Source organism: Dipteris shenzhenensis, chromosome 2 (genome assembly GCF_047967505.1).
Source record: "Dipteris shenzhenensis isolate YYH24624 ecotype China chromosome 2, Dip_SZ_1.0, whole genome shotgun sequence".
Taxonomy (NCBI): Eukaryota; Viridiplantae; Streptophyta; class Polypodiopsida; order Gleicheniales; family Dipteridaceae; genus Dipteris; species Dipteris shenzhenensis.
The window spans coordinates 63317571-63461749 of NC_141597.1; the positions used below are offsets into that span (position 1 = coordinate 63317571).

General features: G+C 42.5%; 3 protein-coding genes across 6 annotated transcripts; 1 reads left to right on the forward strand and 2 right to left on the reverse strand.

Annotated features, from left to right (window-relative positions):
* Positions 1-18221: 18221 nt before the first annotated feature.
* Positions 18222-115105, forward strand: LOC147905149 (uncharacterized). Of its 4 annotated transcripts, none has more exons than XM_087390510.1 (8): positions 18222-19958; positions 34214-34831; positions 54634-54753; positions 94866-94946; positions 95039-95107; positions 95333-95441; positions 95639-95770; positions 114570-115105. In XM_087390510.1, the coding sequence occupies exons 1-5, from the start codon at positions 18404-18406 to the stop codon at positions 95071-95073; spliced, it is 2409 nt and encodes an 802-aa protein (XP_087246636.1). In that variant the 5' UTR covers positions 18222-18403; the 3' UTR covers positions 95074-95107; positions 95333-95441; positions 95639-95770; positions 114570-115105. The 4 variants fall into 4 exon arrangements, with proteins under 4 accessions (XP_087246636.1, XP_087246643.1, XP_087246628.1 ...); XM_087390517.1 differs by having other exon boundaries at positions 95333-95431; XM_087390502.1 differs by having other exon boundaries at positions 95333-95419; positions 114566-115105.
* LOC147905150 (uncharacterized) lies at positions 86639-87317 on the reverse strand. The gene has a single exon (XM_087390543.1). The coding sequence runs from the start codon at positions 87217-87219 to the stop codon at positions 86647-86649; it is 573 nt and encodes a 190-aa protein (XP_087246669.1). The 5' UTR covers positions 87220-87317; the 3' UTR covers positions 86639-86646.
* On the reverse strand, positions 88944-89710 carry LOC147905151 (uncharacterized). The gene has a single exon (XM_087390530.1). It carries the CDS (start codon positions 89686-89688, stop codon positions 89050-89052), a length of 639 nt encoding a protein of 212 aa, XP_087246656.1. The 5' UTR covers positions 89689-89710; the 3' UTR covers positions 88944-89049.
* Positions 115106-144179: the final 29074 nt, after the last annotated feature.

Consider the following 144179-nt stretch of genomic DNA (forward strand, 5'->3'; position numbering starts at 1 on the left):
ATACTTATGATGCACATCCATCACTTTCATGCATGGATCCGACTCTAGGATCCGATTCCATCTACTGTCACATTAGATGCAAATACTCATCAGGAGTTCACCAGTGATCATGCAATTTTTCAGCAGATAAGTCCTCAGTACAAGGTGCTCACATGTCTTGCTGCATGTAGAGATACGTGCCCCAGGGCATTCATCTCCTCAAGTGATTTCATTTTAGCATCCATCATTGATGCTTTCGCCTCTAACATGAAGCATACTTTGGACACAGTCTCCATTAGCAGTAATAGTACAGATCACTACATTAGCTTATAGGGCATTCTAGCATCGGCTCAATCATGTTGCATTGCACTAGCCTTGGATCCAGTGATCACCACCTCCTCTTTCGATCAATAGATCATTCCTCGGCATGGGGATACTTATGCATCAGTGAAGTACCACCCCAATGTAGTGGACATTATCAGTATCAACCATAGCACAACCTGGGGAGACTCAGTGTTTCATCAAGCACTTATGGTTGTCGTATACAGTCCATACTTGATGCAGATTAGTAGTTGAATCCAGGATTGCAGATCAGTCCCTCCATCAGCATCTGGAACCTCCTATGCCTCAAGGACATCTTATGCATTCACAGTCATATTTCAGGCTTCTAGGCCTTTATACTGTCACCTCCTTCTTGATGAGCCTACAACAAATGCTACATCCCATGCCGATGGATGTTTAGCCATGCACACATCAGATGACCTTCAGAGCTCATGACAGTTGAGCATACAGGTTCGACAAGTTGCCATACCTTGTCATTTGTACGGGCCTCTTCATCAACAAAGTAGTGTATCACACATGCACCTTCGGCCCTAGCTTCTATGCATCCCTTGGATCACTCTATCCATATTGACTATGCAGTCTTCTTTGACCCACATCATTTGATAGAGATAATTTTATTACACCATACCTCTGCCCCATTACTACCAATTCTTTTGGATTGTGGAGACTCAAGGATAGGAGGCAGGGATTTTCCTATTGAGGAGGAGTGGAGTGGACCGAGTTCTCTGAATTTTTTTATTGGGGGGAGGTTGAGAGAGATTCCAAAACTATTATCTTCAGGTCCTCAATGGTGGAACTCATACCTGCAGTTGGCTACTACTAATCCACTCGTCTCTTTAAATTTGCTTACTCCTTTTGGTCCACTTGTTGCTTCACCTGATACACTTGCTATGTTTTTTTATAACAATTGCATTGTGGGACTTCCAACCATGGCGTCTTTGGCCATTTCATTGCTCCGAACTCCAATCTATGCCAGATCATACAGAGGTGTGGTCCAAGCTTGTAGTGGGCCTAGTTCTTCAAGCAAATGCCTTGAAGGTGGCTGCCAAAATTCTTTGTGAAGATCTCAAACCAATCAATTTTGATCTTGTGGTCATAGGCTGACACATATTTTGTTGCATAGGTTCATGGAGTATATCTCAAGCTCTTCTTTAAGTTGATGCACTTTGTTAAGAAGTAAAATAACACTACTTCTTGGCATCATTTACCTTGCTAATCAAGTAGCCCTAGGGCTGGTGGAATGTGTTTGAGGCAAACTAATTATTGCAATGAGCTTCGTTCACCTTAGTGATGCACTTCAAAGATCCCAACAGCATTGGTGTGAGAACACCTCTGTGTAGAGCCATTTGTCCAAATGGACTCTCCCCTATCATGAATGTTGATGCTATCAGTATTGCTTTCATATGACTGCAACAAGTCTTCAACCACTTTTGTGATCTAGATATCAAACCATGGCTTGTTCACCATATCAAACAGAGCATCTCTTTAGCATCTTAACTATGGTAGGAGGTTGCTCAATTGGATGTGGTCCTTGAAGCTGTAATGATGGCTTTGTCACTTGGTTGGTCTTTCCTCTCTCTTGGAAAGAGCCAAAGACATGGGAGGTGTGGTGATGGGAGCAACAACAAGGAGGATGCAATGGTTCTCAGGAATGCAATAGTAAGAGAAAAGCAATAGGGAGCTTCAGCAATTGGACTTTACTCTAAAAAATAATGAAGCCTCATACTCCCTACTTTTGCATGTAACAACAGCCCATTGGAACAAGATGCACCATCAAATTTAGTGTCCTATGCAACACGTCATATGGAACAAACTTGCTCTAGTAGTCTCATGATTAGCTTTACTTATTGTGAGTTTAAGGCACTCACTTCCACGTTGCATCCATTTAGGAACCTTTGAACTAGTCACTATCACCAAACTCATTGTAGCAATTCTACATGGTTAAACTTGGCTTCTATTGATCAACCCAAGAATCACTTGTCCCTCCAAGTTAGACAACTATACTGTGCCATTTTCATGAACTTCAATCAACTCATATGGCCCATTCCACTCAAAGTTAAGATTGGTCCTCAACTATCTTCCTTTGCATTATATAGTAATCCATTTCTTTAAATTTTTTGCACAATATGTCGATCGGGACAAGCCTTCCTCCATCTTTGGATTACTTGCTATGTTGTAGCTTGTGTGTAGGGCTCATCTAGCTTATTTAGCTATTGCAAGCATTGCTTGATCACTTTTGGTTCTCCAAGGTGATGATCAGCTATCCTACAATATGTAAACTTGGGACCAAAAACTCCACTAGAACCATAACTTCTAAGCCAAAGGTAAGTTAAAATGGGGTGAGATTTGTTGTAACTTTGTATGCTATCCTATACACCCATAATGTGCTAGGAAGATTTGCATCCCAATACCGTTGATTTGTACAGACAGTTGTAGTAAGCACCAATTTTAGAGTTTTATTAGTAGAGTCAACTTGTCCACCATTACACCATAAGTAATATGTTGTAGCCACTCAATGTACCACCATAAACTCCTTAGTGATTAACTCTAACACTTATTTCATTAAATGAATTTACTTACATATAACATTTTCAATGGCTATAGTCCAAGCCAAGTTGTCTTTGACAGCTTTAGCTTTAGCCAATTTTGTGGAATAATTTGTAGCTGCAATGACATATTTGTTTTGATTAGCTATGTTCTTAAAAGGACCCATCAAATTGAGGTCAAATCATTGAAAAGCTTCCCATGGCTCACTCAGTTGTAGAGGCATATGATCAGGGAGAAGCATTCGACCTATGTACTGACAAGCATCACATTAAACACAATCGGCATGTGCATCTCTAAACAGAGAATTCCACCATAATTCAACCTATAACACTTTTTAGGTAGTGAGATCTCCAATAGAATGTCCTCCAACAAGCACTTATGGGCTTCATCAAGTATTATAGCTCACTCTGTGGCAAAACGCATCTTTGTAGGATACCATCTGCACACTCACGATGCAATTGCCCACCTATTAAACTCTACTTCTAGGCGTTCATGACTAACTACCTGTGCTTATCCTTTAGCATATGCTTATTAAAATTTCTCTGGACTATTGTGTCATCCTCTATTTTAGTAAAATAAACTACAAACAAAATGGCATTTGGTAACTCAGTGGTTACACCTTTATCACATTTGACATTAATAATCTTGATAAATTCTCAACTCCTACATGTGCTTTCCCAATTGTATGTATAATTATTGAAGCAATAGCATCCACCTTACCAATCTTCCTTGGATCACTGCTTTACTAATAAGGTACAACAAGGCTTGATGATCAACATAGAAGATGAGCTGATTCTCAAGTAAATAGTGCCTAATTTTTTGCACGCTATAAACCATACCAAGTGCTTCTTACTCAATTGGGCTATAGTTACACTTCGGTTGAGTCATCAAACTACTTGCATAATAGACTGGGTGATCCAACTTCCCCTCTAGTTGAGCTAGTATAATTCCCATAGCATAAACAGAGGCATTTGAACAAACATGGAAGATAACATCCCAACTTGGATATCTAATAATGGGTGGTTAAAAAGCATGTTTTTTCAATGTATGGAAGGCATCATAGATTCAAGAGTCCATTGAAACTTCATATGCTTCTTGATAAGTTCATACAATGGAGCTATTGTCTTAGGAAAATCCTAAATATATATTTATAAAAACTAATAAAAACCAACAAAAGACCTCAACTAAGTTAAAGTCTCTAGCTATTGTCTTAGGAAAACCCTAAATAAATATTTATAAAAACTAATAAAAACCAACAAAAGACCTCAACTAAATCTGGCTCAAGCATCCTTTGTATTTGACTGGTATATATAGAAGTGGGGGACACTTTGGTACACAATTTACTTATAGGAGGAGATTATCAAGGAGCTGTGAAGGTAAGAGGGTCTCAATCTCAATATCCTATTTAAGAGTTGGTCAACTCAATCAACTATGTCACATGTAGTTGGTCAGAACATGGCCTATAATATATGAGCTAACTTACTCTTTCCCAATGGCTTTAACAAGTCATCTAGTAATCAATTGGGTTACATGCAATAGCTATGGCCACTCAATGCTTCTTTCACTTTTTCTATGATGACTTTGAAAAAGCCAAAAACATTCTTTGAGATAAGGGATCGTGTGTGTGTGTGTGTGTGTGTGTGTGTGCACATGCATACCCGAAAACGTTTTTGGGTACTATGGACTATTTGGACACAGAGATGGCATTTTAGGATGAGACAACAGTTTCCTCAGGCATATGCTTTCTTCAGAATGTCCCTCAAGCAATCTTTATATGATAGTTATGCTGTGAGCAATTTGGATGCTACTAGCCTTGAAGTGTTTTCTCACTATTTTTGAGTGCTTCCATTAGGCTCTCTTTTGGAGTCTAATGTCATGTACATTGATTTTATGTTAATTTTATAGTCACTGGTTTTACAAAAAAAAAAGTGTGTGCATGTGCGTGCTTGTGCACGCACATGCATATGTGCATGCACATGTGTGTGTGTGTGGGGGGGGGGGGTGGAAGACAAGACAACAACCCCTTTTGCGTAGTGAAAAGACAAAAGAGTCAAGGTAAAGAAAAGAAAGAGAACATTATAGAATTAAGTAAGAGTTTGAGTATGTAGGTAAAGCACCTATGAAATTGCACAAAAAGTATAGAAGAGCTTTGATAAGAAATGACAATAATGTTTTTGCAAAAAAAATTGGAGCTTGGTGAAGTCTTAATAAGCATCTCTTTTGTTGAAGAGGAGAGTCTGCATAATTGCCACCATCCAACAAGAAAACATGGTAACAACCAGCTTAACTTTAATTGGGAAGACATGTGTCATAAACACCCCTCCCTTGTTATTAGGGTCACAATAAAATAGTGGCTTAGCTTAATGTGGACTTTAAAGGTGTGAAAAAAGGGACCTAGAGAGAATTTTAAAAAAAGGAAAAAGGATTTTAAAAGTTAGTTTTAGAAAAATAATAAAAATAATTGGGGGGAATCAAGTGAAATTAGGAAAAATTACGAGGAAGGAAGAGGAAAAAATAGGGAAGAAAATAGGAGAAAGTTGGTTAAAGATGCGGGGAGGGGGAGGCGTGAGAGAAAATTTTAGAGCTTTAAGAAAGAAATTGAAAAAAATTAGGAGGAATCAGGAAAAATTAGGGATTGTTTGTGAGATAGAAGGAAAAAGAATTAGAAAAAATAGGAAAAGGGAAAATTAAGAAATTAAGTGGATGCAAAAGAAAAAGGAGAATTGTGTGTGTGTGTGTGTGTGTGTGTGCGTGCATGCACATGCATGCATGCATGGCATGTGTGTGTATATGTGCACACGTGCATGCACATGTGTGTGTCCATGTGTGCTGGGTCGAATTATGATCATGTGTAACCAATGATGGAACTACTTTGGGGGCACACCACGACATGTGCTCGTGGGATTTTTTTAGATATTGGATAGTGGAGAGCAATAGAGTATTGGGAATAGTGTGACTTTTGTATTTCTTTATTTGATGGACCAATTGACCTCCCACTTGCTACCTCAACTCTCCCATCACATTTTTGTACTGTAACCAAACTAAAAAACCTAGTTTCTCAACCAAACGTGCTCCATTTGTCTTGAAACCAAATCCTCCCATTGAACTATCACACTCCTCTCATTCTCTCTCATTTCTCTTCCTTCTCTTACATTTTTGAGTGCCATCTCAAGTTTTTCTTGCTCCAACCCTAGTTTCAAATTTCGTCCTTTCTTTTGAGTGAGAAGCTTCTTTCTCTATTCTTCCTATCATGGGATAGACTCTTACCTGCATTTCCCTTCCATTTCACATTCACTTGTTCAAAACTTTCAAGATTTTTAAACGAGATTCACCATGACTTCTTCTTACTCTATTTTGGGTGTTTTTCTTTCAAATCTCATCTCTTCTTCTCTCATCTAAGATTCTCTAATAATTTTCAGTTAGAAACTAGAGGCAATCAATGTTTTGGATGAACCATGAATGATGCAAGGTGAGCTACCGGATGAGATTCTTAAAGAAAGAAAGAAAGAAGATTGACTTTCAAAAATTACATTAGGTTATGCATGAAAATCAATCTTTCTTTTGCCCATCTCTCAACATTGGTCACTTTCTTTACTGCAATCTCTAGGGAGGCATGATTTCAAACCATTTGTGAAGGTTTGGAGTCTATCCAAGTAGCTTTCATAGAGGTTGAGTTGAGTCAACCTTTGGGACAATGCAAGATAGTAACAATGATGAGATTTGAAATTTAAAGGTGTAACTTTAAAGAAATAGTGAGTTCATTGTTCATTTTGTGTAGTTGTGTTGTTTTCTTCCAATATATGATTTGAAAACGTTAAAATATTTGCTCATTTTGTAAAAAAAATTATGAAAAATGAGCTTATAGATCTTTTCTTACAAGAGGGAGTAGTACAATAGGAAAAAAGCAAACACTTTGGATATCTTTTCAATCAAGTAAATAGTTTCAAACATGTACACTCTTACTATCTGTAGTTTTCTACGAAAGTTTGATTCAAATAGATTTCAAGATGTTTGGGACCATATAATTTGTTTGGAGCAAGATCCATCAACTTCAACATCCTAGAATACAAAAGGGGCCATTGAGGAGGATGTGTTTGATCACATTTTTCCTTCAAGTATCCCTGCTCTAAGAATCTAAGAATCTATTATTGTTCATTCACAAGTTTTTTGTCTTTTTTACATTTGATAGTTTAACAATGTTTGTTATTTCCAAGTGTGATTTATGTTGTTTTATTGCAATTTACTAAGTCAAGTGTGCCTCTAAATTTGCCAAATGCAAGTGAGTTTATTTATTGTTTATGTGGTATCTTTGTATGTGATATTAGTTTTGTTTTGACATGTCCTCTCCCACCTTACGTTCCTCCTAGTTTTGTACCTTCAATTACATATTACCTGCCCTAATTATTTTCCCTCTCCCACACACTCACCCTCGCCTACACCTATCATCACCTCACCTTCACCACTATAGTACCAGATGAACATGCCAAAACTGCTATGCCATCACAACCTACTCGTGATGTGAGAGTAGCATGTGCAATGTTACAATGAAGCCATATTCTCATAGCATAAGCATATACACTCTTTAGTCACTTTTCCCATATCCATCACCTCGCATGCACCAAAATTTGATGTAAACATCGTACTCAACTATCACTTAACATATTCATATGCATGGTAACATGGGATATCTACAAAGTCAAGATGGGTACGAGCATATGCACTCTTTAGTTAACATATTCTCATATCCATCCCCTCGCATGCATCAAAATTGAGTGAGCATATTCTCACATCCTTCAAAATCCATCCCTTTGCATGCACTACATCAAATTCTAAATTACAATTAGCACAGCTATGATATCGTCAGTATCTTCCACCTTACTATTAACACTAAGTAGCTCGAGCTCATCCTTTTCTTCATTGAAGGTGTCCTCAGCAACTACTTCTGTAGTTGATTGTTGATCACCAATTCTCGAAGCATTGGATCCACTCCCTGCCCTAGCTGCAATATTGAACCCTTTCAATGGCCACAAGTTTCTAAAATAATAAACCAGGTTATCAACTCTTGATGGTTTTAATCGGTTGCATCTCTTCGAATGAATAAAATCGTATGCACTCCAATTTTTCTCACATGCACCAGATGATGCAGCAATAGAGAGCACACATGTGGCAACATGCTACAACTCTAACGTCTCTCCACCATATTCCTGCCACCAAATAGGTGCAATAGCTATCTTAATAGCATCAAGATGCCAAGGATCTCCGAATGAACCTTACGGTTCATGTATTTTACTCTTTGCTGGTAAGCTAATTTACTTTGTTCTCTCGAGGGCAACTTTCTACAAACCTCTTGAAAGTTTTGTATGACTTTTAGATTTGAGATTGGGCATGCATCTGATATTGTGGATGCAATGCAAATGCAACTCTATGCAAAGGGGTGTGCATCTGAACCCATCTCTTATCAGCCAACTATACAACCAATTGCTTCTCCTTGGCTGAAAAGTGCATGTATTCTTTAACTAATCAAAATGCTTCGAGCATTTCTAGTACACTTTACCCATAACAAATGCATCTGCATAGACCATCCTTAGCATGAGCACAAATGGCTCTATGCCTTCTTTTATTCTTTCAACATTTCTTTAAAATGAACCTTGCTATACAAGGTGCGCACATTTGTTGCTAGGTAGTGTGTATTGTGTCTTTTCCTCTAGCCAATTCGCTCATTGTCAACCTACAACAATATCAAGTAAAGCCTGACACACTTCCAACAATTTTGCAAGTACAAGAAAAGTTGTGGCAAATCTAGTCTGACAAAATTGTTGTAATTGCTTCACTAAGTGCTCTCTAAACACTATGTGTAAGTATTTAGGACTCTTTATGAAATTAACTAGCATGTTAGTAGCTTGTAGCACTAGTTGTACAAATGACAATTGCCAAATATCTTTTAATAAACAAGTTGAGAGTATGAGCACCACATGGCACCCATGTCCACATGGGATATTTGCTGTGATCATCTCACCTCCTGCAATCATAAAATCAGATGCTTTATCTGTTACTAATGAAGTAAAATTATTGCTACCACCAATATGAGAAATTTATCTTTCATATACTTTATAAATGTAAGGTTAATTTTTTTCTTTTAGAGAAGCATTGATACTTTCTAAAAACACTGCTCCCTTTTTAGAGGAATGCACATTATATTTATTGTGGGCACGATACTTTGCATGGGTCAGAAATAATGCTATTTCAAGGCTCATGGAAAGTATCATGCCCATTTCGTACCATTTTCATGGGTAGAAGCACCCCGATACACATTTTAGTACATCCACCCATCAAAAGCAAGTGTACATCCATATGTTGGAATAAAATCAAGAATCTTTTTTTATTGAATTATGCCACTATCTTTTTTACTTTATCAAGATGAACCATTCTCATTTTATTTTAATCTGGCAAGACAAAGCTGCTCATGCACATGCCTTTAATGCATTACGAAACATCTCATCTCTCATTGAATGCAATTCCATTCTTTACAAACAGTTCCATCCATCTCAAGTGCTCTTCAGCATCACCTGTGATCAACTTGTCAATAGATTTGCATACTCCACTTCGCGTCCTAAATTTAAAGGCTCCCCCACTTTCTCATTTTCATCAGCCTCAGTGCTCACATTCACACTAGCCGCCAATAAAATTATGCCCACAAGATTTACACTGTACAAAGGAGACCTAGGCATGCACTTTTCATATTTTGTCATGTATGACCAAATTTTACTATGCACCATACTTATGAAGTAACGTACAAAAACATAAGTTTCAAAGGTAAAAATACAAAGTATTATACTTTAATTTATTAACTATTTAGAAAGCATACATATTTAAGCACACATGTGAATACTCAAACATACATTCACCTACTATTGAAATAATATAATAGATATTCACTTGAAGTTTATTGAAAGATTATAAAATATATCCATTCATTTACATACTATTGAAAGAATAAAGAATATTCATTCAAAAGTCATAATTAAGAGTGCAAATAGTTACACATTCATTCACATCTAATTCAAAGAATAAATATATTCTCTAAAGAGTAAGTATAAGAATATAACCTTGACAAATACGAAAATGCAAATTGTAAAACATTCATTCACATACTATTGAAATAATAGAAAATATTCATTCAAAAGTAAGTGTAAGAATGTTAAGACTTAACAGATCATTCACATAAAATTGAAAGAACACATATATATTCTTTCAATAGTAAGTGTAAGAACCCTAATTAAGAGTGCAGATTTTAAATAGTTATGCAAGCATTCACATCCAATTGAAATAATAAATATATTCCCTCGAAAGCAATTGTAATAATGCACATTGTGAAAATTTCATTCACATCCTATTGAGGAGTCTGACTAAAATATTTATAACTTTCATTATAGTTATCTGATTGACGTGAAATCAAATGTAAATTTGAGCTAATTTTTAATCCCAAATACTTTCTTCCAATAAGCGATATCATACAAAAGTTGGCGCCTACAAAAACCCATAAATATCGCCAAAACAAGCTTTGATTTTTACAAAAGCATAATTGTTACAAAACCATGAATTGTCACCAGTCGAAGCCTAAGATTCTACAAAAGCATGATTTTTAATAACATTTTTGACACTTCTTGGGCTCAAGCAATATGTATCCCACATTTCCCTTTAGAGATGAGCGAATATAGTTAATGAACACCAAGCATTGTGCTGCTAGTATTGTCTGATGAAGCTTCCATGATCATAGGCTCCTTTCCTAGAATCCTACCAAAAATCTCTCTGTTAAACTTCACTAGATACATCAATCAGGCTGCCAGCAATCTTCAGACTCAAGGGAGAACCCTCTTTAACAATCTAAAAATATCTTGGAGCACTCTCCAAGACTCCCTTCATCTATTTGTCATTGCGCAACTATTTATATCGATAATCCATAGCGAAGAAAATGGTACTCACATCGTTCACCAGAACAAAGTAGGGAGCAATCATGCTTTTCCACAAACTTTGGGTGCAAGACATATCCATACCCTGGCCTTGGAAGGGGATCACCCACAAGGCAAAGGGATAATATTGGCCGTTGTACAACATCTTCAAGACACATTTAGTAAATGGCCATTCTAAAATGACATGAGAACTAACATCTCCATAACATAAATGAGCAATCACATATATTTGCATTGTTCAAACACACCTGATTCTTCATCTCATTAGCCCCATACTGCACCTACAACTGCACTCCCAATTGGAGGTCCTCAGTACTAATGTTCTTCGAAGTCATTTGAAAGTGAGCCTGCCCAATATCTTTTCAAAAATACCCAAGCATACCGTGAAAGGTATGCATGTTCTTTTGTCGCAAAGCTTTGCACATAATCACTCCCTCCATAGGTCTCTTCTTCTCCCACCCGGTGTATTTTTATATCAGCTTATTCACACCCTACACACTCTTTGCAAATGATTCTATAGACCATCTGAAGATGAAAATGAAACAGAGACCCTCCCCTTGCCACTAAACAAATTCCTACAAGACAACACGATTCAAGAAACTTCTCCATAGCCCCTATGAGAGCAACATCGATGCCAACACCTCCCATATCAATTGTCATGCTCATCGCAAGAAATTTCGACCGCTCATCTTCGTAACCGAGGGTCTACCTCTACCCTTTTTCACCACCTCACACCTTTGAAAATCAGACTATCAACCTACAATGCAACAATACAGAACTTTAAATCATCCCCACATGCATGCATTAGGTGTCCACTAACCTCTATGAACTTTCCAATCCATCTGCAAGCCCATTGCCAACCTCCTTCTTTAGCCCAACCTTTTCGCCTTCAACATTAGCCAATTGCTTAAGTTTCACCCTCTCTGCTCATGTCCGTCTCCCCACACCACCCATCCCCGCTCTAAAACACTACATCTCGATGAGGCAAGTCATTCCTCCACTATGGCGGGGTGGAGCAACTTACCATCTCCACAATCTCGTTTGCTCTGGATATCCATAATTTGACATGTGTCACGCATGAAGGTGCTTCAAGTCCCTTTTGCTACCATCCCTTATATATCCACTAGCCTTACCTAATAGCCCTTATCCCTACCCACTAACCTCATCTAATAAGTTTATCACTAACCCCACACTCCCTCGACGTTTAGTAATTGCTTATAAAACTCATCGTGGGTGCCTATTGAAAGAATAAAAAGTACTCATTCAAAAGTAAGTGTACAAATGAACTAATTAGAAGTTCATCCACATAAAATTGAACTAATGCATATATATTCTTTCAATATTAAATGCAAGAACTCCAATTTTGTAAAGATGGAACACATTCATTCACATACTATTGAAAGAACAAAATACTCTCTCAATAATGCATATATATTCTTTCATAAAATTAAAATAATGCATAGATAATCTTTCAATATTAAGTGCAAGAACTCCAATTTTATAAAGATGCAACACATTCATTCGTATACTATTGAAAGAACAAAATACTCTCTCAATAATAGGTGTAAGAATGCAAATGATGAGTAGCTATATTTTAAAATAATGAATAACTATATTCTAAAATTATACCATATTTCACAAAATTGCAAAACATTCATTCATTAAGAACTCTATCAAACTACAAAAACAAAATTACATAGCCTATCTTAGAGATCTTAAGAACGCTGTCAAATTATAGAAAGCACTATTCACACAAGAGATCCTAGAATGTCGAAAGAGACTCATAAAACTCACATAAACAAGAAAAAAAAATTCCATTTTAGTTCAAACCTTCAAGGTTTCCATAGCAACCTATGAGGCCTTCCTTCTTTTCTTTTCCTTCTTTGATATCTTCTGCTCAGGTGTGAGATAAGCTTATAATGCTCATTTGCCAACCTGTATAGCTGTAACTATTTGTACAAATATTTTATTTATGCAAATAAGTATTCATACAAATAAAGTTTATTTGTATGAATCACTAAAGAAATGTGAAATGGCACAAATTTTTTGGCCCTAGGAATCATTCGTCTTGTATTCTTGAACTGTTTGAATCACGAATATATATTTTTTTGCTTAGCTCATGCTTGTGCAATCTATGTAGGATTAGAATCCCTACTATCATGTTCGCCACCCAAACCGAGTCCTCTATAGTGTGGACTTTACACTGTGATTTGTATCAATCCATTGATGATCAATGTCCATGAGCTCCATCATTAATCAACTCTGTGCTGATCCATTAGAAGCCCACATGACATTTGGATGCATCATTTGGTATGAATCTCTATGTCTCTTCTTGACTCGAGGAAAGTTTGGATTTGCAAGAGAATTCCCTCCCTATGCTTCTCAAGATAACTTTTGAAACAGGACTGCATCGTCTTTCCCTTAGGATGGGCTCTTCAAGCCAACGCTTTCATTCCGTCAGTTTACTGTGGATGGACTTTGACTTCTAACTGACAGTATGCTTGTTGATAAGAGAAGATGAGAAGGAAAATTTGGAGAATGCTAACACCAAAATGACATGCACTACTAGCTCATTTGTCGATGCAACCAGGTATTCATGAAGTGCAATTGACCCGATTGATTTGGCATGCTTAGAAAAGGATCTCCAAAAGATCAATATCAGGAAACAACAATCCATGCAAGCAAATAGCACTAATTCCAAGAGGGTGCTATGGTTGTCAGTGGACATTAAACGAGAGTAGTTTAGCAAAGAGTATATGAGGATCCAAGATTGTGGGTTTTTCATGTTCTTTTTGGGAAGGGTCTCTTAGGAGGAGGAATTTGAAAGATGCTTCAATTACACCTATCAGAATAAGTATAGTTTGGTCGATTATAGGTTCATTGGTAAAGGTTTCTATCAAGTTTCAATTAGGAATGCAAGAGAGATGTGGTGTCCAGCTCGGTGAGCTACATAGGTAATTTGGTATATGCCATAGCATGGAGTATGGATTTTATGCCTAAATTGGTTATGTAGCAGTCAAAATGCCCAGTATGGGTTCAATTTCCCAACATTGATGAGTTTCTTGTCTTTAAGTTGAGTGTTATACGTGCCTCTAGTCCAGGGGGAAAAATATTTCCCAAGAGTTTGTCTATTGTGGGATAGGAGGAAGGAGCCTCTAGAAGGTTTGGAGTTGCTTCTTCCTAATGGGTGAAATGCGTTTGTGGAAGTTTGCTTTAGCAACTTTCTTGACACTTGCTATTTGTGTAGATCATCAGGTCACTTTGTGCGGGAGTGTCCCACTTGTACGAGTGGTTGCCAACACTGGAGGAAGTTTACATGTAAGAGAAATCTAGGAAGGAGGTTCTACCTGAAGAAGTATCAAACATACCAAGGACCAATGTAACATTTAAAGGAGTTGGACAACGCATGGATGATCAGAAAACAAATCGAGAAGTGCATGCTAGTAGACTACTATAGATGATATCGAAGGATTTGTCAATTAAGATCAACAACTAAGAAGGGGCAAGAACTTGCTTCTAGATTGTTGGAGATTACAAAAGCATAAGCTTTTGATAAAGCTCATGCAAATGAGAAACAACCATGAGCTAGTGAAGGTGGTAGGGAATTGTCGAAGAAAGTGGAGTCTCTAGGCATTGCTAAAAGCAAAGCACGGAAGGGTAGCTTTGTTAATCTATTTGCACCTTTGGTAGAAGATATGGATTGGGAGTCTCATATTAACATGCATGACACCAAAAAGAGGTTTATGATAGTCTCAATGAGTTGGAATATCAAAGGTATATGTTCCACTTGGAAGAAAATCTATTTGAAAATGCTTATTCGGCAAAAGAGTCCCTCCATGTTGGCTCTACAAGAGCTTAAAGTAGGTTAGGTGGGGCTTGTTGACTAGAGCATTCTAGGTTACCATCTTTTTTGCAATTGTCCATTCAATGGAAGAGGAGGTACACTCTCTTGGTGTCGATAAAATACTCAGTTGTCTCTATTGTTAAGGATGATGTGGGTGAATACCCGGTTGCTAGCTAGAGGCTCAATGTTGAAATTTATATCCCTAATCTTTCTACTCAAAGAGCTATCCTATGGCAAAGACTCCGAGACAATTTGCTACATAAGCAAGTAATATGTTTGGGAGACAGGAATAATGTTCAAGATGGGACTAATCACTCACATGAAGGATGCCTAATCAATGGTCGGGAAAGACAAAAATGGGATTCTTTGATGAATGCATGTCAAATGGTTGATTGGGTTGACTATGACTCGCTCAAGTGTTACAAAGTTCTTTCTTGGCACAATTGTCACTCTGACCATAGTTGGAGAGCTACTAGACTTGATAGAGTGTACTTCACAAGGACTGGAAGGTGATTGAGATGGAAAATTAGTGGTGAAGTGTTGATAGAGGTGGTTTCCTCTTATCATTTTCCTTATTGGCTGTGAGGCTAATAAAGTATGGACCAATTCTGTTGAAATTGAAATCCTCTTTCTTGGGCATGCATGCCTTTGATAAAGTGGTGTTGAAAGCATGGAGGAAAGAGTCTAGATTATACTTGAATCTAGTTAAGATGTGGGAGGCATGCTTTAGATCTACAATGACTCTTGCCAAAGAGTTTGGATGATCAAGAGCTAGGTTCTTGAGAAAGCAAGAGAAGGAAGCTTATTGGGTTAGAGAATGCATTTCGATTGTCCTAAAAGAATTTATTAGGGATGATATGCTTCTACCACTGTTGAGTTCTATTGAGATCTTTCTACGAGATTTAGAACATTCTAGATATGTTGCACTCAAGATACAATTAAGGATGAAATGGCTACAAGATGGGCACATGCCAAACTACATTTTCTAATGCTATAAAATCAAATAGGTTAGTGAGGATATAGATTTTGTAATAAATGAAGAAGGAGTAAGAGTTGTGCATGAAGACAAGATTGCGGAGGTGTTTGTGAAAACTTGTCAAAGATAGTGGGGTCAATCCCTCAGTGGTATTAATGGATTGAGGGTTGATGATGTCCTTAGCAAAATGCAGAGAAGTGTTCTGCCTTATTGAAGCTATTCTCTTGCAAAGACCCTTTTCATGGGCCGAGATTCTAGGCCGAGATTCAGTACATGGTTTTCTCTATCATCATGGGGAGATCTCCTCCTCCAAATGGGATTCCCATACAACTCTACCAACATTCTAGCAAGTATATGGTAAGGATATGACCGTTTTGATAAATCACTGTTTCCTTAAGGGTTATATGCCAAGAAGCTTAAATATTGGTATTGTGAAATTAATCCCTAAGGGGCAAAGCATGCCTTTACTTGGGCACTAGAGGCCACTCACTATGCTAAGCTTTGTATACAAAGTTATGGCAAAAGCAATGACTAACAGGTTGAAGTTCATCCTTAATAGAATTATACATGTTATGTAAGATTGTTTACACCAAGCACCAAGTGTGAAGATGTCTGTTTAACCAGAGGACATTTAATCTTATATATTCCAACAAAAAGGATTGAGTCAACTTTCATTGATACCACGGATCTTGCCCACTAAGATCTATACCTTGCTCGAGTTCTCTTTGTAGAAATTGGTCCTTGTAGATTTATGTAGATGCTGCTTAAGTATTTCGTGTTGGAACATCCAAGCTTCTTTGAGGTAATCTTTCAATCTCAAAATGCACGTTGTTGCAAAATGAAAAGTTGAAGTTAAGTGTGAAATCCAAAGAGTCAGAGCGATCAAACCTGTACATAAATGGTCTAAGTACCCAAGAAAATTCCACGGAGTAAGACCACTCAAAATCATGAGTTTTTTCAAATGCGATTGAACATAAATAGTTTAATCACCCATAAGCAAGATAAGAAGGTTGGCAGGTAGGGAAAAACCATGAGGGAAGCAAGGCCATTACCTGATGAAGGAGAAGGGGATTAATTGTTTGTGATGAAATTTCGCCAAGTAAATCGGATGGTGCGGTTGGAGCCAGCGTTGGAGATAAAAATGTTTTGATGCAAAGATTGCATTGGAGGCTCACTAGGAGAGAAGGAGATAAACACAAATGGTCAAAACTAGGCATTCAAGGGCCCTCCCTGGTTTCATCAAATTGCAAGCAATATTTAGTTTTTTTGTGCCATGGTGACTTTTTTGCAACATTTTTGGCTCGCATGACACATTTGGGTTGCCAACCATGATCCACATCAACATTGCTAGAATGTCATGAGGGTTGCATCCTGTGCTTGTGAGGGGCGGATTGTATATATGTGGTGCATGATTGGATGATGTTAATAGGTCCAAAATAGCAAAATGGCACGCTTGCCCCTACCCTTTTTCATCAAATGTGGCACCTATCCTCCAATAGAATAATAATACAATAGTCCCACTTAGGAGTCGTTTCTCTAACAATCAATTGAAGGTTTTATGTTTCGCTATTTAGGTTGACAACTTTATGTTTTACTATTTATTGACCCGCATGCTTTTGGTAGTCTTTGGGAAGGCATGACTGCCACTACTACAAAAGACACAATGCATCGCTCTGTGATAGTTGTGTCCATGCACGTCTGGGTCATAATGACAAAGCCCTTTTCTAATTGAACACGACAAGGAGCAATGCTTCATTCCTTTACATGGTTGAACTTTGGTCTTAAGTGGTGGTCAATATAGAACCCTCTTTTTCGGAGCTTTTCCAAGTGATCTTGCATCATTGGTGTGATGTAGTGTGGGTCATCATTGGAGTGAAGCTATAGGTAGCTCTAGGTATTGTGCATCCCCTGAAGCATCAGGCCACTTAGGAAGACTTTTGACGTGTTGGTGAGGATAATATAGGCTATATAGGTCATACTTAGCTCTCAACCTCTTTGGATGCAGTCTTTGCCTATTTTGCAAGGGGACCTTCTCTAGATTCTTCTATTGTCCACTCGACCTTGTTGTATTTGAGCCACTATTCCTCTTGAGTGCAGAGCTCTTGTGCGATGGTTTTATTGGGCAGCCTAGCAGCCTTATGGTTGTCGTATTGTATTGCTATGGGCTTCGTCGAGTTGTAGTTCCTATTTCATTCTTTTTGTGTCAATTGTTATTTTGTTTTGAGATAGCGCTAGGATTATTGCCAATGTAGAACTCTGATTTGTAATTGACGAATTGAGATGTGCTTGCTGCTTGTTTCTAATCAAGAACTTTAGAAATCTTGCAATGGGGGGAGAGAGAGAGAGAGAGAGAGAGAGAGAGAGAGAGACTCTCGTGGAGGGGGCTTGTGCAAATGCTTTGAGCTTCGATCAACATGCTCATGAGGAGTGTGTATGTCCCCCCATACATTGAAATTGGAATTTTACTTGTGAAATTAAAGACATTTAAACAACCCAGGAGTCCTACGCTTCATGTGGGATAAAGGAAACGATAGAAGAAGAGTTTAAAAGCGTGAGTGCTTCATTCGAGGAAGAGCATACTAGCAGAAGCGGAAGAAGCAACAAGGAAGGAAGAAGAAGAAGCCTAAAGAGAAGGACGACTGATAACACGGAAGAAGTGAGAAGAAGAGATGCTTACTATTGTTGGAGACGACGGCAGCAGCAAGCCGCAGCGGGGGCGCAGCGTCGGATGAAGGTTGGAATGTTATGCAGGCTTGCAGGCTCAGCATTGCAGAGGCTCACGCCCACCCCTCTCAGGTGGTCAAGGCCGTGCTCGATGCCCGCTCCCAGTGTGCCGCTCTCCTCCTGGCCGATTCTTCTTGTATCCTCCTTTCCTCCTTCTCGGGCGAGTTTCCGCCCTTCCTCATCCCCCCCTCCTGCACTGATGTCTGCTTCCTTCGCTTACGCGCCAAAAAACACCCTGCAGGCTCTCTTTTCCCCCCCGCTTCGGTGCCTTTCCTCTCCTCCTCCTCCTCCTTCTCTTCCGCATCCTCCTCCTCCTCTTCCGAAAGAGCGCCAGCGACCTCTGCTTCAGTCGCCGAAGCCCTGAAAAAATCGATCCGTGGAAAGTGCAAATTTGTGATGGCCGGCGAGGAAAAGCTGCTTGATGCTCCGTTTGTAGGCACGTCAGGACACCGTCCGGGTGACGATCCACTATTCTTTCTCACGGCCATGCCGGGAAAGGGCGGTTCCTGCACCGAATTGATGGCCTGGAGCTGCATGATACCGGCGTTTCTGCCAACGCCGATCCGCTCGGAGGGTTGCATGAACCGCACAATTGATCATGTTTCTGCAGCAGCCTCGACAGTGGTTCAGCTTGATGTCCCGCATGGGGTATCTGTAAAGATCGCTGCCTCGGTTAACGTGGTCGTTGTCTATTCTCCTTCCGTTAGTAAAGTGTGGATAATGTCTGTGAGGTTTTGTGAAGCTCGCGGGATGGAATCATACTCAACTACGAGTGCCAGGATTCCTGGATCTGCGGAATTCGTGGAGGGATCATACAAGACAACACAAGCTGCTTATTTGGAAGAAGGGGCGAAAATGAGATTATCATCCTGCCATCTGAGAGGGCACAGAAAACAGAAAGAAAAGGACAAGCAAGGCTCGCTGCACTTGATCACATGTGCGGTAGTGGATTGCAATGGTCCTGTCTTTGCCTTGCATCTGTCGCGGCAACATCTGCTGTTGGGGCAGTTGGGAGGACTTCGAATTTGGGCCCTGAGACCTCTCATCAAGGGGATGAAGGATCGAAGAAAGGACTTGAAGGCGGAGTTAACAGATTCTGGCAAGGGGACTTGCATCGGTAAGGGTGCAATGGCATGCGAAAGGACTAAACCTGTGGATAATGGTGAGCCTGGGAGGAAGTTTTGTGACAGATTCACTGAATCAAGTGTTATTACAGATTCAGCAGCAGGCAGAACAAATGGATATAGGAAGGAGAGACTGACCAAGGCACCAAGTTTCTGCAAGGCACCGTCAAAAAATGGCTTTTATGAAGTGGAAGGGTTTGGGAACTGCATTGGTAACCTTAAGTCTGAAAAAGAGTCCAGTGCAAGTGTCGATGGGGTCAAGGAGCACGTTGGTAGTGAAATAACTTTCACGAAGACAAAGGAAGGAGAGGGTTTGAGTGACAGCTCTTTGAATGGTTGTTTAAAAGCAGCTATGCGTGACAGCGACGGCTGGGAAAGCAGGCCATGCGTGGGAGTTACACAGACGGGGATTGGGACTTCAGATCTTCAGCATGAATTTTCCAGTGCGACCAGTAAGTTCTTATCTTGAATAAGGAACCCCCCCCCCCCCCCCGAAACAATGATTCTTTGCCGTCCTTGCGTCCTTGTATTTTACTTTTTGTGGCAGCCTCGGGTGACCATGCAAGCAGATCGGTGGTGTTTTTTCCGGCATAGTGTTTTTTGGTACGACAATGCCTGTTGGTCTTTGAGTTTATGAAGATTTGTTCAAACAGGGGTTTGAAACTTTTGCTCGAGCTTATGCAGGCTGCAGACATTGTTTTGGTTCAATTTGTTGTGATTCTTTGGCGATGAGAAATCATTATAGGTGTTCATTATATTACCAAGCAGCTAGTCCTGCTATTTGTGATCTGTATTTCTTTGTCGGCTCTGTGCTGCTCCAATATGCTCCCTGGAAGCTGCCACACTGGATGCCTAAATGGCTCTCCTGACTCCCAATCTCCTTGCTGCCCTAGAGGCCAGCCAAGTTCTTCATCCTCATGAGCTCTTTGTCTGCTGCTGAAGGCCGTATCCTTTGTCCATGTCATGGTCCTTGAGGTAGGCCCCCTTCAGCTCCAATCTCCTCCCTTCTTGGACCCCTGGTGAGTGAGTTGTGAGGCCCCAAGGCCCCTCCTTTTATAGGGCAAAAGCCCTTCTTGTGAACTGACCCAATAGGGGTCTACTGGCCGACCTAGCATCATCCCCATGGCCAACCAGCAGCCCTAACCAGCCGACCTGTTGGTCGGCCTGGTTGGCTGCCTTTCCAATCCTATATTTGGGCTTTGCTGGTCCTGCCTGTCCACATGGCAGGCAGCCAGTGGACCAGGCATTTCCAGCCCTTTTTCAGCCACCCATTGGGGTCTCTTGCAGGCCATAATCCTGCCCAACCATGGCACAATCCTTCTGCTGTAATTCCGCCCTTATCAGGCCATCTTCCCGGGTCCTTCCAGCCACCACTAGCTCCGTACCTCCTCTGAAGTAGGTCCGTACAGATCCGTACCAGGGCATCTTCAATCCAAGCCCATAACCAGGCCGTACTGCTGCTGACGTTTCCGCCTCTGTTCTGTATAGATTTACGCCTGTCCCCTCTTGTTTGGCTTCTCTGCCCTAGATCTGCTCTATTACCTGCTACGGACAGCCATGTGTCCAGTAATCATCTCGCCTCTGATCCATGCTGATCCAGCCCTGCAGAGTGCCACCGACATGCCACATATGCTTCAATAGCGTGCTGCCCACATGACAGCCTGTTTGCTGCCCATGTGGTAGCCCCCTCTCTATGGTTTTCCCTAAGAGCTTGCTGCCCACATGGCAGACTAGGTACTGCCCATGTGACAGCCCCCTCATCATGTTTCTCCTTCTGGGTTTGCTGCCCACATGGCAACCAGAGTGTTGCCCATCTGGCAACCCTAACCCTAAGTCCACCTCCCCCCCGCACTCCTCACTTGGGGGCTTATAGATGGGGAGGTGACTTCTCCAACACAAGAAGGTATGGGGAAGGATAGAACAGCGCAAATAATTCATGGAAGCCACACTCAGATTGTATGAGAAGGTCCTCGCAGGATTGGCAAAGCCTCAGCCTTCAAACCCTAAGGAGAAGATAATCATAAGCAGTGACATAGGGGTCAAACAAGGCTGCCCCCTCTCATCTACACGCTTTGGCTTGTTCATAGATGAATTAGAAGATTGGATAAGAGCATACAGTGGAGGCTTGCCCGATGTGCCCTACTACTCATTTATGCAGATGATGTAGTACCTTTTGCAATGGACAAAAGAACATGCAAACACACCTGGATGCATTAGGCAAATTTTGCCAACAATCAAGGATGAGAGTCAATATTGCAAAGACAAAGGTCACGGCATGTGTGGAGAGAAGAGTTCTGCCAGCCCTATATAGTTTCCAAAACAAATGCAAAAAAGCACAGCTATGGAGCTGGGAAATGATGTTGTTCTTGTGTAGAGAAGGAACCAAAGAGCCAATTAGGGGTAGAAATTCATAAAAGTCCACCTGTATTGCAAGAAATACCAGAATATTTGGCAGATTGCTGTCCTACGCTGGCTATTGTAGCTGATTTTCAAATCACTCAGCAATTTGAAGTCAGATTACCATCAAACTTATTCAGCTGCATCCAAGGAGCTGAGCGACCATGTGCACTCAAGCTGATGCAAAATGGAAATGTAATTCTGTAAAATCGCAGCAGTTCTTGAATTCCGGCCGGATGAATTTGGTCATATCTCCCTCATATGAACTCTGATCTCGACCAAACTTTAGGAGCAGCACTTAGATGCTAGAGCGATCAGAAAAGGCCATGTATGACGTGATTTGGTTCATTCAAACTGTAGATTGTTGACTGACTGTCAGTTTCCCCTGGTCAGACATCAAGCTACGATGTGGGGTCAAACCCTAATGATCTTGTGATTCCAGCATACAAGGAGAATCAGGGGATCTGTAACATGTGGAGACTTGCTGCGTGGAAATAGATGAATGAAGAAGGAGAACTAGCATGCAAGACACGAGATCTTCCTAACTATTTATGATGCTGGCATAAATGCCCTGGTACATGAGCGCCGAATCGGCATACAAAAACTGAGCTAAAATTACTGCCCTGGCCCCTAACTACGACTGTGGGACACTGCTGAAACAAAATGCCAAACCTCAACCATATGCTGAGCTGGAATTGCTGCAGGTCATCCTCTCCTTGGATCGCAATTGGTACGACTGATCTCTGCTGCTGTATGGTGGAGACTGGAGTGGGCTAAGGGCTGCACAAGGGGCTGGAGAGCTGCTTGGAGGCTGGAGACTGAATGCCAAAAGAGAGGGCAAGGCCCTGCTTATATAGGGACTGTAGGGCCCGACTTCTGGCTGATGGGGCTTGATTTAGCAGCCCTAGGGGCTGGCCTGCTAGGGGCTAAGCCTGCCTATAAAAGGTGTCTTCCCCAGCCCACTTCCTATACATGGTGCTGCCCTTTGGGGCCTCAAACCTTGCAAATATGCTGCATTGAGGTGGTGCGAGATGGTGAGCTGCGTTGGGGTGAACTCAAGCATGAAAGACACAAGATCTTCCTAACTATTGTACACTGCTTTATTTATGATGCTGGCATAAATGCCCTGACTGTAAATTTCAGAACAAATGGATCACAAAATCCCCTTGATCGAACCCAAAAATCAGCTCTGATACCAACTGAAACAGGACTTCTACTAAAGTCAGCTAGCAATAACTAGTTTAGAGTAAAATGAGATACTAGACAGCAAGAAAAGCAGAAATAGAAGGGAGAGAAGGAAAAGTCACACTTACTAGGAAGAGGGCATGGGATGTGACTGCTTCCACAAGGCTGGCTAGCTTGATGCTAGATTGAGTCCTTCTTGCATGTACAGCCAGTAAGGCTGATGCTTGAGAGTACCGAACAGTCATACAATAGAATCTTAAGTGTATTGATCTTGAATGTCTTGCAAGTACAGCTGAGCCCCCTTTTATAGGTCTAGGAAAGTGGGCCAGCACATCATTGTTTATGGGATAATGCAACAGGGGTGCCACGTGGCAAGCCTCATGCAAACCTAATAACACTACTAAGTGAACAAAGAAAATACTAAAGTGTTTACGAGTAGTGGGACCCTTTTATAGACTAACAGGGCCCATTACTTACCTGACTGCAAAACTAGAACTCAATAATGTTACATTTCTAAACATAGATTGCCTAAAAGTGACAAAGAAATTCAGTAGTGCAACATTATCTTGAAAGGCAATCTCTTTCTTCTCCATGGGAATTTTATTTTCATGCAATGCTTCCCGATTGTGCCCCCCATGAGAGGAGATGACCTGCAGCCTGAATACTTTCGAATCATTCGAAAATCAACTCAAGGTTTCACAAAAGCTAACCTAGTCACACCCTGTTCATATCCTAAAAAATGGCAACTAGACTAGTGTTGCAAAAACGTGTTTGGTTTTGAGCAAAACGTTTGGATGTTTCCAAACATCAGCCAGATCCACCAGCTGATCCAGCTTCCAAAACCTGGAGTCCTATGTTTTATTAGATTCTCCCTGCCTGTCTACGTCAAGCACACTCCCCCCAACACAATATCAGACTGAGTGCACACAATCCGTATTATTGTAGTCTTCTTCAACAATCAGTACATATATATAGATGAATCCAAGAACATGCCCAACTCATCCTCTAAAAACACAACATAGACTAAAATGAAATCATATACCGTTGGGCGCCAATGACGTCGGTGGGGATGTATGTCATAGTAGCTAGTCCCATTATGCGTAATGGAGTATCTGGGTAAGCAAGCTGCAACATGGATGAAAACTTCAACAAGTATTGGACAATCATCCAACCTCTTGTTTAGCCAGAAGGGCTTACAGAAAGATTGAGGAAGGTGGCAAGGACCTGCAGACAAAGAACTCCAGGAAGGGTTGCACTCTTGGCTGGCATCAGGACAGCAAGGTACATGAATCAAGGTACAGGGGACAGGAGAAGCTTGGGCCTCACTATTGGCTGCACATCAGGGCAGCACGGAGGTCAAGTCTTCTAGGCATTCACTACCTAGGATAGCTTGGAGGTGTGTTTGTCGGCACAGGCGACTACGTCCAAAGAAGCTTAGGAAGGAGCATGCAGGCTCGGTGCCACCGAGGTAGTAGGACAACATTCTGGTAGGGACAGAGGACCACGGTTTGGCAGGACTCTGGACCTCTTTTGTTTTGTGTCTGGTTGTGGACGGAAATATGTTTTGTTGGTTTATCTTTGGAGCACTGTCTATTTACTAGTCTGTACATACACATATGGTTGTTTGAGTACACATGAGTAAAGAAGTTTTGGATTCTGTAGTTAGACACTTCCGCGTGTAATTCTTGGGACACTCTTAAGTCTTCTGCTGCGGGATACCCTCTGTATAGGTTCATTTCTCTGCGTCGTGCATGTGGTTTTGGCATCCCTCATTCGGTGGTACCGTGTCGGTTGCTAATCCAGACTGCTCTCATGTCGGCTAGCTCCTCCTCCTCCACTCCGCTGTGTCCTGGGGCTGACTCAAATGTATAGAAGTCTGTGATGCGTCGCTGTCCCCGGTCAGCCTCTATGTCCTGTGGTGGTTTGGCCATCCCTTGTTGCTCTGTGGTCTGTCGCAGTAGTGTCTCCCTGTGCCGACGTATCTTCATCAAATAGAGCCCAATAGAGACCTGGTCATTTAAATGAATTAGTCGTAATAGAGGACCGAAGCCACTCCCCTCCAAGTAGAGACAGTGGTAACGCCCTCGGATCTCATAGTAGGTTGGGCAAACACAAAGAAAATGTTCCTCTGTCTCAACCGACCCTAGCGTTAATAGTGTGCAGACCCGCTGCTCTTTGGGTATACATGCTACTCTCCTTGCCTCGATCCTTAATTGATGGGACGAAACCCGCATCTGACCATTGGCAATCTTCAGTGCATGGGAGACTCCTTTGTCCTCGAGATACTTGGGGTCTGATGATGAATCCCTCCTCTGATACTCTCAGGAAGTGGTTGCAGTAGAACTGGGTCTTGGTGGGGAAGCTCTTGTTCCCCTCCCTAAGTCTGGGATGTATGAAGCTGGAGAAGGTCTAACCGTATGATATAGCTCGTGGGATCGACTCAAGAGGTGCATCCATGCTGTACTGAAAGGAGGGAAGCCTCTCCATCTGGATACTGTGCCTGCTTGGCAAGCCATGCAAATATGCGTGCATACCATGTGTTTGCTCCGCTCTCTAGGGCCAGCCTCGGGAGTCTCCAGTGAGGTAAGTCCCAGACTTTGTGTATGAATGTCACTGTTTGAAAGATGGCATCAACCTGGAGAGGTGTCATGGCGAACTTTGACTGCACTATCTCATGTGGGACTAAGGGCTTACACCGAACCATCCTGGATCCCATCATCACCTGTAGTAGCCGCTAGAAACTCCTCCAATCTGTCCTCGGGAGATTGCATCCCTAGAAGGGTGCTGCATACATGCAGTCGGCTGCACCAGTGTGTCAAAAAGCTAGCCCTTCGTCAGTGGATCTTGAAAGTGCGCTTGGAAGCACTGTTGCTCTAGTCTAGCCAAAGCACTACGCCCCCGTGTGAGCTGTGCTTGGGCTGCATGGGTCATCGTGAAAATGGGTCCTATGAAGACTGCTCCCAAATATGTGTACAACTGCACTATCTCCACTGGCTTGCCACGATAAGTGAAACTAAGTCGGCAAAGCACTGCTCGTGACGTGTTTAAGACCATAACCTTGGTTTTTCAAAGGTTGACCATCAGGTCTCTCTCTCTCTGCAAAACACCTTTGAGGCGTCCAGATCTCTCTGCAGCCCCTCCGCTGAAGATGATATAAGACTATATCATCAGCATATAACAATATATGTATGAGGAGGTCACCTAGTAATGAACCCTCGCCCCCTAGGCAATCTATGAAGGATGTGATCTTATGGATGTAGAGTCCAAAGAGAGTTGGTGAGAGAGGGCAGCCCTGCTTCACCCCAATTGTGCTCTCGACCCAATTTGATAGACCGCTTGGAGCATGGACTCTACCTCTGACTAACTCATATAGGCTCATCACACCCCAGATCAGCGTCTCTAGAATCTGCATCTCCTGTAGTCTTCCAATCATACGGGATCGTGGGACAGTGTCGAAGGCCTTCGGAAAGTCTACGAAACATGTGTAGACTTTCTGATGTCTGGACCTCACCTCCTCAATGACAGCCCTCAGAGTGAAAATGTGGTCTAGAGTAGAGTGCTGCCTCCTGCCTCTTGCCTGCCCTAGTGCTCGCTGCCCCTGTGCCTCTTTATGACTGCTGATATGATATGATTGTATTAAAGTCTGCATGAGACCCTTCACGATCTATGGGACTGGTGATCACTTTTAACAGATAGTGATGTTTTACATCTAGTGAAAGAAAATATTACAAACTTGCTATGTAGTGAGTACTTGTTGAGCTAGTTTGTGTGCTAGTCCTAGTATCATGTTGTGGTGTTCCAAAGCTTCTTTTAAGTAGCTTCCTAGCTTTTTGGCTGGCTGCTCCAACAGATTTGTTAGGTTGCTTCTGCTGTCCCTCTGATGTGTGCATAAGATCGACGCATTAGGAGTACATACTGCTCATTTTTTACGTCTCCGGTGGGGGAGCTTCGTTCGTCTCTTGGGACCTTGGGTCTTGCCCACCTGCCCCTCTCCACCTCTAGATCATGTGAGCTGGTTCTCTTCCCTGAGTATTATTGCATTCCATAGTTGTCCATGGGATTAATTTCCTTGTTTTAAAACTGCATTTTGCCCCCAGGTCTTGCCATAGTTCTTGTAGTATTTTCTGCGTCACTACCTGATTTGAAATATGTGCAGAAATTCTTTGCTTTGAAGTCACACACACAGGACTAGGGTCCAAGACAACAGTCAGGTTGGAACCCCCCCCCCCCCCGAAGGTCTTTTTTCATTCAGAAAATCTGAGTACAAAGTACAATTCAGCTCACAGGCTGCTTGTAGGAAATCTTACGTGAATTCCATTTTTACAAAGAGCTTTCAGCTCAATTCTTTTGGCAACATGCCAAGTGTCAAAATTCCTAACTAAATCTTAGTTACATGCCTCAAAGTGCAAAAGTCTAGGGTCTTCGTAGGCCTTGGCCCATGGACTTCTCCTGGCTACCCGCTGGGCTCCGTAGCCCTTGGGCGATCAACCCCTCTTAGAACCTGCGACCATTAATTAAAGTGCACATAGCCATGGCACCCATTAATCGTTAGTGCTTTTGCATGCAAATAATTCTAGACTAATCCTAGTCTTTGTGGGCATCCCCACCAAGCAAACTTGTGCACAGAACATAAAAACAAATTCTTTGGTCGACCGAGGTCAACCCTCTTGATCGTAATTAAGGGGCTTGGCCATCAGTCGAAGCGCCTTAATTATGGCCAAGTCTCTCCCACCGAGGTTGGCACATCTTCGTTAATTGAAGTTAACCCTCTTGGCGCAAGCCAACTCTTGTTGACCGAAGTCAACACTCTTTGACCGAAGTTAGTGCCTTGGTTCCTTGGTTAACGGTAGTTAACCATCTTGGCCTAAGCCAAATCTTCCTAACCGGGGTTAGGCTTACTTAATCAGAGTTAAGTATCCTTTTTTTCCCCTAGAAAAAGGTAACTTCTATTAATGCTTTAAAACCATACCACCAGCTTCCAAAAGGAGCTATTGATGAAAAATAAAGTTTAGAAAACAGTTGCCAGCTACAAGAATGAACACCCGTTTTCGGATCTCATGGCTTATCGCCTATAGAGATTCGGAAAAAGGAGCTAGCAACCATGATGGTGGTCTATATGCCCAACGAATTTCCCTCGCGGAAAGGGTGTAGAATACACCTGCTGGCCATGTCTGGTGGAAGTGGTGCCGTGTCTCAACAGTCGCTCTCAAGCTTGGAGTACCACTCCCAAAGTGCACACAAGGTGAAGATGATATCCTGTCAAATGGCTACTAGGGTAGATGTCGGAGAAGTCCTTTGGCCTCCCATCACCCGGCTGCATCGAGCCACCCAGACGTTCCAGGCAGTGATGCTGGAAATAGTCTCCCTGTAAGCCGGCGTGACAAGGTCGATCGCAGCACTTCCGTGGTTCGTCTGTCTTTTGGCGATCAAATTTCAGCACAACTGAGCCCTTTAGATCTCTCAACAAAATTTTCCGTGCAAGGAGACACCCATATGTCGCTCCCCGCAGTCGCAGCCCACGCTGCTTGTATGCCTTGCATGCGAAACTCCCAGGCGAAGGGAGAATTCTCCACGGAAAAGAATCGCCCCATGAGCTATGACGGGCATCACCACAATAGTAAATCCAACTGCCAATCAAACAATCACCCGTCATACAAATGAGAGTTCCCACGCTCACTCCCCTTCGTTATGCCGGCAGCTAATCGATTGCATCACTCCTATTTGGGCGCGTTATGAATTCGTCACCCGTTTGGTCATGTCAACAATTAGCTTCTCTGATCGAGGTCGCCATAGAAGGCAATCCTTGCCTTAGCTCTAATACCAATGAAATATGTAAAACTACTCTCTCAAAAACAGCTTCGATTTCCTTCTACTAAGCTCGCTGTGCAGAAATTCTTTGCTTTGAAGGCACACCCTCTCTGTCTCTCTCTCTTTCTCACATACACACACACAACACTAGGGCCCAGGAAAATAGTCGGGCTGGACCCCCCCGAAGGTCTTTTTTCATTCAGAAAATCTGAGTACAAAGTACAATTCAGCTCACAGGCTGCTTGTAGTAAATCCTACATGAATTCCAATTTATTTAAGAGCTTTCAGCTCAATTCTTTTGGCAACATGCCAAGTGTCAAAATTCCTAACTAAATCTTAGTTACATGCCTCAAAGGGCAAAAGTCTAGGGTCTTCGTAGCCCTTGGTCACATGGACTTCTCCTGGCTACCCGCTAGGCTCCGTAGCCCTTGGGCGATCAACCCCTCTTAGAACCTGCAACCATTAATTAAAGCGCACATAGCCATGGCACCCATTAATCATTAGCGCTTTTGCATGCAAATCAATTCTAGACTAATCCTAGTCTCTGTGGGCGTCCCCACCAAGCAAACTTGTGCACATAACATAAAACAAATTCTTTGGTCAACGAGGTCAACCCACTTGATCGTAATTAAGGGGCTTGACCAGCAGTCGGAGCGCCTTAATTATGGCCAAGTCTCTCCAACCGAGGTTGGCACATCTTGGTTTATTGAAGTTAACCCTCTTGGCGTAAGCCACTTCTCGTTGACTGAAGTCAACACTCTTTGACCGAAGTCAGCGCCTTGGTTCTTTGGTTAATCGTAGTTAACCATGTTGACCTAAGCCAAGTCTTCCTAATCAGAGTTAGGCTTACTTAACCGAAGTTAAGTGCATTTGACCAAAGTCAATACTTTGATCAAATAAATATAACTTTTTGAACATAATTAAATAAATGAAGAACTCATTAATTATGATCAATAAATGGTCAATTGGAACTTTGACTTTGGAGTATTACAGCTTGGTGACATGATTTCACAAGCATCTTTTGGTATATCAGCAGCCAAATTCCCCATAATTCCATCCGAGAGAGAGAGAGAGAGAGAGAGAGGGAGGGAGATTGTAATGTGGTCTGGAGATTGTAATGTGTTCTCCATGTCAGAGAGAGAGAGAGAGAGAGAGAGAGAGAGAGATTGTAATGTGGTATGGAGGTCATGGGCCTATTTGATACGGGACACTAAAAAATGGTATAGCATACAAGCCGCCATGGGCTGACGCAAGGACTCACTAGGGCCTTTGCTGAGTGCTGCACTTAAAACCAAAAACTCAAAAATCTTGAGAAAGAAAGACAGAAAGATGTATTAACATCTATAGAAGGCCTCACGGGCCTATGAGACAAAGTACAAGCAACAAAAGAATGACCACTACCTCTGGATAACAAGAGAGTCGAGGGACTGTAAAGTGCGGCAACTCCTCGAGTTGTTATAGGCACAGCTAGAGAGAGAAACAAAAGATGTAGCCAGCTTGGGCAGTCCTTTGATGGGATATTAAGATATCTCCTATCTTCCTCTCTTGGATCGTTTCTCGCTATGGTGGGGCCCAGGGGGCGTGGCCTCCGTGATCTTTGTTTGTGTTGGGCCATATTAAAAGTGTATCTCAACTCCAGCGGTTGTTCCCTTGGAGTAAAGCAGGGATAGATTGGATCTTCTCCCTTGTGACACAAGTCTCATTGTTGAGTCATTAATGGTAAGCTAAGCAGGGATGAAATGATAGGTATATCGCAGCAGTCATGTGTGTTTGGATCTATATAGATCTAGCCAAAGGTTATTGAACTCTGTGTAAGGTCATCACGAGGGCGTGATGCCCTTTAGATTGTGGATGGATCGGTTGCATGCACAAGCAGGACATGGCTGGTTAAGTGTGATGATGAAAACACAAACATGTAGAGAGCTCTTTGCAACATGGTTTGTGTAAAGATCTCACAAGTTGTGCTGATATGTCACTCCTCCTGTAGTAGGCTGAGTTTTCTTGCTTTCAGTATAATCGTTGCAACTTTACATTTTTGGTTTACTTTCGTTTTTCTCTCCCTCTCCTGTCGTACTAGGTCCCAGTGTCGAGGCGATCAATCTCAAATTAAGTAGCGATTAAATGATAGCTCCATCCTAGTCTTCATGTGCATTTGGATCTATATAGATCTAGCTGAAGGTGATTGGACAATGTGTAAGGTCATCAATAGGGCCTAATGCCCTATCGGTTCGCTCACATGCACAAGCAGGTCTGATCTACATGGCCGGTTAAGTGAAATGATGAAAACACAAACATGGAGAGAGCTCTTGTAAAGACTGTCTGAAGTTGTGCTGTTTTACCATCCAGTATGTCATTCCTTTTATAGTAGGTTGAGTTTTCTTGCTTACGGTAAATTCATTGCAACTTCCCCTTTCGGGGTTACTGAAATCGGCCTCTAATCACTCAGAGGGCAGTGGAACTAAACCTTTAATCACTTCAGCACTTATTTACAGCTCACAAAGCATATATCACAACCATTAACCATTGCATGATCAGCATTTGGCATTTACCCATTTGTTCACAAACAAAACCACGGAAAAAGGGATGGAGGCTAGAATGCCCTTGCTCAACAAACATAGACAAGTGCACCCGATTGGCCCCAAATACTGTGGCGCCCCTTTCGGTATTTCTTTATATTTCACAGTGAAATGATTACAAGTTGCATCTGGGAGACCTTCCCTGCAACTGAGCATGCAGCCCCAATTCATTGAGCCTTCGCAAGGCTTTCAATCATAGAACACCATCACATAAGTGCACTTAACCCATAGGCTCAATCCAAAGGCATTCTCTTTTCCGAGTGCAATTCCATTGGCTGTCCAGATGCAATCATACTGCATCCCAGCTGCACTCTGTTTGAGTGGTTTCTAGATGGCATTCACAAAGCTTTTCAAAGCTCCAAAATAAAATCAGCAAAGTACCCAACCAAAGAATGACTCATGTAGCACTGCGTGGGCACCTGTGAACCAAGAAAGAGGCGGCACACGAGACCAACCAATAGCTTATGGCAAAAAGAAATTGCAGCAGCAAAATCACAACTCACCAAGCCCTGAAAACTCGAACCAAGTCCTCAATCGCCAAGAGGACATAGTAGCCAATGCCCAATTGCATTCTCAGCCAAAGAGGAGTGCAAAGGCATGAAGAAAGAGCATTTACAAGAGCCGACCAGCAAGAATTCCATTGAAAAATGCGAAAAGTAGCACTTCTGTCGCGAAGAAGTGGGAGTTCTTGGGCTCAAAAGAAGCGTGCTTCAGAGAGGAATGCATTGAGAAGGTTTTGGAGAAGTTTCATCGCCGGAAAGTCCTCCAAAACTGAGAAAAACCAGTCAACCATCGCGTGGGACCACTCGAAATTCAATAGAAAGCTGTAGCTTTACAAGAGGAGAGGCCCAGGAGGCTGTAGAAACAAAAAGGTCCAGAAAAAGCCACTTTTGCAAATTCGACCTGCAAAAGAAGTGCCCAGCTCTGCCCGTTCTACCAAACGCACGGAGGGAAAAGGATATCACTGCGAAGGGGAGGCAGAGGGGAAGCCATCGGGCCAAACAGAAGTTGAGGAATCCAAACGGGTGAGGAGTTATGAAGAAAACGGAATTCAGCTGAAGGAGGCTGAAAAACCAGTCCAAAATCTCAACAAAGGGAGAAGATGAGAGAGAAAACCACACATGTGAAGTTTAGAAGGCCCAGGAAGGTCCAGGAATGGCAAAGGAGCATGTAGAAGGCACTAGAGCCACCTGGAACTCCAGGGGGGTACATGGCCCTCTAGGGGGCCCATTAAAAATGCCACGTCATCATTTTCCGACAACCACTCTTTTAATTCCTTGGAATGCCTTTGGGCCTAGGGATTAATTATGCTTATGTGCTAGGCACCATGATGCGTTTAATTACACATTATTAAGCCCACGCTTGGACTTTTAAAACCAAAGTTGTCACAGTCTTGTAGTACATTAGCGTACTTAGAATTTCACGCCCCCGTGACAGTTGCTTCCATCATGACTATTTAATTTAACATGAAACTGATTCTTAATTGAAAGCCACTCTTTTTTAAAGATTTTACATTCAACTATACATAAACGACAAAATCTGAGTATACTGTGTTGAATATCATAGGAGTGCCTCACATCAACTCAAACATCTCTGATTTGGCTAAATATGGAGTGATTACTTCCCAATTCTATAGTTTCTCTTATTTTTGCTCAAGTAAGAGTGCATTTATCTCTCAATTTAGTAATTTAATCCTACTACTTCTCAAAAAGGGCTATATTATAAGAAAAGTAATGAAGAAACTCCACTCAGTCCTACGTTGTAGTCGTTATATTTTTGGAAATTTGTCTTGAAGGTAGAATCAAAATCCGAAGGGTTGTTCTATTTTTGGAGGTCATCTAGCTATTTAGTTCTCCCGTAGAAGCAATCCCCCCCCCCCCCCCCCCCCCCCCAAAAAAAAAAAAAAAGACCCTCTCTTATTTTTTTATTTCTTATTATTTTTAAATTAAAAATAAAGAAAAAACCAAGTAAAAAATAATGATAATAATTGTATCTTTGTATCTGTGCTGGTGTTTCATATGTTTTCTTATATGTATGCTGTTTTTTTTTTGGGGGGGTTAGCATCATTGTGTCCCCCCTTGGTCTCGCCTTTTTCCCCTCTTCTTGTGCCATTGTGGATATTTAACCTAATTTACCTCTCTCTCTTCTTATTTTTGCTTTGTTTCTTCCTTTTTTGGCTATTGAAATTTTTGTTCTTTGGGATTGCAAAGCTTAGTTGACGTGTGCAAGAGTTTTGCCTAGAGAAAAAACCTAGATGGTAGCTTATGCTTGGGTATGATGAGAACACAAATGTAGCTTTGCTCACTAAGTTTTTTAAAAATATTTTATTTTTCTCACACACTCATAATTTTGTTTAAAGTCACTTACAAACTCCTTTTTTTCCTTGTTCTTTCGCTTGTTTTGTAAACATTTTAATTTGTAAGATTGGGTATATTCTAGTCTTATGAAGCTATATACAAGCACTGGTCTGAATGAGCGCTAAAATGCCAATGTGAGATTCAATGAAAAGCACTGGATTCTGGAGGACAATTTTATGTGCAGGGTATGATATTCTTGTCTTCTATGTCAACCAAAGCAGGAGAAAAAGGAAAGAAAGAAAAACAAAAACAAAAACAAAAACAAAACCTCACAGCCCTCTGTCTACTTTATAACCTTGGTTGAAGTTGATGCCTTAAGGCCATGATATATAATTGCATTTTGCTGGTAAGCCTATCTTCTTACAACACTTCACTTTTATCCAGAACTTGTACAGGAGGTGCCAGTTGAGCATGTGACATTTCCAGAATGCAGAGTTGGAATGCTGCCTTGTGAGGCATATTATTTGGAAGATTGGCAGAGTCAGCACGCACTTTCACAGTCATCTATGTTGTCGTCTTCTTCAGGCTTTTCATACTTCAATGTGTCAGCTAGTGCTTCACATAGCGAGCAAACTGCTCCTGGTGCATGTTCTTCTTCTTGCTATATCTTAGGCTCTTCCTCATCTTCGTTTGATGCTGCTACTTGTAATGCATCTCTCCCAGAAATCTGTGGTGGGTTACATATGAAAGGAGGTCAGGATGGGGTTTTTGTACCTTTTCAAAGTGGAAAAGCACGTGACAAAGTAACACCGTTGCTCATTGATTTGACAAGGGTAGAGCAGGCAGTTAGCATTCAAGGGCTGTCAGAGAAAGAAATTGTTGTTTTAGACTCTTGTGGAAACCTGCACTTATTGACTTTACAACAGAATAATGGATGGGAGCAACAGGGTCGTAGAGTCTCAGTGAATGCTTCTTTGCAGATGTTAAGCTGCTCCATGACAGTGAAAATGCTAACGGTTCTTCCAGTTTCTCTGCAATGCACTGCATCGTTTGTGCATTCTGGTAAGACTTCAAGCTATTCTTAGGGCTCTCCTTTCCAGCTGCTTCTCTGAATTGAAAAATTCGTTAGGATACTTGTACTTGAGCCTGGAGGAATAGTTTTGGCCTGTGTGGGATATTGAGAAGCTGTTTTAAGCCACTGTGGTTTTAAAAGTGCATAGTTCTGAGTGGTCAAGGACTGATTCATCCGGTTGACTTGTTTTTTGTCAGATCTTAAAGGTTTGGAAATGCTAAGCTTTCTAAGTTTCTTTCGCTTGGCAACCAGAATGATTGTTTGGAGTTTTTGTGTTGAAGCTTGTACTATGCTAATATATTCTCTTTGGGGTCTCCTATGTTTGTGTTTCCAATAGTCAGTTTGCACTTGTAAATCTTATGCTGTTCTTGGTTGCATTTTCTGAAGAGGGAAACATGTTACAGGTCCGATCTCAGATGCACATTTATATGGCATGGCTCATTAGAAGGCCTGCCTCAAGCTGCAACCCCAGTGGGCAACTATGAAAGGGCATCATTCCGATGTGTTGAGGAGGCTTGAGAGGAGGACATCGCATCATTCCAATTTTCCCACGCCCTCAAAAGAGGGATTCTTTTTCTAGCTCCCAGGGTTTAGAGTTCAGGGTGTAGTGGCTCATCACATTTTACACCCTCCTAGACTACCTTGGTCTACGATGGGAGTAATTATGGGAATGCCCATTTTAGTCCCATCCCAGTCCAGCCATGTGATAAGGACCTTAAAGTCGGGCTATATCTTTGTGGAATAGATGGATGTTGTGCCAAGGTATTTCCCCTGAGAAGTGAGGTTCGTGGTATTTGAGTCGTCATGAATATTGAATCAATCGCTGGGGCTAGGCATGCAGTAACAATGGAAGCTTTGACTTGTGTCTATGCTACGTCTCTTGTGGAGACTAGACAGCAGATGGAAGTGTCCCCCCCTTCCTCCTTTCTTCTTTGATAAGTTAAGGTCACGGTATGTGAATCCGCATTGAATAATTTGTTGAAGATAGTCAGGAATATTGCTAAATTACTGGCCTGAGGTATGGGAAGCATCAGCTGTGTGTTAATTTATTACTCCCCCAATCTCCTCTTGGGGTGCATACATTAGCCATAGGAATGGATTAGCTCATGAAGTATTTCCAGTGTTTTTTCTAGATATTTTTTAATCTCCTTCTACTTTGAAAAAAGCATGTATCTTGGAAATTGGTGCTGACATCTAGGTGGAGGGCTATACAACCAGTGGGGTCCTCTATCTGTGTGTTAAAAATGCTTGCAAGCCATGCCTTGAAGAAATTCTCTCACCTATCGGCAGTCTTCCTAGATCCCTCTATGTTGTGCTCCCAAGTGGCTCACAGGGTTTCGCTGATATCATCCCAGATCTTGATGAGGGTGGAGCAAATGCTAGATCCTCTGAGCCGTTGGACAGCTCCATAGACAACGATCAAGGTCCCCGTTGTCATAGCACTGATAGGCACCCTCTACCCTCATGTGCTCCAATCATGGTCCTATAGGAAGACCATGCTAGGCAAAAGAAATAAGATTCCTTTGGAGGAGACTAGATCAAAGTTGGGCCCAACACCTGGTAAGGACCTCTTGTGGCATCATTGCTCAAGCTAGTGTTACTCTCGTGAGTGTGTCTAGGCTAACATGTCGTGCATAGGTTGTTTACCAATGTGGGGTCGTATAGGAGAACAAGCCTCAAGGGCTCCTCTGCTACCCCTCGGATGGCCAAAACCACTTTCGCGGATCCCATTGCACCTTGTGCAAGGGTCTGCTCTCCCATAACCCTAGGTGCCCATCTAGAGTGATCTTGCCCATATCGAAAAGGTTTGGTGTCGATGGTCCAGCTTTGCCCCAGCCGCCCAACTACTTTGATCCTTTTTTGCTCCACTAAGTTTAAGACCTTGTTCTCCCGTGGATCTTCGTCCCTCACTTTGATTTCATCTATTTTAACCCACTTTAGCGATGTTGACCGGGTAGGGCTCGTCATGGTCTTGTTGTAGGTAGAAGGCTCTGAGAGGAATTGCAGTTCTGGAGAATCACCCAAGCTGGCACGGAGGGTCTATGGCATTTGGGGTCCTACCAAGACCCTCTCACCATGCCTCCAAGATGGCCTTTTCAATCTCCTGAGTCGTGCTATTGGCTCCTCTTTGATGGGTGAGCATGCTCAATCTTTTCTTGACTGTGCTTGGTCTCTTCTATCGTACAGTCCGTCTGTGCAATCTGTCCGTATAGTCCGTACGACTGTACGGCTTTTTTGTTAGTTTCTTGCATTGGACTTGGAGCTTACATTTGCAGACCAGTCAATTCTGTTGACTGTGGATTTCAGTTCCTGAACTCTCAATAATTGGGCTCTTAGGTCTATTGACAGCACATTGCAGACACATTGGACTGGTACAGTGGCATTTGGAATTTTCTTGCATTTTGCCCTCTTTTTTGGCACAGTTGCCCTCTCAGAATTTGGGGCTTTTGTACTTTCTGCTCTCGCATTGGGCCCTCGTGCTCGCGGTTTACTTTTCAGGTACATTCAGCCAAAATCAGTGGGCAGATTTGCGCATTTGGCTCAGATTTCTGCAGAATTTGCAGTCATCTTTTGTGGGCAAAAAGCTCATTTGCAGCCTTGTGCAGTTGCATTTGTGCAGGATCATTTTTATTTACTTGGGGATTTCGCTTTGTTGCTTAATTGCAATGGCGACCGATGTTTTGCTTGGGATCTTTCAGCTAAGGATAAGCTTGATGGCACCGACTATTCTATGTGGTCGTACATGATGCGCTAGGGGTTGGTTGCCAAAAACTTGTGGTATTGCAGGTTTGGATTAAAACCTGCCATGGGTGGTGGATACCTTTGCTACCTACCTTGTCAGTGAAGAGATTTATTGTTCCTCATATCAGGTCTTGCAAGACAACAGAGGATGCATGGGATCAATTGGCATCTTTGTATTAGATAAATGAGGCTAGAGTTGCCTTTTTGCGTAAGCAGTTGGATGGTACAATATGGATGTCTACATAACTTGATGAAATTGTGTCAGATCCTGAGGTTGTGTCTACTACTTTGAGTGCACCTGTGTCTTTGATAGATCTGGTCCCCAACAAGGGCTGCCATACATACCCATTGGTCTAACCAAAGAATTGTGGAAGTGAGAATGAAAGCATTGTCGCTTGACTCTGGCCAGCGCGGCGTACCCTTTGCCCAATTGAGCTTGTAATGCTAGTCACATGGTAAAAATTGGGTTGGAGAACAAGACCCCTAGGTATGTGTAGGATGCAACCACCTCCACTGGCAACCCATCCAAGATAAAGTGCTCTCTGTGTATGGCTGCCTGGGATGTGTTGAAGATCATGACCTTGGTTTTACCAAGGTTGATCTTCAAGTCAAGTGTCTCACAGAAGGTACGAAGTGCATCTAGGGGTCGATGGAGTCCCTCTGCTAAGGGAGATCGTAGGACCCCTAGGTATGTGTAGGATGCAGCCACCTCCACTAGCAACCCATCCAAGATAAAGTGCTCTCTGTGTATGGCTGCTTGGGATGTGTTGAAGATCACGACCTTGGTTTTACCAAGGTTGACCTTCAAGTCAAGTGTCTCACAGAAGGTACGAAGTGCATCTAGGGGTCGATGGAGTCCCTCTGCTAAGGAAGATCGTAGGACCCCTAGGTATGTGTAGGATGCAGCCACCTCCACTGGCAACCCATCCAAGATACAGTGCTCTCTGTGTATGGCTGCTTGGGATGTGTTGAAGATCATGACCTTGGTTTTACCAAGGTTGACCTTCAAGTCAAGTGTCTCACAGAAGGTACGAAGTGCATCTGAGTCCCTCTGCTAAGGAAGATTGTAGGAATACATCATTTGCGTATAGAAGAATCTGAAGCAAGGATCCGGCTAGAGAGCAATCAAGTGGGTGGCCCCTCACGATCTTTTGCTCGAGTGTTGTGAAGCTTCGTTTGACACCACCGTCTGAAAAGCGTGCATAAAGTAGGGTGTAGTATATGTGAGAGATCAGGTGCTGGCTGATTAGGGACATCATATTGTGTGCGTGCATAGGAGTGTCAGGTTTTGGTGTCTGTGAGAGGGGATGGGGCCCTCCGCTCAAGGAACCTCTGCCAGAAGTCTTTAGAGTTGTTACCAAACAAAATGCTTATTCACTCCTCATTTCGACGAACACAAGCTTGCTTCTTTCGGCAAACTAGACGGCTGGACGTGCATATCATCTTTGCCTTACTTGGAAGATGATGCTTGGTTTCGAGTTGGAGTTGTTGGCATAAAGCCTTACATGCGTCATCGTATCAGCTATTGCACAGAGAGAGAGAGAGAGAGAGAGAGAGAGAGAGAGAGAGAGAGAGAGAGAGAGGTATTAATGTTTTCAGGAGGCCTCGTGGACCTATGAGACAAAGTACAAAACCAAAAGTAACTCATACAAGTTGCTAAGTGCTGAAGCAAAGGGCTCACTAAGGCCCTTGCTGAAAGATAAAGTGCTAAACTAGTGAGCAAAATAGCAAAGTGGCAAGTAGCCCAATAGTATCAGGTGCTCAGAGCTAATGCTCCAAGTGGTGGTGACTCTCACAGCTAATCCATGATATTCTCATCTCATCAAGCTCCTCTCCCTCAGCCTTCCCAGAACTGACTTAGATGCATAGAAGTTTGTGACACATGTTTGTGCTTGGTCGGATCTCGGTGACCTGTGGCATCACCTCCTGCTACTCTCTGGTTTGTCGCATTAGTGTATCTCTGTGTCATCGCATCTCAATCAGATAGAGCCCAACACAAACGTGGGCAGGAAAATGGATAAGCCATGTAAGCGGACCAAAGCCATGCCCCTCCTAAAAGAGGTAGTGATATCGTCCTCGGTTCTCATAGTAGATTGGGCAGACACATAGAAAGTTCTCTTTCTTGACTTCTCCCATCGGGCATAGTCTATAGATCCTCCGCTCTCTAGGTATGCTTGCAGCTCTCCCTGCCTCAATTCTCAGCTGATGTGACGAGACTCGCAACTGTTTGATGGTGATCCTCAGTGCATGTGAGACTCTCCGATCCTCGAGATATTCAAGTCTGATGACGAGGCCGTATTTCAAGACCCTTAAGAAGTGGTCGTGGTAGAATTGGATGTTGGTGGGGAACTCTTGCTCCCCCCCAAGCCCGAAATGTATGAAGTCGGAGGAGGTCAAACCGTACGATACGGTTGATCTCATCTTGTGGGATCATCTCGGGTGGTGCATCCTTGTCCATTTGAATGCCGTGGCTACCAAACCATGTGGATATCCGGACGTACCATGCTGTTCCATACGTGGAGTACTTCATTGCTAGTGGTTGATTGTTTACTTTTACAACTATGGATTTTTTGCTTTTACACACGGAGATAGATTTCTTTTCATTCAATACTTGGTGCATGATTTTTCAGTTTCATATTCATTTATGGCACGGTTTTTCAGTTATGGCAAAACATTTTCAGTAGCATGGCCATACTTTTACAACTATCGATTGTTTTCTTTTACAGAAGGATATTATTTGCACAAGGATATTGTTTGCTTTTACACAAGGAGATTTTTTGCTTTTCATTCAATACTTGGCGCACGGTTTTTCTATTTGATATTCATTATTGCACAACATTTTGATTAGCATGGAAAAACCCCCCCTACTAAATGCAAAGAGTGTCCAAGTTTTCATGGGTGATGCTAGATACTATAGACGGAAAAACCCCCCCTACTAAATGCAAAGAGTGTCCAAGTTTTCATGGGTGATGCTAGATACTATATTCATTTATGGCAAAACATTTTCAGTAGCATGGCCATACTTTTACAACTATCGATTGTTTTCTTTTACAGAAGGATATTATTTGCACAAGGATATTGTTTGCTTTTACACAAGGAGATTTTTTGCTTTTCATTCAATACTTGGCGCACGGTTTTTCTATTTGATATTCATTATTGCACAACATTTTGATTAGCATGGAAAAACCCCCCCTACTAAATGCGCAAAGAGTGTCCAAGTTTTCATGGGTGATGCTAGATACTATAGACGGATCATACTTAGGTATGCCATGATTAAAAGGACCCTATATAAGCACCCAGTAAACTTCATCCCGATAGAAGAATGTGAACAAGCATTCAAAACCCTCAAGTGGAGATTAATCACAGTCCCTATCCTTGGACCACATCCTATATCTTCTGCGTGAGGCACCTCAATTACATTACCTAGCACAGTCTAGGTTGTGTTTCACGAGACACATAGATACCCAGAACCCGATATTCCTCATGAGTTTGCTGTCCATCTTTGGAGAGACTTTTACCCCTCAGCTTTAGCGTCTCCAGGGTACTCTCCACCTCCTTTAGCTCCCAGATATCCTCCTGCACAGGTTTTACCTTCCCCAAGACAGTATTTACACTATGAAGACACTCTTTCTCCTAGATATCCTCCACTCCTGACAGCAGCTCCTTATCCCTTCTCAGATCCGTGGACTCTGCAACCTACCCCTGTACCCTCACGAGCAGTAACACCCACTTCGGCATCACCAGTGTTACCTCAGACAGGACCTCCTTTACCAGATTTCCACGGGTGGTTCCATCCTGCCTCGCCTGCCCCCTCCAACATGAGCAACCTCAGGGAGCAGCCCGGATCTTCTTCTAGGAATGGTACAAACTAGAGCGCAAGTTCGTGCTCTTCTCACAGGGACCTCAGATATGTCGCAACGATCGCGTGCAGCCTCTCTGGAGATAAGTGATTCAAGTCAAAAAAAGACACCTGAAGTCAACTTACAAGGTGAAGCACTACTTCAACTTCAAATTTCTCAGCTTGAGGACAGTCCAGAAAGTCCAACAACTCCAGGATTCTCGCAATACCACACATACAGAGAATGACGTGATGCCACCGGACGACTATGTGGACTCGTTCCCACCAGAGGTAGAAAACACGGAACTCCGTGTCCTCTATCGCTTACTCCAAGCTTCCTAAACTAAAAGACTTGACATTACACTTTCGGAAGCCTACACTGGTCAACGAAATCGCTGAACAGTTGACCAATGGCTCGTAAAACTGCGCATGTACTTTGATACTGTTGACCTCTCTGAAGGCAAAAAGATTGCCTTGGCAGCCTTCCTCCTCAAGGATACAGCTTTCCTATGGTGGCAACGACGCTTAAAGGACGCCAAAAGTGTGTTAACATGGGAATGTTTTGAACACGTGCTCCGTAAGCAGTTCATACATGCCAATGCGAACTTCCAAGCACGTTCAAAACTCCGACAGTTGGAGCAAACGTGCTCCCTGTCTTCCTACATCTCTCAGTTCATCACATTGGTGCTGGAGATCGATGGTTTAACTGATGATGATTGCCTTCATGTTTTCATCTCAGGCCTAAATCCCTCGTTATGCATTGATGTCCTCAAAGCAAACATCACCACCACAGCTGGCGCTATTGCTTACGCAGAGCGCATTACTGATTTCCAAAACACAGGGAAGCATAGTTCTAATAGAACAGAGAACTCTGCTATGGCCAAGGGTGCTCGCTCTCAAGATAACCCCAAGTTCAGAAAAAACTCGGGTAATCAAGGTCAACGACAGTCTCAAGATCTCCACAAGTCTCAGAAATCGTATGCTGGATCCCAATAGAAGCACTCCTCCAAGCATCGCGCCTCTTCCTCTTCACAAAGTCATGACTGTCATCACCAACATAAAGGTGCGACCATTGACAAGAAGAACAACTCCAGCACAAAAGAACTTTGTACCATCTGTACGGGCGACCATAGATGGTTCGATTGTCCCAAGCGACCAAAGCAAAATTCCAATATGAAACCTAGCACTTCCCAAACAGAAGATGCTACCCCAGCACAAGACAAGAAAGGCAAAGCTATTCGAATGGCAAATACTATCCACATGAGCCTTGCCAGCAACCCCGAACCTTCCCTGGCCACTCAAGTACTTTGCGTCCAAGGATCGATTCGAGGAACAACCGTTACTATCCTCATCGACAGTGGCTGCTCTCATAACTTCCTAGCTAGTTCTATGGTCGAAAAACTTCGGTGGACCACCAGTCCTAGTCCCATGGACTATCACATTGAACTCGCAAATGGAACTACATTCTTGCGCAACACCAGGATAAAAAACCTGTGCTTTCGTATACAACATTACACGGACAAGTTGAAATTCGACATCATGCCTCTTTCTCGGTACGATGTCATCCTCGGACAACAGTGGCTCTACGACTATGATCCATTAATGAGTTTTCGCAGCCATACTATCCAGTTTGTCCACCAGGGAAAACTTATTGAGCTAACTGGTTCTAGGGACTCTCCTTCAACCCCAGTTGCCTCTGCCCTACAAGTAAAGAAGTGGGTTTGTAAACGTCAAGTAAAGACTTCACTTTTGTTGGTTACGGCAGTAGAGGAGACACCAACAAAGGATCCTCTTGAGTACCTCAACCAATCTTTTTTCCATCTTTTCCTGGATATTTTTCCATAGGAATTGCCAAAGCAGTTACCACCTCGACGACTAGTGGATCACCCAATCGAGCTTATTCCCGACAGTAATTTACCGTCAAAACCTCCTTATCGGGTTTCTTACACTCAAAATGAAGAAATCCAAAGACAGGTGACCGAACTACTCGACAAAGGTCACATTCGGCCCAGTCGCAGCCCTTTCGGATCTCCTGTACTACTTGTGGAAAAAAAGAATAAGTCAATGCGTCTTTGCATCGACTACCGAGCCCTCAACAAGCTCACTATTAAAAACAAGTATCCATTGCCTCGCATCGATGACCTTTTCGATCAACTTCTACATGCAACACAATTCTCAAAGATTGATCTTCGTTCAGGTTATCATCAAATTCGCATACGAGAAGGCGATGAGTACAAGACAGCTTTTCAAACAAAGTATGGACACTATGAATGTTTGGTCATGCCTTTTTGGGTTAAACAATGCCCCGGCCACATTCATGACACTAATGAACGACGTTTTCAGGCCTTTCCTCAATAAGTTTGTCATCGTTTACCTTGATGACATCATCGTCGTTTTCAACAGATCTGTACATGAGCACAAACAACATCTTCACTAAGTTTTTGAAGTTCTCCGTGCAAATTCTCTCTACATCAACGTTGAGAAGAGTGGTTCTTCAAGACCCAACTCGAATATTTGGGACATGTTATTTCAGCTCAAGGCATCTCTGTGGATCCCAAGAAGGTCAAGTAAATTTAAAACTGGCCTACTCCTAAGAATGTTCATGATGTCCGCTCTTTTCTCGGATTGGCAAACTTCTACCATACAAAGGTCTATCAGTTTTCCGAGATCGCAGCTCCTATGTCCGAATTATTGAAAAGCACAACAGTTTTTCAGTGGTTTTCTGAAACAGAGTATAGTTTCCAACAACTCAAGCAAGCACTCACTACCACACCAGTTATGGCTATTGTTGACCCAAATCTTCCATTTGAGGTCATGACCGATGCTTCCGACATCGCTACAGGAGCAGTCTTGATGCAAGAAGGCAGAGTTATTTCTTTTGACAGCCATAAACATTCCGATATCCAAACCCGATACCCGGTTTATGTTAAGGAGTTTCTTGCCATTGTACATGCTTATCGCTCTTTGAAACATTATCTCATGGGAGCCAACTCGGTGGTGAAGACAGAGCATCACTCTCTAAAGTATATCTTTACTCAGCCAGTCATGAATGCTTGATAAGCAGGCTGGGTTGAGTTTCTGGCCAACTTTCACATGACCATTGAGTACATTCTTGGACTATGCAATGTAGTTGCAGATGCTCTTAGCAGGTTAACTCTAGCATCAGCTATGGTAATCTCTACATTATCTGTGGATGTTCCGAATTCATTCAAAGGGAAGTATCTCAATGATAAAGACTTCGGCACAGCAGTACAAGTTGTTTCGAAAGATCAACCTTCGAATCCGAACATAAGATTTTCTCATCCTATTCTTATACGGATGACCTTCTATATTATCAAGATCGCGTCTGTGTACCACATGACAAGGATGTTCGACATCTTTTGTTAAAAGAGCATCATGTAGTTCCTTATTCTGCCCATCCAGGCATCAACAAGACTTACAGATTACTCAGTGCAATATACTACTGGCCTCAGATGAAAAGCGACGTCATCAAAATGGTTACATCTTGCTTATCTTGTCAACAAATGAAAGCAAGCCGACGACTTCCAACAGGACTTCTTCAGCCTCTTCCAGTTTTAACTGAAAGGCGGGAAAGTATTTCCATGGATTTTATTACAACACTACCACGATTCTCTAGAGGTAACACTCAGATTATGGTAATTGTTGATCGATTGTCCAAAATGGCACGCTTTGTTGCTTGCAAAAGAAGTGCACAGGCTCCGGACATTGCCAAACTCTTCATACAACACATCTTCCAACACCATGGATTGCCCAAGAATATCGTTTTCGACAGAGATCCTAAGTTCACCAATCACTTTTGGATTTCACTGTTCGAATCTTTGGGTACAACTCTACTGTTCAGTTCAGCCTACCACCCAGAATCAGATGGATAGATTGAAAGAGTCAACCAAGTTCTGGAAGAAATGTTCCGACATTATATTCAATCACGCCTAGCAACGTGGGAAGAGTATCTACCACTCCTTGAGTTTGCTTATAATAACTCTTTCCATAGTGCCATCAGCATGACTCCATTCCAAGTAGCTTATGGACACACTCCGATTGTACCAACGAATTTTGTACTTCAACATCGAGTGGCCCTAGCTGATCAACTGGTTCAAGAAATGCAAGACATTCTAAAGTCAGGGATCATATGTGAAAAGCGCAAGAGCGGTATCAACGGTCCACCAACAAACATAGACGTCAGCTGGAATTTGAAAATGGTGACATGGTGCTATTATTTGTAGCCCCACATCGCTACAAGACGGTTAAGTCTGTGTTTCCTAAGTTGTGACCAAGATACTATGGACCTTTCCGGATCGTCAAGAAAAATTCACCTTTAAGTTACAAATTGAAATTGCAACAGGACTGCTCCTAACTGATAGTAAACACACCCAAATTTGGTAGAATATGCAGGAAGGTTAGAATAGAGTAGTACCTTATGTTTTAGGAAAAAGGTAGGGGTAGAAGGTCATGGGCTGGACCTGCAACAGAGACTTGTGAGGGGCTGCACAAGGACAGGAGGAAGTCAATCCTTTTTAGAATTCAGCTGAGTGTTAAAACTCTTGCTGTGTATTCTATTTCAGTAATGAAGTACAAGTCATGAATTGCCTTGCCAAGTACAACTAGAGCCTTTATATAGGTATGGCCCAGGGCAGCACAAAGCAGTATTGCTTATGGGATTACCTCCTAGGATGCCACATGGCAACTTATGTATCCCCTAAAAAAAGAAAAGAACACTTACAAGCCCATAAAGGCCTTTCTACTAACTTTTAGCCTAAGTTTAGCCTAAGTAAAAAGTAACCATCTGTTACAATCCTCCCTCCTCAAATAGAAATTTGTCCTCAAATTTGAAAAGGGTGTAACCTGGACATACAATGCTCCTTGTAAACCTGAACAGCTCAATTCTGGTCATATCAGCTGAACAATGAAGTTTCTTAGTCAAATACCTCCCTGTAGGCATGCTGATCTGTAAATGGATCATATAATATTCCCAAGAAATCAAGCAATCGGGCGGAAGAGTTATGCTGTCCAACATAACAGATCTGATCATATGATCCAGTGAGAGACATGTTGATCTGAGAGAGGATAGTGAATGCTGGCTGCAGCATGTCCATATACGCCATATAGCAAGAGAAAATCAAATCTGCTCATAAAGACTCAATTTTGGCCATAGAATTCAGCTAAGCAATTGAGGGTACTGCTCCACAATTGTAGATGGCTGCCAAGAAGACGTAGACCTCTCCATTTGATAAGATATTCCATGTAGGACTTGTTCCTCAGCACATGATCTCTAAATCCAAGGATCTTTTCAGGAATATACTCAATTTGGCCCTCTTCATCCATAGGAGGTAGCTCTTCCATAACTTGCTCCTTGGGTCCCATATACTTCTTGAGCAGTGATACATGGAATACTCTGTGTATTCTAGAGGATGGTGGAAGCTCCAACTCATAAGCCACTTCCCCAACTTTCCTCAAAACCTTGTAAGGTCCATAATACCTATGAGCAAGTTTAACATTGGTATTACCTTTCAAGGAAGCATGCCTAGACTTATGTAATCTGAGAAATACATAATCCCCTTCTTCAAAATGAAGTTCTCTCCTATGCTCATCAGCATAATCCTTCATCCTTGCTTGGGCCCTTACCATATTATCTTTACATTGCTGTAATAGAGCAGTCATGTGAGCCAAATCATCCTTGGCTTGCTGGCTTGTCAATGCTTGATCAATAATGGTTGATGGGACATGAGCTTTACAGCCAAACATGGCTTTAAAAGGGCTCATACCAATTGAAGTATGCTTGGTGGTATTATAACAAAATTCAGCTAGATGCAACCATTGATCCCACGATGCTTGGGTATCAAAGCAAAAATGCCTTAGATACTCTTCCAACCAGCGGTTAACCCTCTCTGTTTGCCCATCAGTTTGAGGGTGATCTGCTGTACTTGGGTTAAGAAGTGTTCCCATAGAACTGAAAAGCTCTTGCCCAAAATGCCCCATGAACTTAGCATCACGATCACTCACAATTTCCTGAGGGAGTCCATGTAATTTAAACACATTCTCCATGAATTGGTTAGCCACCTTGGAAGCTGTAAATTCGGTCTTAGTAGGAATGAAGTGGGCAGCTTTGGTAAGTCTATCAACAACCACAAAGATACTGTTCCAACCCTTAGAGGTCACTGGTAGACCTGTAATAAGTCCATGCTGATATGTGTCCATTTACCTTGAGGTATAGGTAGAGGTTGCAGTAGACCAGCTGGCCTCAAATTCAACTCCCTGCTTTGTTGACAGGGCTTACAGCTTTGAACATAAGCAAGAACATCCTTCCAAAGTCCCATCTAGTAAAAACTCTGTTTTACCTTATCATACGTCTTGTTGAGGCCTATATGCCCAGCCATAGGAGATGAGTGAAATTCCTGTAAGATTAGCAGCATATAGGAGGAATTTTCAGTAAGAAATATTCTATCATTATACCACAAGAGCCCATTGTGCAACTTGAAATTGGGATATTGCTGACAGTCAGGATCTTGCAAGTCTTGGAGCATAGCAGCTGCTTGAGGATCATTGAGATACTCTTCTTGAATGCCATGGATCCAATCTTTATAAACCTCAGTAATAGATGATAAGTACAAGCCCATATCCTGGAAAGAGAATCTGCTACAATATTTTCTTTGCCCATCTTGTAATCTACGTCAAAGTCATAGTTTTGCACAATGGATAGCCATCTCCTTTGCTTGGGTGATAGAGAAGACTGAGATAGAAAATATCTGAGAGTCTTATGATCAGTCTTGACCTTGAAATGGCTGCCATAAATGTAGTGGTGCCACTTTTTGATTGCATGAAGTATTGCCAACATCTCTTGGTCATAAATGTGGAAACTTGACTCCTTGTCATCCAATTTCTGACTTTCAAAGGCAATAACTCCATGACTCTGCCTTAGGACAGCTCCAATGCCCCTTCCACTAGCATCAGCCTCAATTATAAAAGGTTGAGAGAAATCAGGACATACCAAGATAGGTGCTGAAGTTAATGCCTCCTTTAATGCTTCAAAGCTCTTATTGGCACTGTCAGACCATTGGAAAGCATTCTTTTTTAGGAGATCAGTGAGAGGAGCTGCCAATTTGGCAAAATACCTTATAAACCTTCTATAAAATGATGCTAGACCAAGGAACCCTCTCAGCTCACTTCACCTTGCTGGGATCCATCTTAATGCCAGTACTGCTGACAATATGGCCCAAATATTCCACTTCTTCAGCCATGAAAGTGCATTTACTTGATTTGGCATACAACTGGTGTGTCCTCAATACTTCCAATACTTGCTGGACATGCAATAAATGCTCTTCTTTCGTTTTGCTGTAGATCAATATATCATCAAAGAATACCAACACAAATTTATAGAGGAAAGGCTGCAATACCTTGTTCATTAGGGCCTGAAAAGTTGCAGGAGCATTGGTTAGACCAAATGCCATCACTTTGAATTGATGAAGCCCACGTTCTGTCCTGAAGGCAGTTTTATGTTCATCTCCCTCCTTCATCCTTATTTGATGATAGCCTGACCTTAAGTCAATCTTTGTGAAGTACTTTGCCCCTCTAAGCTCATCCTGTAGATCATCAATTCTAGGGATAGGAAACCTATTCTTAACTGTCATTTTGTTCAAATCCCTGTAATCAATACACATTCTAAATGAGCCATCCTTCTTCTTGACCAATAACACAAGAGAGGCAAAGGGTGATTGACTGTGTGTAATAAATTCCTTGTCAAGGAGTTCCTTTATTTGCCTTGCCACCTCTTCCCTTTCAGCTCTAGAAAGTCTATATGGAGCTTTGTTGATTGGCTTAGATCCTGGCTCCAACACAATTGCATGATCCACATCTCTCATGGGAGGGAGATGGTTAGGAAGATCAGCAAATACATTAGAGTATTGCTGTAATAGGGACTGCATGTCTTTATCCTCCACTAACAACCCATTACCTTCTTGAGACTTGGTCAACTGAATAGCATAGACTCCACAAACACTTTTGAGGTCTCTGGCCATTCTTCTTGTAGAAATTAAGTACAATTTAGGAGATTGGTGACCCATCAGAGTGATGTGCTTACCTTCATGCATAAACTTCATATATAGCCTGTCAAGGTCCATAGAGAATTCTCCCAATAGGTCCCATTTCCAAGACAAATAGATCTCCGTGAAAAGTATAGTCTTGAGAAAGTTGCACTTGAGCAGCCTGATAATATTGCTTACTGTGGGAATGCTGACCATTAGCCACCTTAACTTTGATCCCATGATCCAAAGTGGATGGGCATAACCTCACTGTTTGAAGTGTCTTTGCATTAATGAAGTTATGAGTGCTCCCACTGTCAACCAAAATGTGGACTGGTCTGTTATTGATTGTTTCTTTTAACCTAAGGGTTTGAGAGTCCTTGCAGCCCATAAAAACATTAGGAGATATGTTGTACACAACTGATTGTGTATCCCAATACACTTCATCATCATCAACAACATCATTTCCATCAGAATTTTTGATCTCATCCTCATAATCTTCAACAACTTCAATGTTCCATTGTCTAGATCTATTTGAGCACCTTGGTAAACTATCATCCCTAAGCATGGTGTCAAACATGGATAACCCACCTGGATCAAAGGGAAAGGTGGTCCCCTTTTTGGAACTATGATCCTCATCATCATCAAGGCTTTCATTCACATAGTCCTGATATTCATGAAATTCAGATTCTGCTGCATATGTATTAGGAGATAAATCCTCATCAATCTCTAGAATCAAGCTCAACTTTGCTCCTGTTTTTGCTTTGCACACATTCCTATGTTCAGGGGCCACTTCTCACCACAAAGGTAGCACAAATTCTTCTTCTTCTTGTTATCAACAATTGCTTGAGATAACTGCTTAACCAACTTGTTTCTTTTATCACTCAGATCATCCTTTGGAGTGGGTTTAAAGGATGACTTTACATCTGTAGCCTTGTAAGCCTTAGGTTGTCCCATGCCACTGCCATACACTGTGGGGAACCTAGAAATAGAAGAAGTTGTAGCAGGTGCAGGAAGTTTGCTTTCATCACTGGAAACCCCTTTGACCATAGGCTTAGTTCCAAAGTGACCAATACCCAAAGTCTTCTCCTTCCCATTGTATTTGGGTTCATAAAGCTCTGCCAACTGCATGGCCTCTTTAAGAGAATTGGACTTTTGAGCTGCAACATCTGAAGCAATACTAGGGTGCAGACCATGGATGAACTTGAGCATTCTAACTCTTTCATCAATACCATGAACAAACAGAGCTAATTTCCAAAACTGTTTGATATAATTTTTCACTGATCCTTGCTCAGTAAGATCATACCACTTACAAATATATTGATCCCTAGTAAAAGTAGATATAAAAGTTTTAAGCATTTCAGCCTTGAATTCATCCCAAGCATTAAAAGTTAACCCTTCTTGCTGTAGATTCCTCCACCAAGAGTGGGCATAATCTTCCAGATGAAGAACAACAAATCTGATTTTACCTTGATCACCCTTTGGATATAGAAGAAAGTAGTCATCCATCTTGTTGAGCCATTCCTCCAATTCCTCAGGATAGGTAGAATCACCTTTGAACTTTGGAAGAATAATCTTGTCTTTCATATCTTTGTCTTGATGAACAGGTCCTTTTGGTTCAATAGATTTAACATGTTTGTATATATTGTTGGAATGTCATTGCTGCCCTAAGGTCTGTTGGTAGCAACTTATATTCATGGAATTTTTGACACAACTCTTCAGTTGCTGAACTGTTATTATTAGGAGTCTTACCATGTGCTGAATTCTTATTCATATGAGCTGTAACTCCACTAGAGTGATAGGTCCTTCGAGCAGAAGCCATAAAACCAACCGGTTCAGTTACATGTATAGGATGATCATCATCATCATCTGAACCTGAGTCTCCATCAATTTGGGGATCCACAGGTCTCTTCCCATCATAAATTTGGCTTCTTTTGAATTGGTTCAACCTTTTATTAAAAGTGGCAGACATGTTCTGCATCCTTTGGTCAATCCTCTGATTATTGGTCTTAGTCTCATTAGTTAGCTCCTTGAATATCTGTAGCATTAGGTCCATATAATTCTTTATGATCTGCTCTTGGTTAAGGGATGTTTGTACTTGAGGAGTTGCTGCCAAATCCCCTTGAACATTGCCAACATGAGGATCATTGGGTTCAGAAACTACAGTCTGATCATCAATTGCTTCCTCTTGAGATGGAATCAAGGATACCCATTGTCTGCTTACTAGCTTGACCTGTAGACCTCTTTACAGGCATCTTTAATGACTCGAATCAAGAGTAAATGCACTGTCTTAAGCCCTAATCAAAAACCAGTACCAAAAGCCCCAAATGCTAGTTTTGCCCTCATTTCGGAGGTCAAATATTTGTGAAAAAACTTGAAATTTCCCACTTGATGAGGCGATCCTTATGCTAAGAATGAACCATAGAGCCAATCAGAAGTAGAAAATCGTAACATTGCACTTGGATTGCAAGATATTGCTAGAACATTTGGCAAATAACTGTCCTGCGCTAGCTGTTGCAATTGAATTTCGAGTTTCTCAGTAACAAAAAATCAGATCACTATCAAACTTTATCAGCTGCATCCATGGAGCTGGGCGACCATATGCACTAAGGCTGACCCAAAATGGAGTTATAAATCATCTCTCTCTCTCTCTCTCTCTCTCTCTCTCTCTATCTCTCTCTCTCTCTCTCTCTCTCTCTCTCTCTCTAGTTGAGCACTTTAGCTTTCAGCAAGGCCCTTAGTGAGCCCTTTGCTTCAGCCCATAGAGGCTTGTATGAGTTACTTTTGGTCTTGTACTTTGTCTCATACGGCCGCGAGGCCTCTTGTAGACTTTAATACATCACACACATGTACGCACGCACGCACACATATATACGAAGCATATGTATGTGTTTGTGTGCATATGTACACATTGATTCTATAACAAACACACACGCGCACACACACACATATATGTTTTGGGAATGTTCCTGGATTCATCGAGGTATATGTGTGCATGGTGGCGGTTATGGCAACTAAAGCATCGGAGATATTGAAGGATCTCTATGAGACCAAGGATACATAGAGGATCACACTCCAAAATTCATAAGATTCTAAGCATCGTTCATTTCTCATTCTTTACTTTCAGTGGCTAGAACTACCTTTGTAGATGTAGTTAGTAGCCTTTGAGCACACTGTTTTCTTGTAACCTATATAGCCCTTGATTATTCATGATATACCATCTTTATTTCCATAGCATATGTACTCTCTTGAGTGCTAGCCTCCATCATGGACGAGTCTATTGCTCATCTTGGTGTGTTGATAGGAACTCCGTATAGAGTCCTTATATAAAAACGTGGTCTATCTCAGCATAAATAAAAAACACTTTGCATTTTTTGGGCCACTTGTACTTGATGTCATGTACCGGTTGGAGGATGCACATGTGTGGAAGAATGATGCATAAATTGAGAAGCATCGGTCCTCCAAATGGGGTGGAAGGAGTGCCCATGTGAGTGTCCGTTTGCTATTGACTACTCTAGAATGCTCTTGCAATCCACAAACCACATATGAATGCATATTGGCTCATGCACACACTCCATGCATACGAGAGTTCACAACCTCTCATGCCTCTTGGGATCCATCCCTTGGGCATACCCCATTATTCTACCCTTAGCCTATGACTCTTTTATGCCTACCATTTATTAATGCATACCCATGCATTCCTACCCATTCCTATCCTAGGACCTACATGTGTGAGTGCACCATTTATATTAATCAATTAACATATCCAATACATTATCCATATGGCATTTAGCCATTTAAACCTAACCTACCTACTAATTATTACATTTGATCATGCTAGCCTAATACATTCTAGACTACAAAATGGTGTCGTGACACTTGATTTTTATCTTTGTCGAACTATCTTATGTATATTTATATCTTCATCCATAAATATGCCTATATGTTTTCAAATGCCAGCATATCGCATGTATGCCACCAAGCATAGAGATAGTGGTTGAAACCCCCACCCAACCAAAGGGTGATGGAACCCCATATACTGTAGCACCAATTGGAAGGATCTACCTTGGCCAGTTTGATCAACTACCTAGTGAAAATCTCGATTGGAATCCTACCAAGTCTGCCACACAATTTGGAAGGCTTCAAGAAGTCTCCACAACGAGAAGAAGAGTGAGGATAATTTTATTCAATGATAGGGATGATATCCTAAATGCGACACCATCCCTCTGGAGCATAAGCCGCATGGTCTATATACAGCCATTATGGATGGTGGGGCAAGAGTGGACATATTAACAAAAGAACTCTATGATGATTTGGGATTTTTATGTATATATGAGTGTGTACATGTATTTGATGTATATATATTATAAGTTCCAGATTTCTTATAGAATGTACTGGCCTAGATTCAGATACATAATATATGTAATAAATGTAATGCAATTTTCAGGATCTATTTCAGGGATAAGGTTTAAAAGAAGACGGAACCTTCAAAAGATTTTAAGGCTAGGACCATGTGAAAAGGTTTTGTCGAGAATGTTTATTGTCATATGCAAATTGGCCATCAACAACTATCACACACAGTTAAGTCAGAGAAGGGTAATTATACTGTTTAATAATACATGGACTTATCCTATACCACTTGATATAGTTGTTTTTTTGGGAGACACTTGCATATGAACGTGGGAAATCTATTGGGTTTATGGCATGAATTGAATTTAAATATTTTATGGATGCTACAGTCCACGTGTGCTGCATTTATTTTCCTTCTGGGAGTGTGGTTGCGCTAACACCTCTGCAGGTACTTTTCCTCCTTTTTAAACAGTAAATTTTAGCTACCCCCAAGTCAAGAGCACTTTTTTACCTCCTCTTGCTAAGCTTTATTGTGAAAGAAGTTTCAGAAACACTTAAGCAATATTTTACGTAATTGATGAGCATTCTTTTGCAAGGGCAGCTAACAGACAGCCTTTGAAGATTGGATACAGAACATTCAACCATTCTCTGCTGTGTTTTGCTTTCTTTTATGTTAAAATATCCACTTTGCAGCATGCCTCACTTCAATGCAGCTGACTGGTTTCATTCTGAAGTAAGCATGTATGTAAGAGAGCTTTGCATTCTTTTGCCTCATGGGTAAATGTCTTCAAGGTTTTTCTTTTTCACACAAGGATGTGGTTTGCAGCATCAAGGATATTGGTGATTTCGGATGGTGGTCACACGGTGTATATTCTAACTTTACCAGCAAGAGAGCTGTCTGAAGAAGGGAAGGGAAAAGATCTCGTAGAATCCAGTCATCTAACAGGTTCGTTGTCTACATTTCTTTTTCTTTAGCAATGTGTCGAGAATCTGTTGTTTTTTCTTTTATCAGTTTGATTTCTTTTCAAGGCTATTTCCTCTATGCCGGTTTCTGGCATAACTATGGGATCTGAAAGGGATGGCACAGATTCTGATGAATGGGTACGTCAGGTTTGTGAGCATTATTGAAAAATTAGTATTTATGTATAAATCTTTGCTGCAAGGCAAATAGGTGTGTTGGGTTTTACTCAGGCTCAACATGTGCCTCCAATGCCCCTTACTTGTCAAGAGTTCTTTTTTCGATATGCTGCTGCATTAAAGAAGCATTGCCTGCTTGTATGTGCTTGTAAACATGCAAGTTGGAGTTGTGGTCTTTTCATCCACTAGTATTTTCCTAAAAGCTGATGGGTATCATATTCAAATGTACTTTCCTCTAGAAATGTCAAGGGGGTGATGTATTTTCCCTCCTTGCCTTGCTCCCAGCTTTTTCAAGCTTGTGCGGAGTCTACTTGCTCATGGTGATATTGTGTGGTCTTTATCTCTTGTCTTGCCTTGATATGAAATCCATGAGATATTGTTTAGAAATGGCCCATGGCTATCAATACTGCATGTGAGTTGAATCTGTAGGTGGTTTGGTGGCCGGATAAATTGGTCCTTAGTCAGACGGAGGAAATATTTTTTGTAAAACAACATCTTAATGCCCATTGGTTGTATCAAGCTACCCAAGTGTTTGAATATAGTCATGCCATATGAAACAGCCCCAACTAGGTTAAGTAAACATCTAATCCTGGTGGTATGCAACCCCAATCTAGAGTCCTCAATACCGCCGGACAATCCCACATAAGAACCCATAGGGTTCAAGCTAGCAGCTCACCTCACAGCCATAGGCTCAGGACACCCTCCTAGCGCATGAGGTCTAGACCACCGCTAGAGCTAGCGAGTCTCAAGGTCCAAGACATACGTCCCATACCACATGCTACTCCCTAGCCAACGAGTCTACATCTAGAGGAGGTAGCATTGGATATCTCTAGCAAAACGCCCTAAGCTTAGGCTGCATGCATAAAGTAGCTTTACTTTACAAGACTGTTTTTTCCTAATTAACTTCTGGAATAGTCGTGCCCATCTTAGACTAGCCCAAGCTATGACATTTAAACCTCATGCACGCTAGCTTTAGTCTCAATCCTAGGTTAATTTAGATCTTGGGTTAGATTTCCCAACCCTAGATCTAACCAAGATCATAGGTTAGCCTAGCCTTGATCTAGATAGCCAGTCTTGGTTATGTCCTAGTAAATCAGGGTAGGAAAACTAATAAATGATTCTCGGACTATATTTCTCATCTTGAATGAGGTTCCAATAGTAGTATCCGTAATGTAATGTTTGGAATCTCTGTAATTACCATGCAAGATAAATTGAGAAGTATCTGCCTAAAGACCTCATAGTAAACTAAGAAATTGATTATAGCTTACTTACTCAATTCTCATCTAAGGGTTAAGTAGACAATATTCAACATCCTATTAAATTTCTTAATTCAGATTCATCTCAGAATTGTAACAAGTTTTATCAAACAATTCTAGTGTTGTAATGTTTCAACATCATGCCATAGTTCACTAAACTATACCTCTCGTTTAGATCTAGATTCATTATAGTATTTGCAAAATAGTATCCTTTGAAAACCCTTAGAATCCATCTAAATACCCATATGCACTTGGTAGTTTTAGAACTCTCTTATGAACTTTCCTAATTGAAAGTTAAATAAATCAATAGTGTCAACTCTACCAAATGTCATGAAGTTACGTGTCACACTACCCAAAACCCATCAGGGCTTTCTAAGCTCCCTAAAGTGAATAGCGCATTCAAGGACGTGGTCTCATGCTTGATGCTCATGGATGCCTCTCATGCTCATCAATGCTCAAGTTCTGAATCAGGTGATGAGTAAAGAGTAATATCAAATATGATTTATTAGCTTCATTTTAGGAGGACTATCCAAGGCAGAGAACCTTTCTTGACTCAAAGAAAACCATAATTGCATTCATTTTGGGGGACTCCCGAGGGTAGAGTACCCTTGACTCAAACATATAAGAAATAGGAAATATGTCATTCATTTTATGCATAGCAAGGGCAGAGAACTCGTAAAACATCTCCAAGTGGCTGCCTGCACTAATGTGCACATCCCCAATCGATGAAGTATGTCGATGAAGATCATGGCGAGAATGCCCCGAATGATATGTCGATGTCGGCCATGGGAGCAGCTACAAGGAGCAATCACATGATGACTCTCATAATGTTGCGATGTGAGTCACCAAGATCAGAGTAGAGCCTCAAATTTGAGCAATTATGCCCAAAGTCAGGAAAATGCCCAAATGAATGTACAAAATAGTAATGAATTTACATGAATTTTGAGAAATCCCCAAAAAATTTACATATCAGAGGCTTCAATTATGCCAAAGGACTGCAAAAGTCAGGAAAGCCCTAAATTCTGGAAATTAGGGTTTTTGCAGAAATTAGGGTTTTTGCAGAAATTAGGGTTTCTGTCAAAAATTAGGGCTTGGCAAAAAACTGGTTGAAATGTGCAGAGTTGTAACCCCAAGTGCAGCTCCCCAAAAGCCCCAAGAATTTCTGAGATATTGGACAGAAATTTGAAAAATTGAAATTAAGATAGCTTTGGTAGGCAAATCTTAAAATACTCAACTGCAGAAATGTCGGATTGACAAGCTGTAAAAAACAAAAATATAGCTCTCAACGATATCTACATTTTACTCTTCTGGCTCGACTTCAAATTTGATGCCATTTGTGTGTGTGCGCGGGTGTGTGTGTGTGTAATCATATTTATTTATCTATTATGTATTTTCTCTCGCTCTTATTTTATTATTTTATTATTTTGAAATTTTGAATAAATAGATAATAAGTGAACTAATTGAAAAATGATGATAATAATCGTTTCCTTGTCTTTCCGTTGGTGTTTCATTTGCTTTCTTATATGTATGTTGGGTTATCTTTGTTCCCTTGTGTTAGCATTAGTTCCTGTTTCTTTCTTTCTTCTTCTTCTTCTCCTTCTTTTGGTTAGGTTGTGCTGTGGTGGAAATTTAGCTAATTCTCTCTCTCTCTCTCTCTCACGTCACTTGATTCATTGGAAGAGACGAGCTTTTCTCTCACATAGGATGGATGAGGTGATCATATCTTTTTGAGGAGGGGATCCCACTTTTGCATGGAGGCTCCTCTCTGATACCAATGCAATCTTCAAGACAAAAACACTCTCTCCTTTGCTCTCTCTCTCTCCCTCTCTCTACAAACACATTAGGGCCCAGGACAATCGTCGGGCTGGATCCCCCCGAAGGTTTTTATTCATGAAGAGAATCAGAGTACAAGAGTTCAGCGTGGAAGCTGTTGCTACAAATTCCAAAACATGCATTCTTTTTACAAAGAGCTCATGGCTCAATAATTTGGCAACATGTCAAGTGTCAAAATATCTAACTAAATTTTAGTACATGCAACAAAGGGCAATCTCTAGGGTCTTCGATGTTCCTTGGTCACATGAACATCTTCTGGTCGCTTGCTAAGCTCCTTAGCGCTTGGGAAATCAACCCGTCTTAGTACCTGCAACAATTAATTAAAGCGCACCACCATGGCAGCCATTAATTGTTAGCGCTTTGCATGCAAATAGCAAACTGCGGACTAATCCTAGTCACGGTGGGCATCCCCACTGAACACATAAGCGCACAACATAAAACATTTCTCTGGTTGACCGAGATCAACCCTCTTGATCATGGGTAACCTGACCCAATCCCATAGGTAATTTGGACGTGTGGTACACATACACAATTTCGCTCTACGACGTCGGGATACAAGCACCACTGGATATGTCTTTCTTGCCTTGGCCCACCACTTTTATTTTGTTCATTGCACAGATGTGCAGGCTGCACTATACGGAAAGCACTTGGACCATGAGGGGTTGAGGACGGGAGTACTTTGCACATGGACAAGATGTCTTGGTCCCAATCTTAGCATATATGTTTAATCATGCGGTATGCCATGGCTTCCCTCCTGCTTGGCGTACCACCGCTACTGTGCTGATATACAAAGCAGGGGACCCCATGGAAACGAGAAACTACTGCACACTCATGATATACACGCATTGACCAAGAAGATCAGCTCATGCACAGAGGCACATGGATAGCGGGTATTGGGATAGGTGGGTTTTCGGCGATAGCATTCCACCCTTGACCATGTCATTGAGGAGGCGAGATTGAGATTCCAAAAAGTCTATCTCTGTCTCGTAGACTTTTGGAAGGCCTTTGACAGACTCCAGGAGATGTAGATACTAGGAATCATGATATGGGGGGTGAGTACGCGCCCCTGGAGGTTTATCAGATTGGATAGAGAGTACCATTGGAGTGAAGCAAGAATGCGCTCCCTCTTCGACACTCTTCGGGCTCTACATTGATGAGATCACGACTTTCATTGATCGCCTAGGAGGGGAGGGGTCCTTGCTTGCTGATCTAATGATACAGATACTGCCGTATGCAGATGACATAGTCCTCATCTCTTCGTCTGCAGTAGGCCTACAGAGACATATAGAGGCCGTAGTGGTTTTTTGTAGGGAGAGAGATGCGGCAGTTAACCTTTGGAAGACCAAGGTTACAATCTTCAACACTTCACGAGCAATATTTTATCGACACAGCTTCACATATCGAGGAGAGCTAGTGGAGATTGTACAGTCATACACTTACCTTGGCCCCCCCGGACGAAGGGATGGCTTTTTGATACACTAGTGAGATCGATAGCCATGTATTGTGAGGAAAGACCTACTTCCTTTTTGAGTCTTTTGAGATATTATTAGGCTAGATTAGCACTCACCAAGGGCCTTAGTGAGCCCATTGCTTCAGCCCAGAATGCTTTCTCTACAGAGATCTCTTCCTACATATCACAGTGGAGGGTTTCATTGATCCACCAAGATACACGCAGATTCACCTACCCCACTCGTTGAGGATCTCCCTTGGGCAGTTCCGGGTCTCTTCACACAAACTTCGTATCAAGAGCGACCGAGCAGAGCAGTTACCCAAGGAGAGGCGCATATGCACACTGTGTGACATGCAAGAGGTTGAGACAGAGGAGCATTTCATCTTCAGGTGTCCTGTTTACTATGAGATCTGAGGGCGTTTCTACTGCTTCTTCAGAGATAGTTATGGGATGTTGGCTTGTGTCCTCTCCTACCTAGACCAACGATGCTTGGCTGGTTTCATACATGAGATGCTCAAACACCGCGATAAGATACTTCGAGCACGGAGACAGGAGCAGATTTCTCCCTCGACTGATACCTCTCAGAGCTCTATCACGGAGTTCTTTCAGCCAGATCACATAGACCCCGACGACGCGAGACCTCGACATGACTGTGACCCGGAGCTTGTGATCTGACAGTGCAGATAGAGGGTTGATTCACATATCACGCTTGGGGACATACCCTCCTTGTTTAGGGTTGGAGCCCGACTGATGGGGGTCACAGTGGCCTTGGTTAGACGCAGAGCTACGACCAGGGGACGTACCAGGACTGCTGACCTCATGCCTCCACTTCCACAACCTCATCCATCCTGATGTCTTGTTGCTGGCGATGATGATGATGATGGTTATGATGATGCCGATGATGATGCTGAGATTGATATATATAGTTGGGATATGACTATGTTGTACTTAGGATTTAGTACTGCCATTTTGCATTTTTTTTTGCATTCTGCATTGGTGTGGATGCTTGTTTAGTAGCTCCACTACCATAGCTCATTGTATCAGGTTTTTCTCATAGCCCCATCGGTCTTTCGAAGACACACACACATCCCACTTCGCCAGAGTTGTGCGAGAGGAGGGTGAGACATTGCCATATGCACCCTTACATTGGGATATCCTAGACCTTTCAGCTCGTGGGGAAGTTCTTCTTGTTGGAGACTTCAACGCCTGGACGAGCACACGTGAGGCACCACTCCTGGACTTTCGAGACGGCTCTATCATGCTATTAGACATGGACCTAGACGGAGCAGGTATGACTAGGATCTCATCGGACCAGCACGGGCGTGTTACACCATATGGACGCGCGCTCCTTGACCTGGGCAGGATGCATGATCTCATCATCTACAACGAGCTTGACCTATGAGGTGGTTTTACTTGCTTCCCACATGGGGGGGGCACTAGTGTAGTTGATTACATCATGGGATCCCCTACCTTCACGTCACGTATCACCGACTTCACCGTAGCACCACTCCCTCCAGGAGTTGATCACACATACCTATTCTTCACTATCGCCACCTCACGCTTAGCCACACCACACACACCACATATGACGCACGACACCTACCATGACATACACTTTGATCACAGCCTCTCCCCTGCCTAATCTGGATGCCTAAATAGACTCCTAATCTACATCAATCACATACCACTCATAGAGGACCGTGCTGCCTTGCTTAGTCGCACACTCCATGAGGCTGCCCTCCAAGGCTTTCCCCATACCACATGGTTCACTAGGGTTCTGTACCCTGCAACAATAGGTATGATGCGGAGTGCAAGGCGTCTCGCTGACAACTCCGACTTGAAACCAGGTGTCACCTCCCGAACATACCAGACACGGTATCCAAGTACGAAGTAGACATCTTCGTCGAAATGAGGAGCTGCTGAACATCTTGTACAGCAACAACTCTAAGGTTTTTTGGCGGAGATTCCTTGAGCATAGGTCTCCATCACCCCTCACCGACACGAGAGTTTGGCACACATATGCACGCCATCTTTATGATGTCCCACACCAGCCTACTCCATATCTCATACACACACCTCGTCCCACCACTTGCACGTTGTTTACCAGAGGGGGTCAAGGACGCGACATTGAAACTGCACAATGGCTGATTTAAGGACCACGAGGGGCTATGCACCGAGTTTAGTGCATATGGGATCGACACGTTAGCCCCGATCCTAGCAAAGCTATTCAATGACGCTGTTTGCCTTGGCTTCCCCCGCACTTGGACACTCAATACCATCACCCCCATCCACAAGGCAGGGGATCCCATGGACCCGAGTAACTACAGGACTATCATGATTGGACATGTGATGTCCAAGATCTATGCAGTAGTATTAGATGCGTCGGTGAGTTTGTCTGCAGAGATGAGAGGGCTCAGAGCAGAGGGTCAGGCTGCTTTCAGGCGAGACCATGGGACTATGGATCACATACTTACACTCAGGAGTGTCATAGAGGAGGCCAGATCACGGGAGGAGAAGGTATATTGCTGCTTTGTGGATTTTCGCAAAGCCTTTGACACAGTATATCAGTGTCTGTAGGCGTGTGATGAGTTGAGCTTGGGATTTGACTAGGAGATCATCTGGGCAGTCATGGCACTTTATGAGAGTCTCAGGCCGAGTTCGGACAGGCGCTGGATGGACAGATGAAATCTTGAGCACCATAGGGGTCTTATCACCAACCCTGTTTGGCCTCTACATCGACGAGCTTGAGACTTTCATGGGGCTTTCGGAGAGACCGGTTGCTCACTTGTCGGGATCATCATCAGGATTCTTCTTTATGCAGATGATGTGGTACTCTTGTCGTCCACACTCAAGGGGCTTCAGCGACACCTGGATGCATTGCAGGCTTTTTGTTTATCCCCGATTTGGAGGTCAACCTTGGCAAGACTAAGTCATGATCTTTAACACCTCTCGAGCAAACATGCACCGGAAGCAGTTCACTTTCGGTGGGTCACCAGTTGAGATCATATCCTCATACACTTACTTGGGGGTCATCTTCTTCAGCCTGGTCTTCACGATGAGACCAGCGATGCAGGCTAGACTGAGCAGGGGATACGCCTCACTGGCTCGGCTAGAGAGATAGTGCTTCCACTCCCACTTCCAGGATACTCGGACCAAGGCTCTTCTCTTCGACTCGTTGGTCCGACCAGCCGGTATGTATGTCAGCCCTTGTTGGGGACCTGACATGTCAGATATAGAGTGGACACGGGTGGAGCGCCTGCAGATCCTTATGCTCTCACGGATGATCCGGGGGAAACCATCTGTACCACATCATATCATTCAGGCCGAGTTTGGTGCTTCTCCACTCCAGCTAGATGCAGCCTTTCAGACCATCACATATCTACACCGGGTTAGATCATATGGGGACTGCACATCAGGGAGACAGAGGTTGCCATGGTTGTCTCTCGATTCCTCCATGAGGTTGGCAGCAGAGGGAGACGAGCGATGCTGGTATGCATGGACTCACAGATGGTTTGTGAGACTGGGGTTTCACATCGATAGGATACCTCCTTTTCAGTACAGTTTGGATGCCCTCCTGATACTCCCACCCACCATCCCGATCGGGCCACACACCAACTAGGTCATTCGAGAGGTCTCCTGCAGCTACACACCTTTAGGACCTAGTTGGAGCCGAGGGAGCTTTCAGTGAAGCTGAGCTTCTACGGAGATCACTATCTTCATATTTCGGAGGACTGCACATCAGGGAGACAGAGGTTGCCATGGTTGTCTCTCGATTCCTCCATGAGGTTGGCAGCAGAGGGAGACGAGCGATGCTGGTATGCACGGACTCACAGATGGTTTGTGAGACTGGGGTTTCACATCGATAGGATACCTCCTTTTCAGTACAGTTTGGATGCCCCCCCGATACTCCCACCCACCATCCCGATCGGGCCACACACCAACCAGGTCATTCGAGAGGATCTCCTGCAGCTACACACCTTTAGGACCTAGTTGGAGCCGAGGGAGCTTCCAATGAAGCTGAGCTTCTACAGAGATCGCTGTCTTCATATTTCGGAGGAGGGATTCATCACACCATCGGGGTACACTGAGCTACACATGCCTCACTCACTACGGATCTCCATCGGACAGTTTCGGATATCATCACACCGCCTCTGCATAGAGAGTGGCAGAGTAGAGGGGATCCCTAGGGAGCATCGCGTATGCACATTGTGCGACTGTCAGGAGGTTGAGTCCGAGGAGCATTTTATTTTCAGGTGCCGAGTGTACTACGAGATCTGAGGTCGCTACCACTGTCTCTCCAGAGACGGCTTCGGACCCCTTTCCAGATTCCTCGCCTACCTAGATCAGAGAGTACTCCTACCTAGTTTAGAGGGGGTCCGACACAGAGAGTACTTACTTAGGCGACGGGGCTTGGCCACACCACCAGACACCTCTCAGAGCAAGATCACAGAGTTCTTCTCATTGAGTGATATTGATCGTCCAATCTCTAGCCGCAGACATGATAGAGACCCCGACCTGACGACTACAACATGACACACGAGGCATCGAGGGGACACACAGATCACTCTGGTGGACCTCCCGTCATTGTTTAGACCCGGGACACGTCCCACGGGAGTCACGGTGGCTTTGGTCTTGCGTCGAGCCTCTTCTAGGAGACTAAGATGCACGGCACCCCTTGACAGAGGCCAGCGTCCCATCACCGGCTACGCATCCGCTCCACTCCAGTCTTTTTTCCTTTTCATTGTCACACCCAGATGTATTTGACTATGTATGAGCAGTCTTAGGACTCAGCACGGGTGATGATGCTTGTTTAGTAGCTCCACCCTTACTGTGGTTTGTATCAGGTTTTCTTTCAGTCTCATAGACCCATTGGTCTTCCGAAGACTCTAATAAAATTTCTTTCTTTCTTTCTTTCTCATAGTCCCGTGAGGTCTCCTAAAAACATAATATAACTCTCTCTCTCTCTCTCTCTCTCTCTCTCTCTCTCTCTCTCTCTCAGCCCCCCCCGCCTCCGCCATTTGTAGTCTCCTTGCCGCCTCAGCCCCTCCAGCTTCCATCTACAGCTCTCCTTGCTGCCTCAGCCCCTTCCGCCGCCATCTGCTTCACCTTCCCCACCTGCTGCTCTACCGCCTTGCAGCTCCATCTCGCCACTCTACAGCTCCCCCTGCTCCACCTTTAGCCCTCTTTCCTGCTGCTCCCACCTCTCCTGCTGGTTCCACCCCCCTCCCCAGCCTGTCGCGTCGCCGTGCTGCCAGCCACAAGGGGCTTTTGCCCCCGCCATCAGCCCTTGGGGGTACCCCCCTCCAACCCCCTCACAGAGCATTGGGCCCCTCTAGGCCCCGGTTACAGCCCACAGGCCCCCCCAGCCCTTGGGCCCTAGGCTTCCAACAGGCGAGGGCTGCCTCCAAAGGCCTAGCGCCTATCCCCCTGCAGCTCTTAAGAACCCGAAAGGGCTCCAACATCAGAAAGGACCTGCAAATCAACAACAAAGAAGAAAATCAGCAAGGGAACACAAAAAACAGCATATTCAAAAATTCCAAAAATTCAAAATTTGAATTTTTGAAAATTTTTTTTTGGGGATTCCAGAAAGAGCGGCAAAACCAGAACTTGAGGTAAACTTTCAGATTTTTGAAGGTTTCTTTTTGAAAATCAGGAGTTATTCAGTTGTTCTAGCACAAGGTCCAAGGGAGGAAAAATGCAGGGCCACATGTCCAGCATGGACTGTTCACCTGACAAAGGAGAGAAAATATAGCGCCATTTGGGCCAGTGTGCAGAAGATAAGTGACCAGCAAGTCAAAACTTGCAAAAACACCATGAGGGACATTTCTAAGATGCATGATGGTGACGTTGAAAACCTACAGAAGACGCTTGGGGGCAGCAAGGACATGGATTTTAATGCTATGATGCAGGACATGTGCACCTCTTTGGAAGAGGAAATGACCAAATGGAAGTCAGATATGCATATACAAATGGGAATTCAGATTGGTAAGGTATGTGAGGAGATGACCGGCATGGTTGATGCCAAGACTAGCCATCACACACTGATGATCAAAGAGCTAGAAAAGCAGGTTGCCAAGCTCAATGAAGAGAATGAACTGTTGAAAGCCCACAACCCACTTGATGAGGGGGAAATCCAACCAGTTGAACATGCTGAAAACAGAAAATGAAAAGCTCAAGGAAGATATGGCTGCCCATACAAGGGAAGCATGAGGAGTTCTCCAAGCAGATAGACAAGGGGAAGGCTGAAATGAAAGAATGGAGAGACGTGGTCAATAAGGGAAAAGCAGCTCCAACAAAGAAAGAGTTTATTTCTGATGCCTTAGAAGAAGAAAAGAGAAGAAATAGTAAAGCACTAAATGTCCTCGTTAGAGGTCTCGCAGTTTGGGACACTGCCATGGCAGATGCCAAAGCTTTGATCACTAAGAGGGGGGTCAATCTCACCTTCGAGGCAGCTTGGAGGGTAGGAAAAGATGATGCACTAACGAGACCTATGATTGTAAGATTTCGGACACTAGTAGACCGGTCTACCTTCATGAGCATGAGGGCAGCTCTGAAGGGGACTCGAACATACTTGGATGATGATCTCACGCTCGTACAACAAGAGCACAGAAGGGAGAGGATGACCTGAGTGCTGGCTGTGAGGTAGGAAGGAAAATGGATTGTATGTCAAGATGGTGAGGTAATCATTTGAGAAAGGGTAGAAAGAGGTGAGGAGATACATATAGTGCATGATAGTGTTGTGCCTCTGAGATAGAGATTGAATATGGCTGTTTGGAATTGTAATGGCACTCTTTGGTCCAATCTAGGTGGCTTTTCAGAGACATATACAAATAGAGACATTATTTTCTACACCGAGACACATGAGAGCCCAGAGAGAGGGCTGCCCACAGTGACAGGATGCACCTGGGAGTCAACTATAGAGGGACACAACCCATTTGAGACGATACAAGATGACATCACAGAGTTCTCCAGGAAGGGAGATACCCTCCTTCTAGGGGCTTCAATGCAAGGACATGAGATAGACAAGTGGTCCTACTAGACTTTGCATACGAGAGAGATCCCCACATGGTTCTGCTGCTAGATGCAGCATAGCTCTGGATCCCAAGACATTCTGTAGATGCCTTACATGTGACAGCATCTGGCGACATTTACTTGAGTTAGGAGCAGTCCTCGACCTCATCATCTACAATGGCCTTCAGACATGTTCATCATCTGGGGGGTTCTCTTGTTTCATACATGGGGGTGAGACAAGCACAATGGATTACCTACTGGGCCCATTAGCTTTTACTTCATGGATACATGACCTCACAGTAGCCCCTCCCCCGCTCGGAGCTTATCACTTATTTGTCCTTTCGTATCTCTGTTGCTACGCCAGTCAATGGGAGAGCTCTTGCTACGCTTGCTCATACCTAGATCCACTTTGACCATTTGCTCGTACCTAGATCCACTTTGACCATGCCGTATTAGCGGACATGCAAATTTCACCTTGTGAAGTTTTCGTCCAAGTTGCGGCCTGCTGGTATTGCGATAATTCTTTCTATCTTAAATGGTGCATTGCCCTATCAGCTAGATTTAGATTTAGATGCTCATTTGGGAGAGACTTAAATGAAATCGTTTAGACTTCACAAGCAGTTGTAGCTTGAATGAAGAGATTTGGACTACTTTATGATTAGCCTTCTCCTTTAGTGCTAGCCTTCGTCATGGCTGAGTTTGCCCTTCACCTCTGGAGTGCCGACAGAAACTCAGTACGAAGACTTTGTATAAATGGATGCTCAAGTATGTGTGGGTGTGTGGATTTGTATGTGTGAGAGCATACTTTTATACTATAGTCTACACCCACTGTTGGGTGCTGATGACGTCAGTGGGGATGTCATAGTAGCTAGTCCCTGCTATGCGTGATGGAGTTTATGGTTTTCAATCTTATGAGTGACTATCGTGAGATTGAAATTGCACTATGTTGTGTTTTTAGAGGATGAGTTTGGGAATGTTCCTGAATTCATCTAGGTATATGCCCTCGACCCAGTATATGTGAGTCACTTAGCCAGAGAGCTTCTGACCTTACTTGGAGATGATATAGATCTCGTCCGCTCCTCGGATAGCCTTGTTTCAATAGTATAGGACGCTGTCGCTAGATCTTTTTCTATGACCCAATCCACACGGGCCCGAGATGAGAAGATGTCTCAAAACCGCAAGAGACGGGCCTTCCTCACACACCGGATGGATGAGATCATTAGATTATTTCGAGGAGAAGACCTGACCATTGGATGGGGGCTTCTTTTGGAGGGGAAGCCACCCATTCCCATCATTCATCCGGGAGTGTGGCACACTTGTGCATGCTCCTTATATGATGTTCTGATGCAGGTCCCACCGGGCATGTCCGCTATGCCCATGCCCACTACTTGTCACTTGTTCACTACACAGAATGTATGGGCTGCGCTCCACTAGCTACACAACCGGAAAGCACATGATCATGAGGGTCTACAGATTTGGCATTTTCGTAGATGGGCAGCAGATCTTAGTCCTGGTTCTAGCACTGATGTTCAACCATGCTGTATGCCACGGTTCCCACCAGCTTGGGGAACCACCACTATTGTACCAATACACAAAGCATGAGACCCCATGGATAGTGGGAAGTACCGCATTCTCATGATTGGCCACACACTGGCCAAGATTTATGGATCGGTACTAGAGAGGGAGATCAGCTTTCATACAGAGGCATGAGGGCAGCAAGCACTAGGGCGTGAAGAATTCGGGAGGCAGCATTGTACTTTAGATCACATTTTCACTCTGAGGGCTATCATTGAGAAGGTGAGGTCCAGACACCAAAAAGTCTACACATGCTTCATAGACTTTGAGAAGGCTTCAACACTGTTTCACGATCCCACATGTTTCGGAGACTACAAGAGATGCAAATTCCAGAGACGTTGATCTGGGGTGTGATGAGCCTATATGAGTCAGAGTTAGAGGCAGAGTTCGTGCCTCAGGTGGTATATCGGATTGGGTCGAGAACAGGATCAGGGTGAAGCAGGGTTGTCACCTCTCATTGACTCTCTTCGGATTTTACATCGATGAGATCACATCCTTGATAGAGCGCCTAGGAGGTGAGAGATCATTACTAACAGACCTCATGATATAGATATTGCTATATGCTGATGACGTAGTCCTTATATCATCTTCTGCGGAGGGACTGCAGATACATCTGGAGGCTCTAGAGGTGTTCTGTAGGGAGGGAGACATGGCAGTCAACCTTAGGAAGACCAAGGTTATGGTCTTCAACACCTTACGCGCATTGCTCCGTCGACTCGGCTTCACTTATCGTGGCGAGCCAGTGGAGATAGTACAGTCCTACACATATTTGGGAGCAGTCTTCATAGGACCCATTTTCACGATGACCCATGCAACCTAGGCACGACTCAGACGGGACGGAGTGCTTTCACTCGGCTAGAGCGACAATGTTTCCAGGCACACTTCCAGGATCCACCAATGAAGTGCTGTCTTTTCGATACGCTAGTGCGGCCAATTGAGGACAGAGTGGAGGAGATTTGAGCGGCGGGGTCCAAGATGATTCGATGTAAGCCCTCAATTCCACATGAGATAGTACATGCAGAGTTCACCATGATACCTCTCCAAGTTGATGCCATCTTTCAGACAATGGCATTCATCCACATAGCTTGGGGCTTACCTCACTAGAGACTTTCGAGGCTGGCCCTGGAGTCATCCAGACGACTAGTAGAGGGTGGGGAGACACATGGTATGCACGTATATCCACATGGCTTGCCAGGCACGGTATCTAGATGGATAGACTTCCCCCCTTTCAATACAACATGGATGCGCCTCTTGAGTTGATCCCATTAGATGAGATCAACTGTATCATAGGGCTAGATCTCCTCCAGCTTCATACCTCTTGGACTTAGAGAGGGGATCAAGAGCTCCCTACCAAGATCGAGTTCTACCACGACCACTTCTTGAGAGTATCGGAGAAGGGATTCATCATCAGACCCTAGTATCTCGAGGACAGAGGAGTCTCACATGCACTGAGGATTGGCATCTATCCGAGACCCCAGTATCTCGAGCACAGAGGAGTCTCACATGCACTGAGGATTGCCATTGGACAGATGCCCATCAGTTGAGGATCAAGGCAGGGAGAGGTGCATGTATATCCAGAGAGCAGAGGATCTACATGCTATGTACGTTGGGGGCGGTTGAGATCTTTGTGCTTGCCCACCCTACTATGAGACCTGGGGACCCTACCACTATCTCTACCTGGAGGGGAGTGGCTTCGGTTCACGATCACGACTGATCTATTTCCATGACCAAGTCTGCGGTTCTATCTGATGGAGATGTGCCGGCGCAGGGAGACACTACTACGACATATTAGAGAGCAGCAGGAGGCGGCTAGGCCACATGGCACATAGGTTGACTAGGCACAGCGACATGTCACAGACTTTTATACACTTGAGTCAGCTCCAGGATGCATCGGAGTAGAGAAGGAGGAGCTAGCTAATATGAGGGCAGCTTGGATGAGTAGAGAGAGCCGACACGGTGCTGCCAAGAGGAGGACGCAGAGACCACGTGCGAGACAGAGCTGCCCAGAGAACATTCTATTAAGATCCGACCTATCACAACTTTCCTCAAGGGGGATTGACAGAGATGAGGGGTCACTTTGGACATAGCCCAGAGAGTTAAGAGATGGAGGAGACCGCGTCCCCCGCCACAACAACTCGATAGATGCAGATATGAGATATTTTCACAGCTCACCAGAGAGCCATCACTGTGCTGGGCTTCAATTTCTGAGTCCCAGCTCTGAGATTGACTCGACTTGATTCAGTTTGTACTTGATTGATTAGGATTTTGCTATCATAGATTAGTACTCAGCAAGGGCCCTAGCGCGCCCTTTATTCCAGCCCACTGCGGCTTGTATGAGTCTACTTTTTTGTGCACTTTGTCCCATAGGCCTACGAGGCCTCCCGTGGATGTTAATACATCTCTCTCTCTCTCTCTCTCTCTCTCTCTCTCTCTCTCTCTTTCTCTTCGCATTTCATTTCCTATTTTGTGCTTTGTTTCATCCTTTTCTCTTTCGAAGTTTTTGTTGTTTGGTTGGGATTTCAAAGTTTAGTAAGCACTAGGGTTTACCCAAGAGATTCTGAAATCTTTCGAGACCCAGATGGCAGCTTATGCTTGGATAGTGATGAGAACATAAGCATGGCTTTGCTTGCTGAGTTATGCTATTTTTTATTAAATTTTGTCTAAATTTGCTTAGAAACTTCCTACACGCACGCACACGCACACACACACGCACATGAAGATTGGTGGTAGAAACATAAGTTCTACACTTTCAACGTGCTCTTTTGGCTGAGTTCTGGCATCATCTTGCGCTACTTCCTCCTTGGCTTCCCGGGGACCTCTTTGGGACAATATCATCAGAATATGTCATTGTTATGTCCTCCAATTGAGTGATAATAGAGTCTATTTCTCTTAGGCTCTTATTTTGGTTCTATCCTAAGTTCTGAATACTATTGCATTAGATATTTAGCATTACTAGAATACAAAAATATGCTAGATGCTTAGCCATTGTAGGGGGTGATTCTTATTTGCACCCATGCGGCCTGGTTTCTATGTTCCTTCTCTCTTTTGTTGTAAGTTTCAAACTTTGTGTGAATTGTGGAGCTTATTATGGTTTATATCTTTCAGTTTAAGGCTATTAATGCCATGTGTTAATTGAATAAACCATTGGAATTACGCTTTGTTAAAGCATGACTCTAATTGGAGTTAGCATTGTCTGTCCATGCGCTACTGTCACAATCAGTTTCCAGGTCTGTTCCATCACTCTCTTAAACTCACAATCAAGAACTGATAGAAAAACAATGTAGGCACATCAATCCTCCACCAATCTCAAACAAAAGACCACGATAGGTGCCCAACAAATAGGAATTGAAGTTGCAGCTGTGGGTAGGATGCAATGGCTCCAATGGATTCAGAACCGGAATCCAAATGAGAATGCTGAAAAATGGAATCTTGTTCGATATGGCTCATGATGTCAAGTACTTTCTACTAACCATAGCAGATCACGGGAGTAGCACCACAGAGTTTCCTCCCAGCCAAATCCTGTTGAAGCGTGAGAGCTCTTAGAGAGTCGAAATCCAAAAAAAATCACACGTGAAAGAACATTCTCCTTCTCTCACTAACTCCAACAAGCCCCATCTCCCTAGATGGATCTAGATGCCACATGTCATCATCATAGGGCCTTCCTAATGCATCTTTTCACCCCTCTCTTGGGATACTTTAATTTCCTTTGCCCCTAGGCACATTTCTTGCATTAGGCCCTCAGCCTTCGATCCACCTAGTCTGGTGCTATCAGCCCTCACCTAGGACCTTGACATTAATTCCCTCTCGATCATTTACATGAAGCGCAAACAGATATATTACAAACATAGATCCTTTAAGGGAAATGTCGACTGATTCTTCCGAGGTCGTGCTACCTCGGCTAGAGCGTAACAATTCTTCCCTCTTCAGACATCAGCGTCCTCGATGATAAAGTCTGGGAACACTCTCCACAACTGGTATACGGATTCCTAGGTAGCTTCTGATAGAGGCTGACCATGCCATGCAACCAACACCGTGGGTATCTTCCGATTTCGCACTTGCATTGTTCCTTGGTCCAGGATTCTTGTTGGTTTGCGTCTTGCATTATCCTCTATCTCCTGAAACAAAACCACACCTTTGATTAGTGAGTCACTGTATGCAAAAATTTCTTTAAACGAGAAACATGAAACACTGGGTGCACCTTGCAACCCTGTGGCAATTCTAATTTATAGGCTACCTTGCCTATTCTTTTTAGAATTAACCACGGCCCACAGTATCGAGGTGATAACTTAGCACACTCTCCTGAAGTCAACGACTTCGAGTGCGAAGGAACTCTGAGAAAAACTTTTTCTCCTTCCTTAAGTTCTCTTATAGACCGGTTTTCATCCGCATACGCCTTGGTTCTATCCATAGCATGGCGGATATTAGCTCTCGCAAGTGCTAGCATCTCCCGCATTTGAACCACAAAGTTCGCGGCACTAGGCACTTTTTGAGGTACTCCAACTATAGTTGGATTTACTGGTCTATAACCATAGTTCAGCTCAAACGGACTGAACCCTGTAGAGGAATGTTCTCTATCATTGTAGGCAAACTCTAACAATGGCAACCACTTGTCCCATGTATGTTGCCTCAATGACACATATGCCCTCAGCATATCCTCTAAAGTCTGGTTGACTCTCTCCGTCTGACCATCCGTTTTAGGATGATCTCCACTACTCATTCCCAACTCAGTCCTTAGTATCTCAAATACCGCTGTCCAAAAATGACCGGTAAATCTGACCTGTCTGACACTATGGATCTAGGCAATCCATGCAGATAAAATATATGTCTAATAAACAAATCCGCCACTTGCGGGGCACTAACAGACTCTCTAGTCGGAATGAAGTGAGCCATCTTGGTTAGACGATCAACCACCACAAGGATAGAATCATACCCTCCTTGTGTCGTAGGCAGCCCTACAATAAAGTCCATGGAAATGCTCTCCCACTTACTTAGTGGTATCTCCAAGGGCTGTAAAAGTCCGGGTGGCTTCACCCGCTCGGCCTTACTTATCTGACACGAAAAACACTGTGTCACATATTCATGAATATGCTTTTTCATCTTTGGCCAAAAGAAATCTCGCTTTACGAGATCATATGTCTTCTCGACTCCTGGATGTCCCGCACACGGGCTATCATGGCACTGTCGAATGACTCTCTGCCTGAGATCATTCTGACTAGGTACTACAACCTTGCCATTTCTTTTCAGCATACCATCCCTTATGGTATATCTTGCATATGTTTGGCCTTTTCTGGATGCCAGGTCATCCTTTTCTTCCCCGGGTCTAAACACATGAGCTTTAGGCCATAAGCTCTGGACAAACTCGTCCACCTTTTGAGTTTCTCTAATCTCGGTCATTAGAGCACTCTCTAATACCGTAAAACTCATATTGTGCATAATGCGAGACAATGCATCAGCAACCTTATTATCTTTTTCTCTTCGGTACCGAATTGTCAAATTAAACTTCTGCATGAGCTCTGCCCACCTAGCTTGGCGGCCCCTCAAGTCAGGATGTTTACAAAAATGTTTCAGAGTATCATGATCCACATCCACATAAAACTCTGAACCATACAAATAATGCCTCCATGTTTTCAAAGCATGGATAACAGCATTCAACTCTAATTCATGAGTTTGCCAATTCCTTTGAGAGGGAGAAAGCTTCTTGCTTTCAAAGGCTACTGGCCTTCCCTCTTGAAGGAGAACTGCTCCTACCGCAATGCCACTTGCATCGGTTTTCAGGAACAACGGTTTCTGGGGATCAACTATTTTCAACACCGGTCCTGTGACCACAGCTTGTTTTATGGTGTTACAACTTTCTTGTTGATTCTGTCCCCATATAAAAGGTACTTTATCTGAGCCTTGAGGTCAGATCAGTCAATGGCGATACTATTTCGGAATATCCTTTGATATGCCTTCGATAAAATTGGACAAATCCCAAGAATGATCGCAAAGCGGTCAGACTCTGAGGGATTGGCCAAGTCAATATCGCAGCCACTTTCTTTGGGTCCATTTCTACTCCCTCTGGAGTAATTATGAATCCTAAATATTCAAGCCTAACCATACACAGTATAGTTTTCTTTTTATTTACATAAAGACTGGCTTTCCTCAAAGTACTGAACACTATTCTTAAGTGTTCACGATGCTCAGTAATACTTTTACTGAATACCAAAATATCGTGAATAAAATGTTCTACAAACTTTTCGATATACGGACGTAGTAAATCGTTCATAAGCATGACGAATGTAGCTGGAGCATTGGTAAGTCCGAAGGGCATTACCAAAAACTCATAATGACCAAACTTGCTTCTGAAAGCAGTTTTGTGCACATCCTTGGATCTAATCCGGATCTGATGGTAGCCACACTTAAGATCTATCTTGCTGAAAATCACGGCTCCATGTAATGCATCTAGCAAATCATCAATCCAAGCCATCGGATACCTATGCTTAACAGTGATATTATTCAATGCTCTGTAATCTATACAGAGGCGAAACGTATCATCCTTTTTCTTCTTTAAGCGAAGCAAAAGGTGAGAAACTTGGTTGAATCTACCCCAACTTGAGGTATTCTTCTAGTTGTCTACGCACCTCCGCCTCTTCAGTAAAACTCATTCTATAGGGAGGTCTATTTACAGGTTCTGCCCTCCGGGATCAGTTCAATCTTATGCTGAATATTCGGCTCTGGAGGTAACCCATAAGGTAGTTTATCCCTAAAACAGTAAGAGAACTCCTCTGCTATAAGATTAGCCAGCTTGGCCATCTCACCACTTTGCGCAACATCAGTGCTAGCCGAAGAATCATCAACCGGCTCTACCGATGCCGTACAAAGGAATAAAAACTCTTCTTGAGCTTTTTGGATTTCCATCACGGAAACCAACGGTCCCTGAGGTACATCTTTTTCACCTCGCAAGACATAAAGCACATCATTCATCTTGAATTGATATACGTGCTTTTTCCAATCAATGGCTGGATTCTTTCTAGAATGCCACGCCATACCCAGGGCTATATCTGCATGAGCAAGCTTAGTCATTTCAAAATCAAGCTTCTCAGCATAGTCCTGAATACGAAGCTCCAACTCGGTAACCCTTTGGTCCCATACTTTAGTTGAACTTCCATCTGCCATCCTGACTGTATACGCATAGTCAGATGGGTTAGTCTTTAACTTCAGCCTCTTCACGAGCTTGGAGTTAATCACATTGTGCGTTGACGTCGAGTCAAACAACACAACGACATCATGATTGGCCACTTGCCCTTTCATCTTAATTAACTCCGTATCATTAAAGGCCGTATACCCTCTTGTTGCGGGCTTAGATAGGATGTTATCAGGTGCACTTGTTACTAGCTTAGCAACAGACACACATAACAAACAAGGTACTGACCTCTGAGAAGATCCCGCTAGCTGAATCTGCATCTGTTCCGCTCTGGGACTTCCTTGCATCTCCACATCGCATTCTGAGACTACCATCTCAGCCATCCGACGATCCTTATTTCGTGGACAATCCTTCCACTGATGAGGTTGAAGGCAACCAAAACACAAGCCTTCTCTCCTCGCTTTTTCTCTTTGCTTTGGGTTTAAGGGAGACTTTGACCAAGCCCGGGCTGCCATTGGTGTTACTTTCCTCTTCACTCCAATGGTGGTACTTGATTTAGGAGTTTCAGCTGGTTTCACCTGCTTGGCTTCACCACTTGGCTGAGAACCACTCCCTTTACTAATCCACTTCTTCTTAAACCCAGATTTCTTCTGGTACCCATAGTGGGTTCCGACCTGTGCAAACCCACTTGGCCTGCTGCCCTTGGCATCTTCATAGTTCAAGGCTATGGCTATTGCATCATCCAACGTGTTCGCCTACTTAGCCCGAACTTCCATTTTAATCCGATCATTCAATCCAAATATGAAATCTTTCACTTGGATTGATTGAGGTAGGGGTTCATCAACCCTCATTACGCTCTCTCGAAACTTAAAGGTGTATTTTGCCACTGACAAATTTCTCTGACGAAGGTTTCTATACTGATCCCAAGCTTGGGATGCTTCGTCAGGAGGTAAGAAGTGTTTCCTGAATTCTCTTTTAAACCCCTCCCAGGTAGTGGATGCAATACCATCTTTTTTTTGTTTAATCCACCACCGATCCGTTGCCTCACTAAACATGTGGGTGGCCTCGTGGATCTTCTTGATATCATTTCTGATTTCACAAATGGCGAACGCCTCGTCCCATTTGTGTAACCAGGTCTCAATGACATCAGAACTACGGTCATTCATCCGACCAGAATACTTTTCCGGCCTATAATTGGCAATATTAGGTACTTTAGCCTTTTAAGGCTCGACCGTATGGACACTAGACTCCGGTTCCATTGGAGCCTTTGCTTTCTTATCTTGAGAAGGTCTGGCAGACATACTGTGTATCACTCTTCTAAGTTCAAACTGCCCTGCATTGGCCTGTAACTGTTGCGCTAATAACTGCTGCAAGGCATCCTCAAGTAATGCAATCCTCCTTCCTAATGCATCTTTTCACCCCTCTCTTGGGATACTTTAATTTCCTTTGCCCCTAGGCACATTTCTTGCATTAGGCCCTTGGCCTTAGATCCACCTAGTCTGGGGCTATCAGCCCTCACCTAGGACCTTGACATTAATTCCCTCTCGATCATTTACATGAAGCGCAAACATATATATTACAATGTAAACTACTCGGTGCTTTCTATCAATTCAAACAACGGATTTTGCAGAGGCATTTGAATGAGATGATTGCGAGTTGCCAAACACATATACTTGAACTTAAGAGTTTGCAATTAAGCTGGAATTAAGACTTATACAGCTTAAACACAAAGTGACATCATTGGAGAATGCAATATGATTGAGGGGCCAAGACGCCCCCCCCCCCCCCCCTTATCCAGGCTCACTTTATTCTTGAAAATGGAGATACAAGACCAAGGTGCAATGCACCTTCCAAACTGATGAACTCAGTGAAAACCTAGGACCTAGATACAAGACTCAAGAGCATATGTACAAGGTAGACAACAAAAAGGAGGACTTCAAGCTCAGGTTTCAACTCTTGGCTTGCCCAATCCACAAGGAAGAAGCCTGCAACAATCACCACTTACATCCAACATTAGAGACAAGCACTAGTTTCTAGAAAGATAGTAGAAACAACATGAAATAGTGCTGTAAATGAGATAAACTTGACAATACAGGCTCCCTTCGTGACTTGACCCTTTTGTAGATTATAGTCCTTGATGCCTCTGAAGCTACCTTGGGTGAGGAGAGTGTGGAAATGGGGCTGGAATGAGAACAGCTTAGAAAAACAGCCTGTAGGCTAGAGAGAGAAATCTTTTATGGAGTGATAGCTGTAGAGAGAGAGTGCCAATGCTGATCCCAAGGGAGGAGATGTAAGAGAGGAGCTGCTGCTGTTCCAGAGGTGCACAGAAAGGCAGATTTCTGCAAGGGAAATGGGCTGGAACAGTAGAGAGAGAAATTCTCCAGTAGAGAGAGAAAGACTGCAGCAGGAGAGAGAAAGGGGCTGTGGCTGCTCCAGGCTAGGTGAAGGAGAGAGGATGCTGCTGCTGTTCCAGAAGAGCTGAGAGGGGGCAGATTTCTTTAGAGGAGGGGCTGGAACTGTAGAGAGAGAATGTGCTGTTGTAGAGAGAGAAAGTGATGCTGAGGTGAGAGAATGGCCTGGGGAGAAGCTGGCTGCACCCAAGGAGCTGGAGAGGTTCTGCTGCATCATCCAAAAGGAGGGAGAAGAAAAGTGACGAAATTTTCATGTGTGGAATGAAGGGGAGAGGCCTTCTTTTATAGGCTCAGCCCCCCCCTAGGCCTAGAGTGGAAGGTGGACACTTGTCCCAGATTTTTGGTGGGCTGCAGTCCCAAAGAGGACAGCCCACAACCTGCCCCAAATCTACCAGATTTGGGGCCAAACACTTGGCCTGCATGCCCTGCCACTTGCCATGCATGTTGCCACATGTGTGGGACAGGTGGACTGACCTGCCAGCTCAGATTGCATGTGGCAGTCTGCCACGTGTCAACTGCCACGTGTCACTCCCAAAAAACCCTAAAATTTCAAAGTTGTCAGAATTTAATTCTGATCGCACCCACGGGTTCCTAACAGCTTAGACTATCTATTGACGTACTCTAAGGTCATAATTGAGCCATACTGAGCTCATTTGTTTGTCGTCTTATCTTGTATCTCCATTACTCTTGGCATGCTGCCAGGCCCACACCCAAAGCTCAGGGAACATTCTCTTGAATGGTTCCTAGGTCGGTATGCAATCTGTGCATTTGATTGGTCCCATGTTTGGGTACTCAGGTGAGGTGTGGTTTCTAGATGTCCCTCTCAAAGAGAGGCCATCACTCTTGTGGGTCACTAATGCCCATAACCCCAAGCAAGGGGGTCCACCCTCAAATGCTAGACCTAGTCCCCATTGTCCGTAACTGAACAGAAGGAAAACATTTCATTTCTTAATAAGCATACTATTGAAAAACAAAAAGAAATAGTACCAAGCAAGTCGATACATGTTGAAGCAGGATGACAAAGAGCAGCTGCAAATAAAAGACGGAGGGCGTTTGCAGTGAAAGAAGGCCAATGGGTCTTATTGAAATTTGAGAAAGCCCGGTTAAAAACCAAAGTGGGCACAAAGCGCATCTACTTCAAGCTATCCTTTCGATATTATGGTCCTTTTCAGGTGTTGCAGGTAATAAATGATGTCTCAGTCCGATTGAGACTTCCAGAGCATTGGAAGATCCACAATGTCTTCCACGTAAGCTTGGTGAAACCCTTCATTGGGGAACCACCTCAAGAGCCCACACTGGACGATGCACCTGAAGTAGAGGACACTGAGATCTTGTTGATCCGAGAGCAAATTATTTTGCATAACTTCACTACGGGACGTCGAGGCACGACTCGCAAAATGTATCTTTTGAAGTTCAGAGGGCTCCCATCCACCGATGCCCAATGGGTGGACAGAGCTACATTTCAGGAGTGTCTTGAAATCCTGGATGCTTATGAGGAAGCATTTCAGTTGCGGACAACCGAATGAAAGACGGAGGGAATGTCATCCTGCTTCAACATGTATCCACTTGCTTGGTACTATTTCTTTTTGTTTTTCAATAGTATGCTTATTAAGAAATGAAATGTTTTCCTTCTGTTCAGTTACGGACAATGGGGACTAGGTCTAGCATTTGAGGGTGGACCCCCTTGCTTGGGGTTATGGGCATTAGTGACCCACAAGAGTGATGGCCTCTCTTTGAGAGGGACATCTAGAAACCACACCCCACCTGAGTACCCAAACATGGGACCAATCAAATGCACAGATTGCATACCGACCTAGGAACCATTCAAGAGAACGTTCCCTGAGCTTTGGGTGTGGGCCTGGCAGCATGCCAAGAGTGATGGAGATACAAGATAAGACGACAAACAAATGAGCTCAGTATGGCTCAATTATGACCTTAGAGTATGTCAATAGATAGTCTAAGCTGTTAGGAACCCGTGGGTGCGATCAGAATTAAATTCTGACAACTTTGAAATTTTAGGGTTTTTTGGGAGTGACACGTGGCAGCTGACACGTGGCAGACTGCCACATGCAATCTGAGCTGGCAGGTCAGTCCACCTGTCCCACACATGTGGCAACATGCATGGCAAGTGGCAAGGCATGCAGGCCAAGTGTTTGGCCCCAAATCTGGTAGATTTGGGGCAGGTTGTGGGCTGTCCTCTTTGGGACTGCAGCCCACCAAAAATCTGGGACAAGTGTCCACCTTCCACTCTAGGCCTAGGGGGGGGGCTGAGCCTATAAAAGAAGGCCTCTCCCCTTCATTCCACACATGAAAATTTCGTCACTTTTCTTCTCCCTCCTTTTGGATGATGCAGCAGAACCTCTCCAGCTCCTTGGGTGCAGCCAGCTTCTCCCCAGGCCATTCTCTCACCTCAGCATCACTTTCTCTCTCTACAACAGCACATTCTCTCTCTACAGTTCCAGCCCCTCCTCTCCAGAAATCTGCCCCCTCTCAGCTCTTCTGGAACAGCAGCAGCATCCTCTCTCCTTCACCTAGCCTGGAGCAGCCACAGCCTTTCTCTCTCCTGCTGCAGTCTTTCTCTCTCTACTGGAGAATTTCTCTCTCTACTGTTCCAGCCCATTTCCCTTGCAGAAATCTGCCTTTCTGTGCACCTCTGGAACAGCAGCAGCTCCTCTCTTACATCTCCTCCCTTGGGATCAGCATTGGCACTCTCTCTCTACAGCTATCACTCCATAAAAGATTTCTCTCTCTAGCCTACAGGCTGTTTTTCTAAGCTGTTCTCATTCCAGCCCCATTTCCACACTCTCCTCACCCAAGGTAGCTTCAGAGGCATCAAGGACTATAATCTACAAAATGGTCAAGTCACGAAGGGAGCCTGTATTGTCAAGTTTATCTCATTTACAGCACTATTTCATGTTGTTTCTACTATCTTTCTAGAAACTAGTGCTTGTCTCTAATGTTGGATGTAAGTGGTGATTGTTGCAGGCTTCTTCCTTGTGGATTGGGCAAGCCAAGAGTTGAAACCTGAGCTTGAAGTCCTCCTTTTTGTTGTCTACCTTGTACATATGCTCTTGAGTCTTGTATCTAGGTCCTAGGTTTTCACTGAGTTCATCAGTTTGGAAGGTGCATTGCACCTTGGTCTTGTATCTCCATTTTCAAGAATAAAGTGAGCCTGGATAAGGGGGGGGGGCCGTCTTGGCCCCTCAATCATATTGCATTCTCCAATGATGTCACTTTGTGTTTCAGCTGTATAAGTCTTAATTCCAGCTTAATTGCAAACTCTTAAGTTCAGGTATATGTGTTTGGCAACTCGCAATCATCTCATTCAAATGCCTCTGCAAAATCCGTTGTTTGAATTGATAGAAAGCACCGAGTAGTTTACATTATCTCTTAAGTTCAAGTATATGTGTTTGGCAACTCACAATCATTTCATTCAAACGCCTCTGCAAAATCCGTTGTCTGAATTGATAGAAAGCACCGAGTAGTTTACATACAAACATAAATCCTTTAAGGGAAATGTCGACTGATTCTTCCGAGGTCATGCTACCTCGGCTAGAGCGTAACACATGACACTAACTAAATGGTCTTAGGTTCCATCATAGAGGTTGAAAATGAGCAGCAACTTGTATGTAGGATGAGAGTGGGTTCTAAGGTGAACACATTGAAGCAAACAGTGAAGAAAACAGCCTTTAGATAGTGTGCGCTAAGGATGAGGGTGGATTCTAAGGTGAACACATTGAGATGAAAACGTCTTTTTGATGGAGGAGTTGTGACCAATTTTGAAATTCAGTTTGAAGGGAGCAAGAACACCTTGAGGGAGTAGAAGAACAAAGTGAAAGTAGGAGGAAGCAAGAAGACCCAAGAGCTCAAGCATGTTTACACAAGAAAGCAGACATACACCTATTTCTAAGAAGCTGGGAGGTAGGAATAGCTAGAAAGCTATTAAAAGCTTGAAAATCTAGGAAAAGGAACTAAAAAGCTAAAAATAATTTTTGCTTAATTAAAGGAAAGATTTGTCAATTCAGATAATTATTTCTAAGCTAATCAAGTGGGAATAGAATGGAGTAATTTACTTAACTAGTTTTTATCTCTTCTTAAGAGAATGGAGTAATTTACTTTATTAGTTTCTCTCTCTTCTTAAGAGATTTTAGTCTCATGACTGACTGCTCTACCCGTGCATACAACTTATCACATAGTGCGCTTAAAACATTTAATATATCCTAGACTTGCTAAGGCTACAGCTTAAGCTAAGCTTATCAGAATTGAAACTAGCAGCTAGGGCGCCTTGTGCATGTGCATGTGCATGTGTGTGGTCAAGTTAGAGTTTACAATTATGTCCACTTCTTAGGTTTGACGTATGTAATTTGTTTTTGTCCTAGTGGAAATCCAGCATTATTGCCTAGTACACCAAGGTTCAACAAGATAAAAGACCACACCTCACGTGAGTACGTGAATATGGAACGAAGCAAATGTAGAGAATGTATAGTGACACTGTGACTAGAAATCAGATTAGAGTAGCATTGACCAATAGAGACGCTGAAAAATGTTAGTCCCTCATTTAAAGCACATGACAAAATCAGCTTAAGTGTGGCATGTTGATGTGGCAACATGCTGCTATGGCATGCTGACGATGTAGTCATATTGACATGGCATATGCTCATGTGGCAGCCATATGAGGTGGTAGCCCCTCTCAATTATACTCTTGAGCTTGCATTTTAGATTATGTTGGTTGTCTTGTCGTCTTCAATTGTTAATGTTATCTAAGGACTTTGGGAATCGATTGTTTGGATTCACATGGTGATGCTTTAAGACTCATAAAATTGATTGGGTTTTCAATTTTAATATGTACCCATTACTTTGTACTAGTTTGTATTTGCAGGTTCAAATTCTTTGTGAATGTTCGAACATTCAAAATATATATTGTTTGAAACTTGAAAGTTGCAATATAAAGTATGTAGTCAAGACCCAAGAGTTGAAAGAGGCACATTATAGTATAGTTGAATTTCCCATATTAGTGTCGTGGATAATATTTTTCAGGGGCTTTTGTTAGGCCTTCCTACCCCAAGGTGAGGTCACCTATGATATACAAGTATGCGTCCCCCAAGGGAGCAGGATAATACATATTTACTTAACTTGCTTGACATGCTTGTTATAGTCTCCCGAGTCCCTTATCCCTTGAACTATGGTGGGGAATTTGATTCTACAACATTCTGTTTTGACTGGGGGGGGATAAATTTTTAAAAGCTGTTACATGTATGGGGATCGTGGGTGAGAAAAGTAGGTAAGCTGAGGTTCATACTAAGCTTCCTTCTATCCACTAATTGGGATGGGATGCAAGGTAATCACTCCATCAAAGACAATAGTTTGTTTGTAATATAGTGCTTGATATTACTGGACCAAGCAGGTGGGAGACACATACTGTACCTTGGGTAGCAGACGTGTTTTTTGAACCTCTTGCATCGGGAGGAGTATGCTAGCCTTTTTGTTGGCAATACAAAGGGTGTTGTGGAGCTATTGTGCACTGGCCAGTGATCCACTCAACCTAATGTTTCCAAGGTGTTCACCCATCTACTTTAGGCTTGTAGAGTCGCGCGAGCAGGAAGACAACATCAGAAACGAGATAGTTGTGGAGAGGTGAATGGAACATATAATAGCTTGCAATAATGAAAGGACAAGTCATAATAACCCTAGGACTAGGGTAGGACTGATATTCATATGCTACTAAGCGGACTAGAAGTCCCAAAATAATTAGAACTAAGCAGAACTAAGCCTACAAGGCCATACTGGGGGAACTAGTGCTAACATGGGTGAAGTATTCTTGAAACGTCTCAGAGACACATGGAACTAATGCCATGGTTGCAAGTTCATCCAAAAGAATATAGCAACCTATGGAAGTAACGAATGGTAGTATCATGTAATGAAATGGAATCAAGTGTAAATTTAGCTTGCTCTGAAAAGCTTCAAAATCGGGTTGTGGAAGTGCTTTGATGAAGATATCTACCAAAGTGTCTTATGTCGGAAGACAAGTGAATATCCTTTGCTGATAGTCTCTTTGGGACATAATGATAATGCGTCTCAATGTGCTTAGTGTGTGCATGAAACACTGGATTGCGTGCAGTGGCCAAAGCACTGTGTCTATCAGTGTAGATAGTGTTGGGAGATGTCTGACCAACACCAAGATCTGCAAGTAGTCTCCGGAGCTAGATACTTTCCATCATAGCTGTAAACGCTGCATTGTACGCAGCTTCATAGCGGTAGGAATTGTAGGCTATCTTTTGCTGAACCAAGAAACACATGAAGCTCGGAGTATAAAACAGTTTTCACTATGTGACACTCCACTGTCATAACATCCTTCCCAGTCATTGTCTATAAATGCATGCAGAGTAAGTGGAGTTGTGACCATAAAGAAGGCCGAAGCCTTGGGTGCCTTTCAAGTAGCGGAAGACACATTTCACTGCCTACCAATGCTATGTATTGGGACTGCATGAATCTGATCAGCTGGGAAATAGCATACTGAACATCAGGCCCTGTGCGACACAAGTAGATTGAGCATCCAACAGGATGCCGATAGAGAGTGGCGTCAAAAAAGCTTGGTAGCATCATTCAAGGAGGAACGGAAGCCCAATTCCACGGGTCTAGAAACTGGTTTACAATCCTCAAATTGCAATCTTGTAGAGCTGTCTAATGTACTTGGACTGACTCGTCATAATACCCCCTCAAATGAGAAAACTGAATGCCAAGATAATAGTGAAGCTTGCCCAAGTCTGTCATTGCAAATGACTGTTGCGAATCAGCCTTAAAGGCTGCAGTATGCTGAGTAGAAGGTCCGGTCAAAAGAATATCATCAACATATAGAATTAAAATCAGCAAGTCTGCATCACGCTTGCAGACATAAAGAGGACTCTTTGTAGGACTGTTTCGAAAACTGAGTCTTAGAAGATGAGCATATATCTTGGCATACCAAGCCCGTGGTGCCTGCTTCAATCCACAAGGGGCTTTGTGCAAACGGCATACCTTATTTTCGGATGCTTTGATCTCAAAACCAGGAGGCCGAGTGACATACACCTTGATATCTAGATGATGCGCTGCAATAGCAATGGCACATCTGATAGTAGTATTGCGTGAAGTTGTGCAAATGTCTCCTCAAAATCAATGCCCTGTAGGCTGTTACTGAGCAGAACCTTTGGCTATTAGACGGGATTTGTAGCAGTCAATGCTGCCATCAACTTTCCAGCTGAGTTTATATACCAACTTGGTGCCTATTGCACGCTTGCCTTCAGGCAAATCACGCAACTCCCTAGTGCCATTGTGATGAATTGAGTCTAACTCTAATGGCATAGCTTTCATCTAATCCTTGCTATCAAGCTCTTCATTTCAAGTTGTAGCAATCAATGCAACCTCCACTAAGTGTCCTTGCATGTGACGAGAAGCTGCTCTTGTATGTTTAGACAAAGGGTCCGCTTGTTTGCTGTCCTTTAATGCATCTAACAGCCATCTAGGGACTGTTTTTTGTTGCCTTATAAAAGCCCTCTCTTTGGTCGCTGCCTGTTCTGTGGTAGCCCGATCAATGTAGTGGAATTCAGGCTCAAAATCAGAATCTTTTTGTGGCTGTAAATCACCTGCTAGTGGCTGAGTTGGAGCCTTGATGGACTTATGAAAGTCTGAAGCAGACTTGAACAAGGGCAGCAATGTATCAAGACAACAATGGTTGGCTGTTTTGACAGTCCAACAATGGCATAACAGAATTTTCAGCAAAGATAAACATCTATACTGATAATAATCTTCCCAGTTCTTGGCTGGTATAACTGATTGCCTTTGCTTAGGGGGGTTTCACACCCGTCTGCCGGACGGGGTGAACCAGACCAGCGATGGGCGCTCGTTTGCTTCGTCACTGGCCATGGAAAAGTAGCTGGCGTTTCATACACATCCGGACATGCCTCCTGACATTTGATGGTTGAGAACAATCCTTCAACAGACTGTGGCGCTCTCTCCGTTCCCTTTTGGCGGTTGAGCTTCCTCCTTTACTATAGTCTGCCGCTCTCCCCATTTCCTTCTGCGACCTCAATCTTGCATGCCTCCCAAGTTCCCAATAAGTCTGTACCGCAGTGCAGCTCAACGAATCTTGTGGCCACTAGGTACCAGATCTCCAGCGTTCAAATCGCCTGTAAAGACATTGAGAGGCTGCTTCTACAAGTTACAACGTCTTAATAGGGATCATCTACTGTGCGATGTACTCGAGCTGTCTCTGTTGTTCCTCCAGCATACTACTATACAACTTTATCTTGAATCATCGGGTGGCTCTGATACTGCTTCCCTGAGAGGTGGGCACTCTGGCTGGAGCTGGCGATTCAAGTTCCAGAGCTGCCGCTCCTGCAATCCGCCCTCTTCCCTGTGTACAGCAAAATGTACAGGAAGTCATGTATTATTGTGAATAATACAGGCATTTCTCGTTCCTGCCAGAGGCATTTTGTCAACGCTGCACTGTAGGGCGTAGTTCTACAGGATTGCTTTTGATCATTTCTTGAAAGATTCGGTTTAAAAATGGTAGGGGACCAAAACAGTTTTGTAGACCTAGCAAATTGGCACAATTTGTGAAGATGTCATCAAGACATCAAGCTAAACATATTGCGGTATTATTGTTATTTAAAGCAGTCTCCCAAGTGATGGAAGCTGCTGTGGTACTCTTATTGGATTTTTAGCTGCGGTTTTTTATGTTTCTACTGTCATTTTACTTCGTTTGTGTGTGCAAATTTTCCAGTTCTTGTGAATGAACGCAATTGTTGATTTGGGACTGGTTTGATAGTACTATTTGTGTTGGAGTGGAGTGTTTCCTGCTGTCATAAACACCATGGCTACTGAAGACAATTGGCTAAAAACTATAGGAGTCATCAAATTTTGTTCATTACGGCTCGACATGAAATGCATTCAAAATTGTCTATATTATTGGACACTTGGGAACACATAGGCTCTGTTGCCTTCCCCAAAAATGAGAACGCTTTAGACACAATTGAAGAACAATTTACACATGCATCCATTTTGATCTTCAAGCTCCCACAACATCATGACTTTCATTGTCCTCATCATCATCCAGTTCTTCATCTTCCTCAGCAAACATGCCATTCACATTTCGTCTGAGAAACTCTCGGTACATAGACCGTGCGAGATTATTGCGTCGCTCAGCACCTGAGCCAATAGGGTGGCATGAAGAACTGCAACCACCATCGATAGCACCATCCCAACCACTTTGACCCCTTTCCAATATGTCATTTGGTTCTTCGGTCATAACAGCCTGAACTTCATTAAGAGTGCATGATGCCTGCGTTTGTGTCTCCAACTCACTGCAGCTTGCATGTAAGTCTTGTTCGGCTTCACGCACCCAATCAGACAAAAAAGAGTCCCCGTGCACAATGCACATGTTATGTAGAACCAAGCATGTGGCTACCATGTCTGGGACATTCTTCAAGTCAATGTCGCGCCTTTTTAGTAATATTCGGAACCTGGTTTTTAGCATGCCAAAAGCTCTCTCCACTGGCATGCGTGAACTAGATTGGATGAAATTCCAATGACTCTTACACCGACTTAGACCATCCTTCCCACCTTTGAATGGAGGCAACATATAGGGCCTTGCCGGATATGCACAGTCACCCAACAAGCAATACTTTCCAAGCCCATTGGATTGGCATCTACGACCAAGGCTGCTACGAGTAAACAAGACTGAATCATGAATTGCACCAGCCCAACCAACATCATAGTCCCAGACACGACAATCTGCCATCACGGTCATCTGCAAGAGTACTGAATGGAATCCCTTGCGGTTCTAGTAATCTGCATGAAATAATTGAGGAGCTATGATTGGGATATGTGATCCATCCATTGTACCAACCACATATGGAATCCCTCAAAGAGCCTCGAATGCCTGTGCTATCTTAGCCATTCCTCTCTCGCTAGGCCACTTGATATACAAGTCATGAAGGCCGGATTGCTTCATTGCACTGTAGAAGAGGTTCACAATCATCTATGCTGTGCTTGTTGGCAACCGTATAAGTCACCTATGACCTCTAGACTTGCACCTGTAGCCAATCTATGCAATGCTATGCATACACGCTTCTCACTACGCATGCAAGTGCTTTGTCGACCCATAACAGGAGCTACTTTAGAGCATATGAAAAGAAATGTTTCCTTGCTTACATGCATGCGCCTTTTGAACATTGCATCTAAATAAGAACCGAATAAGCACCTCTCCATAAAATTTTGTGGCCGTGCATATGCCCAACAAGCTCGGTTCAAATGCTGCTGTCGACGACTCAGTAACCTTCGCGATTGCATTGTTTTAACACTGTTATGTTGCTGTAGCAACCACGCCATTATCAAGTCCTCCAATTCTTGGTTGTCGGTGGCTGGTAGAGGTTCCAGCAATTGAGCTATGAGCAGCACGCAAAGACAAGCACATAATATAGCCTCCTCTTTCGTCATGTCCATGCTTGCTGTAAGTGGCATGAAAATATTATTAGTTCTCATTGAAAATCTTGCTTTAGGGGGGAAAAAAATAACAATGTAGACAGATAAGCAATCAGAGATTTGCATCAATACCACATAGATGTACAACCAAACTTATAAGTAATCTTGAGGTACATTAGCACCTTTGTGTGCTGCAGGCATCACGAAATATGTGACAGCTCTTGTGTGCTGCAATCAGTCTCTCCTCTACATACACTAGTGGCTGTTATGCTCCATGTACTGCTCTACTCCAGCCCTCTGCTTAGTCTGCCCAAATGGCAGCCTGAAGACTAGACATGTGGCAGCCAAAATGGCAGCCTGAAGACTTCACATGTGCATGCCCAAATGGCAGCCTGAAGACTTCCCATGTGGCAGCCCAAACGGCAGCCTGAAGACTTCCCATGTGGCAGCCCAAATGGCAGCCTGATGTGGCAGCATGAAGACTTATTACATGCCCAAATGGCAGCCTGAAGACTTCCCATGTGGCAGCCTTGTACTCTGGATGTTTCACTACATTGCTTCACGGCATTTCTACTAACATTAAGCCCCTTCGCACTCCTCATTCGGGTGCTTACAGGTGGGGCATTGACCTTATCTTTTGAGGTTCTTATTGCAAGAAAGTAAATGTTTACAATGACAACAATTCAGATTAGAGGAAAGCAAATTCAGATTGCATGAAATATAAGCTTACAGTGACAACACACGAGCAACGAGAGAAATAGCTTTCAAACTGTAGGAAACCATATTCTTGTTGAAGATCACATTGAGAACACATCTGGAATCCTGACACATAGATGGAACTAGATGTCCAAATGACAGCTGAAATATTTAAAATGCAGTCCCAAACTTGAACATAGCTTCATTTGTCCAAATGAGAGAAATAGATGGAACTAGATGTCCAAAAAGCAACAGAACTAAATAAAATGCAGTCCCAAACTTGAACATAGCTTCATTTGTTGGACATATGATCTATAAATCGAACCAAAGCAGCCCCTAGAGTCTCCATGATATCAAGCCTTCGGGCCTCAGCAGCTTCCCTACATGCATCTGCTTCATCCCTTTTCTGACAAGATTGATGGAGTTGTGACAAAATACCACGTCCACTCTCGTTGACCTGTGCGATAAATTCTTCCATCTGAGAATCTTTCTTTCCACCACGACTCAATGAGGTAGACATTGGTTTATTGGAAACAGATGCACACACGGGGCTGGTTTCTTTGGGACTCCCATGAATGGCTTCTGATTCGTCTAGTACCACTGTCTCCCCAGTAGCTGAGGCATGGCTGTATACGCGAACATGTGCACGATCGTGCATATACTCATCCACTATGTCATACCACTTACATGTTCGCTTCACATCATTTCCTGATATGGAATTGTGTAGCTTATCTGCTTTGTACTGATCATATACCCGACCCCATTTCTTGCGGCAAGCTTCAGCGTCTTTGTCAAAATCTGAATAGGCTGAAACTAGCTTATTGGCAATTTTGGACCACAGATGTGTTCCCTGCTTTTGCGGTTTATTGAACTCTTCATTCAAACCACCACGCTCATGGATCAAGCTTACAACCCAAAAGTCTTTCCACATTGTCGCTCTTTCTCCCTCTCCCTCGCATTCATCTTCCAAGGCTTGGGTATCTAGACACTTCTTTTTGGCTCTACCTCTCTTTTGGATTGTTACCTTGGCTGAACTTGTATCTGCTTTTGATTCAAGCTTCCCTCATCCGGTTTCTTCAGTTGTCTTGCCTTGGCATGCTTCTTGCCCAATGGGCTTTGCATGAGGAGCTTCCAATGCCTCTGGCCTTCCTCTCTTCACACCCTTTTTACCCCCTTTAGTAGGGGTAACATCTTTTTTACCTTGAGATCCCATAGATAGAATGGAAGGTGCAAAGGTAGACGGCTGAGACATGACAGGTGGCATCCGAAAGAACATTGGTGACGAAGATGGGAAGATGGCTGGAAATTTTGGAGAACTAAACATCTGCGATTGGTTATACATAACCATCGAAGGAGGTCCTGACAATTGTGAATCTGTTACTTCAGAGCTTTGGAGGTCTTCAAGGGCATCCTCATAGTTGGGATCAGTAAGCAGGCATTGCATTGCCATCCTTAAAAAAGAAACTATTTTAAAATTGTAAGATTGTATTTTTACTGGTGTTCTACTCAACAAGAGAAGACGGATTGAATGCAAAAGGTTTGAATAGAAGCTACACCATACACTCAATCTCCATTTTTTGGGCTACGCATGACGAAGCAAATAATTGATTTCCCAATGCATCAATCCTACCTGCCTGTCATCTCAGTCTAAATGGAAAAGTACCGTCTATTGAGGAGTTTGAAGAGGTCAAGAGACAGGAGGAATAGCCCTGACGTACATTGACAATCTTCAGCAGTGTACCTATCCTAGAATGAGGCAGCGTTGCTCAAAAGACTTGCAATATAACCCTTCAGACGATCACAATGCTGATGTATTGAGAACCCGAAACCAAATTTTAGAGCAGCATGTCAATCACAAAAACGTCCATTACTTTTGAGCTCCCAAAAACGACTTTTTTGACGAAAATTTGGAGGAAATGGGCAAACGCTCGGAAGAAGACAGAGGATTTAGAGGGAAGATAGAAGGAAAAAATTGGAATAAGCATGAGAGAGGGAATGTACCTGTTCTTCCACGCTATTGGAATGCTAGGACTCCAAACTTGCGAACTGCAATTCTGAGAAACAGTGAAGAACACAACAAAGGATGCCAGAGAAGAGAAATGGTGAAAGACTCCCGCCAAAAACATGTGCAATCGCCTATATTCCAAGAAGACATACATTTGTATTGGAAGCCAACAGCTACACCAAGAGTTGGGCGAGGGGAAGACGCCACCCAGGATGCCACTGCTTTCGTCCGTGACTCAACTTGCCACCTAGGAAATGAAACGATGCCCGTCTGCCTCGTTGTGAAAGCACATACCAACCGGCGCGCTTTTTCATTGGATGGAGCAAAAATTGGGTGAAGACGTCCGGATGGGTGTGTAACATGCCTTACTAAAGTGTAACCAATGAAGATGCATTTAAGTGCCTTGTCATCAAGTTTGTGCTGCAATCGCAATGGAAGTGCATAAACAAGGCATCCAACCGTGTGTGAAATGACTGGTTTACGACCTGTCCAAACTTCATAGGGTGTAATAGTCTTCAAAGCCTTGGTGGTTGATGTGTTCAGAGCATAGTTTGCACACATAATGGTATCCATTTACCAACATCAATCTTTAGGGAGGAGAACCAATGCATTTTCCAAGTAAGCCTCCCTCACAAACATGTTTGGATAATGCATGCGTCCTGGGGGATCAACAACCGTATTTTGTGATGGCTCCCATAGTTTACATGTCCAAAATGTTCATGCGATAAATGAGTGTCTACAATCCTCCATTGCACGTGCTTATGTGAGTCTCTCTCTCTCTCTCTCTCTCTCTCTCTCTCTCATAGGCATCATGTTGCCATTTCTGAAACCATAAACAGCGCAATGGTAACCATTAAAGGTAACTCTATATCCGGATGTAGCAATGGATGAAATGAATATGCGATTCTTTTTAATTCCTAGAACATATAAAACATCCTGAAGAGGGATTGGATCACTGGATGCTGAAATAAACTCGACTTGGCCAATTCCTCTCACGGCATAAGAAGCATTATTGCAACAAACCACAGTGCCCCCCTTAGGTGCATCATTTAAAGAAGGAAACAAGTTCTTACATGAAGTTATGTGCTCAAAAGTACCATTATTAAAGGACCAAGCACTAAATGCATCAGTAACATCCATGCATGAATCATGAATGAAAGGATACAAAAGATTGATCATGATGAGCAATATTTGCTGATTATCCTTCTCCCGCAAAGATGAAACATCAGTGACTGCAAGGCTAGGCTGCTGCTTCTTTTGTGATTCAATGTGCTTCTTGCATTCAGAAATATCATGACCTGGTTTTTTGCAATAGTTGCATCTTTTCTTTTCTTTATCTGCATTTCTATTGGTGAGAAGTGTTACCACAATTATGCTTGGGTTCCCATATTACCTTATTGTCTTTCCACTACCCTAATGATGGTTAGCAAATGCTTGATCAAGAGTGATAGAGTCATTCCGATTTGCACAGCTTTGCTCTTCTGCAACAACAAAGACAAGATGATCAAAGGTATAGCACAACTTCATCAATATTGGCGAACTACTCTTGACTTTGATTAAATAGACATCCATGCTTTCTCCCTCATCCATTTTCAAGGCATCCAACTACTTTTATCACGTATGAAACTCTTGCTTCATTGCAGGTCTGATACAAAGAGGTGAATTTATCCCAAGCATCCTTTGCTAATTTGCAAGACCTTTTATGAGGAATTATCACGCTTTTAACTGACAATGCCACTAGAGCATGAGCTTGTGCATTGCTAGCATCTCATCTGGATTGTTCCTAAGTTGGAGGCACAAGAGCAGTAGTTCTGGAAGATGAAGAATCAATAGCATTGCCACCACCTGGAGTGACAGGTGTAGTGGCAGGTACCTGTGATAGAGGTCTAATCTCAAACCTGCAATTATATAGTTTTTGGCTACCAACACACGATGCATCATGTAGGACCACATGGGATAGTTGGTGCCATCTAACTTGTCTTTAGGGGCAATTATACGAAGCAAATCATTGTTTGCCATTGCCACTGAGGCAAAATGCACAAATCCCAAAGAAATCTGTCTACACTAAGTTGAAAATCGATTGCTTGCACAGCAACGGAGTGCCAATGTGTGCTTCTTGCACAATGCTGCAACTGAACAAGAGGGCCTAATGCAAAAAAGAATGGAGCAGAAGTCCCAAATTCTGACTGTACAATCAATGAAAAAGTCAATAGAGTTGACTGAGGTCAGCTTTTGACTGCTGGAGATGTCTGTTCAGGAAATGCAAGCTCCATTTTGCGAGGTGAGGAAGAAAAGGGCATGAAGGTGGAGGAGCAACAAAACACCAAGCTGCTGTATTGAGGTGAGGTGCACTTAGTTGACTGCTTCAAAACAGCTTCAAGTGAGTTGACTTTTCAGGTGGCTATTGAACAGTGGCTGCCATGCAGCCAGCTCAGAAACCATAGCCTCAAAATGTGTACAAACCACCTTAAACACAGCTTCAAGAGAGGTGCCCGCAGGCGGCTGCTCCACAGAGTGCACAGAACAGGCCCGAAATGTGACAAAGGAGCTCTTACATGCAGCAGGGTCTGCATCAAAAAACACCCCAGATGAGGCGACCTACTGTCACCTTCAAAACAGAAGCTACCAAGCAGCCAATGTTGAAACCCTAATGTTCTAGCACCTTGAAAAGTAACCGACTGCCCTGAAAACAGCAGGACTTACTCGAGACTTGCTCCAAATAGGCTGTCTAGCCATAGGGCAGCTCCTTTAATGCTGTAGAAGAGGCGCCTAGGTGTAGCTGGCTTGTAGAAGGTGGCGACTGCAACAAAACAGGCCGTCTGGAGCTGAAGCACAAGCTCCTCGCAACGAAAGTCCATTCTCAAGCTTGGAATGGTCCGCAGAGTACAGGGCAGGGTTGGATGACCTGCTCTGATACCTGTGTAGAGTAGTGTGAGCAGGGAAACAGCAGCAGAAACAAGATAGTTGTGGAGAGGCGAACTGAACGTACAGTAGATTGCAGTAATGAGATGAAGTACAGGTCATAATGACTCTAGGACTAGGGTAGGACTGACAGTCCTAAAGTCATATTAGTCATACAGTGGCTAAGTGGACTAAAGTCCCAAATTAACTAGAGTTATGTAGAACTAAGCCTACATGCCCATACCAGGGAACCAATTCCAACGTGATCTTGTGCTGATTCTGTGTAAGATATTACTTGTGTGTCTTATTCGCTTCCTGGGAGTACATTGAAATTTCTGTTTAACTAGTAGACATGCAGTTCTTTCTTATACTAATTCTGCTCGATAGTGTTAATTTTTCTATGGAGTGGCTTCTTTACTCCTATTGTTCTCTTAGTGATTCTTAGTAATTCCGTCTAGTGTGTTTCCTCTTGGTGGAATGAGATCATAAGGACTGCGTTTCATTGGATCTCCTTTGCTAGCCTTTGATCAGAAAACTGAGAAAATCTCTGCTGTTAAAATGTATCAATATGGTAAAGTTGAGATAATGATGTATCAAGCTTTCTTATGGTCACATTCACTTTGACTTTGTTCAAGCCTTGTTTGCATAACTGGAAAGCCTGAAATGAGGTTCTGAGTTTGTTGTGTTATGGCAAGGGGGGAGTTCTTGTTACAGAGTCTGTTAAAAGGGTGAATTCTTTAAATGTGTTTTGTCATCAGGACCATGATGCAGATGGCGTTTTTTAATGTATCTGTCGTGAGGACCATGATGCTGATGACTTTTTTTTTTCTCCTTTGTGTAATGGAGTGATTTTGCATGCGTGGGTGTTTTCAAGTGGACAACTGAAGGGGCATTTTTAGAGACCGATTTTAGAAAGTTGGTACTAATAAAGAGTGCATCTGCAGGGAAAGCTATGCATTGAATTTGCAATAGTTTGTTTGAATAAGTTTGTTGATATGTGGTTGGCAAATTTTACTTCACCAACACTCGATCATAATCATTGCCTGTTTGACCTTATTTTATTCATATTAGTCGTTGTCATGTGTACCATGCTTGGGAGATTCAAAACTTGCTGAATTTTCCCCTAGGAAAAGTCTTCTCTTGAATGCAGTTTTTTGAGAAATGGTTATTTAAACCTGAATTGCAATGGGATGGCACTGCAGTTGTCCAGACAATTTTTACAAGCGAGCGTATATGCTTTCTCTCTGCTCTTTCTACAAATACAGTTATGGTGCTTACAGAAGGTATTTAGAACTCATAGCATATGCATTTCTGGGATTTGGAGTATTCAATTGTTGCTTGTTAGGTAACGGAAGTTTTTGTTGATGTTTTGAAGGAAGCATATTTGCGTACTCCATGGTTGGAACTTAAGCATGATTGCAAGTAATTTGCTCTTCATATAATGGTATTCCCCTATGTAGTTACTTCTTTGTGATACTGTCCTTGTAGCTTTCCTTTTATATTTTGAAATGCCAAGCAACCCGTCCATGAAGTGTTAACATTATCAATAATTGGAAAGGAAAAACACACACTATGGCCTACTGGCTGAAATTACCAATACTACTTTTTCTTTTACCCGATGATCAGTAGCAGGTTCTGCAGATGTAATCTAGAAGCTCAATTTTGGCAGGTGCTGCATTGGGGTCACATATAGAAGTCTTATGCTTTTCTACCATCTATCTTGGCATCCTGTATGAGCTCGATACAAAAGTAAAGGGTATGTTTCCAGGTTTGTTTAAGTGGGCACTCTTGTTTGCCTGCTTGAATACGTCAGCTTGGATTGCTCCTCTTTATTGTCAGCTTGAGCTCTGGCTCTTTGTTGGGATCTGATCTGGCTGCCCTCAATATGGATCTAGAAAATGTGATCTATATGATTTGCTGATTTTCCATTGATTAGTACTGCATAAATGATTTGAAGTTGTTTGTGCTGCTTCAGTTGCTGATGGTATACGGGTGGATCTTTCATGTTCAATTTGTGCAACCTTGGAGTGAAACATGAAGCTGCACCCCTCCTCCCTCTTTCTATTGCTGAGCTCGTGTCCATTGCATTGCAACTGGAAAAGATAAGGTATTTTATGCTGGGCACCCCTTTCTTGTGGCATCTAAGAAATCAATAAATGTCATGCTTTCACAGTGAAATCACAACAGTGAAAGGACATGTGTTTCTGTTCAAGTGGAAGGAAGGTGTGTGTGTGTGTGCGTGTGTGTGTGTGTGTGTGAGAGAGAGAGAGAGAGAGAGAGAGAGAGAGAGAGAGAGAGTCTATTAACGTCCACTGGAGACCAAAAGGTCTATGGGACAACAAGAAATCCTTTAGTACATCTGCTTTAGGGAGGGCACATGGCAGCTCCCAAGGAGTGCAAACACAACCCCCATTATTTAGAGTACCTACATAATAGTCTGAAAGAGTAAACAGCGATACATCAGTTTAAGACGGAGAGTCTTTTGGTTTTGATTTAAACTCTCTGATTAGGGCTACGCCTTCACGGTAAACTGCCCATTTCCCATCCTTTCCGGCAGCCCTGACTTTAGCTAATTCAGTTGCCTTATTCTTGAGTCGAGCTTGTGTAAGCTCCTCTGCTATCCATACTTTGGTACCCTTCAACTTGTAAGATTGTCAAAGAAGCTTGATCAGCATACCTTTTGACTTTAGTGCATATTAGAAGCTGGCCTGGAGTCATCATTATCCTGCTCATCATCATCCACCCATTCAATGTTGGGCAAGCTTGCTTTGATCTTTGTCAATATTTCACTATATGTGTCCTCCTCTTTGTACCAATCTTTTGGGAGTCCCCCTATTCTAATCTTCAGTGCATTATCACTCTAGCTTCGTGTTCTTTAATCTCTGCTTGAATATCAGACTTACTTGCTTTGGTGTCCACTTCCACAGCCACTTTCTTCTTAGGAGTTTGTACTTCAATGTGAACAAGATCTTTGATTGTAGAGACTAGCTGCGGGGTAGGGGGGGAATCTTTACAAGATTTTACAACCTCACCAATTACTGCTTGCTTACCAGGCCCTTCTAGAATGTGAAGTCGAGCCTTTACTTCTGCCAGTTCCAATCGTAGCTCTCTCACTGCCTGCTGTAGATAAAAAAATCTGATCTTGTTGCCCAAGGATGGGTCGTTATGAGCCTTCTTGTTGGTAATTCCGTGCATATGGAGAGGTTGTCATGGCTGCAACTGTAGAGTACCGAGTCATGATGGAGGTTGAAGGAGTTGAGGGGGACTTGGGAGGAGAGGGTAGGCCAATCCTTAATTGGCTATCGATTGAACCCCCTAGCTTAACCTAACGCTCGGGTTGGGTTGGGGGTTTAGCCCAACTCGAGGTTAGGGTTAGTGTGTTTGCTGCTAGCCGAGGCAAAGGGTTGACAAGTGGAGTGCTGCAAACGGGCTAACGGGCTGTACAGACTAGATAAGGGCTGCTGCTGATGGGCTGTACGGAGAGGTATGAGCTGCTGACGTGACATGACCGCTAGAGACCTAACATGATCCAGGGATAGAAAGACATGCTAGATGTCAAAACTAACATAGCTTGTCCCAAAAAGATGGAGAAGAGGTTTCCAGCATGTGCAAATAGCTTGAGGCATCCATTTGTCACTAGTGCACATTTTGCATGAGTACCTTAATTCTTCTCCGAGTCTCGAGCTAAATGAATGTTGGGACATGCATGAGAGTTCAGAATGGCCACCCTTTTTAGATCTGGCCACTTTGCACTCTGATTGCTCCACCAATAGGTTGAATTGATCTATAAGAAGTTTGGGTGTCAAAGGGTACTTGCAATTGCTCATAGATAAGAGGTTTGGGTGTTGAAGGGAGGACTTGAAAAATCACAAGTGAGCTGAAACTTTATCAATTTGTCTCTAAAGTTCTTCCTATAGCCTTCTTTCCTCTACTTACATCTTCACACAACCTCTTTCACACCAACATTGCATTGCTTTCTTCGTATTTGACTAGATTCCGCTCAAGGTTCATGAGAGAAGTAAATGGGCACAAAGTCAATAGCCACCTAATCGAGGATGGCTTCATTCAAGCATGAGGTTACTTGTAAATCCATCTTATGCATGGTACAGGGAGCCATAGGCTAGCTATGAACATCATCCTGCAAATTCATGATCGAGGCAAGAAATGGTGGCTACATGACATTGTTGAGATTTAAAGGTTGTGCCCAAGTAGTTTGATCTTTCGTTGTGAACATTAGCTGTTATTTGATGTTCGGTTTAGTGAGTAGAGGCTATTGCATGTTGCAAATCTCTTGCTGAAACGTTAGATCTGCATAGAGGCTTGAGAGAACCAGTTGGTTGTACAAAGACCATAGTCGGCTGATTCTCCAACAGACTATTCTATAGCATGCACAAAGAACACATGATTTGCTCATTGGTTACCCATTGCTCTTTAATGGCTTGAGAGGTGAGCCTTGGCAGTGATGGGGAAGATACAACGTAGCGAGGTGACTCAAGACCAATAGTGTATGTGAGATGTAGTAAACTTGATCCCTACCCTATCTATTCACTGCATCATAGTTGCATGCCACGGTGTAGTCACACATTGAACATGTTAGATAACACTAGGGAACTTGGTTAAATTATGAGACCTATAGACTCTTGATAGAAGTTCAAGAGTGTAGGCCATCTTCTCCCGGTCGTATTGATGCCCTTTGGGCCTTGGTATGTGCCATGTAGCTTTAGTTATTGGCACTTAGGTCACCTAGTACTTTTAGTGTCTTATGACACCTAGTACTAGTGGTACCACTAGGACACTAGGTCCTAGGGATCTCTCATATAGTACTTTGTGCTTTCATTTTCATTGTTTGCTCTTGATTCCTCTACCATGACATATACCCGTTTGTGGCATGAGAGGTTTGGACACCTCAACTTTGGGGCTTTGGTGAAGTTGTATAAGGATGGTATGATTGTTGATCTTCCCAAAATGCATATGCCTTCAAAGCATGTATGTGCACCTTGCTTGCTTGGTAAGATGCATCGTTCTGCATTTCCCAAGGATGGGTGAGTTGGTGTCTCCAAATTTAAAAAAAGCTTGCGTTGAGTCATAGGTTGCTATATCCCTACAGGATGAACATGTGAAACCATGACATTAGAAATTCAGGTATCCTGAGCCATGTCCAAGATACTTCAGCCCATACCACGGAGGGGGGTTTGTAGGCCATTCTATGGGCTATCCATAGGTGTCACTCGTTCCTTGGTATGTGCCTTGTAGGCCTAGTTATAGTCAGTTAGGTTAGTTCGTACAGTTAGTACATGTACCACTTAGGACAGTTAGGACACCTAGTCTAGTTAGGGCATTTAGCCCTAGGGTTTTGTTATGTTGTCTTTCTCATGACCCTCCACTCTCAGTTTTGCAGCAATTCATTACAGCATCTCGTTTTTTGTCTTCTCACCTCCATTTTTGAGCTTCATTGCTTGCCCTAGACTACATTAGGAACTGTGCTTTGAAGGTCCTTTTGAAAGAAAGGGGTTCAAAATTCTCACCATCCTTTTGGGAAAGCATATTTCATGATGTTCTCTTCCCAATTTTCAAGCATATCAGAGATGCAGTAATGAATATGCAAGATTCAGCTTCTGCAGATGTTTGGCTACGTGAGACATGTATACCTTCCCTACAGCTCCTTTGTAATCTGTTGGTACCTTCTACAAGTAAGTTTTGTTCTTGTTGCCTTCCTTGTTGAGCATATTGCTTGACTGTGCAACAGGACCTGACCAAGCATTGGCCTCTAATCTCTATAGGAGCTCTTACGCATCTTATGGAAGTGGGTGGTCACCACTTACATATATATATATATATATATATATATAAAAGAAGGATTGGGTCACTACTTTGGAAAGTTTTGAGAGATGCATACTATACAACACAGCCTGTTGAGCTTTTTCATTTGACTAACTTTGCAAATTGTAGCCTTGGTTACTCTAGAGAGCTTTCTACTTTTAGTTATGAAGGCAATCAAGTATCTTCAGAGAGTACATGTGATGGGAAGATCAGAGGATAGTATCACTAATGGGGATGCTGTAAAACAGATGCAGGGGTTTGAGCTTTGGGATCTAAGGATGCAAGAAAGGTGAAGTCCTAGTGAAATGGAAGCAACTGCTTTTTAGGAAGGAAAGGTGTTGAGTAGAGGTTGTTTAAAAGTCATTCTTTTTCGCAGACTGTAATCAATGCATTCCCATTGAAGAACTTCAGTTTCAGCGGACTGGGAGAGCCCGTTGAGCCTCCTGCACTGCCTTTCCTTGAAAAGAGTGCTGATGCTGGAGATCTTGATCCTCCAATTGGACAAGAAATAGTTATTCCGCCACATGTAAGGAGCAAATGCCTCACACAGATTTGTTTCTCAGGGTGCGTGACAGCCTTCAAAGAAGTTACTGTTAAGTGTCTGCATCCTACTGAGAATATCCTTATAATGGATGTTCTACTCTCCATGGTGGATTTTGCTCATACAACAGTTACAAGAACCTGCAAATAGTATTCAACAGTTTGCTAGTGACAGGTCTAACACATAATCTGATGAGACAAGAGATTGAAGCAACAAGGATCTACTTGGCAGTCCTCAATAAAACACTACCAGAACTCCGTCTTATCTCTTGGCAAAAGGCATTAGGCAATGTGCGTCATTTTTTTGCTAAGGAGGATTTTAATGATGCTGGAAGTGTGTGCAATGGGGAGGAGCAGGAGGATAGAAAGGCTGCAGAATTGTTTCATTCTGTGGGAATATTTTGAGGGAGGCAGATAGCCATGAAAGTTGTTGATGAGATTTTAGCAGCTCACCTAAGGACAATGATTTAGAAAAGAAATCTGGTCTGCATCTTGATTGGTGTGAAAGGAATACTGATTTTGAACCCTTTGCTTCTGCCCTGGAATCTGAACGCTGGCATTTCTCACCTTTTGGCTTACTTTTGCATAGATTCCTTGAGCTGCTTTGCAAAAAACCATTGGGAAGAATAGTGGTACCTGCCCCGCCATATGCAAGAAAAAGCATTGGTAGCACTCCAGGCTTCGAAGGTTATTGAAGTCGGTGTAGAAGTAGGTGACATGTGTACTAGGCAGGAGTAAGCTCGATGATTGATTGCAGCAAGTACTACTCCGTCCAAGAGTTCAGCCCACAAAGTTTTCCTTGCTATGTACATTGAAAATGCTTCCAAGATTGCATATGAGGACATGTTACTTGAAGACCCATACTTCTCTTTCATTCAAGGCCTAGCTGAAGCAGGGCTGATTTCTAGCAGGCCACTGGATGGAAATGATGACTCAAGTCTTTTTCGCCAGATTGTTGGAGATATCATAGTTAAAGAGTGTGTTAGTGCGCTGGTCGGCACTTCCTGCAAGAGGCGTTTGCACGTGTTACTCCCCAAGGACGTTTTGGAGCTCTCCATTGCTGAAATCAGGGTTTTTGAGCTGCTGCTGCATAGCCTCCTTCAACAGAGCATTTTCGGAGGTTTTCAACGCCAAGAACAAGCTTTTATTACTGCTGCTGTGTAGTCGGCCACTTGACAGCACTCTCTGTGTCACGGGGGCGTGAAATTCTAAGTACTTTAATGTACTACAAGACCGTGACAACTTTGGTTTTAAAAGTCCAAGCGTGGGCTTAATAATGTGTAATTAAACGCGGCATGGTGCCTAGCACATAAGCGTAATTAATCCCTAGGCCCAAAGGCATTCCAAGGAATTAAAAGAGTGGTTGTTGGGAAATGATGATGTGGCATTTTTAATGGGCCCCCTAGAGGGCCATGTACCTTCAGTGGTCCCCCTAGAGTTCCAGGTGGCTCTAGTGCCTTCTACATGCTCCTTTGCCATTCCTGGACCTTCCTGGGCCTTCTAAACTTCACATGTGTGGTTTTCTCTCTCATCTCCTCCCTTTGTTGAGATTTTGGACTGGTTTGTCAGCCTCCTTCAGTTGAATTCCGTTTTTCTTCATAACTCCTCACCCATTTGGATTCCTCGACTTCCGTTTGGCCCGATGGCTTCCCCTCTGCCTCCCCTTCGTAGTGATATGCTTTTCCCTCCGTGCGTTTGGTAGAACGGGCAGAGCTGAGCACTTCTTTTGCTGGTCGAATTTGCAAAAGTGGCTTTTTCTGGACCTTTTTTCTTCTACCGCCTCCTGGGCCTCTCCTCTTGCAAAGCTACAGCTTTCTGTTGAATTTCGAGTGGTCCAACGCGTTGGTTGACTGGTTTTTCTCAGTTTTGGAGGACTTTCCGGCGATGAAACTTCTCCAAAACCTTCTCAATGCATTCCTCTCTGAAGCACGCTTCTTTTGAGCCCAAGAACTCCCACTTCTTCGCGACAGAAGTGCTTCTTTTCGCATTTTTCAGTGGAATTCTTGCTGGTCGGCTCTTGTAAATGCTCTTTCTTCATGCCTTTGCACTCCTCTTTGGCTGAGAATGCAATTGGGCATTGGCTACGATGTCCTCTTGGCGATTGAGGACTTGGTTCGAGTTTTCAGGGCTTGGTGAGTTGTGATTTTGCTACTGCAATTTCTTTTTGCCATAAGCTATTGGTTGGCCTCGTGTGCCGCCTCTTTCTTGGCTCACAGGTGCCCAGGCAGTGCTACATGAGTCATTCCTTGGTTGGGTACTTTGCTGATTTTATTTTGGAGCTTTGAAAAGCTTTGTGAATGCCATTTGGAAACCACTCAAAGAGAGTGCAGCTGGGGTGCAGTGTGATTGCATTTGGACAGCCAATGGAATTGCACTCGGAAAAGAGAATGCCTTTGGGTTGAGCCTACGGGTTAAGTGCACTTATGTGATGGTGTTATATGCTTGAAAGCCTTGCGAAGGCTTAGTGAATTGGGGCTGCGTGCTCAGTTGCAGGGAAGGTCTCCCAGATGCAACTTGTAATCATTTCATTGTGAAATATAAAGAAATACCGAAAGGGGCGCCACGGTGTTTGGGCCAATCGGGTGCACTTGTCTATGTCTGTTGAGCAGGGGCATTCTAGCCTCCATCCCTTTTTCAGTGGTTTTGTTTGTGAACAAATGGGTAAATGCCAAATGGTGATCATGCAATGGTTAATGGTTGTGATATATGCTTTGTGAGCTGTAAATAAGTGCTGAAGTGATTAAAGGTTTAGTTCCACTGCCCTCTGAGTGATTAGAGGCCGGTTTCATTGGTTCCATTGCCAGGATAGAACACACTCTTTCTCAAGAGGTGGGCCTCGGTAGTTTGGTGGAAGGATATCTTTGCTGCTCTTTTTGACAGCTGAATATTACAACCATAAACATGGTGAGTACCCATGAGCAAGAGAGCTCCATAACTCCTCAAAGGAGAAGGCAAGAAAGCCTTAATGATCCAGCTAGTGTATAGCTGCAAGGAGCACAACAAATGCCTTTTGAGCAGGCCACACATGAAGCTACAACTGAGCTCAGCGGTGATACTAGTTCTAGCAGTGAGTCAGATGATGCTACTATGTTGAATGCACAGCTTGCAAGTGCAGTGACTGCTTTGACTCAGTTGGCTCAAAATTTGGCTCAGATTGTGCAAACAAATGCCAAGAAGAAGAAATCAAGAAAGCACAAGCACGGAAAGAGTGAGTACACACATGCATTAGCTTCTCATGGCGGACCGCACACTCATGCATCAGTTTCCCATGAGGGACAGCCATCAAAAATGACTCAGAAAGTGACTTCCAAGAGAGAGGAATCGCCCAAAAGAGCACTTGAGAAAGAGGTACAAAAAGTACATCCAGTGCAACAGTATGAGCAGCCAGCACAAGGCCTTGGTTTGGGTATTTCTACTCCTCAAAATAATAATGTGCAGTCCATAAATGTGGCTCAACCACCTCAGCCATATTTGAGGCAGCAACCTGAATATTTTGGTACAGATTCTATCTTTGATGCTATGTTGATTTCGCTGCCAATTGGGCATAGAAAGCAAGCCATGTATGACAATGTGGGAATGCAGCCAGGCATGCAAGCCACAGCATATGCTCCCATGCCTAATGTTCAGCCAAGCATGGCTCTCCCTAGTGAAGGGAATGCTGCAAATATACAGCCATCTTTGGGACAGCCAATATCAAATGTATATAAAGAATTTAAGGATGGTGGTTCTCATGTCAAGTTTGATACATATAATGGAGTACATGACAGGTACAAAGCCCTCACATTCCTTCAACAGTTTGATGCTGCATTTCTTGGGGGTTTGTTTACAGAAGCATCCAAGATGAGGAAGGTTGCCACATTTTTGAAAGGCAATGCACTTAAGTGGTACACTAACCTTATGCTTCATGGAGATGCACCTGCTACTTGGCTGGAATTTAAGCAAGTGTTCTCTTCTACTTGGCTTACTCCAACTTTTGAAGTTGAAGTACTTTCACACTGGCATGACTTGTCATACAAACTTTGCAAGAATCTTGATGATTACACCCAGAGGTTTTGGGATGTTTTGCTGCCATTGAGCTCTTACAGGCATGTTTCTTTGAAAGAGCAAATAGAGAGGTACTGTTGTGGATTGCCTAGTGAGCTACGTGATTATTGCATCAAAACCAAGGTGGGTTCTATGACTCAATTAATTGAGAATGCAAGGACAGCATATGCATGGATGCAGGAGAAGAATTTGGGCTTTATGGACAGCAAGAAAGAAGACAACAAACGGGCTGCCAAACACCAGGATAAGGACATCAAATCTGAAAATAAAAATTATGGCAAACGACCGTTTCAAAAGGGAGGAAAAGCCCAATTCAAAGCTGGTCAAAGGCGTGGACAGCCTAATAAACAGCCCCGTACCAAGTTATCTGATGAAGAGAAAAAGTCACTCATGGAGCAAAACAAATGTTTTATATGCAAAGGAGAGGGACACCACTCTTATGATTGCCCATTCAAGAAAAGAGACAGGTCAGATGATGATAAGAATGGTGATAAACAGGCTGATCGGAAGGGCAAAAAGCCTAAACCTTCTGCAGGACTTCTTCCAGATGTGATTGGGAGTTTGCCACATGCACATGATGAAGAGGAAATGAAAAAGACTGAGATGTGCAGAGCATGGGGAAAAATCAGAAATCAGAATTGTTTGTTTTTCTTTGATTCTGGGGCAAAGGCAAATTTCATAACTCCCGATATGGCAGGAAGGCTTAGCATCGAGCCTGAGGAAATGGGGCCATCCGGCATGTGTGATATGGCCAACCCTGAACTCAACACACCTGTCACTCCTATCATTGGCAAGTTGAGGATGCATATCTAGGGATATCAGGATGCAGAGGACCTCTACATTATGCCTTTGCCAGAGTGTGATGCTTTGCTTGGGATGCCTTGGATGTACAGGGTGGGGGCTGATGTGCAGATGAGAAACAAGAAGATTTCTTTAACTCATAGAGGCAAAAATCATGTACTTGATGTAAAGTTGAAAGGGGAGTCCATCCCTATAGTTTCAGCTTCTTGTATTTCCAATGTAATAAAGCGTCATATTTCAGCGTACTTGATTTTTGTCAAAGAGGACAGCCAACCAGTTCAGGAAGGCTCTACTCTTTCTGCTTTAGATAGAGAAAGGGCTGCTTTTATTTCAGATTTTCAGGATTGTTTCTCAGATGCACTTCCTCAAGAATTACCTCCCAAGAGGCCCGAGGATCATCAAATTGATATAATTTTAGGAAGCTCACCGCCTAATATACCTCCCTATCGTGTCAGTAAGGCACAACAGGAAGAGATAATGTCACAAGTGAAGGAACTCTTGGAAAAGGAATTAATACAGCCAAGTAATTCTCCTTACTGTTCCCCTGTGTTGCTTGTGCAAAAGAAGGATGGCAGTTGGAGAATGTGTATTGATTATAGGGCTTTGAATAAAGTCACAATTAAGAACCGTTTTCCAATTCCACGCATTGATGATATATTGGATCGGTTGGAAGGTTCCTCAATGTTCAGTCGTATTAACCTTAAAAGTGGATACCATCAGATAAGGATACGGCCTGAAGATGTCTACAAGACTGCCTTCCGCACTTCATTTGGCTTATATGAGTTCCTTGTGATGCCTTTTGGTTTGACTAATGCACCTGCCACTTTCAATAGAATGATGGACATAATTTTTAGAGCACACAGAAAGTTTGTGGGCACTTTCTTCGATGACATCATTGTGTTCTCTAAAAATGAGCAGGAGCACAGGAAACACCTCACTATTGTGTTTCAAGAGTTGAAAAGACACAAGCTATTAATAAACACTAAGAAAAGTGAGTTCTTTATGCATGAGATTCATTTTCTCGGTCATATAGTGTCAAAGGATGGAGTCAAGATGGATCCTGCAAAAGTTGAGGCCATAAGGAGTTGGCCAATTTTGAAAAATCTGCATGAAGTTAGAAGCTTTCTTGGGTTGTGTTAATACTATCGGAGGTTTATAAAGTACTTTGCAGAAATTGCTTCTCCCTTGCATGCTTTACAAAAGAAAGCTGTACCGTTTCGGTGGGGACCAAAGGAAAATGCAGCTTTTGAAGAGCTGAAGCAAAAATTGTGTTCTGAACCCGTTATTATCTTGCCAGATCTTGCAAAACCCTTCGCTGTAACTTGTGATGCATGTGGGAACAGCATAGGAGGCACTTTGATGCAGGATGGCAGAGTGGTTGCATATGAGAGTAGAGTTCTCAAAGATGCTGAATTGTACTTGCAGACATACGAGAAGGAAATGTTAGCAGTGATACATGCTTTGACCACATGGAAACATTACCTTCTTGGAGCTGATTTTTATGTGCAAATTGATCATCAGTCACTTAGATATTTTCTCACGCAGAGAAAATTATCTGAAAAGCACATGAGATGGGCTAACTTCCTCTCAATGTTTCATTTTCAAATTGTACATGTGCCGGGTAACAAAAATGTCGTGGCTGATGCACATTCCAGGAAACCACAGCTTGAAGCAGTCTCCAAGAAACCCAGTGTTTCAGCAGTGAGCATTGCTTACAACAATGTGTTAGATGTGATGAAAGATCAATATGTTAATGATGCTGATTTTTCAACTATTTATGAACAGCTTTTTGATGGTCAAAGGCATGATCACTATATGTTAAAAGAGGGTTTCATTTTGATGCATGGACGACTCTGTGTCACTGATCAGATGCGACAGAAAGTCATAATGGAAAGTCATGCTCCTCCATATGCAGGACATAGGGGAATTACAGCAACAATTACAGCAGTGGAGCAATACTTTTATTGGCCATTTTTGAGGAAAGATGTGGAAGAATATGTGAGAACATGCATGGTTTGTCATAAAGTAAAGTTTGACAGGCAGAAGGCACCTGGGTTGTTACACCCTTTGCCAATTCCGGATAGACCATGGCAAAGCATAGCTATGGATTTTGTGTTTGATCTTCCACGTACTCCTACTGGACATGATGGATTGTGGACAATAATTTGCAGGTTTAGCAAACAAGCCCACTTTGTGCCAGTAAGAAAGAAAATTACAGCAGATCAAATGGCCAAATTGTTTTTGCAGCATGTCTTCAAGTATCATGGGATGCTTGAATCCATAATCAGTGATAGAGATCCGAGGATGACCAGCCTCTTTTGGAGAGGACTGTTTGAAAATATGGGCACTACGCTGAATTTTTCGTCATCTTTTCACCCTCAGTCTGATGGACAATCGGAGCAGGAAAACTCTACCATCTTGGATATGTTTAAATGCTATGTCTCAGACCACAAAAGCAAATGGGAGCATTATTTGCCTTTGTTGGAATATGCTTACAATAATACGGTGCACACATCCACAGGTAAAGCACCTTTTGAAATAGTGGAAGGTGCCAGGAAGATACCTCCCATTTTGCATACAAAAGAGAAAATCTTCGAAGCTGATCGTTTTGTGGAAAGCCTTGAAGAGGCTTACAAGAAGATCAAATATGCCTTGCAAAGAAGTCAAGACAAGCAGAAAAGAGCAGCAGATAAGCACCGCAGGGAATTGGTATTCACAGAAGGTGATTGGGTTTTGCTGCGTTTTCAGAAGGCAAGGCTGAAAAATAAGAAAGGCAAGGAAAGGTTGTACACAAAGCTGAACATGCGTTACTATGGTCCTTTCCAGGTTTCTGAAAAGATAAACGAGGTAGCTTACAGGCTGAAGTTGCCTCCGCATTGGAAGATACATAATGCCTTTCATGTGAGCTTATTAAAGCAATATCATGGAGATATTCCCGAGGATGTACCTGATGAGGTGCAGCCTGAAGTGGAAGAACAGGATGAACTTCTGGTCCCAGAGCAGATTCTGACACACAGAGATAGAAAGCTCAAGGGTAAAGTTATCCGTCGCTACTTGGTAAAATTTCAAAATTACCCATCACTTGATGCGAAATGGATGGAGGAAGGTGAACTGGCAGATTCACCTGGGATATTGCAGCTTTACCTTGATGCTTTCCAATTAGAGCCGACTGCGGTCCGGGCTCCTACAGGTAGTTCAGCAGAGCGAGCGTCTGGAGCATTACCTGATGTTTGAGAGGGGGGTAGCACCTCCACTCCCTCAGTACAGACGGGCTCACTATGATTTCATGAGGTCGCTTGATGACACTGTATGTTTCATCCGAGATACTGAGCTGACAGTATTTCTGCTGTGAGACTTCATGATAATGATGCATCTTGACTATTGATCGCCGAGGATCACATAGATTTTGAGCAGTATATATGGATGGATGCATGCCTCTCCTAGCCATATTTTCACTATCTCTGTATACTATAGCTACGGCTTTCTTGTATACTCTTTTATGCTATATTTCATGCTCGCTCCTGTGTTTTGGGGCAGCAAACTGTGGTTTGCTGTTTCAAGAGAGGGGTATGTCACGGGGGCGTGAAATTCTAAGTACTTTAATGTACTACAAGACCGTGACAACTTTGGTTTTCAAAGTCCAAGCGTGGGCTTAATAATGTGTAATTAAACGCGGCATGGTGCCTAGCACATAAGCGTAATTAATCCCTAGGCCCAAAGGCATTCCAAGGAATTAAAAGAGTGGTTGTTGGGAAATGATGATGTGGCATTTTTAATGGGCCCCCTAGAGGGCCATGTACCTTCAGTGGTCCCCCTAGAGTTCCAGGTGGCTCTAGTGCCTTCTACATGCTCCTTTGCCATTCCTGGACCTTCCTGGGCCTTCTAAACTTCACATGTGTGGTTTTCTCTCTCATCTCCTCCCTTTGTTGAGATTTTGGACTGGTTTTTCAGCCTCCTTCAGTTGAATTCCGTTTTTCTTCATAACTCCTCACCCGTTTGGATTCCTCGACTTCCGTTTGGCCCGATGGCTTCCCCTCTGCCTCCCCTTCGTAGTGATATGCTTTTCCCTCCGTGCATTTGGTAGAACGGGCAGAGCTGAGCACTTCTTTTGCTGGTCGAATTTGCAAAAGTGGCTTTTTCTGGACCTTTTTTCTTCTACCGCCTCCTGGGCCTCTCCTCTTGCAAAGCTACAGCTTTCTGTTGAATTTCGAGTGGTCCGACGCGTTGGTTGACTGGTTTTTCTCAGTTTTGGAGGACTTTCCGGCGATGAAACTTCTCCAAAACCTTCTCAATGCATTCCTCTCTGAAGCACGCTTCTTTTGAGCCCAAGAACTCCCACTTCTTTGCGACAGAAGTGCTTCTTTTCGCATTTTTCAGTGGAATTCTTGCTGGTCGGCTCTTGTAAATGCTCTTTCTTCATGCCTTTGCACTCCTCTTTGGCTGAGAATGCAATTGGGCATTGGCTACTATGTCCTCTTGGCGATTGAGGACTTGGTTCGAGTTTTCAGGGCTTGGTGAGTTGTGATTTTGCTACTGCAATTTCTTTTTGCCATAAGCTATTGGTTGGCCTCGTGTGCCGCCTCTTTCTTGGCTCACAGGTGCCCAGGCAGTGCTACTTGAGTCATTCCTTGGTTGGGTACTTTGCTGATTTTATTTTGGAGCTTTGAAAAGCTTTGTGAATGCCATCTGGAAACCACTCAAAGAGAGTGCAGCTGGGGTGCAGTGTAATTGCATCTGGACAGCCAATGGAATTGCACTCGGAAAAGAGAATGCCTTTGGGTTGAGCCTACGGGTTAAGTGCACTTATGTGATGGTGTTATATGCTTGAAAGCCTTGCGAAGGCTTAGTGAATTGGGGCTGCGTGCTCAGTTGCAGGGAAGGTCTCCCAGATGCAACTTGTAATCATTTCACTGTGAAATATAAAGAAATACCGAAAGGGGCGCCACGGTGTTTGGGGCCAATCGGGTGCACTTGTCTATGTCTGTTGAGCAGGGGCATTCTAGCCTCCATCCCTTTTTCAGTGGTTTTGTTTGTGAACAAATGGGTAAATGCCAAATGGTGATCATGCAATGGTTAATGGTTGTGATATATGCTTTGTGAGCTGTAAATAAGTGCTGAAGTGATTAAAGGTTTAGTTCCACTGCCCTCTGAGTGATTAGAGGCCGGTTTCACTCTGCAGCATTTTGAGTCATTTGAGGGCCTTTTTGAGCAGTCTTTGGCTTCCAGCACATCTACTACAGCCGATTTTAAGACTAGTGTCCTGCTACACATTTCGGAGCTGTCCTAGGGAGCCGCCCTGCACATTGATGACCAGCGTTTGCAATTTGGGGTGCCCTAGTGATCTGCTTTGCAGATTTTTTACCTGCTACAGCACTTTAGGCAGTTCTCTCGACCATAAGGACTCCTTTCGTGGCTGCTGTCCACTCTCACAGAGCTATTTTCAATCATGACCTCTTTGTCTTCAAGTTCTATCCTCGTGGAGAAGTTTAGGGGGGAAGGTTTTCTCACATGGCAAACCAAAATGCAGCTTCTCCTTATGCGTGAAGGAGTTTGGGATGTTTAGGATGACCAGGTTGAGTTACTTGATCAACAACACCAAAAGATTTGGAAGCAGCAAAATGCTATGGCCATTGCTCCCATTGGTCTTTGCTTAGCTGACTCTCTCATCCATCATGTGGATTTCAAGTCAACAGCTAAGCAGATTTGGAGTCGCCTCAAGACCTTCTTTGGTAATAAAATCACCAACTCTATAAAGTCTTTTTGAAGCTCAAATTTTATGATCTGAAAATGGAAGAGAGTGATGAGTTGAGTGATCATCTAGCCCGGTTTCAATCTCTTGTTCAACAACTCTCAAGTTTGAAGGGTGTCCCTAATGATGAAGACAAGATGGCTGTCCTTATGAAGAGTATGCATGGGATTTCTCTCTTTGAGCACACTCTTAAGATCCTCCGTCTTGCCACTGCCACGTTTGAGAAGGATCGTCGCAATAAGGAAGCCGCTCTTGCCTCTCCTATTGATCATGCATTTGTTTCCACAAGCAAATGGAAGACCAACAAGAACATTATGTGCAGGGTTTGCAAGAGGAAAGGATACATTGAAGCCCATTGCTTCAAGAAGAAAGCATAGGATCAAGAGAAGCATCATGCCGATCTTCTGGCTGAAGACGAAGTTGAACTTGAAGAGCCTCCGGAGGAGATACATGCAGCTACAACAAAGGTTCATGGCCTCTCTCTTGACGACGAGGATCCATTTGACCAAGGTTGGGCTTTCTAGGCCCCTATGCTATGTGTGTTTATGTTGAGTCAAATAAAGGCTCTCAGCCTTGAGTTGTCCCTCTAAATTGAATGTATTTGGAGTCAACAAGAGATACTCTGCCTTGATACTGAGGTGACCTCACCTTGGCCAATTCTTTTCACGGGATAAGATGCATTGTTGGCACATGTCACCGTGCCGTGGAGCAGCCCCCAAACACTGAAAGAGAGGTCTGCAGGAAGTGATATGCTTAGAAGCACCACTATTAGAGTACCAATCTGAATGAGTATTTGAGACAAACAAGGCTGTAGCATTCTTCTCTAGATGGTAATGGCATGTCACAACAAATGCCCACTCATCATGAGCAATGTTTGCTGCCTCATGAGCATGTTCAGGGGCAGCAGAGGCATTTGTGACTGTTTGCTATATTTTCTTCTCTAGAGCTCTGTGCTTGCGACATTCAGAGATGTCATGACGTCGCTTCCTGCAATAATTACAGTGCTTGTCCTCCCATCTGACGGGGCAGAAGTTGATGAAGGTCCAGATTTCTTGGGCTTGCTGAAATTCTTGCCCCCTTTGCCCCTGCCTCTATGATCTATAGCAAAGGCCTGATCTGCATGAATGGGGGCTGCCCTGATTGGTGCAGCTCTGCTCCTCTTGCAGGAGAAGGGAAACAAGCTGATTGAAGCTTTAGTAGTTGGGGCCACTAGCCTCAATGTCATAGCGAATTGCTGGTACGAGGTCAGGCAGCCCATCAAGTGTCGTAAACAGTTCTTGTGAATCTGGCACATTCTCTTCAACATTGATGTGCTGCTCTCTAAAATCCTTAATTTTGGTGAGATAGGCATCTATTCCTTCGTTCATCTTAGCTATATCCAGTTACCTGCGTAACTAGGCAACTTGGGCCTCATTGCGAACTGGCCAAAGTATTCCATGCATTGTTGGCTGCCTTGCAAGACCAAATGTGAGGTATAACCTCCCTCTTGCTATTCATAGCAATCACTGCATGTGCCTGTGCATCTCTTTGACCTAAATGAATCTGTTTGGATGCTGGAGGGTTTGCGGGAGGCAATGAGGCAGTATGGTAGATGAACCAGAAGTGGTAGAAGTGGCTGTGGTGGCAGCATGTGCTTGCGATGAAGAGATAGGTCTAGTCTCTGATCCATTGACAATACCCCAAAAATTGTGGGATACCAACAGGTGGCACACCAAGTATGACCACATGGGATAGTTGGTACCATCAAGCTTGTCTTCATGGGCAAGCATTCCAAGAGATTGCTGGTGATCCATTGCAAATAAATATCCCCAAAAGAGAAGAGTGCCCTGCAAATGTCAAAACCTCAAGGTTATAATGCAATGTGTTGGCTGCTCCAAAGCTTCTTGCAAATCTGCAAATGCCAACCAAAAATGACAGCAAATGTCAAGTAGTTTGCTCAAACACTGAGCAAAATATACAAGCTGTCCCCAAAAAGTGACTTGCAAAAAATATATTTCCAATCAAAGGAGTCCCTCTCCTGCAAATAGCTGTCTAGCAAATGACCAGCCCAAATCAAAGGGCAAATGTTTGCAAATCTGTCCAATGCAATAGCTGAATCTGTCCCAAATGGTGGCTGAATGCCACAAATTTGAATGGCACAAATCAAGGGGAAATGCAAATAGAACCCAAATTTGGTTGTAGGTCACTGCAAATTTCAGCAGATTTGGCAAAGGCCCCAATTGCCAAAAAGAGGACAAATGCAAAAATGCTCCAAATTTCACTGCAAAATTGCAAATGTGACCCAATGTCCTGCAAATTCTAGCCCGGTAGCTAGCTGTGGAAAAGAAATCTCTTTGAGTTGGGATTACTTCAGTCCGGAAGAAGGCATCATAGGAAATATCTGGATTCATTGATAATGATAAAATACATCCAAATGTTTGGCCTGCTCTTGCAGCTAATCTTTCTGCCGAAGAAAGAAGTATTGTACTGTTGGCATTTGGTTGCTTAGCTGAAGCCTTGGACAGATATGACCATTATCTAACTGCGTGTAGTTGCTGAAACTTCATCTATTCTAACTACTGGTTTCATTTCTTCATTTTTGTTGTTGTAATTCCTTGTTACTGCCCCTAGGAAATTTGTCCTCAAATTTCCTCTGGGCAGGTCAAATTATTTGAACTATAACAAAGGTCAATTTATTTAGCAAACTTTTAGCCTAAGCAACCTTTCAATGGCGCATCTCCCTATTCGCATCTGCGACTCTTTCAATTAATTAATTGATGTATCTTCCCTCTCGATCCGAATTACGCTAATGTATCTCCTCTAATTGTTTTAATGAATTTGATTAAGGTACCCCGCATAGGCCTCCTCGTTGCCCTACAGGCTTCCGCCTCCTCTCCTCACCATCCCCTGCCGAAATTCGCCTTTGGCTTCTGCCTCCTTTCCCTAGCCTTTCGCCTTACCTTCCCTTCCGCCTCCTCTCGCTTTGCTTTCGCTTCCTCTACACCATCCCCCGGCTTTCACCTCTCCTTCTCTTCCACCTCCTCTCACCTTCCTTTCGCCTCACCATCCCTTGGCTTTTGCATCCTCTTCACCTCCGTTGGCTGCCTATCTTTCCCCTCCGTTGGCTTATGCCTCCTCTTGCCTCGCCATCTGCTGGCTTCCACCTACTCTCCCCTTGCTTTCCCTCCCCTTCCGCCTCCTTGCTCTTGCCTTGCCATCTGCTGGCTTCCACCTGATCTCTCCTTGCTTTCCCTCCCCTTCCCCCTCGACACGGCTTCTCCACTCTACCATCTCTTTCCTCCCTCCCTCCCCCCACCCCTTTGCAATTCACTGCGCTCCACTCGCACCTTTCACGTGCCCATCAGCCGACTGAAGGCATTGATATGGAGCCCCTCACAAGCCATGGATTCCCTCAAGGCTTCCAGGTGCTTTTCTAATGATTTGCTAATGGATTACCTCTTGTGTTGTCCTTTCACTACTAGCTGCTAGCTCTAGGGCTAATTTAGCCAATGATTAGGGCTACATGAGCTAGGCTATGTGTTGGCTTAGCTACACCAAATAGGTGGAAATCTCCTTACTCTACTATTTGTATGCAAATGATGTGGTGCTACTTGCAAAGATAGCACCAAATGGTGATGTCATATAGAGGGCATCAAATCAAGGAGATAAATGCAGGTTGAACCGAAAGAGAAAACAGCCTTCCCAAGCTTGTTTACAAAACTTCCTTCAAGATGGATTATGAATGAGCAAAAAATCTCAAATCAACCAATGACGATATCATTCCTTAACTATGTTAGTAAGGGGACACACAAGGAGAGACCTATGTATTTTTGTATATGCATACGCATGTGCGTGCATGCCTCATGAGAGAGAGAGAGAGAGAGAGAGAGATTCTAAGAAGAGAGAGAGAGAGAGAGAGAGAGAGAGAGAGAGATTCTAAGAAGTCTTATATTGTAAAAATTTTTGAAGTCAGGGACAAGGAAGAGGTGGTGATGTGGCAGATAACACAATAGGTGGCCTTTGGATATGGCTTTAAGTAAATTGTTGCCATGGCACTCACCTTATTGTGTACTTGGATAGAATGGTGGAATGGCAGTGTGAAAAAAAAGTTTGAGTTTCAAAGTTTGGGAGTCACTTCAAAGTGATCATTGACTCTCCATTGAACATGTTTTGAAGCTCAGAATTCCTTTATTTGTAGGAATTAATTCACTCAAAAAGGTTACAAACTAGGTAGCTTATCAGTGTATGAAAAGTGTTTTATGATAGTCGATGCCTAGGATGATTCATCTATAAGGACACTTGAACCTTGATTTTATGATATATGAGGTTTGATGATAAGAGATGCAATTAACCATGTAAGGAAGTTCCAGGGTAGATAGTCTTCTAGAGGATTTCATCTCTTTATTTGAGATATCTCTAGAGGAATTCATCTCTTTATTTGAGATATACTCGTTATTTTAGTCCAATTTGGAAATTCAACAAACAGAGGCATAGGCTTGTTTAAGTTTACATAGAATACTTTTGCCATCGATTTCTTTGGCTTGTCTTAGACAATCCTTAATGGTAGTGTTGCAAACACTAAAGAAGAGTTGCAATGCTTAAAAGCAACGAGTATTTAATCTTTAGTATTGTTGTTCTTAGGCATTGAGGGCCAAAAATGGTTTAATAAAGTTCCGTCCTGTGGCAAAGCAAGGAGCAATAAAAGTATCTGAAAAGTGATTGTTAGGAAAATACGTCATGTGCTTAAATGTTAGTCACATGTCATGATTTAGAATTAAGAGAAACCTCACAAGAACAAGCCTATTGCTTATAAGCTCAATGCATCTTTTTGTTGTTTTTGTTTGTGTCTAGGGTGTTAAAACCTAATACTTGAATAAGAATTAATATTTGCTATTCCTAAACTAGAATCAACTCTTGTACAAAGATTACCTAACTCCAATAAGTAACATTCACACATTTGTATTCAAACCTCTTCGATAGTAGAAACACAGACTCATGTATGTAAACCTTGTAAAATTTTCTCAGTGAAGTGATAACTTGATTTAACAACTTTGAAGCTTTGTAACAAACATGTTTATTGTATGGAGTATATATTGATGACACATATGCCAAGCTTTTCTAGATATTGTTGATAGCCTCTATGACTTCAATTTGCACTCGCCACACTGAAAATAGGCACTCTTTCAAAGTGTTGGCATTCATGTTGGGCAAGGTAGGTTGCTCTTTAACAAGCGTGGTTGCAAGAATTGGATCAAAACAGGAGAAAAGTTTAACTGCTAAACAAACCCTGAAAATGCTTGGTCCTTCATATGCTTATACTTCCATTGTAATTACACATTCTATCCCTTTTTCCAAGATGCTTATGAATCCATGCTTACATATATTATTACTAATTTCTTTCTTTGGGGCTTGTAAATGTTGGAGGGCATGCATAAAGAATGTCTCTTGGCTAACGAAAAGTTAACTTAAGAGATGATAATAACTTGAGGGGCTCATCATGAATTATTAAAACACTTTTTTGCAAAGCAAGAAAGACGAAATTGGAGAAATGTCATAAAGTGCTCAAGCACTATCTCTCAATTTGATCAATCTAAGAATCTATACGCTTTGGGGATTAAAAGGTAGAGATTATTGTTGGAGGGCTTTACATAAGATTATCAGCTATGAGAAGGCTCTAGTGCGGTGAGAGTTTGAAGATAGATTGTGAGGTTCAAGGGTGAATGTGAAAGAAAAGAATAAGATCATAAACATAAGGGATTAGAAAAGCAAAATGAAATTTCCAAGGACATCTTAGATGGCTTTGGTTAATAAATTTTGCTAGCATTGTTCGTGTGTAGTCCGGTGGTGACTTACGTGTCATGGGGATCTTGAAGGAATGCCGATGGAGCCTCTTACTCCAAGCTACTCCTTGTGGGAGCTATGCAAGCATGAACAGTCCATTTGTGTCACCCAAAGTTGTAATAGCGAATCCACGAGAGAAGAGGGGGGAAAAGGGAAGAAGAGAGGCACAAGAAGGAAAAGGGGGATGAATAAAGGCAAGAAGTAAGAACAATACAAGACAACTCTTGAAAAAGAGAGCTTTTATTCCTATAAACTTGCAAAGACCAAAGTCAACTATTTGGCCTTTCATACATGCCATCTTTTGAAGCGAGGGCTAACCCTATTCTCTTTATATCAGTCTCTTTTCTCATTCTTTACAATTATCTTGGGCCCATTTAGCTCCAAGGCACGATGCTAGCTCTATGGACTTGCCACTATCCGTTTACCAATTGGCGCCTCTATATTGTTAACAAAATCAGTTAACATGTCCCCTTTCAGCTCTCTAGCTAGTTCCATGGATCGTGCAAAGGTCATGGTGGTTGGAGAGTTGTCCGTGAAGATTTTTCCTTTTGGGCCCTGATGAAACCTTCCTTGGTTGCGTTCCTTCGTAGGGCTTCAGTGGATATTTTGTTGTGGAATTATTGCTGGGAGGGTGGATATTTTGTCTAGTAATGTGTTGGTTCTAGGACTAGATTTCACTATAATTGGCATGGCATGGCATGGCATGAGTCATTGCATTGGCTAGACCTTGGGTGGATGGATTGGAGCTGAGTCCTTGTGACCTTTCAAAGAAGAAGAAGAAAAGGAAAAATCTAAGAAGGATCCTAGTGGTGTTAGTGTTAGCGGCGTAAGTAATTGGGTTTTTTATGCTCCTCCTTAAGTCTCATATTTGATTTGAGAGGGACTTATATACTCATTAGACTATGTCTTTGACATGCCATGTTTGTGCATCTAGAGTTGCTTTTTTGCATAGAGCTTTTTTGGAGATTACCTTTCATTGAGGGATTTGCTTGGAAGTTTCCTTGAGTCCAATACGGTTGTGGCGCAATCTGGAGCTCTGTTTGAATGAGTCATCAAATCTAAAAGAGTCTAATAATACACCAAAATAAACTTGTAAAATGAGGACCATGGATGAAGAGGTTTATAGCATCATGGATTCTTGTGTTAAAATTGATATTACAATATTAGTGTTAAGCAACAAAAAGAATAAGAAAAAGAAAAAATTAAAAGAAGAGGGAGATTTGGCATTGGCTCATGGAGGGTAGGATTAGTAAATGAAAGGGAAAACAACTTTCAGGGTCTCAAGAAACTCATCCAGACCTACTTTGATGTCATCAAATCTACCTTGCAATCAAACTCATCCCTTAGAGATGTGGAGCAATGCTTGGGATATCTGGGGTTGATATGTCTTTGACTTCCTAGACCTTGATGAAGTAAATAGGGTTGCATACCCTTTGTTGGTGAGGAGCTTCTTGCCATAGTAGCAACGTGTCCTTAAGGTCTTTAGTACTCGTCACAATAGGTTCTTGTGGGTCTACTGCTATCGAGTTGGACTGAATGCCATACTGAAGGAGTGGTTTAGTATTTCCTTGTGGGAAGACCCATCAAGGCCTTGAACTATCATTGCCTTTCCCTTTGTGGACCTTGCCTTAAGTTCGTGTGTCACCACTCCATTTTTAGGACCAAGTTCTTGTGGTTCCACTGCCAATGCATTCTTTGTTGTTGGGATTGTCAGCTCGAATCTTCAGGGTCTCCATTCTCATTGTTGTGGCTATAAGGGGGGGAGGGGGTGAAGTTGCTCGTGAGGTAAGCAGAAGGTGGGATGTCTCCATTGCCGTCGTAATATACTTGTAACTTGAGCTTGTAGTAGGTCTTGATTCCAACTTTCTGATTCCTTTAATCCTCTCCTCTATTCCACTTCCATTGTATCACTGTAATAAAGTGATACATGTTCTTTGTAGCAAATGTGAGTAGCATCGCAATGTCTCAGGGATCTTTTGTTTTTGTTGAGCCCAAGTTGCTTTTGAGAAAGTTCCAGTGAAAGTAATTCATCAATTGAAAGGTTCTTGTGTGACTTCTACTATGTCTAGCATGATAGGTGTGATAGGTTCTTGTGTTGCTGCCATGATGATTGATGCCGAATTCTTTACTAAGGAAGGTTCTTGTGTAGCTCCCAAAGTAGATTCTATTCTTTTCTTGGTAGGTTCTTATGTTACTGTCTCGTCTTGGTATAATTGTCGTTTGCCTTGAGGATGATGCTGTGAATTCAAGGGCTTTCTGATAGTCTGGTTGTCGAGTAGGTTCTTGTGTTGCTGTATCTCTTTTTGAGACAAATTCTTGTGCTACTACTCGATAAGAGGTGCATAATGTTTGTTGTGTGTGATCGTCCTGTATTGGTGCTTTTCCCTTGTTCTTACAAGCAAGTTCTTGTGGTTCTACCTTTTCAAGATAGGTTCTTGTGGTTTCGCTCTCCAATCTTTGCCTTGATTTTTCATAATTGATAGGCTTGAATTTGATAATTGCCTATGATGACTTCACTCTTTCTTTAGCTCCTTATTGAGCACTTTGTCATTGCTTCTTGAAGATGATGGAGTTAATTATGTTAGACATAGTACCTTGGGTACCCGAATATGTGTTTCCAAGGTAATATCCCTGGCTTCTAGTAGTCTTGTGGGAACCCAATGGTGTTGTACCTTTCTTGTTGGATGGCGTAGTTTTTTTCTTTAATGTGGAGGTTTTTTTTTCCATGATGGGGTGACTTGTTTCATTAGAATCCAAATATGTGATTCACCATCAAAGTACCCTTGGGCCTCTAGTAGATCCTTTCGAACCCACAGTTGGTTGCTCTTCTTCTTTGTCTTCTTTGTTGGTGAGGTGCTTTTGTCGAGGTTGAGAGGTGGAAGTCGATTTTGATACCGATGCTTGAATGTTGGTCCATTTGGTAACATCTTGATGGGTCGTTTCATCACCAAACAACTCTTTGTAAGTGTCTTGGATCCAACGTTTACCAAGAATTGCGGCTTTTGTTAAGGAATTTGCTAGAGATACAAAAAGCTTGCAAGAAACAAGAAGATTGTCCATAGAAACATTCAGCATTAAAGATCCAACAGGTACCTCCTACAAATTGAATTTCATAATCACATACTCCAAGGAGTATTTGGTCGAGATGTTTTAAAATTTTAATGTTTCTCAGGACATCAGGTTGTTGCTTGCTCGAGCATCTGCCAAGGCTTGTATTCGGCATGTTACACTTACTGATGTCAGCTCTATCCAAAGTTGAGATGGAGTTGTACCTATCTCCTTGGTATCCATGGAATTATTAATGGCAGGTTTAATTTCATTAGGTAGTACCGCTCTTATGGTGTAAAAAGATGTAATGGCGATAGGTTGATCTACCCTATCGGTTCACTTAGTGGAAGTCTACCCATCATGTTGTAGAAGGTTTCCCTTAATCTAGTTGTTGTAGAAGGGGTAGGAGACTAGGCATCATTAAGGATGGAGTTCAGCGCCATTGAGGCTCTAACATGGGAGGGTTCTTCCATGTGTCCATCTTGGCTCACGAACTCTTTTGATCTGGACAAGTCACCTTGGGTGGTTCATGCACGGCATAAGAACTGACTTTTGAGTTTGTTCAATGTTAACCCTAAGGATGCAAGGCTAGGTGTGTAGGTCGACAAGAGGTTATTTGAGGCACTATCCTTAAGCTAAGGGTTAGCTCCTGGGACTCTTCCTGATCTCAAGTGCATGTGTTGTTCGATGCAGTTGAGGCCCCAATTCTACGTTGATTCTCCTTCGACACGAGATCAAGGGGTGGCAGTCCCTTGTGGGGTTATTTCAATGCATTCAGCATGCAAATTTTGTTATTTTACCCTAAATCTGCAGCTGGCCAATTCTCAAAATTTTGGGTTTTTTCAATGTAGAGCTAAATTGGCTGTGATTCAACGGCAGCGACATTGAATTACCAAATGCTCAATTCAGTCTATTTAACTGACATTGAATTACGAAATGATGAATTACCAAACACTGAATTAAGTCTATCTCAACGGCATTCAATTACCAAACAATGACTCAGTATGTCTATTTCAACGGTGCTGAATTACCAAACATTGAATTGAGTCTATTTTAGCGGTGCTCAATTAAGAAATGCTAAATTAGGAATGGTAAATTAGGAGTTGACTTCGGCCTTGGATTCCTTGGATGGCATTAAATATTCTGACATGTGTCAGGTGTCAGCTAATTCAACAGTGCTGAATTAACTCAGTGCCAAAATGTTGGATTAGCTCCAACTCCGCATCATCTCTACGAAAGCATCACGATGGAATTTTGGGGGTTTGGAGTGAATTTTGATTTTCTATTTTGGTTCTTTAGCTTGGGAGGGGTACTATCCCACTTATTCTACCTGGTATAAGAAAAAAACACAAAGTGGACAATTTTGGTGCGTTTCTCAAGGATGCCTTGAACTTTCCCAAAAATAGGATCGTGGTGCTTTTTGCTTGAGATTGGAATAGACACAAAGCTTAGCAATGCTACAAACTACCTTTTTCTAACTTTGAACACTAAAAACAACACAAAATCAACTTGAAAGCACTCGAGTTCTTTTCCTCTCTCTTCCTCATTCACTTTTTCACTCCGTCCTTTCCTATACGTCTAGAACCATCCATCATTCACTAAGCTACTAAGTGGACAGTTATGGAAAGATAACAAAAGAAGAGCATCAAAGAAAAATCATACCTCGAACTCCTAAAAAACATCACAAAAATGTGTAGTCTAGTGGTGACTTGCGTGTCATGGGGATCTTGAAAGAATGGCAATGGAGCCTCCTACTCCACTTCTTGTGGGAGATATACAAGCATGAAGAGTCCATTTGCCAGTCCATTTGCCACGTTGTAATGCCACGTTGTAAAAGCATGGTCCAATGGCCCCAAAAGAAGCTTCCTGATCTAATATAGTTACCAACCCAAAAGGAACTGCAACTATAGCTACAAAGGGCAATGGATCTACTGCAGCAGCCCTAATCCCTCCAATGCCTCGTACATTTAAAGTCAAGAAATCCTTGGCCAAGAGTGTTACAAGATTCCTTAATTGTTGTCACAAATGATATTACTATGCTTGAACTAATCAAGCCGACCCCCTTAAAAGACCATCCTTGTAATCCTAAAATCGTACGCCAAAGTTTAGAATGGCTACAAGCATATGGTCGGAGTGATGATGAATTCATTTTTACCCGCCTCTTTTGGGCTAGTAGCAAATGGTATCCTCCTACGAGCATCATCGTTTTGTACAATAATATCCTTGAAGCCCTCACAACCACCCCTGCAATGACAGTTTGATCCTCAAATCCTTTTTTCCTTTCATTTAGTAACCCCACCCTCCACTGGCCAACACAAAATCTCCCTCTTCTTTTTATTTTTTCTTCTTCTTCTTTTTTCTGTTTTCCACTAGTACCCACTTAACCATTTGATCCTCCCATTGTAATAGCAGTTTTAACTTAGAGGAATTTCTTAGAATCCATGATGATGCTATAAAGCTCTTCAACTACGACAATCCTCATTTTAGAAGTTTATATCCTCTGGATTTGATGACTTGGAAAAATAGAGCTCCAGATTGCACCACAATCTTATTGGGCTCAAATAAACCTCCAAGCAATGCACTCAATAAAAGGTAACCCATAAAATGGATCTAGAAAGAAGCTTTATGTAGAGAAGCAACTTCGGATGTACAAGCACTGCATGTCAAAGACATAGTTTGATGAGGATCCAATATTAGACTTAAGGAGGAGCATGATAATACACTCGTACTTACTCCACGAGCACTAACACTACTAGGATCTTACATTGGCCCCTACTAATATTTTCTTCCTAATAAGTTACCCCTTAGAATTTTCATTTCTTCTTATTTCTTTGAAAGGTCACAAGTACTCAGCTCCAACCCATTCGCCCAAGGTCTAGCCATTGCAATAACTCATGCCATACCATGCCAATTACAGGGGAGGGAATCCACATCACTAAACAAAATATCCATCTTACCAACAACAATTTTGTAGCAAAAGGTCCACCAAAGCCCTATGAAGAAATCCAGCCAAGGAAGGTTTCACCAGGGCCCAAAAGAAATAATCTTTAGTGACAGCCCTGCAACAACCATGACCTTCGCACGATCCATGGGACTAGATCGAGAATAGGAAGGCAAGCATGTTAACCGATTTGGTTTACAATATGCCATTGTCGATTAGTAATGTCACTTGATGGATAGTGGTAAGTTCGTAGAGCTAGGATTGTGCCTTGGAGCTAAACGGTCCCAAAATGATTGTAAAGAATGAGAAAAGAGAGTGGTATAAAGAGAATAGGGTTGTCCCTCCCTTTAAAAGGTGGCATGTATAAAAGGCCAAATAGTTGACTTTGGTCTTCAGTTGTAGGATGCAAGTTTTGAGGAATAGAAGCTCTCTTCTTCCAAGAGTTGTGTCTTGTATTCGTCTTGCTTCTTGCCTTTAGTGAATGCCACTCATCCCTTTCCCTTCTCTCGCCTCTCTTATCCCATCCCCTCTCCCTCTCCCTCTCCCTCTTCCTCTCCCTCTCCCTCTCCCTCTCCCTCTCCCGCTCCCACTCCCACTCCCTTCTCCCATCCCTTCTTCCCCTATTCTCTAGTGGATTCACTATTGCAAAAACTCTAGGAGCCATTTGGCTGACACTTCTTTTGGTTTTTTATGACCTAACATTATCTAATTTTCTGGTGCTAGCTATATTTTTATCATGCCAATAATATTTGGGTCTTACAAACATTTGACTGCAAGTAGTGACTATGAGCGAATGCTCCAAGAACTAGCCACCTTTCACTAAGCTACTAGCTAGTGGGAAATGGGAAGATAATGAGAGAAGAACATGGAGGCAAAGTCATACCTTGAACTCCACAGCAATGGCACCAAACATGTATAGTCTGATAGTGACTCATAGACACATTGCTTGCCTCTCACCTGGTGACTTTGAAAATTAGATGGTGGCTAAAGAGCTTCCATGAATGGACATACATGCAATGAAAGCTTTGTTCCAAGAGAAGAGAATGTCAATTGCTTGTAGAAGAGGGGAAGCCGAGGAGCAATTTGGCTACTAGACTCTAGCAATTTGGCTAAAACATATATATGACTCTAAAGGGGTTCCACTTATGAAACATATGCTATCAAACAAGAGATTGGCACCTAGAGAAAGAAATGTTGAATTATTGCATTAGATGAGCACTTAAAATAAATCCATGTTTATAGACACCTTGAAAATCAACCCAACCACAATTAAAGGTCACCAATACATAACTTACATAATAGTTTTTCCACTATCATATGCAACATGGATGATAGAGGTAGATGGCAACTTTTAGCGATCAATGCTACTTATGTCAAAACAAAAGTCAAGGAAGAGTTGGAAATGGGTTGGGAGATCAATTCTTTCGTGGCAAGAGATAAAGGTTATTGAGTACAAGGCCCCCAATTGGGGAGGTGCCTATGGTGTAGGAGTCCCTATGATGTAGGAGTTATCTCCTTTGATGTAGGAGAGGTGCTTATGATCTAGGCCACCCTCTCTCTCTTTCTATAAAAGAGAGGCTTCGCTCTTAATCAATAGAAGACACACTCTTTAGCTCATTTGTGTTCTCACTCCCTCTTGCCATGATGCATATTTTCTCTTCCACTCCCCAACATGTGGTATCAGAGCCACCACGAGCCTCTAGCCCATTCTAGCTCCAAAATGCCACCGCATCACCTTCTTCTCCACCCTCCACCTTCTTCCTCATTTTGCCCCCTTTCTCTGCAAAGCTTGTAGAGCTAAGTTCTCCTTCTCTATTGTGCCGTTTACTGAGCCCTTTGAGCTAAAGCATCTCTATCCTAGGGCAACTCTCTGGCCTGGTGGAATTAGAAATTCCTTGCCCCTTTCACCCGTGCCAACAGCTTCTTCATTTGGTGACTGGTCACGTAATTCTACTCATAGCCTCAACCATTCATCAATTCCTTCTAGCCATGGGTGGGCGAGACCATAAGATACCTTGTGTTCAAATTTAACCTCAAATTCTTGCTGAAATGAGGAGAATTCAAAAAAACAATAGTCGGAGTTGGCGCTCTTTTCCCAGATGTCATAGCATAAAATTTCACCAATGCTCTCTTTTGGCTCTTTTCTGGTATATAAGCTTTACTTTTTCATTAAAATCCCCTTCAATAGCTCTTCCAATTGTGTGAATTCAGCCCTTCAATTTGCTCTAGTATTATGCAAGTTAGTTTGGCAGTTTTTAACATTTGATGTTAAAATTTAGTTCATGTGGGTGTTGAGGATGATTTACTATCAGTAAAACTTTCAGTTACTAATGCTTATTCAGAATGCCTAGCTCTTGTTCCTCTTCTAATTCTTCATATGTTAAAGAAAAAGAGAAAAAACAAGCACCTAGATATGCCAATAGAAATGTGACAAAGCTTGTGAAGAAAAAGCCATATAAGCCATATTATTATTTTGATGCAAAAAGACTAGGATTCTCTAATTTTATGGCTTGCAATATGCACTTGTATGGTTGAGATTTATAGCCATTTGAGGGAGTGGAAAAGTGAGTGAGGAAGAGACAGGAAAAGAACTTGAGTGCTTTCTATTTAATTTTTGTGTTGTTTTGTTAACCGCCGCAACAGATAACAATGCATATGTTGTAATAGCAAGCAGAGATGTAGGAGAGGATGTGAGAACTAGCATATGCTATTTGCCTTGGAGCCGTATGGTCCCAAGTGGTTGTAATATGAGAATGAGAGAGGTACAAGAGGGTACAAGGTTAGCCCTCCCGTGAAAAGGTGGAATGTATTTAAGGCCAAAATTTTGACTTTGATCTTCATTGTGCACTTGCAACTTTGGAAATAGAAGCTCTCTCTTTCTCTGCACTCTTGCATTGAGTCTTCTTGTTTCCTTTGGCTAGTTGCCTTGTCATTGCCATCGTCTCCCTTCCCCATTCCCTCCCTCTTCTCACTCTCATCTCCCTCTCCCCTTTCCCCTTCCCCTTCCCCTCTTTCCCCTCTCACCCTTCCCCATTCCCTCCTCTCACTCTCATCTCCCTCTCCCCTTCCCCTTCACCTCTTTCCCCTCATGGAATCACTTGCACACAATCCGATAGATGCTTGGGTGACACAAGCATGAGGCTTGCACACATGAAAGCTCCCACAAGGAGTTGCTTGGGAGTAGAGGCTTTCATGACATTCTTTTAAGATCCCCATGACACGTGAATCAACGCCGAACTACACGTTTTTGGCACCATTGTCGGGGAGTTCGAGATATGCTTTCATATTGCACAAGCTCACTACCATTAACCACCCATTGCACAATGCTTCTAGCTTATTAACTAGGAGTTTTGCTAGTGGAGTATAGGATGTGATTGAAGCAGCAAAGAGTGAGTTTGAAGTAGGAAAAGTAGAAACTGTCATTTCTACCAATATGGCATTTGCATTTGAGCTCATTTTTAAGTGTTTTTTGGTATCTCATTGTAGGAATAACTAGTTTGGGTGATTGCTAAGTGTATGTGGTATTAAATCTCACTCCAAAATACTAAGAATTGAGGTTGGATCAGATTGAGTTGAGGTGTGAGTTAGTTCTCATCCACCACCTTTAAAAATCTCCCATTTGATGCTTTCAAGTTGTTCTTCTTTGTGATTTCTTGGTTTTAGTAGGTAGAATCGGTAGCATAGCATCCCCTTGTGCTCACAAACCCTGCACAAAAGCTCAAAAAATCTTAAAATGAACAAAAAATACTTAGCGACATAGCGAGACTATGAGTCAATACTTTAAGGTTAACGTAGTGACTCAGCCAATCATCTCGTTGCTTTATAACACAACTGACACGTGGACTGCTAGTTGGCCAACCACCCCTACCCACCTCACCTAACACCATGTGGCATTTAATGAACTCACAATTGCCATTTCAAAGGGAAACCCCCGCTTTAAGGTTAACGCAACAACTCACAATGCGCTGCATTGGGATCGTTGCTATATTTGACCCATAATCCATCGTGTCGCTGCTATACCAGTCGTTGCTTTAATCAATTGCTGTGTTGTCAGTCCTACTTTAAGGACTTGTCTCATTAAGAGTCACAAATGTTTTGCTAACATAGTGAATACTGCTATAAGGCTAACACAACGGGCAATTGACAATGTAGCGACTCAAGGAGTCGCTGCTTTAAGGCTAACGCAGTGACTGCTGCTTTACGGTCAGAAAGACACATTAACTTATTTTGACTGGGCAGCCAGGCCTAGTGGGTGATACATGAACCTGAGGTGTGGGAGGGTCATAGGTATTGAAACCGAGCCGGAGGATAGTGCTTCAAACAATGATCTACAAGAGGGAGAGAGAAGGCTCATGGAAGATGCTTGAGGAGACTAGAGCTACAACAACATGAGGCTTAATGGTGGAAGAGATGTTGCACAAGGGAGAGGAGGGCATTTTTATAGAGATTTTTTCACCCTCCTTTACCCATTTACAATTGTTGGCTATAGATTCCTTTCCCCATTAATCACATAAGTGCATGCGTCACCATCCATGTCCTTTTTGGTTACTTTTGACATGTGTCCCATCAAAATATGTTCATGAGCCCTAAAATATTGAGAAAGTCAAGGGTCTTCCCACATGGAGCCATATGGACCCTCTCTTTTCCATATGTCCACATCCTCCTTATTCCACATATGAATTCTAGAAGCATTCCTCTTGACTCCACACTCTGCCATATGCCTTGCACATGCTTGGCATGTGATCTCTCTTACGTTATTTGGTCTTACCTACCGAGTTTGGTTTGTGGTGATGAGCTTCCACATGTAGCCAAATGGCTATGATGTCATCCTAGGGCAACCCTTTATGTGTGTTGCAGGTCTAGTCCATGATTGGGCCTCAAATAGAATTTATATGCACAAAGATGAGCAGATTGTGAGGATCAACCTACAAACTTGGAAAGGCCTCCCCATGACCAGCAATTTATTTGCGGCAAAGTCAAACACCACTCAAAGAACTGATCCCATTAATGTGTTCCAAGAAGGACATGGGAGAGACGAGCATTGATATGCTTCGCTGCCAGAACCCAAATTCTCTCAAAATTCTCTCAAAAATTAAGCTTACAAATGATGGTTAAGTTGAAAAATATAAATCTCAACCTCTTCCTAAGGGTCACTCCCAAAAACATGGAAGAGATTGTGATGACACGTTTGCTATAGTTGCCAAGATGACTATAGTGACAACAATGATTACCATAGTACACACTTTAATTTACCCATCTATCATATGGATGTGAAAATTTCCTTTTATTGATGAGAAAGTCTATAGTAGACCAACATAAAGGGTATGTTACTCTAGGATAAGAACATTTCAAAGGTCTATAGTAGACTAACATAAAGGGTATGTTGCTCTAGGATAAGAACATCTCAAAGGTCTATCGTAGACTAACATAAAGGGTATGTTGCTCTAGGATAAGAACATCTCAAAGGTCTATAGTAGACTAACATAAACGGTTTATTTCTCTAGGATAAGAACATATCAAATGTAGATTATTAAGGTCTCTCTACGGTTTGAAGCAAGCTCCCAAACAATGGAATGCAAGAAGTGCTCTTTTTTTTCATCCACTTGATTCCTCACTCTACATTTGGAGTGTTGTACTCATCATTCTCTATGCTCATTATTTTCTTATCTCACAAGCTTATGTAAATAGTGAGGGATCTCAACAACGGAAGCGGAACAGAAGAAGGTGAGAGAGAGGGAGAGTCAGAAGAGAGAGCCACATAAGTTTTGGTGGGTGCTGAACACCCTAATCTTCTATGTCATCCATATATATATGTGTTTGAGTATTGTACATAACCAACATTAAGGTACAGTGGCCTTTAACCCCCACAACCTCCCACTTAAAGGCGAATGTGCCTTTAAGGGAGAACAACCAATGGACATATTATCCAATGCCCCTCAATACATGATAATACTCAAACCGCTGACTAGGTAGACTCTTCGTTAGCATATCTGCAGGGTTATCATCTATATGAACCTTGACAAGCTCTATGTGCTTGTCCTCAAGTAGCTCCCTGATGAAATGGTACTCGATCTCAATGTGTTTGTTCTTTGCATGAAAGACCGGTTTTCGTGCTAGCTGAATAGCACTCATGGAATCACTATGCAGTGTCGGTACACCTATATGCCTCCTTGTAACCCTCTATGGTTGCAACATACTCAGCCTCTGTGGTAGACAAAGCAACACACTTCTGTGCACTAGACATCCACTACACTCCACCACCTACAAAGGTGAACACATAACTAGAAGTGGATCTCCTGCTGTCCACATGCTTTGCATAGTCTAAATCTGTGTACCCAAGTACATGCATATGTCCTCTGCCAAAGCAGATACACCTCCTTGGTACCCTTTATGTACCTCATGATGCACTTGACTGCATCCCAATGCCTCTTTCCTGGATTAGTCATATACCGACTAACAACTCCCACTGCAAATGCAATGTCCGGTCTAGTAGCTATCATAACATACATAAGACTCCCAACCGTTGATACATAAAGAACCTTGGCCATCATGGCCCTCTCCTCATCTGATTTGGGACTATCTGCCTGACTCAATTTGACTCAGTTTCACATATGGAGGCAATGGAGTACTTACTGTCTTCGCCCCTCCATATTGAAACGATGCAACACTTTTGTGACATACTCCTTCTGTGAATGCCAAAGGAGTTTCCTACTCCAGTCACACATGATGTGCATACCAAGAATATGACCTACAGGTCCCAAATCCTTCATGTCAAAGGCGTCATACAACTTAGCCTTCAATGCATCGAGCTCATAAGTGTTCTTACTAGCCAATAGCATATCATCCACATAAAGCGCTAGGAGTATCACGCTATTATCCTTAGCCCTTTTAGTGTAGAGGCAGTGATCAATCTCACTTCTTTTGAAACCTTGGGACTGAATGAAAGCATCAAACTTCTGATACCATTCTCTAGGCGCTTGCTTAAGGCCATAGAGACTCTTTTCCAGCTTGCAAGCCAAATTTTCTTTGCCTTTTTCTTCAAAGCCTTCTGGCTGTATCATGTAAATTTCCCCATGCAAGGAAGCCGTCTTGACATCCATCTGCATAAGCTCCATATCCTCTGCTACCACCACAAGTCCAAGTACACATCTAAGTGTGGTCATCTTCAGAACCGAAGAGAAGATCTCATCTTCACAATTGTCATAAGTGGAGAACCATTCCCTATGGGGAGTAACATGGAATGAGGCATCGGAATCCAAAATCCAATCCTGGGAATATGCATCATCTGAAGTGGTAAGCAAGTTTGCAAGTAGACTAATCATGAAGAGAATGCCATTGTCACTATCATCAGTGATGACTGCATTGATCTCCTCGATCTTCACTTTTCCTTTGTCTTCACTTGGACTCTCTTCCTTCTTATTTGCACCCCAATTTGCATTCTTTTTCTTATCCTTTTGCTCTCTTTTCAACATGTAGCAATCCTTTTTCATGTGGCCCTTCTTGCCACAATGGTAACACTCAATGCTCCGTGCCTTGGATTTGCTACTACGAGACTTTCTCTTTCTTGGGACTTCCCCCTGAACTGTGATATGCCCCTTTGCACATTTAAGGCTGCATCCTGCTTGTTGCCATCCATAGACTTTCATCTAATCTCCTCGGCCAACAAGCTACCCACAACATCATCAAACTTCAGTACTCCACCAGGTGTGCAGAGTTACTGACAACTATATGGAAGGTATCCCATGAGGATGGCAATGAACACATGAGGATTGCCTGTCTCTTCATCAAAATTCATCTTTTGAGCCTGAAGCTGACTGAAAATCATATTGAATTCATTCAAGTGAGAAGCAATGGATACCCCTTCCTTCATCTGGAGCTCAAACAACCTCTTCATGAGGTAAACTTTATTAGAGGTAGTTTCCTTCTCATAAGTAATTTCTTCCACAAATCTTCCGTAGTCTGCTCATTTACTATTGTGAAATAGACTGACTCTGCAACATGAAGTCTAACAGTAGACTTTGCTAATGCATCCAACTCATTCCAATCATCTTCAGACATATCTACAGGCTTAGCTCCAATCCTTGCAAAGGGTTTAATCTTCTTTTGAATAAGCACATCCCTTATCTATTCTTTCCATAAAGAAAAGTTTGTCCCATCAAACTTTTTAATGCTAAAAAACTCCTTTTTAGACATGGAAGAGGACGCCATGATGCAAATGAAACAAAATCCCAAATCCTAGTACCTGCTGCAAGAGAGAAATCACACCAAATACTAAGTGCACCCAAATATGTTTGCCTTGATCACCAAAACTCAAGGCTCAAAGCATCAAAATGCATCTGACTCATGTACATATACTATGCATCCATATGAGCAAATCTAGCCCAAAAGAAATTGTCAACCTGCAATGACAAAACAATGGCAAACCCAATGCCAATAAGAGCCAAATGACTCAAGCATAAATGTTGTCCATGAGCATATGCATCAACAAATCTCATCCAAGAGATCATAGCACAACCTGTACATCCACTGCAATATGTCAAAGCTATCCCTCAACATAAAATAGCATTTGTCTGCTAAATGTCCCAACGATAAAGCATCCCACAAGGCAATCTGGGCCTATCAGTGCATCCAACAAGGATCTCAATGCATCTAAATGGCATGTAAAGCATCCACTACAACCTAATGCAAACCTTGAATGAGTGCACAAAGCTCAAACTACAACCAAAGTGATCTGCATACGGTATATCCAAAAAATCATGGCCCCACGACAATGATCGCTAGTGAAAATAGAACCTGATATGCCTCAAAACATGGGATGTCACTACATAATTGGACTCAGCAAGACAATCTACAAATATCTCTCTTCTGCTGGAACTCAAATCCCAACCGATGAATGGGAAATGGGGAGTCAACCCTTGCAATTGACCTGTAATCAAGAAATCAAAGGTTTGAACCTTTGAATGGATTTTTGACAAAGAAACAGACGATTCAGCATCTCAGAGAGATGGAAATTCTCCAAATCTCCATGGAATCGTGCAAGAGCTGACAGGTAGGGGTTTTTGGGCCTCCGAAACACAATGGAACATACGATTTTGGAAACTGTGGTCCTAATCACCTGGTCCAATACATGGACCAAAAAAAGTTTTTGCAAACGTGCCTCTTTATAAACACCACCGGAGTGGAAATGATGAGCAACAGAGAAGTTTTAGACCTCCTGAGTTCACCAAAACTGACAAATCTCTTAATGGTTACTTCAAACTCGAGTTCCAACACTCTGGCAAAAAAACATTGAAGCAAAGATAGTGAGTCAAAAATCCAACAAAAGAATGCCAAATTCAAGAATGAAGGTGTTTTCAATCTCTCAAAGTGCAATGGATACCAAAAGCAAGCAATATTGCCTCTACAGGTCATTCTAGGCTCTCAGTCTTGTAAAAAAGAATAGGGGAATCATTGAAAAACATCTTTTTCCTCCAAACCCACCTGCAAGCTTGCAAAAAACCACTCAGAGAACTTTCTAAATATTTATGCAAGTCTTTGCACACCAAGCTGTAGGTAAAGTCACCCAACAAAGCTTCTCCTTCCTCCCACAGAGCTACACCAGCAAACTTCAGGCTCTAGGCTCACACTCGGGCTCAGCTAGAACACCCACGCTCTGATACCAGTTGAGAGAACTCAATAACGAAAGCAGAATGGAAGAAGGTGAGAGAGAGGGAGAGCCAAAAGAGAGAGCCACACAAGTTTCGGTGGGTGCTGAACACCCTAATCTTCTATGTCATCCATATATATGTGTGTTTGAGTATTGTACATAATCGGAGTTAAGGTACAGTGGCCTTTACCCCCACAAATAGCAACTCATAGATGTGAGAACAAATCTTATATCAGAATCTTGCATCATAATTTTCCATGAAAGATATGGTTCATTTGCATTCTTTCTTGGCATTGAGAAGTTGAGATTTAATTCTTAGTTTATGCTAGCTCAATCCAAGTATACACAAAAAATTTTGTAACATTATCACATGATTGGTGCCATTCTTAGTTTATGCTAACTCGGTCCAAGTATACACAAAAAAATGTGCAACAATATCACATGATTGGTGCCAAAAGATTTGGCGCTTAGTGGAGTGCAACATAGACTTGTCATAATATGTACATTTTCCATTTGACACGGTATCCACAACTTATTGAGAGTCGCATTTGTTTTACCATTAGATGAATGGATCTTAGCCATGGAGTTTGTGTAATCAATATATGAAACAACCATTAGGAAAAAAGGGAGCTCATTTTGGGGCCTTTTACGGTTTGGAAAAATAAGCTCTCAACCAATCAATAGAGGGCCAACGTAACGTTGAAAATTCACGAAAATAAGAGAAAATAGAAAAAAGAAACAATACTTTATGTAGGTACAAGCGTGCTACATTAATGTTATTCTCAGAAGATCTTTGGACAAGAATATAGAATCTAAACTGACATTTTATCTGACAAGGGCCTTCCCGCTTCCACCTTCCTTTGAACTTTGAAATGTTGTGCCGCCTTTCGTGCGAAAGGTCTACCATTCTACACCATTGCCTCATTGTGCAGCAGCCTTTCTTTTCTAAAACTGCTCCTTTGATCCTGTTTGGTGTAGAGTAAGATGTTTCTCATCAACTGTCTGTCTGCCCACTTTCTCTTTCTTGAAACTTCAAATTGTTATCTTAGTTACATTACTTTGCTATTGTTACAGATTCAGAAAATCTCCATGGTGAACCAAAACCACGGCCGTTCTTGTGGAAGACGCTCTGTGGATGATAATGCTACAAAGGCAGAATTATACCAAACATCCTTACCCCGTCGACCTGCTTCTTCTATTTCGTCGGTAGAGAATTCAAGTACAGTCAAAACGGAAGGAACTTGGGAAAGGTTTAGTGTTTCGAAAGGAGCATGGGTGCTCATGCAACCTAGCAAAAGAAAAAGACCCTAGACAAAAAACATTTTCTTGGCCTCGTGGAAGGGAAGAGTACGAGATTTTAAAATCACCAAAGGGAAGATATCCGTGAAAGAAGTTTTGATTCAGCACGTGTACATGCATAAAGAACTTGTCTTGCGAGACTATCCAAAAAATCTTCCGTAACACTGGCCTAATTGTATATTTTTCTATTGTGGTTTTTTTCTTTACGAGGTGTATGGATTTTTAAGATGAAGCTTTCTCTCTTAGCTTATTGACATTCTTGTGTTGTTTTATTTCAGATTTATATCCTTCATCGTATGAGACATGGCAAAACATCGATTGTATTCTGGGATTTATAGATGTTCTACATGGATCGATAGGAGAACAACAATACCAAGGTCGATGTGCAACAGAGCTAGCTCAATCGGGTATATTTTTTACTGATCATTTTTATCAGTTGCTGGACAAAGCTAACACACATGGTGTATTAATAAAACAAGACCTTCCGGCGTGGAATTCAGTGGATTGGCCTCACCCACATTCTAGTGTTACAGAGGCATATAGGGCGAAGCTTTTTACAGAAGTACAGAATAGTAAAAATTTCTTTATGCATGCCTCTCACAGTTTTTGTGGACTTGTTTAATACCTTTCCAGTGAAGGTTTCAAAAACAATGTTCACAGTTAAAGCAACAAATTCGGCATGCATGCCACAATTTTTGGATAAAGGTTGGGATAAGAAGACATGTAGTTCAGTGCTTTGTGAGGTTGTCCAACCTTCTATGCAACTGAAGTACATGGTTGCATCACAAAATTTTATTTTCTCTTTTTATTACAAGCGCAGTCGAATGCTAGGCACAAAACTAGTCCCAATGGATCAAGATGAAGAGTCTTTTGGTGCAGAAAATAAACTTATTGATATTGATGTTGTTGAGAATGGTGATGTGCTAGTCAATATCTCATTAAGAGAATGTTGCTCCCTAGCTCAATTGCGCAGTGACATTCTGTTTGAGACAGAAGGTTCTATCTCAAACGACTTTTTATTTATCTACAACAACAGAAAGGTACACCATCTGATTTATCCTAGTCTCATTAAGCATTGCTATTAGTTTAATTTACCACTCTGATTCATATTGCTTTTTTGTAGTTGCTCAAAAGAAGAGAGAGCTCAATAAAATGCAAAGACATCGAAAATTTAAAAATTGAGATAACACAGACTCCATAAACAAAGGTTTTGTATTCAATCAAGTAAGATTTTGTACAGAACTGTTTAGTTAAATATGTAGAACATATTTCTGACATCCATTTTCTATTTATGTACAGCTTGATCCAGAGGTTGCTCTACATTTTTTGGAGGATCTTTTCTCTGCTGCTCCATCCTGTCCTGTGCAATATGTTGGTGTTGCTCCATTGTCTCCTCCATTGCCCCGGGAGCATCTCTTTGCTGCTTCTCCACCTTCTCCTCAACAACATCAGCAGCAGGTCTTTGCTCCTGTGTCTGCTCCTCCTCAGCACTATGTGATTGCTCCTGTGGCTTCTGGTCCTCAGCATTAGGTGCTTCATCTGTGGCATCAAGGTGTATGACACCTTCTTGTACTTTAGAGCTTTCACCCAGCTCCACAGTAGCTGGTACAATAGGTTTGGGGGAGGCATAGCTCAAAAACCTCCAAATTGTATGAGCTCTAAAATTATGTACATAGTTGGAGCTGAAGCTATCCTCTTTCATCTGCAATGGCAGAGGATAATTTAGAACACTTTGTATCATTATGAATTATCTTCAAGCTAAATGAAAAGTATTTTTCCTTACAAGGTCTGGCTGTTCCTTCTCAAAGTAGCTTGAAAGTATATATTTTGCATTGATCAGCACTCTCCATCCACAACTACTTGAATCATTTTGTTGTGGTGTCTGTACAGTTAGAAAGATATGTTAGAAACTATTAGCATCAGCACAAAACAAAATTATTCAATAAGTTCAAAGACATAGCATTTAATAGACTTTTTACCTCTAGACTTATTGGCTCTATTAAATCCAAAAGAGAGACATTTGGAGGACAGTGATCCAATGCATCTAAAAGCCTTCTAATACAACTGCAATATGTATAATTTAGTTAGTATGATATCAAAATAATGAAGTTTTAAGTTCAAAAAGCACACACAGCACTTACAATTTCAGCTCTCTGTGTGTGTTTTTTAGAGAGTGGAATAGAAAGCATTGCTTCTGCTGGATGTCAATAGAAACAAAACTCCAGTGGTCACTGCATAAGGAAATCAAAGGCTACAAGAGTTCCCAATCTTAAAGAAGAATCTTAAAAGAAGTAGTCACCCACATACCTGCTATGGTATGGAAGTAGCAAAACATCAATTACTTCAAAATTGCAGTGTTTGAACCAGCTGGAAATACTCATGGGAGTCTCCTTTGCATCTCTTAATTTAGAAGAAATGGCAGGATCAATAATATGGACTGTATGCTGTACAGAGGGGTGAAGCCAGCTTCTCATCATGCTGCATAGGACCAGAAAATAATTAGGGTAGGTTATAAAGGAGGTACAAGGAGGATTGATTTGCAAAAAATGTAAAATAATAGACACTTACTAGAGCATTGCAAGAATGATAGTATCTGAGCAATACTCATTCTTATGAGCCAATGCTGCTAAGCATTGTTTTGTCAAGTCAAAATCATTCACTGAAACTTCATCCTCAATATGAACAACTACATCAGGGCCCAGCTCCTGCAACCTTCTATGTATCTGTAGCTCCTTCTTTCCAGTCTCCACATCTATAACAGATTTTGTTTCTTTTATTGCTGCTTCAGTGAGTCCTCATAAGCAGCCTTCCCTCTGGTGTTCTTTGAGTGCGTTACCTCAACAACCTTTACCTCATCAACCTTCAACTTCCTTGTAGGTGGAATTAGCAATATGTCTCTCATTTTGATGTCCTGCCATTCCACAGGATGAACAAGCTTGTCATACCTCCATCTCACTCTGGACAAAGTGTTGAAGTCTTTGGCCATCAAAGTTACCCTGTGAGCATGGGCTGCTACAATCATTGCATCTTCAAAATATTTCTCCAAGTAATCCTCTGCCATTTCCTGTAAGGAAAGAATGGCAGTTCTATTCCACCTGAACCCAAGGTTCCAACTGTCACAAATTTCTCTCACCAGTCTTTGAAAAGGTGCCTTGGGTATTGCAAAGCCTATAGCTTTCTGTTGCCTCCTGATCTCCCTTAGCACACCTGCACCATGATTCAATCTTTTGGCCTTTTGCTTGAGCAGGCTCATTGGCTTACCCTTCCTGCCATGTGCAGCTCTTCCCTTTGGAGGCACACTAAATTTCTTGGTACCTGCCCCAGCTGCTGTTGCTGCAAGCCCTGGCCCTTTGCCAACTTTCCTTGCAGTTGACTTGGTTCTTGCCATCACTCTGAAAAACTGCATACAAAGGATTGGAAAGAGATCACAGACATGGAGAACATGTTTTAACAAAGAAAAGGCAATCACAGGGGTGGATGAAGCCATATAGAGAAATTTGCAATAAAATGCGATATGAGCAGTTTGAAATTCCAAACAGGTCCACATCGCATTTTGTTGCAAATTTTTGAAATGACATGCTGGTGTATTCCTACAGTGATTTCTCTGTCTCTACAACTAAATACAGTATGAATGGAGTTTATGCAAGAAGATTACAGCTATGGATAGCTATGGAAGTCACAAAACCAGAATGACAGGGGTTGATGAAGCAATATTTCAATATTTGCAACAAAACGCGATTTCAGCTGTTTGAAATTCCTAAGGCCTTCTCCTCACGTTTTGCTGCAAATTCATGAGGCAGCATGGTAGAATATGCCTTCAGTCATTTGAAGGTGTTTGCATAACCATACAGGATGGATTGAGTCTATGGAAGGCAAGAAGTGTGCACAGACTGAAGGGAGAACCCATAAGTACAGTTTTACCCTCACATGCAAATATCACACTTGAAGATCTGCATTCCTACAGTGATTTCTCTGTCTTGACTTGAGTCTATGCATTTCCATGTAGGATGGATTTTTTCTATTGTAGGCAAGAAGATTGCAGAGACTAAGGGGAGAACCCATTGTTACTGACCTGGAATCTATCTGCGGATGTGCTGTGCTGCTGATGAGTAACCTGTGCTGAGGATGAACCTGTGCTGCTGGATAGGATGCTGATGTTGCAGAGTATGGAGGTAGGGAGGCAAGAGAGCAGAGACTGGAGGGCAAGAGGTCTAAAACAGGATACCACAAATAAGTGCAAATATAAATAAGGCATCTTCTAAATCCCACACGTGTGGAATGTAGTCATTTTTCACACGTGTGGATGGGACCCAGATCTCTTGGAGTTTGAAATTTGGCATGTGTGAAAGTACACTTTATGCCTTGGATCTTGTGCCATTCATGATTTCATAATCAATACCACAACCACTCTTCCCTCCCCTGCCTTCCAATCTTTCATCCTTGCCATGACCCTCGCATCTTCCATTTCCTTCTCTCTGATCCTTTCCTACCCAGCACACTCCATCCAGACTGCAACCTGCCTGAAGACTACTACTACTGCCAGATCTCCAGAGGTTACCTAGAGTGCAGAGTTCAAGCTAGAGAAAGAGCAGGAGATTTACCAGTGCAACTCCATCAGCATGGAAAAGGAAAAAAAAGGTTAGAATTCTAGATTGGTTTCAATGTTTTCTAACATATATTTCTTCCATCCATTGGATTTTTGATGTCCAAATGTCTTCACTCAGCTCCATCCTTCTTGTTACATTTTCAATTTATACTGTCCAAGAATGTGGTAAATCACCCAGGAATTAGATTGGAGATGGATATGAATAGAAACTAGAAATTTGCAACAAAATGCGAGGAGAGTGGTTTATAATTCTCTAAATAGCCCATATCGCATTTTGCTGCAAATTCCTGTTGTTGACACATTCCTCATGAAAAGTTTCACTCAGCTCCATTATTTCTCTTGCATATGAGATCATAGTGTCCAGAAATCACTGAGATGAACCTAGTGCTTGATTTGACATGCACATGAACAGAACTTGAGAATTTGCAACAAAATGCAAGGAGAGTGGTTTATAAATCTCTAAATAGCCCATATCGCATTTTGCTGCAAATTCCTGTTGTTGACACATTCCTCATGAAAAGTTTCACTCAGCTCCAGCATTTCTCTTGCATATGAGATCATAGTGTCCAGGAATCACTGAGATGAACCTAGTGTTTGATTTGACATGCACATGAACAGAACTGGAGAGTTTGCAACAAAATGCGAGGAGAGTGCTTTATATTTTCCAAATGGTCTCCCATCGCGTTTTGCTGCAAATTCCTGTTTGATTTGGTTCTCACTTCTACCTCATTAATTTGCTATCTTTAGCCCTGTGGAAATCTTCCTTGATGATGAGAAATGTTTTTGCTTTGGAACAGCTGGCTCCCAGGCCCCACCTTTCAAGAGGAAGCTGGACTTTTCTGCTGCTATTATTAGACCACAGCAATCACCAGGTGAGTCATGAGATGTCATGAAGGAATTATCTGGTGATATACAATGCATTCACTGATTGGATATGTCAGCATATAGAATTCATAGTATATAAGTTTTTGAACAGGCAAAAAGAAGAGACTGGAGCAGAGTGCTGATTCTTCCATCAAAAAACAAATGGAACCAGAAGAGGACAATTCTCCAGATTTGCTCCTATTTGAGTTTCTTCACAAATGCAAGGCTCAGAGTAACTTCCATATATACCACAGTATTTTCAACATGGAGTTCACAATGAGCTCTGTACTGGAGCAGCACAAAGATTTTCTTTCAGACTATTGGGATGCCTTCAAAGAACTGACAGAGGCAGGAAGAATTGTGGAAGGAGAAAAGGTTTTTGTGCATATAAATCATATTGTCTCCAATGACAGGCTGAGGTACCATGTGAACAGAAGATTTGATAGCCTGCCTGATCAATATAAATTCAATTGTACTTTGCACACCAGAAAGTGCAGAGTGCTGGAGGAAAGCATGGCATTTCTTATGTACATTGTCTTCAGTCAGGAGTCTTTGGATGAATAAGGGCAGGAAATAGAAGAAGAAGACACATCTGAAGTAGAGGAAAAGGAGGATGTTTCTTTGGTCACAGAAATGGTAGAGCAAGAAGAAGATATCAACCTTCAGGATGAGGGGCTGCAAGTGGCTGCTCTTGACCTTGTTCAACTGAGGACAAAAACTCTGAGGGGAGCAGAGCCAGTTGAAGATTTTGATGTTCAGAGCAGCAACTATGCAGTGCCCATGCTTCCAGGTGTGTTGATTGGTGGAAAGGATTATGTTTTCCTCCATGATATAGAGTTTATGTTCAATTTGAGGGAGGACTATGCCATTTCCCTTATTGCCCAGGCTTCAAGGCTTGACAAGGAGGTTGGCATAGAGGATGACCATTCACTACTAGCTTTGGAAACAATTTTTGATCCTGTAGAGGCCCTTTCATTTTGTTTTAAAGAGGCTGAAAAGTTCCAAGAGCCATATGAAGCTGCCTTCCAGCTCACACAGGAAGCTATGAATCTCTCAGCACTATACACAGAAAAGCCTAAAGAAGAGGCTAGACAAGAGGGGGGAGGGATAAATCTTTGGAAAGATGAACAGCTTGTTGCTGATGAAAATGAGAAGGTACTTCAAATGAAATACTTTGACTTCTGCTTAACTTTGTTTTTGTAGGTTGTGTATTGTCTCACTCCAATCCTTTGATATGTGGCAGCTACAAATTGAGGATGACACATTCCTCCAGAGATCAAGTGGAAGCAGGCAGGTTGGGTTTCGCAAAATGTCAGGCCTAGCTCATTATATTCATGATCTAGGCAGTGCCAAGATCTTGATTTACCATAGGCAGTTGAGCAACAATGGAGAAGCCATTGTTTACTTCTTAAAATGTTTGTCCAGGGCTTTAGGTGGACATGTTCTTTCATGGCAAAAGGAAATAGAGAGGTTGTCTGCCATAGATATATTTGGAGATTATGTGAATAAGCAAGCCTCTAGGGTCGCTTACTTTTTGTCTTACACTTCTTATGCATTAGCATGTGGTGTTAAGGAGCCCAAATATCTGGAGGGCTATGGAAAACACCAGCTCGTAAGGTTTCGAGAGCCACCCATGATTGCATCAGGCCACACAGTCCAAGAAGAGGAACAGGTGGAGAGAGCTGAAGAAAAGGATAAACAGACAGTCGACATCAAGCCAATAAAGAAGAAAAAGACTCCAATCAAGATCAAAAAGAGAGTTCCGATCGGCAGGCCCTGGGAGAAATAGGATTTAGTCATCAAATATAGCACAAACATTATATTAAATTTGAACCGATTTGTACAAAGTCTTTGAAATCTGGTATGATCTTGTATAAATGATTAATAAGTTGATGATGAAATGATTTGTACATTTACATAGAGTGGTGTCGTTAAATATTAAACGAACAATATATTGAAATTGTGAACAAATTGTATTAAGTTTAGATCATATGTTTCACAAAAGAAATACTTTTCATGCATAACACCAAGAGTCACTTGTTCCACTAAAAAAATTTCTATTGAATGAGTTTGAAAACATGTGGACATAACACCAATAAGTTACAAATGAGTCCTATTCATGTTTACTTGTCCATTTATGGTTTCTAAATATGTTCGATTCCCTCCATTGTCTATGTCTCTCTGCTGCAATTGAATTGTCTAGAGCTTGTCTTCGTCTTTGCTTTTGGGCTAGAAGAAAAGCAAGCTTGATTTTGGAGCTAGCAACTTTTCTTTTAGCATGCAGCCTCTGTAGTATGCCTCGGTAAAACCATTGGAAAACTTCCTTCAGACTATTTGCCTTTTGACTCCCTCCATAGTGTTGTGTGTGTCTAAAAAATGCATTACGTGCCATGTAGTGAGACTTCTCCATGCCTTGGGTAGACCAAATAGCTGGGCATCCATACTTTTTGACAAAATAGGGAAGGTGGTTGTATATGATATGTTGTAAGACATAATAATGCATAGTAAGTAATAAAAAAAAGAGGATCACACTTAAGTAAAAGAAAAAGACAGAACCTTACCATGTAGTGAGTTATATTGCAGGCTGTCCACGCGTCTTTCATTGACTTCCCAAAATGTTTAATTGCCTCCTCAAAGTTCTTGTAATCACTCTTTGTCCATGTTACTTTGTCACAGAACATGAAGAGTTGATCAAGAGACCTCCACACCTCTGCCTTCCTATTTCGTGCTTCCCCATCTGCCTCATGATCTTTCACAGCATTATGGACTTGCTTCCACAATCCATAATTAATCTTTGAAACTGTTCTACCTTGCCTTACTTGCTTACTGTGTTTGGGTCGAGACAAGAATCTTCTTGCCTTAACAGTTGCCTCCTTTACTAATGTTATACATGCACTTAAGTGTTTTAAGATCCCCGGCCATGTGCCACTCTACTTGAAAATCACCTTTTCCTGCAACATGGAGATTCTCGCCTTGCACTTGTCTTTTGATTATTCTTGGTATTTCCGTGTGGTGAAACACCCAATCTAGTGTTTCATGGTCTTCGGTCTTCACCTGCCAGATTATAGAAAACAAAAGTATTACTATAACAGATTTGAAAACAATGACCAAAATCAAGTATAAAACAAAAAATGATCATACCTGGAATGAGCCTAACCACCATATGTGTTTCTCTGACTGCACACTAAAATACTTCGAACTCGCTTTAGTCAATGATGTATCAATTGCTCCATTCATCAATGTAATAGTAACTCTTTCCATTTTCTTTACCTTTACAACCTCACACTCATCCAATTTGATAACAAATTTCAAAATGCCTTTGCACTCCTCAAATGTTATTCCATAAAACTCGACCATTCTTTTTTAAAGTTGTTGCAGATCTAAAAATATATTGTTCCAAGGATCATACACAGTGGTTCCTTTAACACCATGAAATATTTCTTCAATATGGATATATTGCCCAATAAATTCATCTATACTTTCATTCAAATGACCTCTTATCCTCCACACGGTTGCTGGATTTGGCTGGTAAAACTCGTTTAATCCTTTGATCTTTCAAAGTTGAGGATATCGCATGGAAAATCGAACTATATCCCTTCCTGCTAACTCCACTAACATCAAGAGCCTCTTGGATTATAGTGCCATCAACTTGATTATTGGATACAAAGTCCTCTACAACATTGCGTTTGACTGTTTTGTATTTTTTTTCCTCAATCAAACCTTTTGCTACACCGCAAGAAAGCAATCCTTTCATTTGTTTAACAGGAAGAAGGTTCGGGTCCATATTTTCTTTTGCAGGCTCCAATAATTTCCTGTAGTAACAACACAATATGACTATATCATTCAGCACCTCCATTCTTATTTTGCAACAATCAACGAAATAGATATAGTCTGGAAGAGAGCCTTTTTGAGTATACAAAATGATAAATTTCAATCTAACCTTGCTTCCTGAATTCGTCGCTTGCATCCACCAGTCCCAGCCTTCAAATTTGCAATGTTTTTAATCTTCCTGCTACGTAGTCTGTCTCCAAGCACGGTTCTCTTCTTTCTTGCTCTTGTCAACTCTTTTTTACTCTTTGAATGCTCCTCAATTTCATTCTGCAACTGCTGCTCCAATTTTGCACGAATGGCTATCTCCTGCATCTTGGCCCCCTTTTCTTGTAGGTACATCATTTTATACATTTCCGCAAATGCAGACTGCGCTGAAATATAACCAAGAAGTCCATTTTGTCCATCGCCGGCAAACCTCAGTAATGTGGTGGGATTGACAAATGGAGGTGTAGAGTTTTTTACTTGACATTTTGGATATATGCTTCCATCGCACCATAAGTCAATATGTTGAAGCCCTTCTCTTCTCATATTTTCCCGCTGTTGAGCATTCAACACCGTATCCTTTCGTCTTTTTTGTGCTAGAGCATATTGTTCTTCTAAGTCGATGTGAAGATGGTGTAATCGCTTCTTCTGAGATAGTGACTCACTAGTATCGGCCATTTTTTGTGCTTCTGAGGTTGCGAAGTTTGTTTTTCAATCTCATAGTCGTTTTGTAACATGAATCGTGGAAGTGTGGCGGTATCCATGTGAATATTTTGAAAACTTGCAATCACCAAGTTCAGTGATGGACTCTTTATGAAAGGCCTGCACACGTCGGCCAAAGAGATGCGGAATCTTTGGTAAACAAAAAAAAATCTAAGGAGATCTTTAATGCAAAATCGTAGTCAGACAAAAGATTATCTTATTCCTTTTTGAATTGACAGTTCTGTAGTCCTTACTGACAGTTCTGAGCCACGTTTCCGTATTTTACTATTTTTGAGGTCTTTTAGGAGAGAAATAAATCAAAAAATAGTGAATTTCTTACAGGGCCCCAAAATGAGTTCCCTTTTTCCCTAATGTGAGAGGGTTCATCTTCTTGCACAAATAGAGTGCTCCAAGTATGTGAAAGGAAACATAGACTTTGGATTAAAGTATGACAACCAATCTAAAGTTCATCTTTCAATGTACATAGATGCCAAATTAGGTTGGTAATATTGAGGACAAAAGATCTACTAGTGGTTTCTCATTCTCTCTTGGTTCCATAGCTATCTCATGGTGACAAAGTAAAAAGGATCCCACATAACCTTGTCTTCAACCAAATTGGAATACAATGCAACCAATATAGCTTATGAGACTATATGGTACCAAAGACTCTTGTCAAAATCAAACAAGGACTCCAACTTGGCCCACACTATGACAATATGAGTAGTATACACTTGTCTATGAACCCTATTTTTCATGCCTATACCAAGCACCTAGAGGTATACATCTTTGCAACAAGTTCTCTTACTTCAAATATTGTCTTGAA

Coding starts and splice junctions, on each gene's coding strand:
- LOC147905151 (XM_087390530.1), bottom strand. CDS start 89,688: ATGTGGAAAGACTTTTGGGTTGTAAGCTTGATCCATGAGCGTGGTGGT.
- LOC147905149 (XM_087390510.1), top strand. CDS start 18,404: ATGCAGGCTTGCAGGCTCAGCATTGCAGAGGCTCACGCCCACCCCTCT. Junction 34,832..54,633: donor TGCATCGTTTGTGCATTCTG/GTAAGACTTCAA, acceptor TGTGGTTTGCAG/CATCAAGGATATTGGTGATT. Junction 54,754..94,865: donor AGAATCCAGTCATCTAACAG/GTTCGTTGTCTA, acceptor ATGGCACTGCAG/TTGTCCAGACAATTTTTACA.
- LOC147905150 (XM_087390543.1), bottom strand. CDS start 87,219: ATGTTGCCTCCATTCAAAGGTGGGAAGGATGGTCTAAGTCGGTGTAAG.